The sequence below is a fragment of the Pygocentrus nattereri genome, chromosome 29 (assembly GCF_015220715.1).
Source record: "Pygocentrus nattereri isolate fPygNat1 chromosome 29, fPygNat1.pri, whole genome shotgun sequence".
Lineage (NCBI taxonomy): Eukaryota > Metazoa > Chordata > Actinopteri > Characiformes > Serrasalmidae > Pygocentrus > Pygocentrus nattereri.
The window spans coordinates 17615595-17759773 of record NC_051239.1 but is presented as its reverse complement, the minus strand read 5'-3'; the positions used below and the strand labels follow the sequence as shown (position 1 = coordinate 17759773).

Sequence of the window (144179 nt, the reverse complement as noted above, 5' to 3'; positions counted from 1 at the left end):
CCTGAGGACTGGGAAACTACAGCTAAGGTGGTGAGAGAAACTGGCAAGAATGTGTTGAGTGTTTCGTCTGGTCAGAGGAAAGAAGACAAGGAAAGTTGGTGGTGGAATGAGGAAGTCCAGGAGAGTATTCAGAGGAAGAAGGCAGCTAAGAAAAAGTGGGATAACCAGAGAGAAGAAGGAAGTAGGCAGGAGTACTGTGAGGCTAGTCGCATAGTGAAAAGACTTGGCGGTCTAGCCGGAAAGCTAAGGCTAATGCTAACACTGAGGCCAAAGCTAGCCCACCGGAACACCACGTTCCTCCGATTCGCGTGTCAAACAGGTTTGCCCCACTCAGTGAAGCACCCACTGTGAAGCCTGTTAAAATCACTCTGGTCATAGGAGACTCGATTGTTCGACACGTGAAGTTAGCTACTCCATTAGGGGCACCAGCGGTTACAGTTAGATGTTTATCAGGAGCCAGAGCGCCGGACATTAGTGGCAACCTTAGATAAGATAAGATAAGAGATAAGATAAGATAAGATAATCCTTTATTAGTCCCACAGCGGGGAAATTCACAGTATTACAGCAGCAGCAGAGTAACAGGAGTAAGACACTCAGTAGTAGAAACAGGAGACAGTGTAAACATTATCAACATTATAAATAATAAAAATTAAAGCTAAATCTCTAGACTATTTACAACAAAATAAGGATAATAATAAAATTAAATAAAATAAGAGTTGCATATAAATCTGTATTGCACTTAGCATATTGCACAATGAAAAATGTTCGCATTCTGAATGTAAGTGTATATTGTATTGTATGTGGTCTACTGGGAGCAGTGCTGGTTGTACAGTCTCACAGCAGCAGGAAGGAAGGACCTGCGATAGCGCTCCTTCACACACTTGGGGTGAAGGAGCCGGTCACTAAAGGAACTGCCCAGTGCTGCCAGAGTCTCACACATGGGGTGGGAGTCGTTCTCCAGCATGGATGCTAGCTTGTTCAGCATCCTCCTTTCTCCCACTGCCTGCACTGGGTCTAGAGGAGTCCCTAGGACCGAGCCGGCCCTCTGGATCAGTTTGTCCAGTTTCTTCCTGTCTGCAGTGGAGATGCTGCCGCCCCAGCAGACCACTCCATAGAAGATGGCTGATGCCACCACTGTGTCGAAAAAGGTCCTCAGGAGTGGCCCCTGCACTCCAAATGACCTCAGTCTCCTGAGCAGGTAGAGTCTGCTCTGTCCCTTCCTGTTTAGATTAGCTGATAAGAGATATTCGAGGATAGTCATTCATGTAGGGGCCAATGATATCTGTCTGCGGCAGTCTGAGGTAACTAAGGCTAATATTAAAGAGGTGATTAAACAGGCCTAGATGATGTCCAATGCCATAATCTGCTCTGGCCCCATCCCAATGCGGCGCGGCGCTGAAGCCTACAGCAGGCTTACGGCGTTAAACTGCTGGATGTCCAAGTGGTGTTCCGAAAATCAAGTGGGCTTTATAGACAATTGGTTACGTTTTGAGGGCAAGCCTGGTCTTATAGGTAGGGATGGTGTCCACCCCACGCAGGAGGGTGCTGCCTTACTTTCGTGCTGCATAGCACATAGTCTTTTAGTTAGTCAGCAGAGTAGTGTAAACAGCTGCTGACAATCCAGCGCCGGGACCAGGCCGCAGACAGACAGGCTAAACCGACTGTCTGCGATCCGCCTTGAGGCGTCACCCAAGATCAACCTTATTGAGACTGTGTCTTTGCCCCGAATTAAAACTAAATTTAATCACAGAAAAACTCAATCAGTCCGCTTAAATAACCTAATCAACATATATCCATGTTCTGATGATAGCACTAACACTTTAGATCTAAAACGTGGACTACTTAATATAAGATCACTAAACTCTAAAGCAGTCGTTGTAAATGAAATTATAAGCGATCATAAATTTGACTTTTTTTGTCTCACTGAAACGGGTTAGACCAGATGAATATTTAGCTTTAAATGAAGCCACGCCTGTAGGCTATAATTATGCACATAGGCCAAGATTATCAGGCAAGGGAGGTGGAGTCTGTATAATATACCAAAATACTCTCGATATTAGTCAGAAACAATGCGACACTTTTACTTCCTTTGAGGTCCTCTCTATTCACGTTATAAATCCGGTCACAAAAAAGAAGGCGTTCTCATTATTTAACATTTACAGACCACCAGGGTCATACTCTGAATTTATAAAAGAATTTAGTGACTTTGCTGCAAACCTGGCTGTGTGTAATGATAAAGTAATAATTGTAGGGGATTTTAATATTCACTTTGAGAAGGTAGACGACCCATTAAAAAAGGCATTTACCTCAATCCTAGACTCTGTTGGTTTTACCCAAAATGTAACAGGGCCTACACACTACTGTAGTCATACATTAGATTTAGTTTTGACACTAGGTCTTAACATAGACAAGCTTAATATCCTACCGCAAACCACAGTGATCTCCGACCATTACCTAATTTCATATGAGCTACGAATTAGCCATAATATGTACGTCCCCTCTTTATTCAACAAAGCGCACAATAAAACCTTCTACCACCCTACAATTTATAGAAAATCTTCCAGAGTTATCAACCCCAGTCTTCAGTCCATCAGACCCAATGGAACTAGATTTACTAACCGATTATTTAGAAAATACCTTACGATCCACTTTAGAAAATGTGGCGTTACTTAAAATATAAAGAATAAGGCAGAAAAAGCTCCGTGGTACAACGATAAAACCCGGACCTTAAAACAAACAGCTCGGAAATTAGAGCGGAAATGGCGTCATACCAAACTGGAAGTGTTCCACACTGCCTGGAAGGACGGCCTTATAGAGTATAGAAATGCTCTCACTGAAGCTCGCTCAGCATATCTGGCCTCGCTGATCGAGAATAATAAGTATAATCCTAGAGTTCTGTTTAATGTGATTTCCCAAATCACACAAAATCAGGCAGGTACTGAACCAGAAATTCCAGCAAATCTCACTAGTGAAGTTTTTGTGGACTTCTTTAATAATAAAATTGATAATATTAGACAACAAATTCAACCCACAGTATCAAATTCAAATCCAGCTTGGCTGTCATCTGACTTGGCTGATATAGAACAAAACACAGCTGTAGAAAAGAGCCTGGAAACCTTTTACCCACTCCCACAGCTGGAGCTAGAGAAGATTATCTCTTCTGCAAATTGCACAACCTGCACACTCGATGCAATTCCATCAAAATTACTCAAAGAAGTACTGCCAGTCATTATAAACCCTATGTCAACTATTGTAAACTCGTCCCTTAGTCTGGGCCATGTACCCAAAGCTTTTAAACTAGCAGTTATCAAACCTCTGATCAAGAAACCAAATCTTGATGTTTTGTCTAATTACAGGCCTGTTTCTAACTTACCGTTTATATCAAAGATCCTTGAAAAAGCTGTGGCCCAACAACTTAGTTCATATCTACACAAGAACCATATATATGAAAAATTTCAATCTGGATTCAGGCCACACCACAGCACTGAGACGGCTCTAGTTAAGATAACTAATGATCTTCTTCTTGCCTCTGATCAAGGCTACATATCTCTCTTAGTGCTACTTGACCTCAGCGCAGCTTTCGATACAATAGACCACAATATTCTCTTAGAAAGGTTAGAAAACATGGTTGGAGTCACAGGGACAGCCCTATCATGGTTCAGATGTTACCTATCAGAACATTATCAGTTTGTTAGGGTAAACAATTTATCTTCCACTTATTCAAAAGTGAGATTTTGAATTCCGCAGGGGTCTATATTAGGACCATTACTATTTACACTATACATGTTACCGTTAGGCACAGTTATAAGTAATCATGGCGTAAACTTTCATTGTTATGCAGACGATACTCAACTGTACATATCAGCCAAACCTAATGACCAATATAGGTTAAAGAAAATGGAGGACTGTGTAAAAGACGTGAAAGGCTGGATGTCACGTAACTTCCTCCTATTAAACAGTAACAAAACAGAGGTTCTCCTTCTGGGTCCAAAATTAGCAAGAAGTAAAAAGACGTAAAAAGACTTTCCAGCCACACCTGGCTCAGCAGCAAACAATCTTGGCGTTATAATAGATTCAGATTTATCATTCGATCAACACATAGGCAGCAAAACTAGGACAGCTTTTCTACATCTTCGCAACATTGCCAAGATCAGAAATGCCCTATCCCTGCGTGATGCAGAAACACTAGTACACGCTTTTATTACTTCTAGGCTAGACTACTGTAACGCACTACTGTCAGGATGCACGAGCAGGAATTTAAACAAACTCCAACTAGTCCAAAATGCCGCAGCCAGGGTCCTCACTGAAACTAGAAAATTTGAGCATATTAATCCAGTGCTATCATCACTTCACTGGCTGCCTATTAAATTCCGTATTGATTATAAAATCCTTTTATTGACTTATAAAGCCCTACATGGTCTTGCCCCCGAGTACTTACAAGACCTTGTTTCTCATTATGAGCCATCACAACCACTCAGATCACAGAGTGCTGGCTTATTAATAGTCCCCAGAATTCATAAGGCTGCTGCTGGGGGAAGAGCTTTTTCTTATAAAGCCCCTAACTCTGGAATGATCTTCCAGAAACTGTTCGGGACTCAGACACAGTCTTAATCTTTAACACTAGGCTGAAAACTCACTTGTTTAGTTTAGCTTTTGAGAGCTAATGTTCCCCCCTAGATAAAGGCAGCAGATCCAGGGGTCCATGGACACAAGGAATTATAGTAAACTGAGACGCTGGTGCTGTCGTCCTGCTGCTCGCACGCGGTCACTCAGGTTTGTGGCCGGTGGAGCGGAGGGATGCCAAACTGTTTCAGAGAGCTGCCGTGTCTGTGTGTCCTTCTGGTTCTCTCCTGTTAGTTAAGCTGTCATAGTCAGATCTGCCGGAGTCGTTAGCCACACTCTGGGAATGTTTACATCCCCTGTTTATGTACAAACGGATAGAATGGAATTAGTTTTATTTACCTGCTTTCTTTCCGAGTATACAATCACCCATATGTCCGGCTGGACACTGAAGGACGACCGACTGCTGAGCCCTCCTGCTACCCACTTCAGACCAGCTGCCCATGCCCCAGCTGCCACCACCTGCCTTGGATGAGCTGCCCACCCTACGCTGATGTTCTCATAGACTCCTAGTTATTCCTAATACCAATATTACTGCTATTAATATTAGTAATATAATCACTTGTAGGTAGTTTGACCAGAGGAGGATGGGTCCCCCCTGGTGAGCCTGGTTCCTCCCAAGGTTTCTTCCTCAGTTCTGAGGGAGTTTTTCCTTGCCACTGTTGCCCCTGGCTTGCCCACCGGGGGGTTTCTGTACATTCTTACAGTCCTGTTGAAACTTTGTCTTTTCTGAAATTCTGTAAAACTGCTTTGTGACAACATCTGTTGTAAAAAGCGCTATACAAATAAATTTGATTTGATTTGATTTGGAATGAAGGACAGTAGAGACAAGACGGAATACATGTGTGTGAATGAGAGGGAGGCAGGTGGAAAGGTGAAGATGCAAGGAGTAGAGGTCGTAAAGGTGGATGACTTCAAATATTTTGGGTCAACCATCCAGAGCAATGGACAGTGTAGAAAAGAGGTGAAGAAGAGGGTGCAGGCAGGATGGAGTGGGTGGAGACGGGTGTCAGGGCTGATGTGTGACAGAAGGATAGCAGCAAGAGTGAAAGGGAAGGTTTACAAGACAGTAGTGCGTCCTGCTATGATGTTTGGTTTGGAGACTGTGGCTCTGTCTAAAAGAAGGAGAAGAGGTAGACCTCAGAGAAGGTTTATGGATGTAGTGAAGGTGGACATGGAGATGATTGGTGTGAAAGTAGAGGAGGCAGTGGATAGGGCAAGATGGAGGCAGATGATCCGCTGTGGCGACCCCTAAAGGGAGCAGCCGAAAGAAGAAGAAGAAGATCATAACATAATCAATGTAAATACATGAGGTTTAAATACATTTTCTACTTTGGTAGAATGGTCCATATATACTCTGAATATTCATGAAATTATTTTAAAATAACATTAAATATGGTGGGACCACCCTTCCTGGATCAGGGGTCTTGCCATGGCAGAGAAGCTTGTGTGATCTAGGGATATTCTAGGGATATGCTAGGCATGGATTGTTTATAACGAACACCAAGTTCAAACACAAGGATGTTCATAAGTGTACGTTACACCAGAGCTCCTTGACTCAAAGGTCAGTGATTGTCTTTGTAATTTCATCTGACTTGGGACCAATGTTCTGGATTCTCAGGTGAAGAGAGGTGCTGAGCTGTCAACCGATTACCATCTGGTGGTGAGTCAGATCAGATGGCAGGGAAGACCACATAGGCCCAAGCCAATAGTGAGGGTGTGCTGTGAATGACTGGCAGAGGCTCCTATTCGGAAAGATCTGGGAGAGCTTTTCTCATGTTCCAGAAGAGGTAGGGAACAGGGAGTCTGAACTGAACCTCTTCAAATCCATCATCGTGGAAGCCACCAGGCATCGCTGCGACCAAAAGCTTGCTGGTGCCTGTCAGACCACCTCAGGAAACAGGTTGATCTGTGGATCAGCCCCTCCAAATCTGAGTCCATGGTCTAAGCACCCCAGAAGGAGCAGTTTAAGTATCTCGGGGTTTTGTATGTCAGTGATGGGAAGAGAAATTGTGAGATCAACCACAGGCTGAGACAGGCGGCAGCAGTAAAGCGGTCACTGTACCAAACTACAGTGGTGAAGAGGGAGGTGAGCCAAAATGCAAAGCTCTCTGTTTACCAGTCAGCCTACATCCCAACCCTACTCCTCCAAACAGAGAGGAGTCAGTTGTGGTGGTGCACGCACCTGATCAGTATTATAAAGTGGAGTGCTGAACTCTGGACTTTGAGCTCTTTATTAAACAGTTTTACAGGTCACTTCAAATGACCCTACTAATGTAGCATAAAAAATATGTATTTATGAGGTCTAATGTAATAGCTAGCTGGCTAAAGTTCCTGATCCACCATAAAATGTGCAGCAATTCTGACGCCAGAGGCACCGCATCACCATTTCAAACAAGAAGCTGGAGAATAACTGACTTCAGCTTCATATCACTGGAGAATTAGGGGTGGGCTCTAAACACAGGAAGTTATCAAAGGAAGACTCAATAGTTACAGATTTGCTAGCTAGTTACTAAAAATACTCATAAAGGACAGTTTTTACATTAAATGGTGCTTTATTATGGCATGTTCATTATTATACATCAAGAAATTATGTTATATGTAAAAACATCATGAAATGTCCGCTGTATGTAGTGAGGTACGATCAATGGTTACTTGGCAGAGTCACCATACTCTAAAGCAGGGGTGTCAAAATCAACCAATAAAAAAAAATAAATAAAATCGGGAGACCAGCTGTGTTTTTATTTAATTTACTTAATGTTTTGCCATGACCATTGCTGACCATCGCTTATTTAAAATATTAATAATGCCTTCGGCTCCTGACTGACCAAATCACAGCAGTGATGCTATTTCACGATAACACACTCCTCTCATTCTATTGATTAAATATACACACAAACACACACACACTCTCTCTCTCTCTCTCTCTCTCTCTCTCTCTCTCTGTCTGCTGTTTAGCACCATGGCAACGTGCATTCAAATGGAGCCCTAATTATGATGTCATAATAGACGAGTGATGTCACAACATTCCATACTTAAAACTTTGTCATGTAGGTGAGAAGAAACAAACAGCAAAGCAGCTCAAGACTAATTTGTCTGAATTATAATCTTGTTTAGTGGAAGCAGAAGATGATGGAGCAGAACTCTGCAGCCACAGGTTCCATACATTCCTGTTTGAGTTTATTCATTTTTTAAATTATTTGTTATTTCATTTTTTTCAGCAGCACAATACGAGCATGTTTAGATATAACTAAATTCCTTAATAAGAATATTAAATATAATGCAATCTAGCAGCACAGAACTATCATTACTACAAATATGTTCAGCTCATTTTCTATGAAATAACATTAAATAGTCAAATGGTCATCCTGTAATCAGACGCTCCACGAGAAAAGAGGAAGAGAGCAGAGGAGGGATACAGCCAGAGCGCTGAAGAGGGAACAAGCAAGATTCCCAACACTGAAGCTTTGGCAAAGAAGAAGAGGAAGGGGGCAGTGAACCGGCCCAAGAGAACATGTCAGGGACAGAATAACGTCACCAATTCAGGTAAATCCGCTCACCCTAAACTGTCACTGAGGAAACATGATTGGTTTAAAAGAGCAAATGTGCAGCGAAAAGTGTTTGTGGTGGAGAAGAAGAGGAAAGCGATTTCACTTCATTCTAAGAGAGCTGTAATTATCTAAATGAAGTTCACACTGCATCCTTCATAATCAGTAAGTTTGATTGGTAAACCCCTGATCAGTGATCTAAAGAGGGCTGACGCACATTTGTAATTTTGTTTTTCATAGACACCTTTGAATCCCGCTATGTGGTTGAAGACAAACTGGGTGAAGGAGGCTTTGGATCTGTCTTCAAAGGAAAGCGCGTTTCTGATGGCCTACAGGTTCTGCTCACACCTCAGATTTCATTCTAATGGTCGTTATTTTCCTTTCTCTTCTTTCACCGCTAATATCTTAATATCTTTTGTCTTTGTGTGCAGGTGGCCATTAAATTTGTCTCCAAGAGGAAAACAGACCAATATCTCCAAAGCGTAAGTGCACCTACTTAACACGTTGACACGTAATGGTATCAAACCAACCCAATGATTTTCTTGCCATGTTCTTCACTCCTCACCATCTAACTATCTACTGTCCTGCAGCCTGTGGAGTCCAAGACTGTGCCTGTGGAAGTGGCTCTGATGCAGATAATGAGCCAGCCACCTGTCTGCAAGAACATAATACAGCTAATCAAGTGGTTTGATGAGTCTGAGAGATACATCCTCATTATGGAGCACCCTGACCCTTGCGTCGACTTAAAAAGATTCCTGAAAAGTCATGGAAATTGCATGAATGAAGAGACAGCCCGAGCCATAATGGTCCAAGCTGTGGAGGCAATGAGCCAGTGCAGCATGCGAGGTGTCCTGCATCAGGACATCTGTAAAACTTAGTGTTCGCTTCTTCACGGTCTTACACAACAGCTTCGGCTACTCAGTGTTGCAGGTCTGAGAGAAAAAACACAACCTCTCTCGATTGCCTCCTCTACACACCTCTTTCCCTCCTTCTTAGCCCCACCCCCTTCACATACGTCACACCAATAACTTGCTAAGAAACTAGAACTTTCACAGCTTATTCAAATTAACAATTATTGGAATCGTTGCAAATTATTGCTCTTACATATACTCCCTCATCCAAAAAGAAATGTCCTCATTTCCAACACTAGCAACAATCAAAAGAAGAAATGAAAATATGACGCAAAAGCATAACAAACTCAACTGGTAAGGGAGGAGAAAGGCCGAGACGAGGCCAATATCAACAAAAAAAAATCAGAACAATCAGATCAAAAAGTCAGAACGAGTAAATGCAATCAATACATATGAAAGTCTTTGAGGTATGCAGGCACCCGACGCTGGTGGCGAGCTGGGCGATGGGTCCTGAAGGAGAAGAGGGGGGCCTGGGGGAGCAGGAACAGGTTCTTGGGGGGCAGAGGTTGTCGGTGCCGGAAGGGTGTGTCAAGGGGCTGGCTAAAGGTGGTTGTGAGACTTCGCTGTGCTCAGAGCATGGGAGCATGTTTGGCAGGGTCGTGAGGGGACGGGCCAGCTCTGAAGCTTCAGGTGGGTCAGGCCACAAGGAACAGATCAAAGAGGTGGGAGGGGTAGGAGGAGCGGACAGTGGAGCTCGGACAGCAGTGCCATGGGGGCCAGGGAAAAAAGGTTTCAGCCGATTGTAGTGTAGGACTTTGGGCATATTTAGTGGACGGGCCAAGTCACGTACCCGAAAGACAACAGGCCAAGGATACTCTGCTGACTCAACTGGGCCCAAGATCTCATAAGGGCCAATCCAGCGTGGGGCAAGCTTATTAAGGTGGTGGGCTGGGTCATCTACTAAAACTAAGTCACCAGGTGCATAGGGGCTATAGTTGAGATGGCGATCGTAGTACTTTCGCTGGCGCTTTGGGCTCTGTCCCTGAAGGCCGTAGCCGATTCGTAGGCTTTCCTAAGCCGCATGCGCAGAGAACAGGCATATGCAGCCGGAGTTGCAACTGACCCTGGGGAGACAAAATCAGGAGTGTTGAGCAAAGTGTCCACTGGGATATGGGCTTCCCGTCCATGGGCCAAGAAAAAAGGAGTAAATCCAGTACTGGCATGGACTGTGGTGTTGTAAGCCATTGCAACTTGAGGGAGATGATCATCCCACTCTTGGCCCAAGTCAAACAGGTATTTGGCCAGTTCACCTTTCAGTGTGCGACTATAATGTTCCACTATGCCATCACATTGAGGGTGGGAGGGTGATGTACGAAGCTTGTGAATTGACATCAGACTGCAAAGGTGTTTCACAAGATCGGATTCAAATTGTCGTCCCTGATCTGAGTGCAGAGCTTCAGGGACACCATGCTGAGGGATGTATTGTTCAAAGATGCAGCGTGCCACAGAAATAGCTGTTTGAGTCTGCATTGGGTAGAGGTTGACGAATTTTGTGTATAGGTCCATAAGAACCAATACATAACTGTTGCCTTTGGGTGACACAGGAAGTTCTGTGATATCAGCAGCCACAATTTGAAAGGGTCGGCTAGGTGAAATCGAGACCAGCGGAGCTTGGGAACAGGCGCACACTGACGACAATATTGTGAGATGTCAGAGGACATGTAGGGCCAATAGAAGGAGCGCAAAGCCCTGTCCAGCGTTTTAGCCACGCCGTAATGTCCTGCTGCAGGGTGCCCATGCAAGAAATATAGCACTTCAGGCACTAGTAGGCAAGGGACAACCACCTGGCCAAGGTGACCATTTGGAGAGGAGCAGCGTACCTGCCTACATAAAAGGCCATTATATATCCTCAGACGAGGGAACTGCGACCACAACTTGCGAAGGAATGGGGATGATGTTCTGAGTTTTTAAAGGGGTGGGCGCCAGCCACGTTCCAACCAGCCAAACACTATTGCAATATCTGGGTCATTCCGTTGTTTTGTGGGGAGATCCCAATCTGCCTGAATGTGAACCAAGTTAGTGGATGTGTGAGACGAGTCAGTCCCCTGCAAGTGGCAGCCTGGGGCCTGGAAATATTTTTGCCTAGAATGTTCAGGAGCTGTCTGGGTTGCCATTGTGGCCATAGGAGGCTTCTCAGTCATGGAGGGAGAATATATATCAGATGAAGTGTTGTGGGGGCGGCGGGACATGGAATCTGCATTGAGGTGTTTAGTGCCATCATGGTAAACTACAGTCAGGTCCAGTTCAACAGCCCAGCGTGCATGCCTACCAGTGGGATCCTGATCCAATGGGAGCTTTTTGAGGCCCACCAATGGCTTGTGGTCTGTGATGATGGTAAATGGATGAAAAGCCAGGTAATGATGAAAGTGGCGAACAGACCAGACAATGGCGTATAGCTCGCGATCAAATGTTGACCACTTCCTTTCTGAAACTGAGAGTGTATGACTGGCATATGCAATGACATGTTCCTTTCCCGCCACCCTTTGAGACAGTACACTCCCGATGGCATGAAGGGGGGTGTCCGTATACAGTAGGAAAGGAGCAGACAGATTGGGGAAGGCCAAAATGGGTGGTGAGGTCAAAGCATGTTTCAGTGTCTTGAAAGCATCAGCAGCAGCCGGAGACCATTCGAAGAGCACTCCTTTATGAGTGAGTCGATGCAAAGGTTCAGCAATGTGAGAGAAATGCTTAATAAATCTCCTATAATAGGAGCAGAGACCCAAAATGGCTCTCACCTCTGTAGCTGAGTGAGGAACAGGCCATGACGCAACCTTTTCAGTGTTAGAGGGGTCAGGCCGAACACCTGCACTAGAGACTTGATGGCCCAAGAATGTGACTGAAGAGCAAGCAAGGTGACACTTGGATGGCTTTAATTTGAGACCAGCAGAACGAAAACATTGGAAAATCTCTCCCAAGTACTGGAGATGTTGGGCAAAATCAGTACTATACACAATGATGTCATCAAGATAAATTAAACAAATATTCCAGTGGAGGCCACGGAGAACCAACTCCATCAAGCGCTGGAAGCTCGGGGGGCATTGGAAATTCCCAAAGGCATCATCAGGAAATGGAACAGCGCAGTCCCAGTTGAGAATGCCGTTTCTTCTTTGTCTCAAGGGTGAAGTGGGATCTGCCAATATCCAGCAGTGAGATCAATGGTGCTGAATACACAGGCACCAGCTAGCCTATCCAAAGTGTCATCAACATGAGGAAGTGGATGGGAGTCCTTGATTGTTACTGTATTAAGTCGGCGATAATCCACACAAAACCGGTGGGTGCCATCTTTTTTCCGGACCAGCACCACCGGAGCTGACCAAGGACTATGGGATTCTTCTATGATGCCATGCTCCAAGAGCTTGTCCACTTCCTGCTGTAACAAGACCTGTGTGGCTGGAGATGCGCGGTACGGCCGCAGCTTAATGGGTTTAGCATCACCTGTGTCGATGGCATGATGGGTAAGATCAGTCATAGGGGTGGGAGCTGAAAACATCAGCAAAATCTTTCAAAAGGGTCTCAAGTTGTGGTATTTCACTCGGAGTCAGACACGTATGAGATAGATCTACTGCCGGAGTTGGGCAACTGGAGGCGCTGGAGGTGGCAGCAACTGAGACCAAAGTGTATTCCTCTTGTGGACGGCCTGAAAGGGAAAACACCTGGTCTAATGGGCATCCACCTGCAAGGGAGACTGGTTCTGGGGAGGGGTTAACTACCCTAACTAGCCCTTGTCCATCATGAACTGTCGTGAGTGTCCTAGCATTGGCCAATGCAGAAGTCGAAGGGGGATGTGGTTCAACAATGCCTACGTAAGATTCAGCACATGCCACCTTGGTATTTCCACAGTTAATAGAGACCGCAATCACCATTTCAGACAGAGGGGGAACAGTGACAGGGGAGGCAGCAATAGCTGCACATTGTAATGGAATACGGTGTTGTGGGGAGGAGTGGTACTGACAGGGTGGCACTGTGTTGTGTAAGAAAGTCCCATCCTAAAATCACAGGGCGACTGGAGGTGCGCACAATGTGAAAAATATGGGACAGGGTAACATCACCAATATGCACAAAGGCCGTAATACATCCTATCATGTCCAGTAAATGTCCTGTCACTGATGAAGCCAGGACAAAGGACTTTCTGATTGGTTGAGAGGCCAGAGCAGGGATAGCCTTACAACACTCCTCAGTGATGAGGGATAGACCGGAACCAGTGTCTATCAAGGCATACTGTTCAGAGCCTGAGAGGGTAAGTCTTATGACAGGAGCAGGGAATGTGTCAACATTAGGGTCAAGGGACTGAGGAGGGGCCAACTGGGCTGGCGAAGCTGACATGTGGCCCACAATGCCAGCTTCTAATAGTTTCCCTGACGCTGGGAGGAGGGAGGGTCTACAGTATCATGTGGCATGGAAAAACGGACATGGCGTGAAGGGAAATAGTGAGAAGGGTAAGGAGGCCGATTATGTGAGGTTGAGGATGGGGAAGGGGATGAGGAATGTCTTGCACGTGCATACCATGGGGCAGGGGATGGGGACCGGGCCCTATATGGCTTAGAAGTATGGGTTGTGTCAGAGGAGTGATGAACTGGGTGTGGGTGATGTTCCTGTGACGGGGAACGAGTAGGGTACCTGTCATGGCGACGCCTGGGAGGAGAGAAGTCCTCCCAGTAACCTGAACGCTGGTGATGTGTGTCATAATGATGAGGAAGAGGGTGGCGTGGTCTTCGAAGGTGGGCAGAACTGTCGTCATCCAAGCTGTAACGCAGATCAGCCGGATGGCCAGTCCTCCCAGCTGATGGAGACCGATGCCGTGGTGGTGAGAGGTCATCCCGAAGAGGTTGACGCCCTCTGGTGGGAGCATGTGAAGATGTGACACAACGGTCGACGCAGCTGCAGTGATGAAGGCTCTCTCGCTCTGGATGTCAAACTGGCCAGCGAGTCGGTCCAGTCTACTGTCAGTCTGTTTCAGATGTGTCTGTCTCAAGTCATGCAGTTCCGCTTTCAAGTCAGCAGTGAACGGAGCGGGAAGTTCAATCCGAAACGGGAGTTGTGAATGCATCGTGGCGGCAGAAGCAGCAGGCTGTATCTCTTCGTCCGCCATTTCATAATGCAGAAAACAAGCAAAATACCAGCAGCTCGTAGCATAAAAGTTTAAGCAGATGTGGAAAAAAAGTTCGACAGTCCACCTAGCTACAGTCCAACACCAAAACAACTAAAAAAAGTTCAATGCAATAATCGCCGGTCACCGCTGCCACCAGTGTAAAACTTAGTGTTCGCTTCTTCACGGTCTTACCGAGACTCGGGGCTGTGGGTTAGTTCGGTTGGCGATAGGTAGCGAGGGCGAGGAAACAAAGAAGAGTGAAGGACCCGGTGATTGAGTTCGGTGGAGCCACTTTTAATAAAAACCACACAACAGCTTCGGCTACTCAGTGCTGCAGGTCTGAATGGAAAAAACACAACCTCACTTGACTGCCTCCTCTACACACCTCTTTCCCTCCTTCTTAGCCCCACCCCCTTCACATACGTCACACCGATAACTTGCTAAGAAACTAGAACTTTCACAGCTTATTCAAATGAACAATTATTGGAATCGTTGCAAATTATTGCTCTTACACATCAAAGGGGAAAACTTGCTAATCAAGACACCTTAGAGGTCAAGCTTATTGACTTTGGCTGTGGAGACCTGGTCAAGACAATGGAGTATCACAGATACACAGGTAAAAATTCAACACTTTCCCTCTGTGGAAAATCTTTAGTTAAAGGTGAAGGAGCCACGGCGAAAAAAGGACGACTATAAAAATGACAACAGCAGCTGAACAACAATGTGTTAAAAAAAGACAATGGCAGGAGATAAAAGATAATTACAACAGAAAAACGACCGCAACAGTGGATAAAGGACAATGAAAGTGAAAAAGGAAAAAAAGGAATATATCAGTGAAAATTCTTTTGGTTTAATCATCATCATCATCATCATCATCATTAACCACTTAATCCAGATAGGGTCGTGGTAGTACTTGGGAGAGCAACGATTCCCAGGTGATCCTGCCCCCCTCAACTTCCTCCAGCTCATTCCCAGGGACCCCAAGCCGCTCCCAGGCCAACTTGGAGATGTAATCCTTCCTAGGACGACCGTGAGGTCTCATCCCGGTTGCCGTGCCTGGTACACCCCCACCGGGAGGCATCCAGGGGGCACCCGTATCAGATGCCTGAACCACCTCAGCTGGCTCCTCTCAATGCGGAGGAGTAGTGGCTGTACTCCATGCTCCTCCTGAATGGCCAAACTCCTCACCCTATCAAATACAACAAAGTCGATCATTGACCTCTGCCCCAAGGAGCTCTGATACCATGCATACTAATGAACATCCTTGCGTTTGAACTTGGTGTTCATTATGGATAATCCATGACTGGCACAGAAGTCCAATAACAATTCACCATTCGGGTTTAGATCGGGCAGGCCGTTCTTCCCAATCACGCCTCTCCAGGTCTCTCAGTCATTGCCAACATGAGCATTGAAGTCCGCCAGTAAGACTATGGAGTCTGTAGGTGGGAGCCTTTCCAGAACCCTGCCCACTCGCTCCAAGAAGACGAATACTCTGACTTGTTGTTTGGTGCTTAAGCACACACAACAGTCAGAGTTTTCCTCTCTGTGATTTTAATTTGCATTGAGACAATCCTCTTGTCCACCAACTGCACGGCCGCTAGCCGGGGACTCATGAGAACATGACCAGTTTGTCTCTCAGAATTCAACAGGCTGTCGTTTTTTAGTATCTTTAAAACTGAAATATGTAAATGAGCTCTGTTCTAGTTAACCTAGTTGCTAGTTGTTAACCTAGTTATAACCTAGTTGCTGGCTTCCCATTCAAAAATGATAAACTTGCACATGAAAAGTACTTTTGGCCAAAGTGTGGTGTGATAGTGCCAAGTGTGGCCCAGAACCGTCTGCTATCTGGGATGTCATGTCAGCAGTTTGAATAAAATTGAAAGTAACGTTACCTTTTCTTTAGTATTTGTGGTACTGTATATTTTAGAAATGCAACACAGTAACACTATAATAACACTGTTATTATATGACTGTGACTGCAATCAGCTCCACATGTTGAATTTTGAAGCCTGTATTCAGTTTCAACCAATAGAAACAAACAGATAATCTGCTGATTATCTTTGCTGATATATTATCTGCTGATATATTGCTTTGGTGCCACCTGGTGGAAAATAATGATAAACACATAGTTGATTCAGATTCAGATTCAGATTCCTTTATTGAACCCAGGGGGAAATTGCAGTGCTACTGTAACGCGCATGAATCAGCTCAGCAGCGTCCATCAAAAAAACAACCACCATGGCATGTTTAACAAGAGAAAACACTGCATTATTATTAATGTACAACATATCAAATCACTTTCCTCTAAAAAAAAAGACCGTTTGAAACCTACAGTGAGAGTGTGAGCCTAAAGGTTTAAATCATTTTAAGAGAAATCTCATCACTGCACACAAATTCCCAGGTTTCTGCAGAGCTACAAGGTGTAGAATATTCACTGTTCAGTTTTATTGAACTTTAATTAACAGCATAATATTTCTGTTTTCTATGCTGGGCTGTTAATTAGGTTAATTACAGTAACACATTCATAATATTGAATGACATTTGAATTAAAACACTTTTTAAGGTTTCTTTCTCTGACGTTCTTTACTTTTCTGTGGGAGGAATAGATTTTACAAAACACACTTCTTGTTTGAAATCTCACATTTATGTGTTTTTAGTTTATGGCAGAAAAACTAAAGCTAATAAATGAGAGTTAGTGCTTTAAAATGACTGAAATCAGTCACTGGCTGCGGTTTATTGGCTGATGTCTCAGTCAGGTTCGGCGGTGACGTCACACACCGTACCATATAAACAGCTCTCACTTCCATATTTGGCCATTTAGGTGTTTAGAGCGTCGCTATATGAGCAGTGAATGAAAAACAGCACTAACTGTAAGTTCTTTATCGTTCATTCACTTATAATATCCATCCATCCATCCATCCATCCATCCATCCATCCATCCATTTTCTAAGATGCTTCTCCATCAGGGTCGCAGAGGGGGGGTGCTGGAGCCTATTCACTTATAATAATAATAATAATAATAATAATACAGTAATTTTGTTGTTGTTGTTGTTGTTGTTGTTGTTGTTGTTGTTGTTGTTGTTGTTATTTGAAGTAATTTCGAAGGTGAAATGAAACTCCACACCCTGCACATGCAGTTTTCCTTCATTTGGGGTAAAGTGGAGAACAGAGAACAATTACAAGAGGCCAAAATCTGTCAGTTCTACTAGTGAAGGATGTGAAAGATTAATAGATTAACAGTAAATGATTAACTAACAAATAAAAAACTGATCCGTTTAAAAAACACATTCATGTAATTTAATGTCCAGTTTCATTCAGGCTGAGGATCATGTTTAAATTGTCCACATGAGGGCGCAATAGGCAACTGGTTCTGATAACATTTAAAAAAGAAGGTTCTTCAAAGGTTCTCTAGTAGCAGGAATGGCTCTGTTTAGAACCATGAGTTCTGTACAGAATGTCTTAGTTAGTCATTCAGAAAATCTGCGCCTGACGTCGGTGTTTAAAGCCCATCTGTGGCTCCATCCACAGTAAAATCCGAGTGTCCCGGCTCACAGCTTTCCTCAGATTCTCCAGAGAATCCTGAACGAGAGGGTAAACTACAGACTAACTAAATCTCTTAGTCCATCAATAATTACATATTCCTTCCCTGCGTGAATGAGGAGAAGAAGAATTCAACTATTGCTTGGAGGAGGAAGAATTTTTAAAAATCTATTTGAACTATTTTTAATATAATATGTTATAAATATATTACATAAAGATCCTTTTATATCCAGTCATGACAGCATCACCTGTTAACTGTTGAGCTGTGGAAAATTTCAAAACAGGTATTTTTGATCTTTCCACAAACTTCCCAGTCTTACATTATGCATCCCAATGTTGGGATGTGCTGCAGGCATCAAATTTGGAAAATTATATTTACAACCCCACTTCCAAAAAAGTTGCTGTGTAAAATGTAAATAATTGTAAATAAAAACAGAATGCATGATTAAATCTCATAGACCCATATTTCACTCACAGTAGAGCATAGAACACGTCAGATGGTGAAAGTGAGACATTTTACCATTTCAGAAAAACTTTAACTCATTTAGAACTTCATGGCAGCAACGCATCTCAGAACAGTTGGGACAGGGCCACGTCTACCACCGTGTAGCATCCCCTCTTCTTTTAACAACAGTCTGTAAATGTATGGGAAGTGAGGACACCAATTGTTGAGTTTTATTAGAGGAATGTTGTCCTGTTCTTGTCTGATGTAGGACTGAAGCTGCTCAACAGTCCTGTGAGTTGTTTTCCATGAATTTGTCAAATGTCTCACCTTCAACATCTGATATGTGCTCTGTGTTCTATTGTGAGTAAAATACGAGTCTATGAGATTTGTAAATAATCACAAACTGTTTCTATTCACACTTATTTACATTTTACACAGCATCACAACTTTTTAAAAATTGGGTCTGTACAAAAAATCACTGCAGTATTTATATTAAGAAAATATTTTATCTCTTCTTTCTGCTATTTTCATTGAAATGCTATAGAAGTTTACAAATCACTGCTTTGTTTATATTTACATTTTACTTGCTGTCCCAACTCTTTAGGAATTGGGTTTGTATCACAGCAGTGGTGAAACGCTGATGGTGAGCTGGAGTGCAGCCAGAACTTTCACAGAGGAGAACAAAGTGTCTTTTTCTGTTTCAAGACTTTCATCTTTTGTTTCCAACCAAACCTTAACATTAAAATCAGAGTTTTATCATTGCAGAGTTTAAATACAACAATTTTTAAAAATGCATTGAAATTACAGACGAGTATTTTTCAGTTCCCAGAATGCATTAGGACTCCTCTAAAGGCCTAGAAGGTTTCACTGATGAATCAATTCAGCCAGATAAAACATCAAAGCAGTGTTTTCTTTCATGAACACTTTATTATAATTGTAATTTAACTGCATTAAAAAAGAACCACAGTTAGTTTACAATAAATGAATGAGGTTCAACACAAGAAGGAGAACATTAAAACATATGACCACATAGCACTGTGTCACCATTAGATCATGAATATGAGGAAAAGATAAAAGACCAGAAGATAAAACTGAAAAAGCAGATTAGAACGCATTCAGCATCAAAACCCATGACAATGGAAAATATATAATAATACCAAAACAAAACCAAAGAAAATAAAAAAATAATTCAAATCCATCACACAGTATTAAAATAATTACAATATTTTCCTGCTTTATTTTATTTTAATACTTTTAAAATATGTTTAATATTTATATAAACACTTAGTTAAAATGGAAAATGGACAAGTCTTTTATATTGTAGAGTAAAAGCATAACATTTTGCAGGGATGAAGGATCATAAAAAGAGACAGAGGATTTACATTTTAATGCAGGAGAGATTTTTTTCTTCTTCTAAAAATAATTCTGACAGTCTAAATGTATTCAGGTCCTTTTCTGTCTTCACTCCTTAAAACCCAAACCAGGAGTTCCTATAGAAGCAAATCTTGTTTTAATTTATGGATTATATCAACAATGAGAGAGTCTCATCTCTGTTAGTGAAGTTTTTTCACACTGCTAACGATGTAAATAACACACCAAATAACTAATAACAACTGAAGTGTGATAAACTGTAAAAGAATAATACTGTGACAGCGCCCCCTGCTGTGAGGTCTCAGTTCTGCAGTTTCAGTTTCCATTTCTTAAAGTTTTAGCCTTTAGAACATTAATCCTCCACACAAACAGTTACACATTCAACTCTCCTCATTATTCAGCACCATCACGGCAGCATTTTATTTGATGAATGTAATGAACATTAACTAAGAAGAATAAGCAGAAGTTAGCATTTCAGTTGCCCTGAAGTATTTAGGAAATGATGTCTATGTAAAACACTTCTTAGTCTTTTCTTATTAGTCTCTAATCAGTGTAACTCTAATATACAAACCTGGCATTCAGCACTCAAGATGTTTCAGCTTCCATCATTGCTTATGTTCTGCTCTGCTCATCAGGTTTAGCTGTGAAAAACGTAATGATGAACAATCCACATTAGTCTTTTATCAGATTTTATATAGTAGTAAAAAAACAAACACTACTAACACTTTGAAGAAACACAAAAAGACTGAGTTTTTACCTCGAGCTCTGTAGCATTTGACCCCCAGCACGATGGACACCAGCAAAATATGGAGACACTGCCATTAAACTACTGAGCAGACTGAGTGCTGAGACTGGAGCTCCTGAACCTGACAAACATGATACACACACACAGTATAATCACTGTAATGTAGAATAGAAATGGCTGCTGAGGGCATTCTTATTAAAATCTAAATTATAATGATTAGATATTTTCTGTTAAAGCAGCAGACCTCTGACTGAGAGCCAGCTCTGTGGTGACTCTCCTCTCTCTGGGTGTTTACAGTGGTAGAGACCTTCATCTGACTTTGAGACAGTACGGATGATCATCTCTCCTGTCGCCTGGGTCTGGAGCAGTGATCCATCTTTATAGAAATCTGCTGTGAGGTTTGAGGGCTTTGTGGAGCGAAATAAACAGCGGAGAGTCACAGAATCTCCCTCAGACACAGGATGGACAGGACTGTCCAGAATCACATCACCATCTGTAGGAGAGAGAAAGTGATACAGAGTGCAGTAACAACTTCTTAGGCTAAAAAAGTTTTTAAAGAAGCAGTGAAAATGATGCAACATCACCAATTAGATATTTTATTATGGAGTTCATTAATAAGTGCATTTCAAATTGACCCATTACTCTGTATTGATTGTGCACATAACAATTTTTGGAATTTCTTAGACTGAAAATTGCTTAACAAAGTTACAAGTCAAATAACACTTTGATTAGTTTGCTCTGTGAGTTTGTGTTCTTGAGTAAAAAGATGTTTTCAGTCAGGAAGCTAAAGCTAAACTAGTGGATAACCAGTGATACTTAATGATGTATAACTCACAAATAAAAATCCTAATTAATTTTAGTTATTGCTCAATAAATTAGTAATGAGCAGCCAGCAACCAGCTACTGGCTTGTTAAGACACAATAAAGGCATTTGACAAGCATTAAAATCTTCTACACTGAAGTCTTTCTAGTAAATAAAAAGTATTTAATTTTTAGTAATTAATTCAGTAATTAAATAGCTTTAGAAATTCAGTAGCACTGTTTATTGAACCCCTGTTATTGGTAAGAGTAACAGAGACTGACTGTGCACTGTGATGTTGAGAGGATCACTTCCTCCTCCAGACTCAGACTGACACCAGTAAACTCCAGTGAGGGATGTGTGGAGGGAGCTGATGCTGCATGTAGATCCTGTAACTGATGAACAATCTGACACCTCCCCACTGTGTGTGTATCGCCTCACTCTCCATCCAGTAGAGTCACTCTGTCCCTCACAGCTCAGTGAGAGAGAGCCAGCACTAAAGTGTTGAGTTCTGCTGGGACTGATGATCAGAGAGGCTGGAGGAGATGAACCTGAACATCCACACAAGATACACATGGAGCATGATGCTGGATATGTTCTTAAGTGTAAGTATATATATAAATATTCACTTCTATATTTCCTCACCAGTGATCCACAGTGTCTGCACAGTGCTGTACTGTGTCTGATAGGCTGGTTCTCCTCTCTCTGCTCTGCACACATAAACTCCTGTGTGATTTACAGCAGCAGGACTGAGAGTGTAGGAGCCTCCAGCTTCTCTTCTGCTGTCTGACAGGAGCTCTACATGATACAGAACTTTGCCATGAACGTCTCTTATTTGCTCTAAGCCTTGTCTGTAGAGAGCAGCTCTGTACCAGCTGAATGTCCAGCCTGTAGAGGAGCCTGTAACCTCACAGCTTAGAGTCACTGACTCTCCTTCAGTCAGCCAGCTCTGTGGAGACACACTCAATACTGCCTGAGCTACATCTGACAGAGAGAACATGGAGAATATCATAGACTAAATCAAGTTTCTACACAGTGATGAGATCATTACATACAGTAGAATTAATGAGAATATTAAAACAAACCCACAGACTCACCAGACACAGTCAGGGTAACAGCATCACTGATCTCTGAGCTCTGAATGTCATGTGTTCTGTCTCCTCTGCAGGTGTATTTACCACCGTTAGGCTCTGTAACAGAGCTGACTGTGAACTCCTGTGTTCTTCTGTTTGAGGACAGACGGTCGTCTTTATACCAGCGGTAAGTCCACTCAGTGTCTCCTCCTGCCTGCATGTCACATCTCAGAGTGACCGTCTCTCCTTTAAACACCTGTTTATCAGGCTTTATGGACACCACAGCTTTAGTGCTGTCTGTAAGTAAATCACAGTTCAACACTGTTATTAAAATGAGAGCCGAAGTTTTGAGATTAAAAGATGAATTTTGCTCATCATTTAATACACAGTACTGTGAAAAGGTCAGAGATCATGCTTTACTTCTTTATTAAGTTTGATCTGTTGTAAGTGGATAAAGTATTTTAGTCATAATAACTTTGTGCTCAACACAAAATACAAAGAGGCAAATCTACTGTGTGAAACTTTGACCAAATAACCAGTTATCATACATTTTCTGGCTGTTCCTCCTATTAAAGTTCATCATGAACAGACATTTTGGGGCCATTAAAAATGCTCCTGGGGGACCATGCCCCCCCACACCAGGCTTAGCCCCCCCATCCATAAACGTCTAGTGAAGCTCCTGCTGAGGGTGTTGCATGATGAATTAAATTTGTTTGAACTTCTTGTTTTTATGAAGCTTTTAAACAAAAATAATCCACCAACCCAAATCTGCACTGATCCTCCACAAAAAGTGTAAACTTTCTTCTTTTTTGTTCATGAGATTTTCTCAGTAACAGCTTTTTGACTCTTACACACTTTCAGACATTAAGGAAGGATGTCTAGAAACATTTGTACAGATCTGTAGCAACGAACCCTCAGCACTATAAAATATCACTGAGTGAAAATCTCTTACTCACCAGTAACTTTTACCCAGAGTGCATCACTGTAGTGTGTGTAGTAGACTGGGTTTCCTCTGCCAGCTCTGCACCAGTACTGACCTCCATCAGAGAGTCTAACTGAACTGATGGTGTAGACGTTGGTGATGGTCTCCTTCTCAGAGCTCTGTGTGTGTTTGGACCAGTAAAACGTCCATCCAGCAGCCTGATGGAGTTTACAGTACAGAGTCACTGTGTTTCCTGTCAGTGCAGCTCCTTCAGGGTTTGAGGTGATTGTAGGTTTGACTTTTACTGCTGATGAAGAACAAAGTTCAGCTGATAGAATTTAGACTTTCAGCTTCATGTTATTTAGAGATGGAACTTTCACGTTGGTTTAATGTTTAAGGTAAAACAGATAGTTGAGTTACTCATGATGAGACACATGAGAATAAACGTCTCCATCAAGACTGAAATGTTTCTAATGCAACAAATTTATCATCAAATTTTGGAAAATGTAATTTATTAAGGTCATCCACACATGGTACCTTCACACCTCTGTTTCAGTCATCATTAGAGAGGAAACAGTGTGAAGATCAAAAGAAAAGTGTTATTAGGCCAAGAAATTATGGAAAAGTGTAACTGAGGAACAGATGATGCCTGACAAACACAAATGTGTCCTAATCTGGATGTTGGTGTCGTTTTTATATCATTCATGAAGCTGGAAAGGTTTTGGCTTAAACACTGTGGGAGATTCACTCACAGCTCAGTGTTAAAACCATTAACACACAGAATTATGCTGAACCTGATCTAGATTACTGTATTTGCTAAAAATCACTTTAATATGACGTTTGAGGAGAAAGACGGTTATAAAGCAATATGAAGGTCAGTTAACTAACTGGACAGATTGTGATAACTCGGCTGCTGACAGTTATTAATTAAACAGGACTGTTCAGTGCTCACATTCATCATTAAAATATTGTGTGTAAAGATAAATATTAAAGCACACTAACAGGCCATTCTTTGTACTGAAAGACCTCCTGTAAAAATAACTGCTGAACTACTGAAATTTCTAGTCTGTTACAAAGCAGCCTGAGCTGAAAGTTTGATGGACATAGAAACAATAATAAAGGGAGATGAGACTTTTGCAGTTGGTTAATTAGTGCAGACCATGAGAAGATCTTTTATACATGATTTTCTAAATGATCTGTAACTGTCAAGTGAAAAGCTAGAAAACTCAGGAATGTGTGGACGTTTCTGTTTTTTCCAGTGCAGAAAAATGACCAACTTGTAGAACTGCTTTATTTCTGTTTTATGGTTTTGACTGGAAACTAAATAATGAAGGGTGGTCTCTGACTTTGGCACAGCACTGTACATGAACTCATTAAGGCTTCTGAGAAACTTTATATAATAAAGAGAAAATTGCTGACAAGTTTAGTTCAGGATGATGTTTTTATAGTTGCAAAGCACGTCTACACTTTAAACTCTTAATGACAGAAATACAGTGAGAAAGATGCCAAACTCACCTGATACAGTCAGTGTAGCAGCTGCACTGGTGTGTGTGTAGATCCGGCCTGTTGACTGTGTTCCCTTACAGGTATAATCACCTGCATGAGTCTGATCAACATTAGAGATTTCATATTTCTTCCTTTGAGCATCTCTGAGAAGATTATTATTCTTATACCATTCATAATTCCAGTCATCTCCACTTTCTATTCCACATGTCAGAGTGACTCTCTCTCTGATGAACACATGACCAGCTGGCTGGACGTTCACTGTAGCTTTTGGTTTCTCTGTTCAAAGATGATAAATACTTTTAAAACTTACCCACTCTCTCTGAACATGCATGACAGTATTCACTCTCTGTTAGTTTACAGAGAAAAATCCAATTACTCCCATCATCTGAAGTTGCCAGTGTCCATTAGATGAGCTACATTAATTAATACACTGGGCTGGATGTACAAAGTTTTTTGTGCTGGACTCAAACAAGTAACATAACATGTATATTCACCACGTTATGAATGAAACTAGCAGTTGAGCCTAAACACACAGCATTTGGGCAGAAGATAAAACAAGATGTAAGTCTCCTTCATTCATATGTATTTGAGGGAGAGTCACGCATGACCTAAGAAGATTGTGCCACAATCTTTTATTTTTTACTATTTTTTACTATTATTGTTTTTTTCATTATTTATTATTCATATGTTTGTTCATTTATTATTATTCATATTCCTATTTTAATTATGATTTTTCGACTATTATTTTAGTCATGTAATAAAATGTTTGTTTACTTTTTCATGTTATCCCCCTTTTATTTTATTTAGATTTAACTTTTACGCTTTTTAGCTACGTTTTAATTGTTTAATATTTTCTACTGTGGGTGGCACAGTGGTGCGGTGGGTAGCGCTGTCACCTCACAGCGAGGAGGGCCTGGGTTCGATTCCTCTGCTGGGTGACTGGGGTGTGGAGTTTGCATGTTCTCCCCTTGTCTGCGTGGGTCTCCTCCGGGTTCTCCGGTTTCCTCCCACAGTCCAAAGACATGCAGTCAGGCCAATTGGACATGCTAAATCGCCCCTGGGTGTGAGTGACTGTCTGTGTCTGTCTGCCCTGTGATGGACTGGTGACCTGTCCAGGGTGTATCCTGCCTTCCGCCCGATGACTGCTAGGATAGGCTCCAGCACCCCCCCACGACCCTGACGGAGAAGCGGCTTAGAAAATGGATGGATGGATGGATTTTCTACTGCATTTTATGTATTTGTATTATTAATGTTTAATTTTTTATATTTACTTGATTTGAGTCAATTTTTATTACATTTCCTTTTTGAGGTTAAATAAAGGTTGATTGATTGGTTGATTGATTGATTGATTGATTGATTGATTGGTTGATTGATTGATTGATTGATTAACTGATTGATTGATTGGTCGATTGAAGTTTTGCCATTGAAATTGATTTATCTCTTAAATGACAGTGATCACTCACATGGGAAATGCAGTTGAGTTCATGCTGTAAATACAGAATTTAATGGCTTTTGCTTTTTGCATTTGAAACAGTCCAAAATTTTCTACCACACATTTCACTGTTAATGGATGCCACACTCACCTGATACAGTCAGTGTAGCAGCTTCACTGGGGAGTGTGAATGTTTGGCTTGTCTTTTGTCTTCCTTTACAGGTATAATCACCTGCATGAGTCTGATCAACATTAGAGATTTCATATTTCTTCCTTTGAGCATCTCTGAGAAGATTATTATTCTTATACCATTCATAATTCCAGTCATCTCCACTTTCTATTTCACATGTCAGAGTGACTCTCTCTCTGATGAACACATGACCAGCTGGCTGGACGTTCACTGTAGCTTTTGGTTTCTCTGTTCAAAGTCAACAAATGTTTAAGCGTCATTCTACTGAACTGATTCAGTGCTGAAAATCCAATATGGACCTGGACTTTAGACTAAAATTCTTTTGCTTTAAGTGAAATTATACTTTAATTATATTTTCTTTATCAGAACAAAGAATTTCAGGCTGTTTTATCAGTGACAAAATGTTTATGATAGTATTGTAGATTTGCTTAAAATGTAAAGTGTGTAACAAATAAAATTTATTATTATTGTTATTATCATTACTGAAACTGTACCAAATGTTTTGGTAGTGACTGTTGCCGTAGTGACAATTTTAGCCAATTCTAAGCATCAGTCAGAAATGCTAGCATCAACATGACTATCAAACATATCTTCTGAGTCAACCACAAAGGTAAATAAAAACTCATTTGAAGAAAATGTGTTTCAGTAATGACAGTTCTTAATGTTACACACTGATTTCAGGCTTTGGGACACATTTTCTGCTCTCTCTATGTGGCCATGAGGGACAGAGATGCAGCCTCACATCCTGCTCTAAAACGTAAGAGTGTGCCTAAAATAAATCTGCACCCCTGGACTAAAACTGTGTTTCTATAGTGACCTGAAAACACGGCAAACCATTTTCAACATGATTTCATTTTAAAATAAATCAAAGTATCTTTTAAATGAAAAATATAGATTTTACATATTTAATTTAAATAGATCATAACAATCAATGTAAATACATAAGGTTTAAATACATTTTCTACTTTGGTAGAATGGTCCATATATACTCTGAAGATTCATGAAATTATTTTAAAATAACATTAAATATGGTGGGACCACCCTTCCTGGATCAGGGGTCTTGCCATGGCAGAGAAGCTTGTGTGATCTAGGGATATTCTAGGGATATGCTAGGCATGGATTGTTTATAACGAACACCAAGTTCAAACACAAGGATGTTCATAAGTGTACGTTATACCAGAACTCCTTGACTCAAAGGTCAGTGATTGTCTTTGTAATTTCATCTGACTTGGGACCAATGTTCTGGATTCTCAGGTGAAGAGATGCTGAGCTGTCAACCATTACCATCTGGTGTTAAGTCAGGTCAGATGGCAGGGAAGACCACATAGGCCCAAGCAAATAGTGAGTGTGTGCTGTGAATGACTGGCAGAGGCTCCTATTCGGAAAGATCTGGGAGAGCTTTTCTCATGTTCCAGAAGAGGTAGGGGACAGGGAGTCTGAACTGAACCTCTTCAAATCTATCATCATGGAAGCCACCAGGCATTGCTGCGACCAAAAGCTTGCTGGTGCCTGTCAGACCACCTCAGGAAACAGGTTGGTCTGTGGATCAGCACCTCCAAATCTGAGTCCATGGTCTAAGCACCCCAGATGGAGCAGTTGAAGTATCTCTGGGTTTTGTACGTCAGTGATGGGAAGAGAAATTCTGAGATCAACCACAGGCTGGGACAGGTGGCAGCAGTAAAGCGGTCACTGTACTGGACTGCAGTGGTGGAGAGGGAGGTGAGCCAAAATGCAAAGCTCTCTGTTTACCTGTCAGGCTACATCCCAACCCTCACCTATGAGCTGTGGGTAATGACCAAAAGAATGAGATCACAAATACAAACGGCAGACATTAGCTTTCTTTGCAGGGTGGTGGGCTACACTCTGCTTGATAGGGTCAGAAGCTCAGTCATCCGGGAGGAGTTTAGAGTAGAGCCGCTACTCCTCCAAACTGAGAGGAGTCAGTTGTGGTGGTGCAGGCACCTGATCAGGATGCCGCCTGGATGCCTCCCCGTGGGGGTTTACCAGGCATGGCCTACTGGGACAAGACTGTTGGACAAGAGTATATCTCCGAGTTTGTGGGGGACAGGGTCGTCTGCGATTCTCTGCTATACTAACTACATTTTAAAATCATGTCATTTGTCTACAAGGAAAAAAGAAAACAGGACATACCTACTACTGTAATCTTGACAAGATCACTGAATGGTGTAAAATCGTTTCCCCTGTGTGCTGCACATCTGAACTCTGCTCCACCTTCTTTAGGCAGTGTTTCAGTGATCGTGGTCAGATCATGTTGTAAAACAACAGAGTTTTTCTCCCATATAATCCTCCATCCAGTAGACTGTGGCAGCTCACAGCTCAGAGTAACTGTGTCTGGGCTCTGAGGCTCCACCCTCAGTTTGGGCTTTTCTGTTGATGTGAAATGATGAAGTCAGCAGAGCTGCTTTAGTCTTTATAATATAAGAAGTAGTTTATCATCCTAATCACATGATTTGAGACTAATGAGTTTAATGTTTCCAGGTTCTATGAATGTTCTGTGAATGAATGTTTCTGTTCAGTCAGACTGAATCCTTTTATGTCTTTGATCTATTATGCATTGACAACATTAGCTTCAATTAGAAATTGCCTTTGTTTTGAATGTAAAAGTTTCTCTTATCACTCGTTCTTTTGCTATTTGTCTATGTTTGTCTACAGGGCCCTAACCAGGATTGAGATTTAGTGAGGTTCATACTGAAGATATGTGATCTACTTCACACACTGAGTAAACCACACTGTCAGATATGTGCAGAACAGAAGGGCTGTTTTCACAACTTCACTACTGCTTTATGTACCTTTCTCATTAGTTTGTTTCCTTTCAGTCTTTCAGAAACCGCTTTTACTCATTCATAGTAACTTTTGATGTGTCAGGTTTTAGTTTGAATGAGTCTAAGCTGATTTTATATAGCTTATGTTAACCTGCCGTAGTGTCTGGTGGGTGCAGTAAATCTAGGAAGCATTTCCACAAAGTAGAAACATCACAGAGCTGCTTCTACATCATAACTAAAGCTACATGAATAAAAAAGCTAAAAAAAAAAGTACCAACATCAAGACCTGATCAAGAAGTGCATGCAGGTGTACATGAGAGCTAATGAACTAATCCAGTAGATCTTCATGTAATGATTCACCTTGAGTTTGTCCACAGTGGATGAGCACAACCAGCACTAAAGTAGGAGAGAAACAGTGAACATGCTGCATTATGGTGAAGTATAAACTGCTGTTACACACACACACACACACACACACACACACACACACACACACACACACACACACGCGCACACACACACACACACACACGCATGCGCACATGCACACCCGCACACACACACAAATACACACACACACACACACACACGCACACACACACAAATACACACATGCACGCACACACACAAATACACACACGCACACACACACACACACGCACACATACGCACACGCGCACACACACACACACGCACACACACATGCACACATGCACACACACACAAATACACACACGCACACACACACAAATACACACACTCACACACACACACACACACACACACACAAATACACACACGCACACACACGCACGCACACACACACAAATACATACACACACTAAACTAAACTCTCATTTTTTACCTTAAACTGGACATGAATGATGCTCAACTTAACGCTGGGCAAAATATAACACAGTGTCTTATGTAGTGATACAGACTCTGCAGTCTGCAGAGACAGTGAAGAACAGTGAAGAACTTAAAGCTGTCAGACACCACCTAAAGACTGGTGTCAGCGCTACAAAACACAAGTACAACACACAAATTGTAGCCATCTTTGCTGGCAGCTCAGATTCCCAAGACTTATGGCACAGAATCCAAGAAATCATTTTAAGAACAAAGTCAGTAAGTCAGTGACCACAGAAACCTCCCTCCCTGCTGACCTGAAGACTTTCTACACCTGTTCTATCACTGCTTGGGCTCAGCTAACCACCATGCCCTGCCCACTCCACAGAGCCAGCACACTAGCTATAGATAAGGTGAGGAGAGCACCGAAGAGGGTCTCAACTTGGAAGGCAGTAGGCCCAAATAGTATTCCATGTCTGGTCCTGAAAGTTTGTGCCAGCCAGCTGACACCTTTTTCCCTGGTACAGTGCAACATTCCTGCCTGCTTTAAAGCCACAAACATCATCCTGCTCCCAAAGAAGCACATCACCTCTTGGATGAAGGACTACAGTGAACAAACTTTGGACAATACTAAACCCTGATTCCAAAAAAGTTGAGACATTGTGCAAAATGTAAATAACAACAGAAAGTAATGATGTACAAATCACTTAAACCCTGTATTTAATCAGAAATAGTACAAGACCACATTTCAAACATTAAAACTGAGAAATTTGAATCTTCTTGAAAAATATGCCCAATTTGAACTCCAACGTTCTAGGTAATTATTTAGGTTAACATGATATAAGTTTCAAGGCACTCTGGTTAAATTACTCTGCAATGTTCTAGAACCTCTTGGCACCGTAAGTTTGAACTCTTGTCTCGGCGTAAGGTGGACTCTATTCTTAAGACCAGCCGAGTGCAGAGCCTCCATCTGATGTAACTGGAAATGTTTTTTTCTGTCATTACTGAATATTAACAGAACCTTTAAACAGAATAAAACAGACAGGTTTTAAATAACATCTGTTTGCTGCTGGTTGAGGATCTAATTGAACTTTCCATGATGGATTAACTGTGTCTTATTTGTTTGTTGATGCTCATTGGTTACAAAATTCCCAGATCAGGTCGGAATGTTGTTGTTACTGTTTTCATTTAATAATGAAATTATTATTCAGTGATAACTGATGATGAGGTTATTTTTTTGTGTCTTCTCAAAAATGTATTCAAAATCACCACCTAAAATCAATAGGATATAAACCAAACAACATAAATCCATTTTTATTATTAAATAAAACATTTTGATCTGTCCAGTTAAGCCGGCACAGAAAGGGTTAATTACATTCTCAACCGGCAACGGACAGATTTTATTTAAACATGAAGAATAATGGTCTGAAATTAAACTTACGGCAACCACTAATGCTATGACTGCTAGCAATAATAATAATAATAATAATAATAATAATAATAAATTACTATTATTATTAGCAGTAGTAGTAGTAGTAGTACTATTACTAGTAGTATTGTAGTATAATAAATACATTATTGTAGTATAATAAATACATATAACGTGTGATAAACATTTTAGATTTGTTTGATAATCTTTTCATTGCTTAATTCTGATGCACTGTATCTGCTGCTGTGTGATGAATGAATCAGGCTAATGACAGACCCAAGAGCCGCTACTGTGAGACCCCTGATGTAGATAAAGGACTGTTTACTCTCTTTGAAGTTTTTGTTGATATTCAATAATGACAGATAAAAAGTTCAGTTTCTAATTACTTAGATTTCTTAGTCCACCTCAATTCGATATCACACCATTATTAGCTCTGTATTGTGCTTCCTATAACAGGTAATACTGGTCTTGAGGAGTCGAGAGGCAGCAGCTCAACAGAAGACCAATCAGACTCATTGATCCTCGAGTTCTTGTAAATTTGAGGTTAATAAAAACAGCATGTAACTAAACACAGGCTGGGAGAGGGAGAGAAAGAAGCTGAAGGAGACTGAAAGATCTGATGAAGCAGGTCTGATAAAGGTTAGTGCGTGCCCACCTAACCAAATGGCCATTTCTGATCAGTTTTCTGCTGTTGCCAGGGGCGTCGCCTGGGGTGGGCTTCCGGGGCTTCAGCCCCGAATGATTATCCAGTAGCCCCGAACCTTTTCGCTCAGCTGTACTATTAATGAGGAGGCCAATGCTGCTGTGAGAATAGGAAATCTCTTAACGCCAATCATATTGCCGCTTCAAGGATAAAGTTCCGCCTTTCAGGAGAAACAGCCAATCAGCTTGCTGGTTTTGCGGGCGCGGAGGAGAGCCCACCCCCACCCCCGTGGGGGAGCGCACATGTGCTCTAGCCATTTTTGGCAGCAGGTTGCAGGTCGCTGACGGTGAAAGAAAATGGATATACGGCGTTTTTTCAAGGAGAAAGGTAACGGTAGTTAACTATGTAAACTGATGACATTGTTTGTGGAGCTCTGATAGCTGGTTAAAAACACACGTCTCCGAATCAAAACACACAGATCAAACCCACCATAAAATGCAACTTGTCACTAGTCAGCTTCGGAATTAGTTAGCTAACCTAGTTAGTTAACCTATCTAGCTAGTTAACCTAGATAGCTTAGGTAGTGAAGGTTTGAGAAAAAAAAACTTATATAGCTAGTTATGTTATAGCTAGTTATAGTTATAATGTTCAACATGCCCTGATGTACCTGATAAGCTAATAACTATTTCATTTTCAAATTGTGTTTAATAATTTGGGATTGTAGGACTGTAAGCTATAATGAATGAAAATCCATTTAGCTAACTAGCAGTTAACTAGTTAGCTAGAAGGTGGACGTTGTGGATAGCCAGAATTTAGTACAATACTTTATGATGGTAGTTTAAAGCAGTTTCTTAACCCTGGTCACTGCCCTAAAATTGTGTGTTTTCCACTGGAGCCAACTGATCAGCTAATAAACATGTCCTTTAGTAAAAGCTCACTATCTTTAGGTCACCAACAGTCATTCTGCAGAATTTGTGCACCCTTTGTTAAATTTTAAATCTGTTGAATAAAAAAATATAACTCCATATTATAGTGTTAAACATTATATGTCAGGGTATGTATTGTAAAAAAAAAAAAAAAAAAAATATATATATATATATATATATATATATAATTAATTGGGCAGAACCCCGGATCTTTACATACCCAGGCAACGCCCCTGGCTGTTGCTGCTCTGAAAGTTCATGATGAACAGACATTTACTGGTCACTGAGTTCACATGCAGTAGAACACAAAGCATCAGCCTCACATGGTACCATGAGGTGCAGTGGATACACTACACACTGAAACATCCTCCTGGGGGAGCCCCCCAAACTCACTAGCAAAGGCTTAGCCCCCCATCCATAAACCTCCTGTATACTGGATAAGATACTCATATGGACTCCATGGCATTCATCCTGAATAAGAATTCTAATGGAGATCCTTGGGCTACTCAAATAAAAATATTACACACAATACACTATCCTCCAAAAACAAGACTTCATTTCTCAAATCTATACTGAAAAGCAGAAGAGTCACTATATACACATCTTAAAAAGACAAAGATATCTTATGAAGAGAATCTTTACTCACAGAGCATCAGGGAGAGCAGACTGAGCTCCATGCTGCCCCAGTAATGACTGACTGAACAAGGACCTAAACTCCTCCTCTTTACTCACAGACCACGCACGAGAGAGAGAGGGAGAGAGAGAGAGACAGAGAGACAGAGAGAGGGAGAGTGAGACAGAGAGGGAGAGAGAGAGAGAGAGACACAGAGAGAGGGAGAGAGAGAGACAGAGAGAGAGAGAGAGAAACACAGAGAGAGAGAGACAGAGAGAAAAACAGAGAGAGGGAGAGAAACACAGAGAGAGAGAGGGAGAGAGAAAGAGAGAAAGACAGGGAGAGAGAGGGAGACAGACAGAGAGGGAGAGAGAAAGAGAGAGAGGGAGAGAAACAGAGAGAGAGAGGGTAAGAGGGAGAGAGAAAAATAGAGAGAGAAACAGAGAGAGACAGAGAGAGAGAAAGAAAAACAGAGAGAGGGAGAGAAACAGAGAGAGAGAGAGAAACGGAGAAACACAGAGAGAGAGAGAGAGAGGGTAAGAGGGAGAGAGAAAAATAGAGAGAGAGAGAAACAGAGAGAGAGAGTGAGAGAGAAAGAGGGAGAAAGAGAGAGAAACACAGAGAGAGACAGAGCGAGAGAGAGGGAGAGAAACAGGGAGAGAGAGACAAAGAGAGAAAGAGAGAGAGAGAGAGAAACACAGAGAGAGGGAGAAACAGTGAGAGAGAGAGAGAGAGAGAGAGAGGGAGAAACAGTGAGAGAGAGTGATATAAACTCATAGCTTAAGCCACTGGTCCTGTATTTCCCTCTACCCTGCACAGTTCCGCTCAGGAAGATCTGACCGTTGGAGCTGATTAGTTGGATCAGGTGTGTTGGAGAATATAAAACACTAAAAATGCGGGACAGAGTGAATCTAAGACCAGGGAGGAGAACCTCTGGCTAAGGGTAAAAAGAAGAACACCTGACCAAAATGTACCAAGGGAGGGGGGGTGCAATGGAAGACTAGGAACATGCACTGATGCACAAAATTGTAAGTTAACAATTTCAGGCTTTTCAGTTTATGGAAATAATGAACGTTGTGTTCTCTGGGTCAAAGTCTGCTGTTACTAGAATAAAGTTCACACACCAGGGTCTGTCATGGGCGGGGGGTATAAGTGGGTGTCTTGCACATCTTTGGTGTGAATGAGTGTAAAAATAAGTAACACCTGAAGATACGAGTCTTTAGACCACAGGGGAAAGAACTGAGCGTGAGAACTGACTGCAGTGCAGAGTCCAGGGGAAAGTTCAGTCCACCTCTCTGGGGCAAAGACACCAAAGTGGTGAGACCCAGCATCATGGCTGTGCTTAGATTGTAAGGAAAGACATGAGGAGACCCTGGAAGATGAAGATCAGTATGGATATAAAAGTAGTGAATGAAAGACTGTCTTGTAATAAATATGACTTTATAGCTTTACAGAAAATATGCAGTAATTATGACTTTAAAAAGAATATTATTGGGTTTCCGCTCCTCATTTGGTTGATGTCACAACTGCAGTTTTACTAGAATAAAAGTCAGACCACAAACACGTCTCTAACTGCTCTCTGTTCTCAGGCCTCTGAGACATTTTACTCACAGACTACAGAAATAGGATTAGTGAGATGTTCCCACAGTCTTATATCTTTGTGTTTGAGGTTTTCTGTCCTCTGCTAAATAATTAGGTCACATATATTATAAAGTGGAGTGCTGAACTCTGGACTTTAAGCTCTTTATTTATCTGTTTTACAGGTCACTTCAAATGACCCTACTAATGTAGCATAAAACAGCATTTAGATGAGATGATAGTTCACACACACAACACATTCTTTCATGGTCTAATTTGTTTTCTCATTTGATTAATATCTATTCACAGGATTTACATTCAGTTTCTAACAGCAAAATTTATTTTATTTTACTTAATACAAATTACCTCTCCATGGATCACCACCTTATCGTGGTGGAGTGGTTTGCGTGCTTGAATGATCCTAGGAGCTATGTTGTCTGGAGCAAAAGCTCCTGGTAGGGTCTCCCATGGCAAACTGGTCCTAGGTGACAGGTCAGAGAAAGTGTGATCCATAATAACCCCTATGAAAACACAAAAACAGGACTTGTGTACCCTGCCTGGAACAGGGTTACCGGGGCCCCACCCTGGAGCCAGGCCTGGGGGAGGGGCTCGCCAGCGAGCGTCTGGTGGCCGGGCATTTACTCATGGTGCCCGAAGGAGTTACATGAGTCCCCCCTCCCATCGACCCACCACCAATGGGAGGGGCAGTAGTAGGGGTTCGGTGCGTTGTGGATCGGGCAGTGTCCGAAGGGGTGGGCCTTGGCGTTCTGATCCGCGGTTGCTGAAACTGGTTTTTGGAACTTGGAACGTTACCTCACTGGCAGGGAAGGAGCCTGAGTTGGTGCGCGAGGTTGAGAGATACCGGCTAGATATAGTTGGGCTCACCTCAACACACAGCTTGGGCTCTGGGTCCAATTTCCTTGAGAGCGGCTGGACTTTATTCTTTTCTGGAGTTGCCCATGGTGAGAGGTGGCGGGCAGGTGTGGGCTTTCTCATAGCCCCTCGAATCGGTGCCTGTATGTTGGGGTTTTCTCCGGTGGACGAGAGGGTAGCTTCCCTACACCTTGGGGAACGGGTCTGTGCTTATGCACCGAACAGCAGTTCAGAGTACCCAGCCTTCTTAGAGTCCTTGGGAAAGGTGCTTGAAAGTGCTTCTCCTGGAGACTCTATTGTCCTACTGGGGGACTTCAACGCTCACGTGGGCAATGACAGTGAGACCTGGAGGGGTGTGATTGGGAGGAATGGCCTCTCTGATCTGAACCCGAGTGGTGTTCAGTTTTTGGACTTCTGAGCAAACCACAGTTTGTCCATCACAAACACCATGTTTGAACACAAGGATGTCCATAAGTGCACATGGCACCAGGACACCCTAGGCCACAGTTCAATGATTGACTTTGTAGTCGTGTCATCGGACTTGCGGCCATGTGTTTTGGACACTCGGGCAAAGAGAGGAGCTGAGCTGTCAACTGATCACCACCTGGTGGTGAGTTGGATCGGGTGGTGGGGGAAGATGCCGGTCAGACCAGGCAAGCCCAAACGTATAGTGAGGGTTTGCTGGGAACGTCTGGCAGAAGAACCTGTCAGATTGATCTTCAACTCACACCTCGAGTTTGACCAGAACTTTGACCAGATATCGGGGGAGGTGGGGGACATTGACTCAGAATGGGCCATGTTCCGCTTCTCCATTGTTGAAGCGGCTGACTGTAGCTGTGGCCGTAAGGTAGTTGGTGCCTGTCGGGGCGGTAATCCTCGAACCCGATGGTGGACACCCCAGGTGAGAGATGACGTCAAGCTGAAGGAGTCCTGAAGGGCATGGTTGGCCTGTGGGACACCAGAGGCAGCTGGCAGGTATCGATAGGCCAAGGGATCTGCGGCTTCAGTCGTCGTCGCCAAGGCAAAAACCTGTGTATGGGAGGAGTTTGGTGAGGCCTTGGAAAGTGACTTTAAGTCGGCTCCGAAAAGATTCTGGCAAACCGTCAGGCGACTCAGAAGGGGAAAGCAGTGTGCCACTAGCACTGTATATAGTGGAGATGGTGTGCTGCTGACTTCGACTGAAGACGTCATTGGGCGGTGGAAGGAATACTTTGAGGACCTTCTCAATCCCACCGACACGTTCTCCAGTGAGGAGGCTGAGTCTGGGGACATGGGAATAGGCTTGTCCATTACTGAGGCCGAAGTCGCTAAGGTAGTTAAGAAGCTCCTTGGTGGCAAGGCTCCAGGGGTGGATGAGATCCGCCCTGAGTTCCTCAAGGCTCTGGATGTTGTGGGGCTGTCTTGGCTGACACGCCTTTTCAACATTGCGTGGACATCGGGGGCAGTACCACTGGATTGGCAGACTGGGGTGGTGGTGCCTCTTTTTAAAAAAGGGGACCAGAGGGTGTGTTCCAACTACAGGGGAACACACACACACACACTCTGTCTGTTGTTTAGCACCATGGCAACATGCATTCAAATGGAGCACGAATTATGATGTCATAATAGACGAGTGATGTCACAACATTCCATACTTAAAACTTTGTCATTTAGGTGAGAATCAGTTCGATAAGAAACAAACAGCAAAGCAGCTCAAGACTAATTTGTCTGAATTATAATCTTGTTTAGTGGAAGCAGAAGATGATGGAGCATGTTTAGATATAACTAAATTCCTTAATATGAATATTAAATATAATGCAATCTAGCAGCACAGAACTATCATTACTACAAATATGTTCAGCTCATTTTCTATGAAATAACATTAAATAGTCAAATGGTCATTCTGTACTCAGGCGCTCCACGAGAAAAGAGGAAGAGAGCAGAGGAGGGATACAGCCAGAGCGCTGAAGAGGGAACAAGCAAGGTTCCCAACACTGAAGCTTTGGCAAAGAAGAAGAGGAAGGGGGCAGTGAACCGGCCCAAGAGAACAACTCGAGGACAGAAGAAAGCTGCCGAGCCAGGTGAGTCCACTCACCTGCAAACTGTAAAATTAGTTGCTATCAATGAGGAGACAAGATTAGTTAAAAAGAGCTATTGTGTAGCAAAAAATATTGGTGGTAGAGAAATGCAAATGCAAAGTGAAGGACACAGACTGTAAAAAGAAAAAATACCAGAAAACTGCTAAAGAGAAAAAATGGAGGAAACTCATTTGAAATATAGAAATATATACATTCAGAATGTAACTGTATTCTACAGTAAATATTATCATAGATGTTTTGTTGTCCTACAACTGAACAATTCTGATCTGGTCACTCTATTGGTGGGTCCGTTGGCAGGTTCAATCATGGGTCAAGTTGTGGGTAAAGTGACAGGTCCAGAACATTAAACAATCATCTTGTACTTAGAAACTTCTCGAGGAAAGAGGAAGAGAGATGAGGAGGGATGCAGCCAGAGTGCCAAAGAGGGAACAAGCAAGGTTTCCCTACACTGAAGGTCTGACAGGGAAGAAGAGCAAGAGGGCAGAGAATCAGCCCAAGAGAAGGTGTCAGGGACAGAAGAACGTCACCAAGTCAGGTAAGTCCGCTCACCCCAAACTGTCACTGAGGAAACATGATTGGTCAAAAAGAGCAAATGTGCAGCGAAAAGTGTTTGTGGTGGAGAAGAAGAGGAAAGTGATGGACATGGAGGAAATGGAGGAAACTCAGAGGATCGACTTTATTAAAGATAATCTACAATTAGAATGTAACAAAGTATTCTACAATAAGTATTATCGTAGATGTTTTGTTGTCCTACAACTGAATAATTCTGATCTGGTCACTCTAGTGGTGGGTCCAGCTGTGGATCAAGTTGTGGGTAAAGTAACAGGTCCAGAACATTAAATATTCAATATTCAAAAAATCATCCTGTACTTAGAAGCTGCACAAGGAAAGAGGAAGAGAGGTGATGAGGGATACAACCAGAGTGCTGAAGAGGGAACAAGCAAGATTCCTGACACTGTAGCTCCGGCAGGGAAGAAGAGGAAGGGGCCAGAGAACCAACCTGAGACATCGACAAAGACACAGAACAAAGCCACCGAGCCAGGTCAGTCCAAATTCCAGACAACTGTGTACTATGAGCAACTAATTTCACTTATTCTAAGAGAGCTGTAATTCTCTAAATGAAGTTCACTCTGCATCCTTCATAATCAGTAAGTTTGATTGGTAAACCCCTGAACAGTGATCTAAAGAGGGCTGACGCACATTTGTAATTTTGTTTTTCATAGACACCTTAATGGTCATTATTTCCCTTTCTCTACTTTCACCGCTAATAATCTTAATATCTTTTGTCTTTGTGTGCAGGTGGCCGTTAAATTTGTCTCCAAGAGGAAAACAGACCGATATCTCCAAAGCGTAAGTGCACCTACTTAATACGTTGACACGTAATGGTATCAAACCAAGCCAATGAGTTTCTCGCCATGTTCTTCACTGCTCACCATCTTACTATCTACTGTCCTGCAGCCTGTAGAGTCCAAGGCTGTGCCTGTGGAAGTGGCTCTGATGCAGATAACGAGCCAGCCACCTGTCTGCAAGAACATAATACAGCTAATCGAGTGGTTTGATGAGCCTGAGAGATACATCCTCATTATGGAGCACCCTGACCCTTGCGTCGACTTAAAAGGATTCCTGAAAAGTCATGGAAATTGCATGGATGAAGAGACGGCCCGAGCCATAATGGTCCAAGCTGTGGAAGCAGTGAGCCAGTGCAGCATGCGAGGTGTCCTGCATCAGGACATCAAAGGGGAAAACTTGCTAATCAAGATGGACACCTTAGAGGTCAAGCTTATTGACTTTGGCTGTGGAGACCTGATCAAGACAATGGAGTGTCACAGATACACAGGTAAAGGAGTTGAGCTTCACATCTAAGAAGGATGTGAAGGTGAACCATGTCCTATAGCCACTTAGCTATTAAATGAATTATTGTGCTCAGCTGTGCTCTTTCTCTGTTTATGTTCTCAGGCACGGTTCCTTACTATCCTCTTGAGTTCTCTGCAAAAGGGAAGCATCACGCTGATCCTGCAACAGTGTGGTCCCTTGGTGTCCTATTGTTCAGGATGGTTTGTGGATTTCTTCCCTCCGCTGACAAAGGGATTTGGAACTTCAAGGATGACCTGTCTAAGGGTTAGACAAATGGGAATGTCTAGGTAAACAAGGCATCCTTTTGACTTAAATAAGTACAGAGGAAGGAAAATTGATCACATAATTGATAGTTAGAAGAATTTACACTTGAGGCCAGACAACCCTAAATGTATACCTTTACAATCTGAAATTTCGTGGTTAAGCATCTCTCTGCCATCCAATTCCGTCAATCTGCACAGAATGCTGTAATCTGATTGGCTGGAGCTTGGAGCAGATCCCTTCCTCAAGGCCTAGTTTGCAGCAGTTCATGCGGCATAAGTGGTTTCAGCTCACCATCCAGAACTAGGAATAGGTTATCCAGGGAGGCTAGAAGAAGAAGCCGTAAACCTAAAATATCTGGTCACAATTGAGGAAGCATACATGCTGTAAGTAAACTGGAAATAATGATTAAGATAAAAAATTGCCAGATTTTTAAGCTTGAGAGTCTAATGCATGGTCTTTTGGTTTATGTTTCAGGTTATGAAGGGCTGTTGAGGAGAATGCATAAAAACACCAACAAGTGACCACAGACTACTGGAAGTAGAACAGTGACAACTGACGAAGGACAACAACAATATAAAATGAATAAGGGCAGTGGAAGATGGACAATAGCTATGGAAGAAGGACAAGAGCAATAGAAAAGGGACAATGAAGATGCAAATAGAACAGCCACGGCGAAAAAAGGACAATGACTCTAAAAATGACAACAACAGCAGCTGAACAACAATGTGTTAAAAAAAGACAATGGCAGGAGATAAAAGATAATTACAACAGAAAAACGACCGCAACAGTGGATAAAGGACAATGAAAGTGAAAAAGGAAAAAAAAGGAATATATCAGTGAAAATTCTTTTGGTTTAATCATCATCATCGTTAACCGCTTAATCCAGAGAGGGTCGCGGTAGTACTTGGGAGAGCAAAGATTCCCAGGTGATCCTGCCCCCCTCAACTTCCTCCAGCTCATTCCCAGGGACCCCAAGCCTCTCCCAGGCCAACTTGGAGATGTAATCCTTCCAGCAGGTCCTAGGACGACCCTGAGGTCTCATCCTGGTTGCCGTGCCTGGTACACCCCCACCGGGAGGCGTCCAGGGGCCACCTGAATCAGATGCCTGAACCACCTCAGCTGGCTCCTCAAAGTCGATCATTGACCTCTGACCCAAGGAGCTCTGATACCATGCATACTAATGAACATCCTTGCATTTGAACTTGGTGTTCATTATGGATAATCCATGACTGGCACAGAAGTCCAATAACAATTCACCATTCGGGTTTAGATCAGGCAGGCCATCCCAATCACGCCTCTCCAGGTCTCTCAGTCATTGCCAACATGAGCATTGAAGTCCACCAATAATACTATGGAGTCTGTAGGTGGGAGCCTTTTGAGAACCCTGCCCACTCGCTCCAAGAAGGCCCAATACTCTGACCTGTTGTTTGGTGCTTAAGCACACACAACAGTCAGAGTTTTCCTCTCTGCGATTTTAATTTGCATTGAGGCAACCCTCTTTTCCACCGGGACAAACTCCAACTGCACGGCCGCTAGCTCGTGAGTATTCCCACTCGCGCACGGCGCCTCTCACCCTGTGCAACCCATGAGTAGGAGAGGGACCCACCCCTATCAAGAAGTTTGGTTCCAGAGCCGACACTGTGGGTGACACTGTGAGCCCAGCTATATCTAGTTGGTTCCTCTCAACCTCCCGTACAAGCTCCGGCTCCTTACCCCCCAAGTGAGGTTACATTCCATGTGCCCAGAGCCAGTTTCTGCTGCAAGGGCCTAGGCCACCAAGGGCCCCCCTGCAATCTCCCACTGCCTGTGATGCATTGCACTGCTCCCCCATGCTGGACCTTGCGGGTGATGGGCCCACATGGTCCCCCCATGTTGCCTCTTCAGGCTGAGCCCGGCCGGGTTACGTGGGCTGCCCGACCACCAGGCGATTGCTGGGGAACACTACCCCCAGGCCTGGCTCCAGCGCTAGGTCCTGGTGACCCTATCCCAGGCAGGGTACACAGTTTTCTGTGTCCAGTTTTCATGGTGAGCACATGGTGGTTTCATTTGAAATAAACATTTTGCCTAAATTGTATTAAAGTCCCCATTTTCATGTATTTTTTTTTCTTGAGGTCCACTGATGACTTCCAACATATCAAAAACAGTCTAAAATAATTAAAATAATAAAAATACATTACCACTTTGTCCCTCAGAATTCAACAGGCTGTCATTTTATATTATCTTTAAAACTGAAATATGTAAACGAGCTCTGTTCTAGTTAACCTAGTTGCTAGTTGTTACCCTAGTTATAACCTAGTTGCTGGCTTCCCATTCAAAAATGATGAACTTGCACATGAAAAGTACTTTTGGCCAAAGTGTGGTGTGATAGTGCCAAGTGTGGCCCAGAACCGTCTGCTATCTGGGATGTTATGTCAGGAGTTTGAATAAAATTGAAAGTAACGTTACCTTCTCTTTAGTATTTGTGGTACTGTATATTTTAGAAATGCAACACAGTAACACTATAATAACACTGTTATTATATGACTGTGACTGCAATCAGCTCCACGTGTTGAATTTTGAAGCCTGTATTCAGTTTCAACCAATAGAAACAAATAGATAATCTGCTGATTATCTTTGCTGATATATTATCTGCTGATATAATGCTTTGGTGCCACCTGGTGGAAAATAATTGGAATTGCAGTGCTACTGTAACGCGCATGAATCAGCTCAGCAGCATCCATCAAAAAACAACCACCATGGCATGTTTAACAAGAGAAAACACTGCGTTATTATTCATGTACAACATATCAAATCACTTTTCTCTAAAAAAAAACAAGACAGTTTGAAACCTACAGTGAGAGTGTGAGCCTAAAGGTTTAAATCATTTTAAGAGAAATCTCATCACTGCACACAAATTCCCAGGTTTCTGCAGAGCTACAAGGTGTAGAATATTCACTGTTCAGTTTTATTGAACATTAATTAACAGCATAATATTTCTGTTTTCTATGCTGGGCTGTTAGTTAGGTTAATTACAGTAACACATTCATAATATTGAATGAAGTTTGAATTAAAACCCTTTTTAAGGTTTCTTTCTCTGACGTTCTTTACTTTTCTGTGGGAGGAATAGATTTTTCAAAAAACACACTTCTTGTTTGAAATCTCACATTTATGTGTTTTTAGTTCATGGCAGAAAAACTAAAGCTAATAAATGAGAGTTAGTGCTTTAAAATGACTGAAATCAGTCACTGGCTGCGGTTTATTGGCTGATGTCTCAGTCAGGTTCGGTGGTGACGTCACACACCGTACCATATAAACAGCTCTCACTTCCATATTTGGCCATTTGGGTGTTCAGAGCGTCGCTATATGAGCAGTGAATGAGAAACAGTACTAACTGTAAGTTCTTTATCGTTCATTCACTTATAATATCCATCCATCCATCCATCCATCCATCCATCCATCCATCCATCCATCCATCCATCCATTTTCTAAGATGCCTCTTCGTCAGGGTCGCAGAGGGGAGGTGCTGGAGCCTATTCACTTATAATAATAATAATAATAATAATAATAATAGAGTAATTTTATTATTATTAATATTGTTGTTGTTGTTATTATTTGAAGTAATCTCGAAGGTGAAATGAAACTCCACACCCTGCACATGCAGTTTTCCTTCATTTGGGGTAAAGTGGAGAACAGAGAACAATTACAAGAGGCCAAACTCTGTCAGTTCTACTAGTGAAGGATGTGAAAGATTAATAGATTAACAGTAAATGATTAACTAACAAATAAAAAACTGACTGATCCGTTTAAAAAACACATTCATGTAATTTAATGTCCAGTTTCATTCAGGCTGAGGATCATGTTTAAATTGTCCACATGAGGGCGCAATAGGCAACTGGTTCTGATAACATTTAAAAAAGAAGGTTCTTCAAAGGTTCTCTAGTAGCAGGAATGGCTCTGTTTAGAACCATGAGTTCTGTACAGAATGTCTTAGTTAGTCATTCAGAAAATCTGCGTCCGACGTCGGTGTTTAAAGCCCATCTGTGGCTCCATCCACAGTAAAATCCGAGTGTCCCGGCTCACAGCTTTCCTCACAGATTCTCCAGAGAATCCTGACCGAGAGGGTAAACTACAGACTAACTAAATCTCTTAGTCCATCAATAATTGGGTCATTCCACTAGAATGGTTCAAATTGGACTTTGACATTTTCAAATTTTTTGCTTAAATGTATCATTGATATGTATACCTCACAGTCAAACATGTAACGGGGTTGAGTGTGACGGGGTTGTGATTTTTGCACAAAATGGCTGCTGCTCTACATACTGTATACCAGAGAGAGAGCACATGGCATGCATGAGATTCAGAATTAGCATATAGTTTTTAAATAAAAAAAACTTTTTTTATAAGTAATAGTTTTCTATCTTTTTTTCATGTGACGGTGTTGAGTTTGGCGACCACAATATCACAAGATAAATGACCAAAATTAAATAAAAGAAGGAAGCCACTTGCCTGTCTTTGCTGTCCTGTTGTCCAAAAGACTTGGGTGATGTCACTTCTTGATGTATATGGATCATATGGATCATACCATTGTTTTTGTGAGATTCATTTTTGTTACGGGGTTGAGGGGTTACTTAGGTACAGAACTAAATAATGTGATTTTAATAAATAATTATCAATTAATTTTGAAAAATAATATCACAAACAATTAAACACAGACAGTTGTTTAGGTTGACATCAAAATATATGGACTTTTTTATAGTTGTATTTGGTATATTCTAAGTATACTTTCGTTGAAGGCCATGAGGGACATGACAAAATAGGTGGTGTCAGCAAAAATAAATAAATAAACAAAGTTCTCATAAAAAGATCAAATAAAAAAAAAATACACTGTATTAAAGGAGATATTTCAATGTATGTGTAAAGCTGTTAAAATATAGATTTTTATGACCCAGTAGATAAAATACACCTAAAGAGGAGATGAGGACTCAAAATGTGCCATTTCCATGGAATGACCCAATTACATATTCCTTCCCTGCGTGAATGAGGAGAAGAAGAATTCAACTATTGCTTGGAGGAGGAAGAATTTTTAAATTAATTTTAAATTAAATTATTTTAATTATTTTTAATATAATATATTATAAATATATTACATAAAGATCCTTTTATATCTAGTCATGACAGCATCACCTGTTAACTGTTGAGCTGTGGAAAATTTAAAAACAGGTATTTTTGATCTTTCCACAAACTTCCCAGTCTTACATTATGCATCCCAACGTTGGGATGTGCTGCAGGCATCAAATTTGGAAACATATATTTACAACCCCACTTCCAAAAAAGTTGCTGTGTAAAATGTAAATGAGTGTAAATAAAAACAGAATGCATGATTAAATCTCATAGACCCATATTTCACTCACAGTAGAGCATAGAACACATATCAGATGGTGAAAGTGAGACATTTTACCATTTCAGAAAAACTTTAACTCATTTAGAACTTCATGGCTGCAACGCATCTCAGAACAGTTGGGACAGGGCCACGTCTACCACCGTGTAGCATCCCCTCTTCTTTTGACAACAGTCTGTAAATGTATGGGAAGTGAGGACACCAATTGTTGGAGTTTTATTAGAGGAATGTTGTCCTGTTCTTGTCTGATGTGGGACTGAAGCTGCTCAACAGTCCTGTTTGTCAGAAAACCCATGACAATGGAAAATATATAATAATACCAAAACAAAACCAAAGAAAATAAAAAAATAATTCAAATCCATCACACAGTATTAAAATAATTACAATATTTTCCTGCTTTACTTTATTTTGATACTTTTAAAATATGTTTAATATTTATATAAACACTTAGTTTAAATGGAAAATGGACAAGTCTTTTATATTGTAGAGTAAAAGCATAACATTTTGCAGGGATGAAGGACCATAAAAAGAGACAGAGGATTTACATTTTAATGCATGAGGATTTTTTTCTTCTTCTAAAAATAATTCTGACAGTCTAAATGTATTCAGGTCCTTTTCTGTCTTCACTCCTTAAAACCCAAACCAGGAGTTCCTGTAGAAGCAAATCCTGTTTTAATTCATGGATTATATCTACAATGAGAGAGTCTCATCTCTGTTAGTGAAGTTTTTTCACACTGCTATCGATGTACACTAAATAACTAATAACAACAAGTGTGATAAACTGTAAAAGAATAATACTGTGACAGCGCCCCCTGCTGTGAGGTCTCAGCTCTGCAGTTTCAGTTTCCATTTCTTAAAGTTTTAGCCTTTAGAACATTAATCCTCCACACAAACAGTCACACATTCAACTCTCCTCATTATTCAGCACCATCACAGCAGCATTTTATTTGATGAATGTAATGAACATTAACTAAGAAGGATGAGCAGAAGTTAGCATTTCAGTTGCCCTGAAGTATTTAGGAAATGATGTCTATGTAAAACACTTCTTAGTCTTTTCTTATTAGTCTCTAATCAGTGTAACTCTAATATACAAACCTGGCATTCAGCACTCAAGATGTTTCAGCTTCCATCATTGCTTATGTTCTGCTCTGCTCATCAGGTTTAGCTGTGAAAAACGTAATGATGAACAATCCACATTAGTCTTTTATCAGATTTTATATAGTAGTAAAAAAGCAAACACTACTAACACTTTGAAGAAACACACAAAAAGACTGAGTTTTTACCTCGAGCTCTGTAGCATTTGACCCCCAGCACGATGGTCACCAGCAAATATGGAGACACTGCCATTAAACTGCTGAGCAGACTGAGCGCTGAGACTGGAGCTCCTGAACGGGACAAACATGATACGCACACAGTATAATCACTGTAATGTAGAATAGAAATGGCTGCTGAGGGCATTCTTATTAAAATATGAATTATAATGATTAGATATTTTCTGTTAAAGCAGCAGACCTCTGACTGAGAGCCAGCTCTGTGGTGACTCTCCTCTCTCTGGGTGTTTACAGTGGTAGAGACCTTCATCTGACTTTGAGACAGTATGGATGATCATCTCTCCTGTCGTCTGGGTCTGGAGCAGTGATCCATCTTTATAGAAATCAGCTGTGAGGTTTGAGGGCTTTGTGGAGCGAAATAAACAGCGGAGAGTCAGAGAATCTCCCTCAGACACAGGATGGACAGGAATGTCCAGGATCACATCACCATCTGTAGGAGAGAGAAAGTGATACAGAGTGCAGTAACAACTTCTTAGGCTAAAAGAGTTTTAAAGAAGCAGTGAAAACTGATGCAACATCACCAATTAGTATTTTATTAAGGAGTTCATTAATAAGTGCATTTCAAATTGACCCATTACTCTGTATTGATTGTGCACATAACAATTTTTGGAATTTCTTAGACTGAAAATTGCTTAACAAAGTTACAAGTCAAGTAACACTTTGATTAGTTTGCTCTGTGAGTTTGTGTTCTTGAGTAAAAAGATGTTTTCAGTCAGGAAGCTAAAGCTAAACTAGTGGATAACCAGTGATACTTAATGATGTATAACTCACAAATAAAAATCCTAATTAATTTTAGTTATTGCTCAATAAATTAGTAATGAGCAGCCAGCAACCAGCTACTGGCTTGTTAAGACATAATAAAGGCTGATTTTGTTAATGGCTCAGATCATCTTTAATATTTGCAGTGGAGCATTCATTTTAAAAGAATTCATAATTTTCATTAATGACATCACATATTATGAGGTGTTACCACCCTGGACTGGGCTGGCAGACTCAGTTGTTGGTCTCTTTTGCACTAGTTTTGTGTTCCTCTGTGGGCAATCAATCCTAAGACTGAAGTTCTGATGTTTCTTTGAAAAAATCACAGGAAGACTGGGAGGTGTAATAAAGGCAAAGAGGGACTCAGTAGCACCAAAATATTTAAGAATATGTTTGTTATTGAGGCTTCTGTGTAATTTTGTGTAAAATACCTGCTTTATGCTTTTTTCCCTACACAAATAATGAATAGCTTCTAGTCAAACGTTATGGTCATATGATCGTGCATGATTTGTAAAGAGACATTTGCTGATATATAGTACTGGATGATAGTTTTACAGTTATAATGTACTTTAAACACTTAATGATGGAAATAAAATATATATTGTATTATAAGAAAAAAATATTATATTTTCAGCATTTGATACGTTGTTTTTCTACTATTTTCAATTCAATATAGGGTTAAATGATTTGCACATCATTACATTTGGTTTTTATTTACATTTTGCACAGCGTCCCAACTTTTTTGGAGCTGGGGTTGTACTGTTGTCAACATATCTTCATCACTGTAATGTCAGTTTTACATTTGAGACCTAAACATCAAACAAGACCTTTTTTTGAACTGTAAGACATTAATAGGTACAGATGTTTGACAGGCTGCAAAATCCTACAAATGCAAAACGCTTCCCCTCAGACTTTATTATTATTTTAGCCTTTATAGGCGACTCACAGCAGCACACAAACAACATTTATAAGGGCATTTTTTCTCCTGCTACTTCAATAAAATTTATATTGTGCAGCTTTAATTATAGAAATAAACTGAGAAAGTCGCCACCCTCACCTGATACAGTCAGTGTAACAGCTGCACTGGTGTGTGTGTAGATCCGGCCTGTTGACTGTGTTCCCTTACAGGTATAATCACCTGCATGAGTCTGATCAACATTAGAGATTTCATATTTCTTCCTTTGAGCATCTCTGAGAAGATTATTATTCTTATACCATTCATAATTCCAGTCATCTCCACTTTCTATTTCACATGTCAGAGTGACTCTCTCTCTGATGAACACATGACCAGCTGGCTGGACGTTCACTGTAGCTTTTGGTCTCTCTGTTGAGAAATTACAGGTAGGTTTGTATTGTATGTAATGTCTAACATACACGACTGCATTCAAACCCATTTACTTTCTATTACAATAAACATAGAACTGGCTCTTGTATATGTAAAGAAAACAAATTAAGTTGATAGAAATTGATTTAACCCATTTTTAAAACCAATCAAGAATTTTTTTCAGCAGCACGCACATCATATTTTATAGGGTTTTTTTTCAGTTACCACTTTTTAAAAAAAATCTTACGTAGTGCAGCTTAGGGCCCAACCAGTATAGGATTGTAAGACCAATACCGATCTGAGGATTTATAAATGTGAGGATTTAAAAACGTGACATGTCTAATGCCAGTATTGTTTTACTGTCTTCAGGAATACAGAACACAAATGAAGACTTTCTCTGACATTTATCTGTAGTTATATAAGAGTCGTCATTAACACAACATAATGCAGCTTAAAAATAAACATGGAACTTTTGGGATTTCACTCCCCAACAGTGTTACGAACACAAATAATCATGCAGGGTATTATTGTATAAAGAACTGAATGATTAACCGAACATGACGTGTTACTCACAGCTAAACCTGAACTCCTTCTTTAGACATGAATACGGTCTCACAGCATATCAATGCACTCTGCGCTCTAACAACATAGAGCCATTAAAGCACACACTACACATTCGAAAGAGAAACTAGTGTAGAAAAGTTTGTTTGGCTACCAGTTATATTCAAACAATAGTTCAGCTTACAGTCATTTTCGTGGCCCCTCTGGTGCAGAAGTTACACGGCAGACAGGAGCCAGAATGTCACTGCTGCACCATTTAAGGTGGAACAGGAAAATCCCAATAAGAGTTCAGCTTCATAGTTTAGGTAGAATAAGTTAAACGCTGTAGTTTAGCCCGTCATTAATGTTAGTTGTTTTCCACTGATAAACAGCGTTATAAGCTGCTGTAAGTGATGCAGCCAGAGAGTTTTTAGAAGTGAAGAGCCAGGAAAAAAAGAAGCACCTGCTTGTTTAAACGCCAGAACTGCCTCACTGTTTCATAAATAAATCAATAGCTTAGCCTGAACTTCTCACTGCTCAACTACTGTAATGTTAAAGGTGGACTGATTGTGATGTTAACCTGACAGGACCGGCTCTCAAACAGGAATGGCAGACATGAACGCTGCCAGGCTTATTTAGGCTAAGAGGAGACATGATGGGGATATTTTATGACTATTTAAGTATTTCATGTGACAAATATCAACTTTGACCATGAATGCTGATAAAATCCTTCAGGGTAAAGTATCAGCTCGACTTGGGGCAGCTAATTGTTGTGACTTGTGACATTACAAACACGTGTGTGTTGCCAACAGGGAACAGATGGACTCTGATTGACAAACTAAGCAACGACAACACTCATAACATGGGTAACGGATCTGTCTTCAGCTTCTCTGTTTCTTTTTTAATTGCCAGCTTTTCTAAATGCCGATATCGATTTATCTGCAACTCATATCAATATCAAAACGCCAAATTATCAGTTGGGCTCTAGTGCAGCTTTAATGGTGGAAATACAGTGAGAAAGATGCCACAATCACCTGATACAGTCAGTGTAGCAGCTGCACTGGTGTGTGTGTAGATTCGGCCTGTTGACTGTGTTCCCTTACAGGTATAATCACCTGCATGAGTCTGATCAACATTAGAGATTTCATATTTCTTCCTTTGAGCATCTCTGAGAAGATTATTATTCTTATACCATTCATAATTCCAGTCATCTCCACTTTCTATTCCACATGTCAAAGTGACTCTCTCTCTGATGAACACATGACCAGCTGGCTGGACGTTCACTGTAGCTTTTGGTCTCTCTGTTCAAAGTCAACAAATGTTTAAGCGTCATTCTACTGAACTGATTCACTGTTGAAAATCCAATTTGGACTTTAGACTAAAATCTTTTTGCTTTAAGTGAAATTATACTTTAATTATATTTTCTTTATCAGAACAAAGAATTTCAGGCTGTTTTATCAGTGACAAAATGTTTATGATAGTATTGTACATTTGCTTAAAATGTAAAGTGCGTAACAAATAAAATTTATTATTATTATTATTATCATTATTGAAATTGTACCAAATGTTTTGGTAGTGACTGTTGCCGTAGTGACAATTTTAGCCAATTCTAAGCATCAGTCAGAAATGCTAGCCGGTACATGACTATCAAACATATCTTCTGAGTCAACCACAAAGGTAATTAAAAACATATTTGAAGAAAATGTGTGTTTCAGTAATGACAGTTCTTAATGTTAAACACTGATTTCAGGCTTTGGGACACATTTTCTGCTCTCTCTATGTGGCCATGAGGGACAGAGATGCAGCCTCACATCCTGCTCTAAAACGTAAGAGTGTGCCTAAAATAAATCTGCACCTCTGGACTAAAACTGTGTTTCTGTAGTGACCTGAAAACACAGCAAACCATTTTCAACTTGTTTTCATTAAAATAAATCGAAGTATCTTTTAAATGAAAAATATAGATTTTACTTATTTAATTTAAATAGATCATAACAATCAATGTAAATACATAAGGTTTAAATACATTTTCTACTTTGGTAGAATGGTCCATATATACTCTGAAGATTCATGAAATTATTTTAAAATAACATTAAATATGGTGGGACCACCCTTCCTGGATCAGGGGTCTTGCCATGGCAGAGAAGCTTGTGTGATCTAGGGATATTCTAGGGATATGCTAGGCATGGATTGTTTATAACGAACACCAAGTTCAAACACAAGGATGTTCATAAGTGTACGTTATACCAGAGCTCCTTGACTCAAAGGTCAGTGATTGTCTTTGTAATTTCATCTGACTTGGGACCAATGTTCTGGATGCTCAGGTGAAAAGAGGTGCTGAGCTGTCAACCGACTACCATCTGGTGTTAAGTCAGATCAGATGGCAGGGAAGACCACATAGGCCCAAGCAAATAGTGAGGGTGTGCTGTGAATGACTGGCAGAGGTTCCTATTCGGAAAGATCTGGGAGAGCTTTTCTCATGTTCCAGAAGAGGTAGGGGACAGGGAGTCTGAACTGAACCTCTTCAAATCTATCATCATGGAAGCCGCCAGGCATCGCTGCGACCAAAAGCTTGCTGGTGCCTGTCAAACCACCTCAGGAAACAGGTTGGTCTGTGGATCAGCACCTCCAAATCTGAGTCCATGGTCTAAGCACCCCAGATGGAGCAGTTTAAGTATCTCAGGGTTTTGTACATGAGTGATGGAAAGAGAAATTGTGAGATCAACCACAGGCTGAGACAGGCGGCAGCAGTAAAGTGGTCACTGTACTGGACTGCAGTGGTGAAGAGGGAGGTGAGCCAAAATGCAAAGCTCTCTGTTTACCAGTCAGCCTACATCCCAACCCTCACCTATGAGCTGTGGGTAATGACCAAAAGAATGAGATCACAATTACAAACGGCAGACATTAGCTTTCTTTGCAGGGTGGTGGGCTACACTCTGCTTGATAGGGTCAGAAGCTCAGTCATCCAGGAGGAGTTTAGAGTAGAGCCGCTACTCCTCCAAACTGAGAGGAGTCAGTTGTGGTGGTGCAGGCACCTGATCAGGATGCTGCCTGGATGCCTCCCCGTGGGGGTTTACCAGGCATGGCCTACTGGGACAAGACTGTTGGACAAGAGTATATCTCCGAGTTTGTGGGGGACAGGGTCGTCTGCGATTCTCTGCTATACTAACTACATTTTAAAATCATGTCATTTGTCTACAAGGAAAAAAGTAAACAGGACATACCTACTACTGTAATCTTGACAAGATCACTGAATGGTGTATAACTGTGTCCACTGTGTGCTGCACATCTGAACTCTGCTCCACCTTCTTTAGGCAGTGTTTCAGTGATTGTGGTCAGATCATGTTGTAAAACAACAGAGTTTTTCTGCCATACAATCGTCCATCCAGTAGACTGTGGCAGCTCACAGCTCAGAGTAACTGTGTCTGGGCTCTGAGGCTCCACCCTCAGTTTGGGCTTTTCTGTTGATGTGAAATGATGAAGTCAGCAGAGCTGCTTTAGTCTTTATAATATAAGAAGTAGTTTATCATCCTAATCACATGATTTGAGACTAATGAGTTTAATGTTTCCAGGTTCTATGAATGTTCTGTGAATGAATGTTTCTGTTCAGTCAGACTGAATCCTTTTATGTCTTTGATCTATTATGTATTGACAACATTAGCTTCAATTAGAAATTGCCTTTGTTCTGAATGTAAAAGTTTCTCTTATCACTCGTTCTTTTGCTATTTGTCTATGTTTGTCTACAGGGCCCTAACCAGGATTGAGATTTAGTGAGGTTCATACTGAAGATATGTGATCTACTTCACACACTGAGTAAACCACACTGTCAGATATGTGCAGAACAGAAGGGCTGTTTTCACAACTTCACTACTGCTTTATGTACCTTTCTCATTAGTTTGTTTCCTTTCAGTCTTTCATAAACCGCTTTTACTCATTCATAGTAACTTTTGATGTGTCAGGTTTTAGTTTGAATGAGTCTAAGCTGATTTTATATAGCTTATGTTAACCTGCCGTAGTGTCTGGTGGGTGCAGTAAATCTAGGAAGCATTTCCACAAAGTAGAAACATCACAGAGCTGCTTCTACATCATAACTGAAGCTACATGAATAAAAAAGCTAAAAGAAGTACCAATATCAAGACCTCAGTGTTCTCATAGCTAGTTTTTATATTACTTGTGTATTAAATGTGAAGAATAAGAAGTGCATGCAGGTGTACATGAGAGCTAATGAACTAATCCAGTAGATCTTCATGTAATGATTCACCTTGAGTTTGTCCACAGTGGATGAGCACAACCAGCACTAAAGTAGGAGAGAAACAGTGAACATGCTGCATTATGGTGAAGTATAAACTGCTATTACACACACACACACACACACAGACACACGCACACACACACGCACACACACACGCACACACACACACACGCGCACACACACAAACGCACACGCGCACACACACACACACACACACGCGCGCGCACATACACACACACGCACACACACACACACGCACACACACGCACACACACACAAACACACACACACAAACACAGACACACACGCACACACACACACACAAACACTCACGCACACACACAAACACGCACACACACACACACACGCACACACATCCACACACGCACACACACACACACATATGCACACACACACGCACACACAAACACACACGCACACACACACACACAGACACACGCACACACACCCACACACACGCACACACATATACATACACACACTAAACTAAACTCTCATTTTTTACCTTAAACTGGACATGAATGATGCTCAACTTAACGCTGGGCAAAATATAACACAGTTTCTTATGTAGTGATACAGACTCTGCAGTCTGCAGAGACAGTGAAGAACAGTGAAGAACTTAAAGCTGTCAGACACCACCTAAAGACTGGTGTCAGCGCTACAAAACACAAGTACAACACACAAATTGTAGCCGTCTTTGATGGCAGCTCAGATTCCCAAGACTTATGGCACAGAATCCAAGAAATCACTTTAAGAACAAAGTCAGTAAGTCAGTGACCACAGAAACCTCCCTCCCTGCTGACCTGAAGACTTTCTACACCTGTTCTATCACTGCTTGGGCTCGGCTAACCACCATGCCCTGCCCAGTCCACAGAGCCAGCACACTAGCTATAGATAAGGTGAGGAGAGCACCGAAGAGGGTCTCAACTTGGAAGGCAGTAGGCCCAAATAGTATTCCATGTCTGGTCCTGAAAGTGTGTGCCAGCAAGCTGACACCTTTTTCCCTGGTACAGTGCAACATTCCTGCCCACATTAAAGCCACAAACATCATCCTGCTCCCAAAGAAGCACATCACCTCTTGGATGAATGACTACAGTGAGCATCCTTTGGACGATACTAAACCCTGATTCCAAAAAAGTTTAGACATTGTGCAAAATGTAAATAACAACAGAAAGCAATGATGTACAAATCACTTAAACCCTGTATTTAATCAGAAATAGTACAAGACCACATTTCAAACATTAAAACTGAGAAATTTGAATCTTCTTGAAAAATATGCCCAATTTGAACTCCAACGTTCTAGGTAATTATTTAGGTTAGCATGATATAAGTTTCAAGGCACTCTGGTTAAATTATGTTCTAGCACCTCTTGACACCGTAAGTTTGAACTCTTGTCTCGGCGTAAGGTGGACTCTATTCTTAAGACCAGCCGAGTGCAGAGCCTCCATCTGATGTAACTGGAAATGTTTTTTTTCTGTCATTACTGAATATTAACAGAACCTTTAAACAGAATAAAACAGACCGTTTTAAATAACATCTGTTTGCTGCTGGTTGAGGATCTAATTGAACTTTCCATGATGGATTAACTGTGTCTTATTTGTTTGCTGATGCTCATTAGTTACAAAATTCCCAGATCAGGTCGGAATGTTGTTGTTACTGTTTTCATTTGATAATGAAATTATTATTCAGTGATAACTGATGATGAGGTTATTTTTTTGTGTCTTCTCAAAAATGTATTCAAAATAACCACCTAAAATCAATAGGATATAAACCAAACAACATAAATCCATTTTTATTATTAAATAAAACATTTTTGATCTGTCCAGTTAAGCCGGCACAGAAAAGGTCAATTACATTCTCAACCGGCAACGGACAGATTTTATTTAAACATGAAGAACAAAAGTCTGAAATAAACTTACAGTGACCACTAATGCTATGACTGCTAGTAATAATAATAACAATATTAATAATAATATTAATAATAATAATAAATTACTATTATTATTAGCAGCAGTAGTAGTAGTAGTACTATTACTAGTAGTATTGTAGTATAATAAATACATTATTGTAGTATAATAAATACATATAACGTGTGATAAACATTTTAGATTTGTTTGATAATCTTTTCATTGCTTAATTCTGATGCACTGTATCTGCTGCTGTCTGATGAATGAATCAGGCTAATGACGGACCCAAGAGCCGCTACTGTGAGACCCCTGATGTAGATAAAGGACTGTTTACTCTCTTTGAAGTTTTTGTTGATATTCAATAATGACAGATAAAAAGTTCAGTTTCTAATTACTTAGATTTCTTAGTCCACCTCAATTCGATATCACACCATTATTAGCTCTGTATTGTGCTTCCTATAACAGGTAATACTGGTCTTGAGGAGTCGAGAGGCAGCAGCTCAACAGAAGACCAATCAGACTCATTGATCCTCTTATAACAGCAACTTTTATTTTATTTTACTTAATACAAATTAAAATTGTAACTACTAGCATAAGGTGATCATGAGGTCTAATGTAATAGCTAGCTGGCTAAATTTCCTGATCCACCATAAAATGTGCAGCAATTCTGACGCCAGAGGCACCGCATCACCATTTCAAACAAGAAGCTGGAGAATAACTGATTTCAGCTTCATATCACTGGAGAATTAGGGGTGGGCACTAAACACAGGAAGTTATCAAAGGAAGACCCAATAGTTACAGATTTGCTAGCTAGTTACTAAAAATACTCATAAAGGACAGTTTTCACATTAAATGGTGCTTTATTATGGCATGTTCATTACTATACATCAAGAAATTACGTTATATGTAAAAACATCATGAAATGTCCGCAGTATGTAGTGAGGTACGATCAATGGTTACTTGGCAGAGACACCATACTCTAAAGCAGGGGTATCAAAATCAACCAGTAAAATAAATAATAATAAAATCAGGAGACCAGCTGTGTTTTTATTTAATTTACTTGACGTTTTGCCATGACCATTGCTGACCATCGCTTATTTAAAATATTAATAATGCCTTCGGCTCCTGACTGCGACCAAATCACAGCAGTGATGCTATTTCACGATAACACACTCCTCTTGTTCTATTGATTAAATATATATATATATATACACTGCTCAAAAAAATAAAGGGAACACTTAAACAACACAATATAACTCCAAGTAAATCAAACTTCTGTGAAATCAAACTGTCCACTTAGGAAGCAACACTGACTGACAATCAATTTCACAGCTGTTGTGCAAATGGAACAGACAACAGGTGGAAATTATTGGCGATTAGCAAGACACACTCAATAAAGGAGCGGTTCCGCAGGTGGGGACCACAGACCACTTCTCAGTACTTTTCTGCTTTCTGGCTGATGTTTTGGTCACTTTTGAATGTTGGTGGTGCTTTCACACTCGTGGTAGCAGGAGACGGACTCTACAACCCACACAAGTGGCTCAGGTAGTGCAGCTCATCCAGGATGGCACATCAATGCGAGCTGTGGCAAGAAGGTTTGCTGTGTCTGTCAGCGTAGTGTCCAGAGCCTGGAGGCACTACCAGGAGACAGGCCAGTACACCAGGAGACGTGGAGGAGGCCGTAGGAGGGCAACAACCCAGCAGCAGGACCGCTAACTCCACCTTTGTGCAAGGAGGAACAGGAGGAGCACTGCTAGAGCCCTGCAAAATGACCTCCAGCAGGCCACAAATGTGCATGTGTCTGCACAAACAGTTAGAAACCGACTCCATGAGGATGGTATGAGGGCCCGACGTCCACAGATGGGGGTTGTGCTCACAGCCCAACACCGTGCAGGATGCTTGGCATTTGCCAGAGAACACCAGGATTGGCAAATTTGCCACTGGCGCCCTGTGCTCTTCACAGATGAAAGCAGGTTCACACTGAGCACATGTGACAGACGTGACAGAGTCTGGAGATGCCGTGGAGAGCGATCTGCTGCCTGCAACATCCTTCAGCATGACCGGTTTGGCAGTGGGTCAGTAATGGTGTGGGGTGGCATTTCTTTGGAGGGCCGCACAGCCCTCCATGTGCTTGCCAGAAGTACAGAGGTACTGAGATGAGATCCTCAGACCCCTTGTGAGACCATATACTGGTGCGGTTGGCCCTGGGTTTCTCCTAATGCAGGACAATGCTAGACCTCATGTGGCTGGAGTGTGTCAGCAGTTCCTGCAAGATGAAGGCATTGAAGCTATGGACTGGCCCGCCCGTTCCCCAGACCTGAATCCGATTGAGTACATCTGGGACATCATGTCTCGCTCCATCCACCAAAGCCATGTTGCACCACAGACTGTCCAGGAGTTGGCAGATGCTTTAGTCCAGGTCTGGGAGGAGATCCCTCAGGAGACCATCCACCACCTCATCAGGATCATGCCCAGGCCTTGTAGGGAGGTCATACAGGCACGTGGAGGCCACACATAATACTGAGCCTCATTTTGACTTGTTTTAAGGACATTACATCAAAGTTGGATCAGCCTGTCGTGTTTTTCCACTTTAATTTTGTGTGAGACTCCAAATCCAGGCCTCCATTGGTTAATACATTTGATTTCCATTGATGATTTTTGTGTGATTTTGTTGGCAGCACATTCAACTTTGTACAGAACAAAGTATTCAATGAGAATATTTCATTCATTCAGATCTAGGATGTGTTATTTGAGTGTTCCCTTTATTTTTTGAGCAGTGTATATACACGCACACACACACACACACACGAACACACACATTCCATACATTCCTGTTTGAGTTTATTCATTTTTTTTAAATTATTTGTTATTTAATTTTTTTCAGCAGCACAATACGAGCATGTTTAGATATAACTAAATTTCTTAATAAGAATATTAAATATCTAGCAGCACAGAACTATCATTACTACAAATATGTTCAGCTCATTTGCTAAGAAATAACATTAAATAGTCAAATAGTCATCCTGTACTCAAAAGAGGAAGAGAGCAGAGGAGGGATACAGCCAGAGTGCTGAAGAGGGAACAAGCAAGGTTCCCAACACTGAAGCTTTGGCAAAGAAGAAGAGGAAGGGGGCAGTGAACCGGCCCAAGAGAACAACTCGAGGACAGAAGAAAGCCGCCGAGCCAGGTGAGTCCACTCACCTGCAAACTGTAAAATTAGTTGCTACCAATGAGGAGACATGATTAGTTAAAAAGAGCTAATGTGTAGCAAAAAATATTGGTGGTAGAGAAATGCAAATGTAAAGTGAAGGACACAGACTGTAAAAAGAAAAAATAACAGAAAACTGCTAAAGAGAAAAAATGGAGGAAACTCATTTGAAATTTGGAGAAATATATACATTCAGAATGTAACTGTATTCTACAGTAAATATTATCATAGATGTTTTGTTGTCCTACAACTGGACAATTCTGATCTGGTCACTCTCTTGGTGGGTCCGTTGGCAGGTTCAATCATGGGTCAAGTTGTGGGTAAAGTGACAGGTCCAGAACATTAAACAATCATCTTGTACTTAGAAACTTCTCGAGGAAAGAGGAAGAGAGATGAGGAGGGATGCAGCCAGAGTGCCAAAGAGGGAACAAGCAAGATTCCCCACACTGAAGGTCTGACAGAGAAGAAGAGCAAGAGGGCAGAGAATCAGCCCAAGAGAAGGTGTCAGGGACAGAAGAACGTCACCAAGTCAGGTAAGTCCGCTCACCCCAAACTGTGACTGAGGAAACATGATTGGTCAAAAAGAGCAAATGTGCAGCGACAAGTGTTTGTGGTGGAGAAGAAGAGGAAAGTGATGGACATGGAGGAAATGGAGGAAACTCAGAGGATCGACTTTATTAAAGATAATCTACAATTAGAATGTAACAAAGTATTCTACAGTAAGTATTATTGTAGATGCTTTGTTGTCCTACAACTGAATAATTCTGATCTGGTCACTCTAGTGGTGGGTCCAGCTGTGGATCAAGTTGTGGGTAAAGTAACAGGTCCAGAACATTAAATATTCAATATTCAAAAAATCATCCTGTACTTAGAATCTGCACAAGGAAAGAGGAAGAGAGGTGATGAGGGATACAACCAGAGTGCTGAAGAGGGAACAAGCAAGATTCCCGACACTGTAGCTCCGGCAGGGAAGAAGAGGAAGGGGCCAGAGAACCAACCTGAGACATCGACAAAGACACAGAACAAAGCCACCGAGCCAGGTCAGTCCAAATTCCAGACAACTGTGTACTATGACCAACTAATTTCACTTCATTCTAAGAGAGCTGTAATTCTCTAAATGAAGTTCACTCTGCATCCTTCATAATCAGTAAGTTTGATTGGTAAACCCCTGAACAGTGATCTAAAGAGGGCTGACGCACATTTGTAATTTTGTTTTTCATAGACACCTTTGAATCCCGCTATGTAGTTGAAGACAAACTGAGTGAAGGAGGCTTTGGATTCATAGGAAAACGTGTTTCTGATGGCCTACAGGTTCTGCTCACACCTCAGATTTCATTCTAATGGTCATTATTTCCCTTTCTCTACTTTCACCGCTAATAATCTTAATATCTTTTGTCTTTGTGTGCAGGTGGCCGTTAAATTTGTCTCCAAGAGGAAAACAGACCGATATCTCCAAAGGGTAAGTGCACCTACTTAACACGTTGACACGTAATGGTATCAAACCAAGCCAATGAGTTTCGCGCCATGTTCTTCACTCCTCACCATGTAACTATCTACTGTCCTGCAGCCTGTGGAGTCCGAGGCTTTCCATGTGTCTGCAAGAACATAATACAACCAATCGAGTGGTTTGATGAGCCTGAGAGATACATCCTCATTATGGAGCACCCTGACCCTTGCGTCAACTTAAAAAGATTCCTGAAAAGTCATGGAAATTTCATGGATGAAGAGACGGCCTGAGCCATAATGGTCCAAGCTGTGGAAGCAGTGAGCCAGTGCAGCATGCGAGGTGTCCTGCATCAGGACATCAAAGGGGAAAACTTGCTAATCAAGACGGACACCTTAGAGGTCAAGCTTATTGACTTTGGCTGTGGAGACCTGATCAAGACAATGGAGTATCACAGATACACAGGTAAAAATTCAACACTTTCCCTCTGTGGAAAATCTGTAGTTAAAGGTGAAGGAGTTGAGCTTCACATCTAAGAAGGATGTGAAGGTGAACCATGTCCTATAGCCACTTAGCTATTAAATGAATTATTGTGCTCAGCTGTGCTCTTTCTCTGTTTTATGTTCTCAGGCACGGTTCCTTACTATCCTCTTGAGTTCTCTGCAAAAGGGAAGCATCACGCTGATCCTGCAACAGTGTGGTCTCTTGGTGTCCTGTTGTTCAGGATGGTTTGTGGATTTCTTCCCTCCGCTGACAAAGGGATTTGGAACTTCAAGGATGGCCTGTCTAAGGGTAAGACAAATGGGAACGTCTGGGTAAACAAGGCATCCTTTTGACTTGGTAAATAAGTACAGAGGAAGGAAAATTGATCACATAATTGATAAGTTAGAAGAATTTACACTTGAGGCCAGACATCCCTAAATGTAGACCTTTACAATCTGAAATTTCGTGGTTAAGCATCTCTCTGCCATCCAATTCCATCAATCTGCACAGAATGCTGTAATCTGATTGGCTGGAGCTTGGAGCAGATCCCTTCCTCAAGGCCTAGTTTGCAGCAGTTCATGCAGCATAAGTGGTTTCAGCTCACCATCCAGAACTAGGAATTGCCTAAATTGTATTAAAGTCCCCATTTTCATGTATTTTTTTTTTTCTTGAGGTCCACTGATGACTTTCAACATATCAAAAACAGTCTAAAATAATTTTTACATGACCACTTTGTCCCTCAGAATTCAACAGGCTGTCGTTTTATAGTATCTTTAAAACTGAAATATGTAAACGAGCTCTGTTCTAGTTCACCTAGTTGCTAGTTGTTATCCTAGTTATAACCTAGTTGCTGGCTTCCCATTCAAAAATGATGAACTTGTATGCGAAAAGTACTTTTGGCCAAAGTGTGGTGTGATAGTGCCAAGTGTGGCCCAGAACCGTCTGCTATCTGGGATGTTATGTCAGCAGTTTGAATAAAATTGAAAGTAACGTTACCTTTTCTTTAGTATTTGTGGTACTGTATATTTTAGAAATGCAACACAGTAACACTATAATAACACTGTTATTATATGACTGTGACTGCAATCAGCTCCACATGTTGAATTTTGAAGCCTGTATTCAGTTTCAACCAATAGAAACAAACAGATAATCTGCTGATTATCTTTGCTGATATATTATCTGCTGATATAATGCTTTGGTGCCACCTGGTGGAAAATAATGATAAACACATTCAGATTCAGATTCAGATTCCTTTATTGATCCCAGGGGGAAATTGCAGTGCTACTGTAACGCGCATGAATCAGCACAGTTGCGACAGGGCCACGTCTACCACCGTGTAGCATCCCCTGTTCTTTTGACAACAGTCTGTAAATGTATGGGAAGTGAGGACACCAATTGTTGGAGTTTTATTAGAGGAATGTTGCCCTGTTCTTGTCTGATGTGGGACTGAAGCTGCTCAACAGTCCTCTTTGTCAGATTTCTCTTTTCTTGATCTGGCAAATGTTTTCTATTGGTGAAAAGTCTGGACTGCAGGCAGGTCTTTGTGAAGCCATGCTGTAGTAATGGATGCAGTATGTAGTTTATCATTGTCTTGCTGAAATATAGAATGCCTTTCCTGAAAGAGACGTTGTCTGGATGGAAACTCATGTTGCCAAAACATCTATATTTCATTCAGCATTAATGGTGCCCTCACAGATGTGCACATCACCCATGCCATGTGCACTAATGCTCCCCCAAACCATCAACTTTTTTCAGATGCCTTGTTGCCATCAAGTTCTAAATGAGTTGTTTTCCATGAATTTGTCAAATGTCTCACCTTCAACATCTGATATGTGTTTTATGATCTATTGTGAGTAAAATACGAGTCTATGAGATTTGTAAATCATCACAAACTGTTTCTATTTACACCTATTTACATTTTACACAGCATCACAACTTTTTAAAAATTGGGTTTGTACAAAAAATTCACTGCAGTATTTATATTTAAGAAAATATTTTATCTCTTCTTTCTGCTATTTTCATTGAAATGCTATAGAAGTTTACAAATCACTGCTTTGTTTATATTTACATTTTACTTGCTGTCCCAACTCTTTAGGAATTGGGTTTGTATCACAGCAGTGGTGAAACGCTGATGGTGAGCTGGAGTGCAGCCAGAACTTTCACAGAGGAGAACAAAGTGTCTTTTTCTGTTTCAAGACTTTCATCTTTTGACCAAACCTTAACATTAAAATCAGAGTTTTATCATTGCAGAGTTTAAATACAACAATTTTTAAAAATGCATTAAAATTACAGACGAGTATTTTTCAGTTCCCAGAATTCATTAGGACTCCTCTGAAGACTTAGAAGGTTTCACTGATGAATGAATTCAGCCAGATAAAACATCAAAGCAATGTTTTCTTTCATGAACACTTTATTACAATTGTAATTTAACTGCATTAAAAAGGATCAACAGTTAGTTTACAATAAATGAATGAGGTTCAACACAAGAAGGAGAACATTAAAACATATGACCACATAGCACTGTGTCACCATTAGATCATGAATATGAGGAAAAGATAAAAGACCAGAAGATAAAACTGAAAAAGCAGATTAGAACACATTCAGCATCAAAAACCATGACAATGGAAAATATATAATAATACCAAAACAAAACCAAAGAAAATAAAAAAATAATTCAAATCCATCACACAGTATTAAAATAATTACAATATTTTCCTGCTTTATTTTATTTTAATACTTTTAAAATATGTTTAATATTTATATAAACACTTAGTTTAAATGGAAAATGGACAAGTCTTTTATATTGTAGAGTAAAAGCATAACATTTTGCAGGGATGAAGGATCATAAAAAGAGACAGAGGATTTACATTTTAATGCATGAGAGATTTTTTTCTTCTTCTAAAAATAATTCTGACAGTCTAAATGTATTCAGGTCCTTTTCTGTCTTCACTCCTTAAAACCCAAACCAGGAGTTCCTGTAGAAGCAAATCTTGTTTTAATTTATGGATTATATCTACAATGAGAGAGTCTCATCTCTGTTAGTGAAGTTTTTTCACACTGCTATCGATGTAAACAACACACTAAATAACTAATGACAACTGAAGTGTGATAAACTGTAAAAGAATAATACTGTGACAGCGCCCCCTGCTGTGAGGTCTCAGCTCTGCAGTTTCAGAACATTAATCCTCCACACAAACAGTCACACATTCAACTCTCCTCATTATTCAGCACCATCACAGCAGCATTTTATTTGATGAATGTAATGAACATTAACTAAGAAGGATGAGCAGAAGTTAGCATTTCAGTTGCCCTGAAGTATTTAGGAAATGATGTCTATGTAAAGCACTTCTTAGTCTTTTCTTATTAGTCTCTAATCAGTGTAACTCTAATATACAAACCTGGCATTCAGCACTCAAGATGTTTCAGCTTCCATCATTGCTTATGTTCTGCTCTGCTCATCAGGTTTAGCTGTGAAAAACGTAATGATGAACAATCCACATTAGTCTTTTATCAGATTTTATATAGTAGTAAAAAAACTAACGCTACTAACACTTTGAAGAAACACAAAAAGACTGAGTTTTTACCTCGAGCTCTGTAGCATTTGACCCCCAGCACGATGGTCACCAGCAAATATGGAGAGACTACCATTAAACTACTGAGCAGACTGAGCGCTGAGACTGGAGCTCCTGAACGGGACAAACATGATACACACACAGTATAATCACTGTAATGTAGAATAGAAATGGCTGCTGAGGGCATTCTTATTAAAATATAAATTATAATGATTAGATATTTTCTGTTAAAGCAGCAGACCTCTGACTGAGAGCCAGCTCTGTGGTGACTCTCCTCTCTCTGGGTGTTTACAGTGGTAGAGACCTTCATCTGACTTTGAGACAGTACGGATGATCATCTCTCCTGTCGTCTGGGTCTGGAGCAGTGATCCATCTTTATAGAAATCAGCTGTGAGGTTTGAGGGCTTTGTGGAGCGAAATAAACAGCGGAGAGTCAGAGAATCTCCCTCAGACACAGGATGGACAGGAATGTCCAGAATCACATCACCATCTGTAGGAGAGAGAAAGTGATACAGAGTGAAGTAACAACTTCTTAGGCTAAAAGAGTTTTTAAAGAAGCAGTGAAAACTGATGCAACATCACCAATTAGGTATTTTATTATGGAGTTCATTAATAAGTGCATTTCAAATTGACCCATTACTCTGTATTGATTGTGCACATAACAATTTTTGGAATTTCTTAGACTGAAAATTGCTTAACAAAGTTACAAGTCAAATAACACTGATTAGTTTGCTCAGTGAGTTTGTGTTCTTGAGTAAAAAGATGTTTTCAGTCTGGAAAGCTAAAGCTAAACTAGTGGATAACCAGTGATACTTAATGATGTATAACTCACAAATTAAAATCCTAATTAATTTTAGTTATTGCTCAATAAATTAGTAATGAGCAGCCAGCAACCAGCTACTGGCTTGTTAAGACATAATAAAGGCTGATTTTGTTAATGTCTCAGATCATCTTTAATATTTGCAGTGGAGAATTCATTTTAAAAGAATTGAGCGCAGTAGTGTACATCCTCAGATAATTCTAGTTTGGCTTCTCTCACTCTCTCTCTCTCTCTCTCTCTCTCTCTCTCTCTCTGACTTTAACTGTGTGAGAGGCTTTTTAACTTTAACTGTCTAATAAACTAAAAATAATTCATGATTGTGTATAAAAAATATCACAGTAAAATAAATCAAATTGGATGAATTGCTGTTGGTGTTAGTGATTTTAATGGTAGAAATGTTTTATACAGGTATCATCCATCCATCTATCCATCCGTCTTCTAAGCCACGTATACTTATACCGAGTCGCAGAGGGTGCTGGAGTCTACCCCCCTATTTATCAGGTGGAAGGCTCTACAGATATGAGTGAATCTATATAGTTTTTATACAGTGTAATATCAGCTGTTGCTTTAGTTTCAAGTTATTTCCAAGTCACCTCAGAAATATATTCATGATCACTGACATACAAAAAAAGTAATGCAATTACTCATTTAGTCTTTCAATACACTCTTATTGACTCGTACTTACACAATTAACTGTACTTAATTAAATTATCACTACAGTAACTGTTCTTAACAGTTACTTCAGTAGAGATTTTCACTTCTTCTCCTGTTAAAATACTGAACTATAAAACTCTGATGGGCTGCAAACTAAAGCTGCTGTCTTTGTATCACACTGCTGTCATTTTGTGGGCTGTATATTTTTAGCTGTGTGTTTGTTCCCAGTGTTCTCCTTTTCATTAATGACATCACATGTTATGAGGTGTTACCACCCTGGACTGGGCTGGCAGACTCAGTTGTTGGTCTCTTTTGCACTGGTTTTGTGTTCCTCTGTGGGCAATCAATCCTAAGACTGAAGTTCTGATGTTTCTTTGAAAAAATCACAGTAAGACTGGGAGGTGTAATAAAGGCAAAGAGGGACTCAGTAGCACCAAAATATTTAAGAATATGTTTGTTATTGAGGCTTCTGTGTAATCTTCTGTAAAATACCTGCTTTATGCTTTTTTCCCTACACAAATAATGAATAGCTTCTAGTCAAACGTTATGGTCATATGATCGTGCATGATTTGTAAAGAGACATTTGCTGATATATAGTACTGGATGATAGTTTTACAGTTATAATGTACTTTAAACACTTAATGATAGAAATAAAATATATATTATATTATAAGAAAAAAATATTATATTTTCAGCATTTGATATGTTGTTTTTCTACTATTTTCAATTCAATATAGGGTTAAATGATTTGCACATCATTACATTTTGGTTTTTATTTACATTTTGCACAGCGTCCCAACTTTTTTGGAGCTGGGGTTGTACTGTTGTCAACCTATCTTCATCACTGTAATGTCAGTTTTACATTTGAGACCTAAACATCAAACAAGACCTTTTTTTGAACTGTAAGACATTGATAGGTACAGATGTTTGACAGGTTGCAAAATCCAACAAATGCAAAATGCTTCCCCTCAGACTTTATTATTATTTTAGCCTTTATAGGCGACTCACAGCAGCACACAAACAACATTTATAAGGGCATTTTTTCTCCTGCTACTTCAATAAAATTTTACATTGTGCAGCTTTAATGATTGAAATACAGTGAGAAAGACGCCACACTCACCTGATACAGTCAGTGTAACAGCTGCACTGGTGTGTATGTAGATTCGGCCTGTTGACTGTGTTCCCTTACAGGTATAATCACCTGCATGAGTTTGATCAACATTAGAGATTTCATATTTCTTCCTTTGAGCATCTCTGAGAAGATTATTATTCTTATACCATTCATAATTCCAGTCATCTCCACATTCTATTCCACATGTCAGAGTGACTCTCTCTCTGATGAACACATGACCAGCTGGCTGGACGTTCACTGTAGCTTTTGGTCTCTCTGTTCAAACATGATAAATCCTTTTAAAACTTATTCACTCTCTCTGAAAACGCATGGCAGCATTTAAAAACTTTCTCTCTGTTAGTTTACAGAGAGAATTTTATTCCAGATGTGTTTCTAAGTCAATCAGTATATCTCTTCTGCGTCTTCCACTTTCTGGCTTTAGACAAATTCCAACAAACCTTTATAAATGTGTCCAAAACTGTCATACAAGTTTATACAGTTTCCTCTTAAGTGCCCCTTTCCAGTCCTTCATCACCACCAACACATAATTTACTGACCAACAAATTTGTCACTTTTCAATCAACTTCACTTTTTAAATTGCTGAATATGTCACTGATTTTAATCTTGTACACCTGCGGTTCTCATCTCTGCTTCTGGAGAACCACCTACCCTGCACACATTGCTGTTTTCACTACTCCCAGCAAACCTGATCCAACTAAATTCATTAGCAATGTTCCTCATGTTTAAACGAAACAAAAAAACAGGACAAGTTCTGTAAAAATAACATTGTTTGGCTGTGAAGTTGTTTTTTGTGCAGGTTTGATGTAAAAGAAATCTGATGCTTGACTTCTTGCTGCACTTCAGTCATTGTGTGGGTTTCTTAAATTCCTTCAGCAGCACCTGATTTAACCTAAGGACAGACTGATTAGATAAACAGGGTACTGGATGGTAATGGTAAATACTGGACTTCCTGCAGGAGAGATCTGAGAAATAGTCCAGTTAACACATCATGTCATAACTGACGGGTCATTTGTTTAACTGTATTTATCCTACTGTTAGTGATTTGGGGAAAACAAACACTTACCACACAAATAACACGCCATATAATTTTCTCTGATGCCTGTGACTTTTACACTGCACTGTATATAGTACAATATTATTCTTCTTTACAATAAGATGTGATTCCACGCTTTAAAACTGTATATCATGTGATATAAAATACATGGTGCACTCAGAGAATAAAACACTAGAAACAATTACTGTAGAACAGGATGTCCAGCGTCTAATCCTGGCCCTGGAGATCTGCCATCCGTGAGAGTTTAACTCCAGCCCCTGTCTAACATACTTAATGAAGGCTTTCATAGACATTTGAATATTAAAGCCAGGTGTGTTGGACTTGAACTCTCAAGGGTGGAAGTTCACGACACCCATGATCTGCAGCAATTATTGCTTCATTATGTTTATTCTCTGAATTCACCATAATGCTTAATTTTCATTTAAATCACTGAAACTTTCTCTGGAGGACCAAACCTCTGGATCCTGAACAAGACGTAGTTTTCTAACGTTGTTCTGAGTATTTTCACTGCTTATGATACTGCATGGACTTTTAACTGACTCATACTTTAGACTGATTTCCTTTGATTTGAGTGACCCTACAGCTTAATTATGTTTATTTTATTCAAATGCATGATCGCAAGAGACATTCAGTCTTATTTGCGTCTATCAAATGTAGGCGTGTGGCTAAAATAAGGTTCTGCCTATTACCTAAACCTGTGTTTCTGTAGTGACGTGACGTGGAGCACCAGTTTTTAATTCAAACTTACTCTTATGATGAATCTCAGTCTTCCAGCTTCACTTTAAATTTAATAAAATTTGTCAAAAACATCTTAAAAATGACAAATTACATTAAGAATAAAAAAAAAGTAAACTACATTTCCACAAGGTGAAATTTAGGGCTTTGGATTTGGGACAGACACCGACTGATAGACAGTACAGTATAAATGATGATTTTGTATGTATTGAGATTATTTCTATAATAACCCCTATGAAAAGACGAAAACAGGACTTGTGTACCCTGCCCGGAACAGGGTTACCGGGGCCCCACCCTGGAGCCAGGCCTGGGGGTGGGGCTCGCCAGCGAGCGTCTGGTGGCCGGACATTTACTCATGGTGCCCGGCCGGGCCCAGCCCGAAGGAGTTACATGAGTCCCCCCTCCCATCGACCCACCACCAATGGGAGGGGCAGTAGTAGGGGTTCGGTGCGTTGTGGATCGGGCAGTGTCCGAAGGCGTGGGCCTTGGCGTTCTGATCCTCGGTTGCTGAAACTGGCTTTTGGAACTTGGAACGTTACCTCACTGGCGGGGAAGGAGCCTGAGTTGGTGCGCGAGGTTGAGAGATACCGGCTAGATATAGTCGGGCTCACCTCAACACACAGCTTGGGCTCTGGGTCCAATCTCCTTGAGAGGGGCTGGACTTTATTCTTTTCTGGAGTTGCCCATGGTGAGAGGCGGCGGGCAGGTGTGGGCTTTCTCATAGCCCCTCGACTTGGTGCCTGTATGTTGGGGTTTTCTCCGGTGGACGAGAGGGTAGCTTCCCTACGCCTTCGGGTTGGGGAACGGGTCCTGACTGTTGTCTGTGCTTATGCACCGAACAGCAGTTCAGAGTACCCAGCCTTCCTAGAGTCCTTGGGAAGGGTGCTTGAAAGTGCTCCTCCTGGAGACTCTATTGTCCTACTGGGGGACTTCAACGCTCACGTGGGCAATGACAGTGAGACCTGGAGGGGTGTGATTGGGAGGAATGGCCTCTCTGATCTGAACCCGAGTGGTGTTCAGTTTTTGGACTTCTGCGCAAACCACAGTTTGTCCATCACGAACACCATGTTTGAACACAAGGATGTCCATAAGTGCACATGGCACCAGGACACCCTAGGCCGCAGTTCAATGATTGACTTTGTAGTCGTGTCATCGGACTTGCGGCAATGTGTTTTGGACACTCGGGTAAAGAGAGGAGCTGAGCTGTCAACTGATCACCACCTGGTGGTGAGTTGGATCAGGTGGTGGGGGAAGATGCCGGTCAGACCAGGCAAGCCCAAACGCATAGTGAGGGTTTGGTGGGAACGTCTAGCAGAAGAACCTGTCAGATTGACCTTCAACTCACACCTCCGTCAGAACTTTGACCAGATATCGAGGGAGGTGGGGGACATTGACTCAGAATGGGCCATGTTCCGTTCCTCCATTGCTGAAGCGGCTGACTGTAGCTGTGGTCGCAAGGTAATTGGTGCCTGTCGGGGCGGTAATCCTCGAACCCGGTGGTGGACACCCCAGGTGAGAGATGCCGTCAAGCTGAAGAAGGAGTCCTACCGGGCATGGTTGGCCTGTGGGACACCAGAGGCAGCTGGCAGGTATCGATAGGCCAAGCAATCTGCGGCTTCAGTTGTTGCCAAGGCAAAAACCCGTGTATGGGAGGAGTTTGGTGAGGCCTTGGAAACTGACTTTAAGTCGGCTCCGAAAAGATTCTGGCAAACCGTCAGGCGACTCAGAAGGGGAAAGCAGTGTGCCACTAGCACTGTATATAGTGGAGATGGTGTGCTGCTGACTTCGACTGAAGACGTCATTGGGCGGTGGAAGGAATACTTTGAGGACCTTCTCAATCCCACCGACACGTTCTCCAGTGAGGAGGCTGAGTCTGGGGACATGGGAATAGGCTTGTCCATTACTGAGGCCGAAGTCGCTAAGGTAGTTAAGAAGCTTCTTGGTGGCAAGGCTCCAGGGGTGGATGAGATCCGCCCTGAGTTCCTCAAGGCTCTGGATGTTGTGGGGCTGTCTTGGCTGACACGCCTTTTCAACATTGCGTGGACATCGGGGGCGGTGCCACTGGATTGGCAGACTGGGGTGGTGGTGCCTCTTTTTAAAAAAGGGGACCGGAGGGTGTGTTCCAACTACAGGGGAATCACACTCCTCAGCCTCCCTGGCAAGGTCTATGCAGGGGTACTGGAGAAGAGAGTCCGGCTTATAGTCGAACCTCGGATCCAGGAGGAACAGTGCGGGTTCCGCCCTGGTCGTGGAACACTGGACCAACTCTTCACCCTCTCCAGGATTCTGGAGGGTTCATGGGAGTTTGCCCAACCAGTCCACATGTGCTTTGTGGATCTGGAGAAGGCATTCGACTGTGTTCCCCGGGGTATTCTGTGGGAGGTGCTTCGGGAGTACGGGGTACATGGCTCTTTGCTACGAGCCATTCAGGCCCTGTACAAACAAAGCTGGAGTTTGGTTCACATAGCCGGCAGTAAGTCAGACTCGTTCCAAGTGAGAGTTGGACTCCGTCAGGGCTGCCCTTTGTCACCGATTCTATTCATAATTTTTATGGATAGAATTTCTAGGCGCAGTCAAGGGATGGAGGGTGTCCGGTTTGGTGACCTCAGGGTCACATCACTGCTGTTTGCAGATGATGTGGTCCTATTGGGGACATCAGGCCGCGAACTTCAGCTTTCGCTGGATCGGTTTGCAGCCGAGTGTGAAGCGGCTGGGATGAGAATCAGTACCTCTAAATCCGAGACCATGGTTCTCAGGCGGAAAAGGGTGGAGAGCCCTCTCTGGGTCGGGGATAGGCTCTTGCCTCAAGTGGAGGAGTTCAAGTATCTCGGGGTCTTGTTCACGAGTGATGGTACAAGGGAGCGGGAGATTGACAGGCGGATTGGTGCTGGGTCAGCAGTGATGCGGGCTCTTTACCGGTCTGTTGTGGTAAAGAAAGAGCTGAGCCATAAGGCAAGGCTCTCGATTTACCGGTCGATCTACGTTCCCACCCTCACCTATGGTCATGAGCTTTGGGTAATGACCGAAAGAATAAGATCGCGAATACAAGCGGCCGAAATGAGTTTCCTCCGCAGGGTGTCTGGACTCTCCCTTAGAGATAGGGTGAGAAGTTCAGTCATCCGGGAGGGACTCGGAGTAGAGCCGCTGCTTCTTCACGTCGAGAGGAGCCAGCTGAGGTGGTTCGGGCATCTGGTTAGGATGCCTCCTGGACGCCTCCCTCGGGAGGTGTCACAGGCGAGTTCACCTGGGAGGAGACCCCGGGGAAGACCCAGGACACGCTGGCGCGACTATATCGCCCAGCTGGCCTGGGAGCGCCTCGGAATCCCCCTTGGAGAGCTGGTGGAAGTGGCTGGGGAAAGGGAGGTCTGGGCTTCATTGATTAGGATGCTGCCCCCGCGACCCGAACCCCGGACAAGTGGAAGATAATGGATGGATGGATGGATGGATGAGATTATTTCTGTCTTAATGAATAGATTTGGTTTAAATAGATCATAAATATTCCCTGTAAATATGTAAGGTCTACATGTTATTTCTTCTTCCTCTTCTTCTTCTTCTTCCTCTTCTTCTTCTTCCTCTTCTTTTCTTCTTCTTCTCCTTCCTCTTCTTCTTCTTCTTCTCCTTCCTCTTCTTCTTCTTCCTCTTCTTCTTCTTGTCCTTCCTCTTCTTATTCCTCTTCTTCTTCTTCTTCCTCCTCTTCTTCTTCTTTTTATTTTATATTATTATTATTATTATTATCAGTACAAATAGTAGTGGTAGTAATGTTTTACTGTAGAGCTGTGTTTCGAGCTATGTCAGTAGGATGGTCCATATATACATTTATTTAGAGATATGATGAGATAATTATGGAGGTTTTTCATTTTAAATCATTTATTTTCCCCATAAACGAAAGCTGTAACCACATTATGACCGCGCCTATAAAGAAATCCAGGAATCCAGGCTGTGTTCAGCCGTGCAGCTCACTGAGGCTCTGACTGCTCATGTTATGGATTTACATAGAAAACAATTTATTGCTCAATTTCACAGCTGAACTCCAAATAACTGAGCTAACATGACATTTTACAAAAAAAGTAATATTAAATTCCATTGACATTATTATCCATCCATCCATCCATCCATCCATTTTCTAAGCCGCTTCTCCGTCAGGGTCGCGGGGGGGTGCTGGAGCCTATCCCAGCGGTCATCGGGCGGAAGGCAGGATACCCCCTGGACAGGTCGCCAGTCCATCGCAGGGCAGTTATTATTATTATTAGGAGTAGGAGTATTGTTATTATTATTATTGTCATTATAAATGCTGTATTATCACAATTCAACAGAATGATATTTAGTAGTAATGCAGCTCTTTAAACTCTTCATAATTACAAAGTGAGAAAGACGCCACACTCACCTGATACAGTCAGTGTAACAGCTGCACTGGTGTGTGTGTAGATTCGGCCTGTTGACTGTGTTCCCTTACAGGTATAATCACCTGCATGAGTCTGATCAACATTAGAGATTTCATATTTCTTCCTTTGAGCATCTCTGAGAAGATTATTATTCTTATACCATTCATAATTCCAGTCATCTCCACTTTCTATTTCACATGTCAGAGTGACTCTCTCTCTGATGAACACATGACCAGCTGGCTGGACGTTCACTGTAGCTCTCTGTTCAAAGATGATAAATCCTTTTAAAATATCTACTTACTGAACATTCATTAAATTCTAAATCTTCATGGATGTAGTGGAATGAGTGATTTGTTCTTCCTCTTATTCTAAATTGAAGTAATTTGTAAAAGCAAACAGAAAGCATGACATACCTCTCACTGTAATCTTGACTTTATCACTGTAAAATATAGTCTGTAAATCTTTAATCACTACACAGTCGTACTCTGCTTCTCCTGGATCAGACTCAGTAACACTGATTGTTTTCAGACGATCTAAATGTTTTAAATACTGACTGTTTTTCCTCCAGTAAATCTCCCATCCATCACCCTGCGGCGACTCACAGCTCAGAGTAACTGCGTCTCCAGTGTAGACTGAGCTCTGAGGATCCACTGTCAGTTTAAGTTGTTCTGTTGGTGTGAAATGATGAGCAGAGCTGCTTTTCTCAGTATAAGAAGTAGTTTAATCATCTTAAACACAGTGAGCCTAATGAGTTTAATGTGTCTGTGTTCTATGAATGTTTCAGTGCAACCAGATTGGACTTTAATCTACAATAATAAGTCATTATTTAAAAGTCTAAATTAATTAATGAATGTGCTGATCTCTCATTTACAGTGAATGTGTTATCATGTATGATTTTACTGAATTGGGCTGTCTGTCAAAGTCATTTATTAAAGGAATGGAATTATATGCAAATTTACATGAACTCAAATAAAACACTGCAGTCGATTTTCATGTAATGATTCACCTTGAGTTTGTCCACAGTGGATCAGCACTAAAGTAGGAGAGACACAGAGAACATGATGCATTAGTGTGAAATATTCACTACACTGTAAAACTGATGAGTGAAGTGAAAGAGTTTGAGGATTCGATCTGTCTCTGTTCAACCCAGCTAGGAGGTGAAGGAGAGGTAGAAGAGTCGCGCACTGTTAAGGCCGAGGCAGCGTGAGTTTCATACACATTTACTGTCTTTATTTCTCTCCAGTCTGTGATCTCTACACAACAAATTGGAAGAATTACTTCTGCTTAACCAAACCAACAAGGACTTCTGAACCATATCTGCCCTCTGCTTCACAGAGACCTGTCTGTCTGATCTGACCCCAGACAGTGTGCTGCTCCTCCAGGCGTCCAGCTGCGCAGAGCAGACAGAGACGCACAGCTCAGCGGCAAAACCAGAGGAATCAGCTTCTACATCAACAAGCGCTGGAGTAAAAATGTCGTAGTGCTGTTAAAACCACTCACTCCTCATCTAGAGTCACTTTACATTAACTGTAAACTGTTCTGCTCTCACAGAGAGTTTTCTTTACCAGCGCAAATCTAACTGACCACATGTTCAAGTACAGCACGTCATGTGTGCCACAAGAGAAGGAAATGTTTTGGATCTTTATTAAATCACTGTTAAAATGTCCCGCACACAGCTTTCTGTCTCTCAGCACAGTCTCAGTCACATTAAACAGCAGGACCTTAAACGTTTTCAGCAGACGCAAAGTAAGAAAAGCTCCAGGTCCAGACGGCGTCTCTCCATCCTTCCCTAAAGCACTGCTCTGACCAACTAGTGTCCATTTTCACCAACATCAGTAAATCACTGGACCTTTTCTCTGTTACCATGTGTTTCACAACATTTAGCATTATTCTTTACTGGAGGAGGATTATAATCTTAATATGCTAATTATTAATGGTAATAATAATTATTAATGTTAACATACCGCTAACTTCAAGACTAATGGTTTATAGTGCGCACTTGTATGTGACGTCTCAGCTACATTGATTTTCTGTCCTGCACTAGTAGCTCAGAAAACTATACTGCTTTTGTGGAAAGAGCCACAAACACCTTCTTTACATGTGTGGATTTTATCTCATTCTTTTAACCCAGAATGTAAACTACACTATGAAATGTGGAACAAAGCTGTACAGAACAATTACAGTACAGTTACACTACAAAATACATATTTAAATACAAATAAGCAACAGCAATGTAAAGATAATCTTTACTTACAGAGCATCAGAGAGAGCAGACTGAGCTCCATACTGCCCCAGTAATGACTGACTGAACAAGGACCTGAACACCTCCCCTTTACTCAGAGAGAGAGAGAGAGAGAGAGAGAGAGAGAAAGAGAGAGAGAGAGAGAGAGAGACAGAGAGACAGAGAGAGAGAGAGACACAGAGAGAGAGAGAGAGAGAGAGAGAGAGAGAGAGGGAGAGAGAGAGAGACGGTGTGAGAGAGAGACAGAGAGAGAGACAGAGAGAGAGACAGAGAGAGAGAAAGACAGAGAGAGAGACAGAGAGAGAGAGAGAGAGACAGAGAGACAGAGAGAGAGAACCAGAGAGAGAGAGAGAGAGAAAGAGAGAGAGAGAGAGAGACAGAGAGAGAGAGAGAGAGAGAGAGAGAGAGAGAGAGAGAAAGACAGAGAGAGAGACAGAGAGAGAGAGAGAGAGAGACAGAGAGACAGAGAGAGAGAACCAGAGAGAGAGAGAGAGATAAAGAGAGAGAGAGAGAGACAGAGAGAGAGAGAGACAGAGAGAGAGAGAGAGATAAAGAGAGAGAGAGAGAGAGAGAGAAAGAGAGAGAGAGAGAGAGAGAGAGAGAGAGACAGAGAGAGAGAGAGAGAGAGAGAGAGAGAGATAAAGAGAGAGAGACAGAGAGAGAGACAGAGAGAGAGAAAGACAGAGAGAGAGACAGAGAGAGAGAGAGAGAGACAGAGAGACAGAGAGAGAGAACCAGAGAGAGAGAGAGAGAGAGAGAGAGAGAGAGAGAGAGAGAGAGAGAGAGAGAGACAGAGAGAGAGAGAGAGAGAGAGAGAGAGAGAGATAAAGAGAGAGAGAGAGATAAAGAGAGAGAGAGAGAGAGAGAGAGAGAGAGAGAGAGAGAGATCTTGTGTTCTGCCTTAATGTTTTTTGTGCTCAGACTGAATCTTACAAACCCAAGTCCTTCTGTAAAATACTAAGGAGCAGACCTTTAAATCTGCTTTGACCTGTATTTTATTGAAATTAAACAGTTCAAAGAAAAGATATAATTTTCTACTTTATCAGCTTCATTGTTTTTAACTTATGAAATTGATTCCTGCAATAAAATACAACAGAAAAACATTGACAGACTGATGTTTAATGAGCACCGTCTATCGCTGCATCCACAAATGCAAGTTTAGACTGTACTGTGCACCGTGGAAGTCATTTCTCAGCAACATCTGAAAGGCTGCTGAGTTCTCTGGGCTCTGAAATGAACTAGTGCACAGTGGAAATGTGTTTTGTGGTCTGACAAGTCAAACTTCTAGATTATTTATAGGAATAATGAACGTTGTTTTCTCTGGGTCAAAGAAAAAAAGGACTATTGTTACCAGCGTAAAGTTCAAACATCAGCGTCTGTTGTGGTGGGTGTGGGGGAGGTGGTATTAGTGGGTAACTGGCACATCTGTGAATAAATGAAGTGTGAATGAGAGCAGAAAGGTGTGAAGTAAATAACACCTGAAGGTACGAGTCTTCAGACCACAGGGGAATAACTGAGCGTGAGAACTGACTGCAGTGCAGAGTCCAGGGAAAAGTTCAGTCCAGACACGAGCAGAGAGACCCAGCATTACAAGACTACTTAGATTGTAAGGACGGACATGTCGAGAGCCTGAAAGATGAAGATCAGTATGATTGTAAATATGTGAATAAAAGATTATCTTGTAATAAATAGGAATTTATAGCTTGTAAAAGATGCAGTGAGTGCGACCTAAAAACATCATTAGGCTTCAGTTCTTATGTGGTTGATGTTGTCATTACTGCAGTTTTACCAGAATAAAAGTCACAAGACCACAAACACGTCTAACTCCTCTCTGTTCTCAGGCGTGATGAATAGCTGAGAATTCTCATGGTGGTGTGACCACCTTCATTAAAAACAAAGGTCTCGAGTTTGTGATGCTGCATTTTATCTGGTGTTTGATACTAAATCTGGTGTAATTTGTCCACGTCAGTTAAGAGGGAACTCAGCTGTGATTCTGATTTCATGGAATTTTAACAGGCTTATAGGGTCCATGACTACCAGTAGCCCTAGGGTCCACGAGCAGGTTCCTCTGTGTACATGTCAAGCTGTGTGTGAGCTATTATGGGTTTTGTGGTCTGGTTCTGGGTTTAGTTTAATGCAGTGATGGTAAAATGCTGTGTGATGAGCTGGGCTTAGACAGAACTTTCATAATAGAGAACAAAATGTAATTTTCTGTTTTAAGATTTTAACCCTTTGTTTCTGAGCAAACCTCAACATTAAAATAAGAGAATTACTATCATACTTACAGAGTTTAAACACAACAACTGTAACACTTTTCAGTTCCCAGAAATCATTAGGCCTTTTCTGAGGGCCTAGAAGGCTTGAAGTTTCCCCTGGGAGAATTAATGCTTGATCAAAGCTAATATCTGTCTCTAAATAAAGAACAGAACATAAGGGGTGCTGTGCTTAGAAAATGTTTATTTGTGTTAATTCCAGACATTAGCAAAATGAATAAAAATATAGCTTTTATTACACTGATTGATTTCTTAAGATAATTAAAGAACACAAAATAATGTTTAATTTCATAAAACATAACATGATTATGAATGAAACTTTAACTGCTTTATAAAGATCAACAGGTTAGAAAACACTAAGAATGAGAAGATCAGAACAAATGACCACACTCTATTTCATCATTATATATATGAATATGATTTAGTTTGGTTAGACATAAGGACAAAATAAAATATCTAAAATAAAAAAAATTCAAGTACATTAAGCATCAAAACTCATTGTGTGACTGTCTTACATTATTATGTCTGACATTGTGCTAGTATGTCTTAATATTACGTTTAATATTGCTATGATAAATACTGTCTGTAGGTGTACAGTGTATTATTACTCATAACAGAGAGTATTAAACTCCATTTAAGAAGACTGCAGTGTAGCACGTCCTGCAAAATAACAATCTAATAAAATAAAATAACTGAGCTATAAGCAGTGCAAAAACAGATGAGAGGAAACTGTACAGCAAATAAAAGTTCCTCAGCAGAGACAGATGGTATATTGATAGATATATATGGTACAGATATTGAGGGTACAGTTTCAGATTACACTCTACTAGCTAACTAACTCATTTTACTAGCTAATACACCCAGATATTATCATCAAAGCCAAGTTCAGAATATCTGATTATTCCTGAACTCAGAGTCAGAGTTAGAAAAGTACATTAATACACCAACGAGAAAAAGTGACTCTTCTCACTTCATCAGTATAAAACACTAACAGAGCGTTTGTTACTGTAAGATATACAGATATTAAAGATGATTCTGACAGTCTAAATGTGTTCAGATCCTCGTCTGTCTGCACTCCTTAAAACCCAACCAGGAGTTTCTGGAAATGCTTGCTTTCTGTCCTGCGACAGCAGCAGCAGCAGTTTTCTTCACAGACCTACACGAGAAAAGCACCTAATGACTTTTATATTTTAGTGTGTTTGACAGGTGGTAGGTGATTATTTATTAATTAAAGTAATTTTGTATTAAACAGTAACATAAACTAATGAAACTAATCATGACTGTTGTCTAAACAGGCTGATGAAGGAAACATGGTCTGTGTTCCTGGTTTTAATCAGAGACTTTAAAAAAGTGCGTATCTCCTGAGACACGTCGCCAGATTAGAGGTAGAAAGTCGGTCAAGTGTAGTGTTCACAATGTAGTTTCAAACAGGAGGACATGATGTTAAAACACAAAGAGGAACCAGAGAGAGCTCAGACCCTCTGAAATAGACTTACACTCACAGTAACTACACTGTTAGAAATAAAGGTTCTGTGCAGGAACATTTTCATTAATCAAGGTACGAACAATGGAAACGTTCCCTTAAAGGTACAGCAGTGGTTTTAAGGTCCAGCTGTGAACCTTAAATTAGTTTCTCTCAGTGGAAAAGTATGATGTACAATGAGATGTACTAGGTGCTGAGATGTTTTGAAGAACATTAAAGTACATGAGGTCATTCATACCTTCACTGTGGTAGTTGAAATGTTTCATCTCAATTTGGGAATAAGTCACATCATTTGGTCTCCTCACTGCTTCATCTGATACAGAAATAATTTTGATTATATCAAAACCAGTTAAAGAGAAAATATATCTGTTACTGTAGAGATGCAGTTCTTACCGCTTCCTCTGTAGCTGTTTGTAGTCATAATCTCAGCGTAAGTGTCATCACTGGGCTGAGCTGCAGAATCACCTGGAACAGAAGAAGTTACTCATCAGAGACGCCACTGTGTTCTCACATCATCACAGACACCTCACTTATAAACAAGTACTAATGAACAAGAGGAAATTTAGTCACATTCCTGTTAAATATGAAATCAATAATCCATAAATGTGATCACTGCTTATTACAGAGTGAATGAGATCTTTTACTGAAACAGTGTAACTGCTATAAAAACTAAATGCTAGTGATTATGTTAGTCATGCAAACTGAGCAGCCTGCAGTGGTGGGTTTCCTGAGAGAGACCCCCCAGACCCTGACAGACTCTGGCTTTGGTTGGTGTTCTGCTGATTTCCAGGAGAGGGAGACAGAGATACATCTTTGAATAAGAGATTCAAACTGTACTTCTATATCAGCACCAGTACAAACAGCTCAGCTCACAGAAATCTGTCTTTACTCAGCTGCATAAACTCATACAGGACAGAGGAAGTGTGTCTTCAAACCTTTGCTCTTCTTGTAGCAGCAAATCAGGCCCAGTATGATGATGAGGAGCAAGATTAGACTCAGTCCCACTGACACTCCCACTATTACTACTACTGTTACACCAGAACCTGAAGCTGCAGAAGAAACAATGAATTATTACAGTTTGTGATCTATAGAGTTACAGAATGAATCAGATAACATGAAACTGTTCTCACCTCTGACTGAGAGCCAGCTCTGTGGTGACTCTCCTCTCTCTGGGTGTTTACAGTGGTAGAGACCTTCATCTGACTTTGAGACAGTACGGATGATCATCTCTCCTGTCGTCTGGGTCTGGAGCAGTGATCCATCTTTATAGAAATCAGCTGTGAGGTTTGAGGGCTTTGTGGAGCGAAATAAACAGCGGAGAGTCAGAGAATCTCCCTCAGTCACAGGATGGACAGGAATGTCCAGAATCACATCACCATCTGTAGGAGAGAGAAAGTGATACAGAGTGCAGTAACAACTTCTTAGATTTACATTTGAACTAGAAACTGCACTTTAGAGTTCGAGATCAGGTTGGTAATTCACTAAGAATCAAAAGGAAACACTAAAGTCCTGTTTTGATATGAAACAATAAAAATAATCAACTCTGATGGGACACAATGTAACTACTTAGGTATTTAATCAAAGATTAATTAAAGAGTTCATTAATAAGTACATTCATATAGACCCATCACTCACTTACTGACTATACACAAGATTATTTATAGAAGTTTGTAATATTTAATACTTTTCTTGGGCTGACAGTTGCTTTAAAATATAAACATTAAAGCAGCTAACAGGTAAAATATAATACAGACACACAAAAGTGAAACATTTAAAACATGTTAAGGTTATCCAGGATAAAGGATATCCAGGATAAAGGATGTTCAGGATAAAGGATATCCAGGATAAAGGGTGTTTAGGATAAAGGATATCCAGGATAAAGGATGTTTAGGATAAAGGATATCCAGGATAAAGGATATCCAGGATAAAGGATGTTCAGGATAAAGGATATCCAGGATAAAGGATGTCCAGAAACAGATTTTTTCATATCTGAAGCAAACCTAGGGCTTGATTTTCTTTGATCTCTCCCAGGTGGAGGCTCTAAGTGATTATCTGATGGAGACAGTTTGGGTGGTCTTTTAGATGATGCACGGTTGCCCCATTTTCTCTTGATCTTTAAGAATTTTTTAACCTCCAGTTTTGGAAACTCTTGTTTTTTGTTTCTCTTCTTTGACTGTCTCTTTTGAAAGTCTATGATCTTATATCTAAACTTCATGGCCTCATGAGAAAGTTTGTCATCATGAAAGGAATGAACCCTTCCATCTTTTCATCTGTTGGGATTTGTGCAGCTGAAACTTGGACAGGAAGCCTGTCTCTGTTGAACTTGCTGAGACCAAACACCAAATGAAGCATTTCTTCTCTGCAGACCTTTGGTGCACACGGCAGATGACGTTCTGATGCTATTTTGATACTTGTAACGTGTTTTTTCATCTTTACACAAGCGGTTACATCAGAAATTCTAGAACAGATTTTTTAACTGCAGCAAAGCAAAAAAAAATATAGTGGTTTAAACTTTGTGGACACCCTACTAGAAAAATTAGCATAGACCAGTAAATCAAGCTTACATTGTTTTTAATGTTGGTGTCAGGATTAGCAGCAATGCTTTCAGATATGCTGATCACCACCAGAACAGTTGTGTTCTGCTGATATCGAGCACCAGACCAGCATGAACCAGCTTAGACCAGTGTGGGAGTCATGCTGCTCTTATTTATTTATCTTTTTAGTTTGTTTGTTTGTATTTTTGGGGGTTTTATCCCCCAGCATGGAGACCCCACTGAGAGCTCAGTGTTAATTAACCATTAACAGACAGACATATGCTGGCTCTTGGTTAAGCTAAACCTTATAGCTTACTGTATTTACTAAACATCATTTTAATATGAGAAAAAAAGTTATAAAGCAATATTAAAGTCAATTAGCTGCTGATAGTAAGCTTGATAAATCAGTCAGAACTGTATGATGAACTGTATGGTGCACACATTTGTGATTAAAACGTGTAAAAACAAATATTAAGCCACTCGTACATTTGCCACCCTGTGTATTGTTTCTTTAATGTGTACAAGTTCTCTTTAACACTTAACAGCGCTATGATTAGCTTTAGTGTTAGCTTCAACATTCATTTGAAGAGGCATCTTTTTAATAATAAATGTTTTCAAAGCTTTTCTTCTGTGCTTCTAATTTTCCTTCATACTATTGAACTGTTTAGTCTTTTCCCAGATAGCTTTGTGCTCAGAGTTTGTTAAACGTAGTAACAAGTAAAATTAGAGGTGGGACTCAGAATTTTGCTCTCTGTCAATTAGTGCAGCTGTAGAGAAAGAAATCGCCTCTATCGAAAGTTCATGTAAAAGAAACGCCCCCCCCCTTTTTTTTTTTTTTTTAATTTGTCCTATAAGGTGTTCTGCCATCTAAATAGGAGTTGGCGGTCTACTCCCTTGTGCATTACCTGGAGAAACACTAGTTTCAAGCTCACTGAACTCACTAAGTCATCAGTAAGTTTTTAAAGAGAAACTGGCTGATACGTAGTAGATGATGTGTTTGTAGTTGTAATGCACTTTAAATTCTTATAGACAGAAATACAGTGAGAAAGTCGCCACACTCACCTGATACAGTCAGTGTAACAGCTGCACTGGTGTGTGTGTAGATTCAGCCTGTTGACTGTGTTCCCTTACAGGTATAATCACCTGCATGAGTCTGATCAACATTAGAGATTTCATATTTCTTCCTTTGAGCATCTCTGAGAAGATTATTATTCTTATACCATTCATAATTCCAGTCATCTCCACTTTCTATTTCACATGTCAGAGTGACTCTCTCTCTGGTGAACACATGACCAGCTGGCTGGACGTTCACTGTAGCTGTTGGTCTCTCTGTTCAATGATGATAAATGCTTTTAGAGCTTATTCACTCTCTCTGAACATGCATGACAGTATTTAACATTTGTTTAATTCCAGATGTGTTTAGAACGATCACTACTGCTCTTCTTCATCCTCGATTTTCTGGCTATGGACAAACTTAACACTTAACACTTCACACAAAAGTGAACTACTGCCATCAGCTGATTTTTCCAGTGTTGCCAGTGTAAAGAGAATTTAACTGATCATCATCTGTCACGTCTTAGGTTAATACAGTTGGATGATATTCTTATAGCAGTAATGCACGTCTCCACGTTTAACTGTTAAAGATACACTATGTAAGTTTTGGGGATTTGGAGACCTCTTTGGTGAAAATGTGTAATTACACCCAACATGAGGAACAGTAGTTTGTAACATTAGTTGTGCTATGAACCCCCTGAGGGAACGAATCTGAAGACTGTGCTTATTGAAAGAGCATTCAAGGAGAACTCAGTCAGAACTTGGTGAAGGACGTGTCTTACGGGGACGTAAGTGATCGATCTACTACTGTTGTAATATCTTCATCAGTATAATGTTGTTTTGTATTTGAGACCTAAACATCGATTCAGACCTTTTTTGAGAGACTATTTATGTGACATTAATAAACATGAAAAACCCATGAAAAGTTTCCAACCCCTCCAAACTTTTAGGCGTTACTGGGTGACCTACAGCAGAACACGAACACTGTATTTTAGTATGTTTTTTTTCCCATTACTTCTTTCTGTTGTAATACAAAAACTTACACAGAGCAGCTTTAAGGAAGGAAAATATGTGAGAAAGTCGCCACACTCACCTGATACAATCAGTGTAACAGCTGCACTGGTGTGTGTGTAGATTCGGCCTGTTGACTGTGTTCCCTTACAGGTATAATCACCTGCATGAGTCTGATCAACATTAGAGATTTCATATTTCTTCCTTTGAGCATCTCTGAGAAGATTATTATTCTTATACCATTCATAATTCCAGTCATCTCCACTTTCTATTTCACATGTCAGAGTGACTCTCTCTCTGATGAACACATGACCAGCTGGCTGGACGTTCACTGTAGCTTTTGGTCTCTCTGTTCAAAGATGACAAACACTTTTAAAACGTATACAGTCTCTCTGACCATCATTCAAAAACATTTACTGTCTGTTATTCAGGTTAGTCATTTCTACTCTTCAGCATCTTCCACTTTCTGGCTGTGGACAAACATGTTGAACTATTACCATCAGCTGATGTTGCCAGTGTTTCAGATGAGCTGCATGCTCTCATTGAGACTAAGGGTAATTTGTGGTCTCTGCTTCTTCTTAAGTATACATAGTAAAATTATATTAATTACGCATCTCTACATTTAAACTGTTAAAGCTACACTGTGTAATTTGGGGGGATTTGGAGACCTCTCTGGTGGAAACCTGTAATTGCTTGTGGAAGAAAACTTTACAACTGTTGTGCTCTGTGTGAAAGACGTGTCGTCTGAGAATGGAAGTGAATGATCTACTATTGTGAACATATCTTTATCAGTATAATGTTACTTTTGTTTTTGACACCTAAACATAAAGCCAGACCTTCTTTTGAGCCTGTGCATGTGACGTTAAGGTGTAAAGACATTTGAAATGGACTGAAAATCTACTGCAAACTTTGAGATTATTTCAGGCTTTACAGTGTGACCTGTGCACACACATCACATGTTATAGTGTTTTAAATAGTATTTTATAGCGTTTCTTCAGCTACTACTTTCAAAATCTTACATAGTGCAGCTTAGGGCCTGACTGATTTAGCATTTTTGAGACCGGTACCCATTTCTGTATTTGAGGATTTAAATGATGCATCTGATCAGCTGATATTTTTTTACAGAAATACATAACAAATAAACACTTTCTCTGACATTTATGTGTAGTTATTTAAGACTCCTCACAAAGAAAACACAATGCAGTTTAAAAATAAACTTACAACTTTGGGATTTCACCCCCTCATAGACTGTTATGAAACACCAGTAAGACATAATTTATTGACACTTCCTTCGTTTAGGCATGAGGCTAAAGTTGGCCTACTTCCAGTTCTAATTCTCCAGTCCCACCTTAAATGCTGCAGCAGGTTCATTCTGGCGCCTGAGGTAAACAGTAGCCTGAATTCTCACTGCTGCACCGTTTAACGTGAAATGTGAAAATTCCAATAAGAAACTGCCGTCAGCTTCATCATTTAAGTAGAATAAGTTAAACGCTGTAGTTTAGCCCGTCATTAATGTTAGTTGTTTTCCAGAGATAAACAGCGTTATAAGCTGCTGTAAGTGATGCTGCCAGAGAGTTTTTAGAAGTGAAGAGCCAGGAAGAAAAGAAGCACCTGTTTGTTTATGAATACTGCCAGGCTTATTTAGGCTAAGAGGAGAAGTCATATTTTATGATTATTTAAGTATTTCATGTGACTAATATCAACTTGAACCAGGAATGCTGATAAAATCCTTCAGGATAAAGTTAATCCGCTCGACTCGGGGCAGCTAATTATTGGGACTTGTCATTTGGCAATTACAAACGTGTGTGTTTCCAACAGGGAAGTTGCAGATGAACAAACTACTCAACAACAACCTTCATAACATGGCTGAAGGATCTGTTTTCCTCCTCTCCGTTTCTTTTTTAATTGCCATTTGCTGGCTGTTATAAATGCCAGTACCAATTTCTCTGCAGCTCATATCAGCTGATAATATTGCCAAATTATCAGTCGGGCTCTAGTGCAGCTTTAATGGTGGAAATACAGTGAGAAAGACGCCACACTCACCTGATACAGTCAGTGTAGCAGCTGCACTGGTGTGTGTGTAGATCCGGCCTGTTGACTGTGTTCCCTTACAGGTATAATCACCTGCATGAGTCTGATCAACATTAGAGATTTCATATTTCTTCCTTTGAGCATCTCTGAGAAGATTATTATTCTTATACCATTCATAATTCCAGTCATCTCCACTTTCTATTTCACATGTCAGAGTGACTCTCTCTCTAATGAACACATGACCAGCTGGCTGGACATTCACTGTAGTCTTCGGTGTTGCTGCAGGAGGAAGTTAAATTGTTTTTGAGACATTTGTACTCAGGGACACGGAATGTGGTGCTAAGGGTGCCACGAGCCAATAATCTGATTGGTCACTGCTCAGTTGATTAGCATAAAATTCATCCAGAAGGACAGAGCAGAGAGTGCAGGGAGCAGATTAGTGGTTTGTTGTGTAAATTAAATGTGTATGTTGTCATCTTTACCTCGTTACAGCGTATGCTGACACATTCTGTTTGATGTAAATTATCAAATGAATTCAAATGGAAAAAAACAGATCACTTTACATGATGTCATTGTTAACGTCACATATATGCTGCTTTAAATTCCAGCACCTAAACTTAAAACACCTTCCCTGTGTTTCTGTATGTACTCTCTCTAAAACTGCACCTCAACAGTTTAAACTCTTAATGATAGAAATAAATTGAGTAAGTCGCCACACTCACCTGATACAGTCAGTGTAACAGCTGCACTGGTGTGTGTGTAGATCCGGCCTGTTGACTGTGTTCCCTTACAGGTATAATCACCTGCATGAGTCTGATCAACATTAGAGATTTCATATTTCTTCCTTTGAGCATCTCTGAGAAGATTATTATTCTTATACCATTCATAATTCCAGTCATCTCCACTTTCTATTCCACATGTCAGAGTGACTCTCTCTCTGATGAACACATGACCAGCTGGCTGGACGTTCACTGTAGCTTTTGGTCTCTCTGTTCAAAGAAGATAAAGACTTTTAAAACACATTCACTCTGAACTTGCATGATAATATTCAGTAGTGGTGGACAGTAACTAAGTAAATGTAATTGGTTTCTGTACTTAAGTAGTTTTTTCATGTATCTGTACTGAAGTTTCTCCATTCTGGACTTTTTCCTTTCACTCCACGACATTTCAGAGTCTAATATCCGACTTTTTCCTCCTACATTTTGAGAAATCTGTCGTTCCTTTTGGTTTCTGTGTCTATAAAAACGTAACATGTCAAAACGAAAGAAGCGCAAAGCCAGAGCACCAATCAGGGCCCAGCGGTCACTTTGTTTAGAGCTGGTTTTGACCTGTTGGTCATACCGACCCAGTGCAGCACACGGTTCAACGTCAGCGCAGCAGCGTAAAACTTTGGGAGAGTCTGTTCAACATAAATGATGAACTAACCTAACTTTGTGTAAATAGAGCACAGTATAGAAATATGTCCACATATGCAGTCGAGACTGATGCAGCTTTTTTCTAAATTCATAAAAACAGTTTTATAGTACATTTTATAGTAAATTTGTTTTTGCTAGTTTGTTTATGAACAGAGACCTCATTTGTGATCCTGAGTTTTTATTAAACTTAAACTTGTAACTAAGCTGCAAATAGATCTTAACTTTTTACAAACAAGAAAAGTTTCAGTTTATTTCAGAGCCACTCGGTTCTCCCTGATGGAAACTGTTTACCTTCAGTGTTTTGTGCTTCTGATCATTTTAATAGACGTCAGCGTCACTAATTAATGACGTTCTATTAAAAGACTGGTTTACCAAGAGAGACGCTGGAGGACTTTCACCTGAAATGAGTTCATGAAGCCAGTCTAGTTATAAAAATGATCATAGGACATTAGTCATAATTAATCTTTTTGTACTTTTACTTTTGATACTTAAGTAAACCAGCCATTAGGGGTGTACTCTGTGTACTTCTGGTGCCGGTCCCAAGCCCGGATAAATGGTGAGGGTTGCGTCAGGAAGGGCATCCGGCGTAAAACTTGTGCCAAAACTATCATGCGGATCACTAATATGATTGCCATACCGGATCACTTTTCATACTTCAGTACAGTATATTGTGTTGATTAAGTGTTCCCTTTATTTTTTTTGAGCAGTGTATTTGGACACTTGACACTAAAAGCTCAGTGACACATTCATCCACACTGTAACTGTTTATATCTATGATATAATATCTATATTCTCCCAATGTCAGTCCTTTTAATGTCTCTAAAAGCATTAATCTAAATATATAAATCTTTAATCGGCCTGAGCAGACACTACAAACGTAAGGCAAAGGTTCCACGTGATTGAAGGCGGTTCTGTTGGGTTCTATTTGTATAAAATCACACAAAGGGGGGTTGGGGGGGGTGTAACTAACTCCCCTGTCCCCCTGTAGTTACAACACTGCTTTTATTGGCATGTTTGCTGAACTCATTCTACAGTAGAAGCAACCAGTCCTGGTCCTGGAGAGACACCACCTTACAGAGTTTAGCACAGGCCCTGTCTAACATGGACTTAATGAAGACCTTCATAGGCATCTGAGTATTAGAGCCAGGTGTGTTAGGACCAGGATTAGACAGTGGACCCCCCCCCCCAACAACCATCTATGGCAATACAGCAATTATTGTTTATTTGTATGTTATTCTCTGAATGAACCATCATGCTTAATTTTCATTTAAATCACTAAAACTCTCTGGAGGACCAAACTTCTGGATCCTGTTCAAGGGCTTGTCCTGAACTTTATTTTTCACTGCTTATGATTCTGCATATCTGTATGTGGTAGTTATGAAAGTATTAGCCACATAATTAGGCATTTTATCATGTCTGCTGCTGAACATAAACACACTGAATAATATATGAATATAATCTGAATAATATATGAATATAATCTGAATAATATATGAATATAATCTGAATATTATATGAATATAATCTGAATAATATATGAATCATTTATACAGTTCATAACCGACTCACACTTCAGACTAATTTCCTTTGACTTGAGTGACACTACAGCTTAATTATGATACATTTATGATGTATACAAACAGTCTCAGTTCCAGCTCTAAATGGCAGGGGTGTGGCTAAAATAAGGCTCCGCCTATGAACTAAGACTCTGTGTTTCTGTGTTAACGTGACCATTTTTAAATTGTTTTTTGGTGTTTATTTTTATATGATGAATCTCAGTGTTCCACCAATTTAATATGAATCAAAAACATCGCAAAGAAAATAAGATAATTACAAAGAAAGTAAACTATATTTTAACAAACTGAAACTTAGGGTACGGGACAGACACCAACCAACAGAAATGACCTTATAAATAATATAATAAATAATCTAATAGTATATTTAGCTTGTTACTGTCTCATTGACTGTATTGATCAGAACACATGCCTTGTAAATATCTAAGGTCTGGATTATTTATTTATTTATTTATTTATTTAGCAGGGCAACTGCTAACAATATTAAGAAGAATAATGCTGTTCTGAACTTCACAGTAATTGTTTGTCTTTCTTTAGAGCAGAGTTTATATTTTTATATTTCTAAAATCTGCAGTCACCCTGTTTTGTTTAAGTAAACACCATATTTTCATTACAGTGAGCTGAAAACTGCTGACCGCTCTGGTGACATGTCCTCAAGCACATGCAGAAGTCTGTGCAGAGTCACAGGCCAGTTCTGAGCCCTAAAGCATCCTAATGTACTTTAACATGAAAGTGGTGTAACGTAATACATGTAACTTGATCAGTGCTGTGTCTCCTGCTCTGTGTGTGTTCAGTGTTAAATCTAATATAATCTAATATAATCATTACTGCAACACATATCAACAATCTGATGAGCTCATTTGCATAACGTTAGTGCAGAGTAAGAGAGCGGTGGTTTGATGTATCAGTTAGATGTTTGTAATGTGGTTTCTCGTCTAATTATAGCACCGTGTTACAGGCTCTGTTTCACGTTGGAAAGAAAGCACATGATTTTGTGAGACTTCATCCATCACGTCACAGAATTTCAGCACCTCGATCTAAAACACATCCCTGCGTCCTTGAAAGCAGCTTGTGACGCACGGAGTGCCGCTACAGTCTAATTTAGGTTTTTTAGCTACTTTTTAAATCTTTTATTAATGTTTATATAAGCAGTCACACATTTCTGCTCCAAAACGAACAGGAAACTGTTTTTAGCTCCACCTTTTCAGAACAATTCAGCTAAAAGAGTGAAAATATTACAGCTTCTCCACCTGCAGCTGATAAAACACAATACATTAATAAAGTAGATAAAAATGTTCATTAAAATGAGTAGAATTAGGGAAAATAGACCCCGATAAACTGATCATTTATATGACATCATTTCTGATTAAATGTTTTGATTTTAAATGTGGGGATTTGAGCTGTTCTTATTGGTCAGTTAGTGATGTCTGACGTCTGCGTCTAGGAAGGTAAATATAACAGGTAGTCTGTGTTCAGCCGTGCAGCTCACTGAGGCTCTGACTGCTCATGTCATGGATTTACACAGAAAACACTTCTTGCTTAATTTCACAGCTGAACTCCAAATAACTGAGCTAAGATGACATTTTACAAAAAAAGCTATTAAATATTTTGTTATTATTATTATTATTATTATTTCTGTTGTTGATTCTATGATGTAATTTTTTTAAGTTCTGCTGTTTAAACTTTACGTTTAGGTGTGCTGTGGTCTCATATTGTGATCTCATCAAAGCTCTTTCTGCACTGCAGCTGCGATTGTCTGTACTTCTGCCTCTGTGTGTTTCAAAGAGAAAAGCTGCCTCTGTTACTTCCTAACCAGCTGCAGCAGAAAGATATTCAGTTGAAATCCATCTGCACTTTAAACTCTTCATAATTACAAGTGAGAAAGACGCCACACTCACCTGATACAGTCAGTGTAACAGCTGCACTGGTGTGTGTGTAGATTCGGCCTGTTGACTGTGTTCCCTTACAGGTATAATCACCTGCATGAGTCTGATCAACATTAGAGATTTCATATTTCTTCCTTTGAGCATCTCTGAGAAGATTATTATTCTTATACCATTCATAATTCCAGTCATCTCCACTTTCTATTCCACATGTCAGAGTGACTCTCTCTCTGATGAACACATGACCAGCTGGCTGGATGTTCACTGTAGCTTTTGGTCTCTCTGTTCAAAGATGATAAATCCTTTTAAAATATCTACTTACTGAACATTCATTAAATTCTAAATCTTCATGGATGTAGTGGAATGAGTGATTTGTTCTTCCACTTATTCTAAACTGAAGTAATTTGTAAAAGCAAACAGAAAGCATGACATACCTCTCACTGTAATCTTGACTTTATCACTGTAAAATATAGTCTGTAAAACTGTCATCACTACACAGTCGTACTCTGCTTCTCCTGGATCAGACTCAGTAACACTGATTGTTTTCAGACGTTCTAAATGTTTTAAATACTGACTGTTTTTCCTCCAGTAAATCTCCCATCCATCACCCTGCGGCAGCTCACAGCTCAGAGTAACTGTGTCTCCAGTGTAGACTGAGCTCTGAGGATCCACTGTCAGTTTAAGTTGGTCTGTTGGTGTGAAATGATGAGCAGAGCTGCTTTTCTCAGTATAAGAAGTAGTTTAATCATCTTAAACACAATGAGCCTAATGAGTTTAATGTGTCTGTGTTCTATGAATGTTTCAGTGCAGCCAGATTGGACTTTAATCTACAATAATAAGTCATTATTTAAAAGTCTAAACTAATTAATGAATGTGCTGATCTCTCATTTACAGTGAATGTGTTATCATGTATGATTTTACTGAATTGGGCTGTCTGTCAAAGTCATTTATTAAAGGAATGGAATTATATGTAAATTTACATGAACACAAATAAAACACTGCAGTAGATTTTCATGTAATGGTTCACCTTGAGTTTGTCCACAGTGGATCAGCACTAAAGTAGGAGAGACACAGAGAACATGATGCATTAGTGTGAAATATTCACTACACTGTAAAACTGATGAGTGAAGTGAAAGAGTTTGATAAACCGACTGCCGTGAACCACGTGACTCAAATCATTTGACCATAAATCATTTTCTGAACTGTCCTTCACACTTTAGAAAACAGAGTAAATTTGTCTGATTCTATTCATGTCGTTGACTCTAAAATGATTCAGTATTTTAGGCTTATAATGCAATTAAGTCAGTTGGGTCAGGATCAGGACCTTTTGTGCATTTAATGGGCAGTGGAACTCATTCAGGTCATTGGTAAGTAGGCAGTCATTCATACATGTGTGTGGCTCCTACCATGGCAGCAAATGAGTATTTTACCAATACACACTGAATCCTTTACACACCAACACATTAACAGCTCCATTCTGTATCACAGCGATATAATGTACTTAAAGAAAACAGCATCTGAAACAATTGAACTTCATTTTGCTCTGAACCAAATTCCAAAATGCTGATGATTTAGCTGAGTGTGTAAAAGCAGTCAGTGCAGATTTCAGCCACAGATCCACATTCAGCAGGTGAGAACATGATAACTCAGAGCTGAGGAGACCAGCTACTCCTGACAAACATCACAACTATTTCATGAACATGGCAATTAAAATCTTTAACAATCCTTGTTTACCACATCAACACCACTAGAGATGAATACAAGTCAAGACTTTTTTCAGAATATAAAAATAAAAAAGTCAAAATTGTCTATTTTATATATATATATAAAATTCCAGTGAAGTTGGGAAGTTGTGTAAAACATAAATAAAAACAGAAAACGATGATTTCCAAATCTTTTTCATCCAATATTCAATTGAATACACTACAAAGACAAGATATTTAATGTTCAAACGGATAAACTTCATTGTTTTTTTTTGCAAATATTCACTCATTTTGAATTTGATGCCTGCAACAAGTTCCAAAGATGTTGGGACAGGGACAACAAAAGACTGGGAAAGTTGAGGAATGTTCGAAAAACACCTGTTTGGAACATTCCACAGGTGAACAGGTTCATTGGAAACAGGTAAGTGTCATGATTGGGTATAAAGGGAGCATCCCTGAAAGGCTCAGTCGTTCAGAAGCGAGGACGGGGCGAGGTTCACCACTTTGTGAACAACTGCGTGAGCAAATAGACCAACAGATTAAAAACAATGTTTCTCTTCTAACAAACATTCCAACTTCATTGGAATTGGGGTTGTATTATTATTATTATTATTATTATTATTATTATTATAGTGGAATTAATAATTGAGTTTCTGGTAACTATTTTATCATTCACTTGGTTTAGATTAACTTACAATAAACAGTAGATGGGACTCCTTGCATGGGACTCCTATTATGACAAAATTGGTGTTTCTACTGAACACCTTGAACCAATTGTGAGTTAATTCTGAGTTCTCAGTGGATTTGTTTGATAATTCTGTGCATTTCTTAAATCTAACACACTGTATCTATCGCTGTGAGGTGAATGAATCAGACTCATTTCAGGCTCAGGCTATTCTTTAAAAAAATCCTCATTGGTACCTCAAAAAAACCTGGTTTATAGCTAGAAAACTAGAAAGCAATGCCAATATACAAAACAAACATTTTTAAAGCTCAGGATTTTTCAATATTTTGGGACAATCCTCTATTTTACCTTCAACAAGAAACTATAACACAGTGAAGAATGGAGCTTCAGGAGCGTAACCATGATAAAAGACCTCTTTGAAGATGGTAACCTGCCAGCTTTACACACTTTAAATGACAGAATCCACTGATTCTTACTTATATTTTCATCCTGGAATCTAATATGGAACAGCATAAAATCTCATACAACCACTATGCGCTACACTAAGATCTTCTTCTTCTTCTTTTGGCTGCTCCCTTTAGGGGTCGCCACAGCGGATCATCTGCCTCCATCTTGCCCTATCCACTGCCTCCTCTATTTTCACACCAACCATCTCCATGTCCACCTTCACTACATTCATAAACCTTCTTTGAGGTCTACCTCTTCTCCTTCTACCCGGCAGCTCCATCTCCAACATTCTTTGACCAATATATCCACTATTCCTCCTCAACACATGTCCAAACCATCTCAACCTGACCTCTCTGGCTTTAAACTGCTCCACCTTCACTGTCCCTCTGATCTGCTTATTTCTAATCTTGTCCATCCTTGTCACTCCCAACGAAATTCTCAGCATCTTCATCAACGCCACCTCCAGCTCAGCCTCCTGTCTTTTAGACAGAGCCACAGTCTCGAAACCATACATCATAGCAGGACGCACTACTGTCTTGTAAACCTTCCCTTTCACTCTTGCTGCTATCCTTCTGTCACACATCAGCCCTGACACCCGTCTCCACCCACTCCATCCTGCCTGCACCCTCTTCTTCACCTCTTTTCTACACTGTCCATTGCTCTGGATGGTTGACCCAAGATATTTGAAGTCATCCACCTTTACGACCTCTACTCCTTGCATCTTCACCTTTCCACCTGCCTCACTCTCATTCACACACATGTATTCCGTCTTGTCTCCAGTGCAAACCTCAAACTCTCCAGATTCTCTTCCACCTACTCCATTTCTCTTCCTCTCTACACCATGATAGAACAGTTTGGATCCATCTCCAATGTTCCTGGCCTTGCTTCCTTTCCATCTGGTCTCCTGAGCACACAGAATATCTACCTTCGTTCACTCCATCATGTCTGCAAGCTCTCTGCCTTTACCAGTCATAGTCCCTATGTTCAGAGTCCCTACTCTAACCTCCACACTCCTGCCTTTCCTTCTCTCTCGCTGCCTTCTAACCCGCCTTCCTCCTCTCCTCTTTGATGGTCTTCGACCTACAGTAGTCCAATTTCCACTGGCACCCTGCTGGTCAACAGCACCGGAGGCGGTCATTGTTAACCCGGGCCTCGACCGATCCGGTATGGCAATCATATTCGTGATCCGCATGATAGTTTTGGCACAAGTTTTACGCCGGATGCCCTTCCTGACGCAACCCTCACTATTTATCCGTGCTTGGGACCGGCACCAGAAGTACACAAAGTACACCCCTAATGGCTGGATTAGCTCAGAAAACAACTTTACTTGTGTGGAAAGAGCCACGGCCAGCTTTTTTAATGCATGGACTGTTTTTTAACTGGAATGAGTATCTTATTCTTTTTACCCAGAATGTAAATTACACTGTGAAAAACAGAAGACAGCTGTAGACTTTTTAAATTCAGTGAACTTGTAGCTTTTGTTGTAATATTTTTTTATGAATTAAAACTAATTTATGTCTGTTCTCCTAGATGTGGTCTTACTAAATCTTTCTGTTTGTTTGTTCAGATTAATGTGCTGTTGTCCTGTACATAAGAATTACAGTGCAAACACAGTACAACAACAATACAAACTTAAATACAAAATGCAACAGGAATATAAAGAGAATCTACTCACAGAGCATCAGAGAGAGCAGACTGAGCTCCATGCTGCCCCAGTAATGACTGAACAATGACCTCAACACTTCCTCTTTACTCACAGACAAAACACGAGAGCGAGTGAGAGAGCGAGTGAGAGAGCGAGTGAGAGGGCGAGTGAGAGACTGCGCATGTGCGAACGAGAGCACGAGAGAGAGTAAGCTGTAAATTCATCCCTCAGGCCAGTTGTTTCCAGCCCTGCTCCCTGATTACACCTTGGATCCGGTGTGTTGGAGAAAGTAAAACACTAAAACATGCAGAACAGGAGAACTCCAGGGTCAGGATTGAGAACCACAGGCTAAAGCTGAAAAGAAGAACACCTGAGCACTTCACTGATGTGCTCAAGAGGTGGGGGTACGTGAGTGTTCCTGGGGAAAATCTCCTAGTGGAATCCCTAGGGAGGAGCTCTGGAGGAAAGGCCCCCTTTTGGGATTGGCATCTCTATCCAATTCCCCACCCCCCAATAAAGTTGAGTCTGGAGAAGTGTGTGATGACCCTGCTAGCTCATCTCTCTGCGAAGCTGCATAGTTGTCACCCCATTCCTCTGTACGGGATTCTTCTTTGTCAGTTCCTTTACTAACCCCTGAAACTTTGGCCAATTTGTCCCCAAAATTAAAGAACCCAAGGTGCATTCCCTTCTGGTAACTGGGCTATGAATTGTTCCAGAACTACTAGATCTATAAGTTCCTCCGAGTACCATTCCCCAGCTAAAAGCCATCTCCTACAGGAGAACTGGAGCTGCTGCACAAATACGAAGGGTCAGTCAAACTCCTGAAGTGTCAATGTCTGGAAATGCTGGCAGTGCTGCTCCGAGGTACGGCCGACTCGCTGAAAAATGGCTTTCTTTAACTCCGTGTAATCCAGTTGCAACCGCCCTGGAAGCTTTTGAGTAGCCAATTGGGTCTTCCCTGTGAGGATGGCGGAGTAATCAGACTGCCCAATCCTCCTTATCCTACTGATGGTCCTCGGCCACTCACTGCACAAAGGCTGGCGATGGTGGCCACAACTGGAGTTTGGGTGGAGTGCAGCAGTCTCCATACCACTTTCCAGTCCTCTTCCTTCTTCCTTCTCCTTTACGAGGGCCTCGAAACGGGCCTTCTTGGAGGGTCTGATATTGACTCTGCTGGATTTGGGCCATAAAATATAAAAATATAAATAAAAAGAGAAGGCGGTGATTTTTAAATCTACTTTGAAATGTATTTGAATGAAAACAGTTCAACTTAAGAATAGGAACACTGAGAAAGATAAGTACCATCTGTCGCTGCATCCAGAAATGCAAGTTTATACTATACTATGCACAGTGGAAGTCATTTCTCAACAACATCAAAAGTCTCAAGCTCATCTTAAATGGACTGATGCACATTGGAAATGTGTTTTGTGGTCTGACAAGTCAGACCTCTAGATTATTCATGGAACTAATGAACGCTGTGTTCTCTGGGTCAAAGAAGAAACAGACTATTGTTACCAGAGTAAAGTTCAAACCAACGTCTGTCATTTTTAGGGGGGTGGGGGTGGGAGGGTATTAGTGGGTAAGTGGCACATCTATGAAAAAAGAGTCAATGAGATCAGAAAGGTGTTAAAATAGGTAGCACCTGAAGATATGAGTCCTCTGACCACAGAGGAAAGAACTGAGCGTGAGAACTGACTGCAATGCAGAGTCCAGGGGAAAGTTCAGTCCACTTCTCTGGGGGAAAGACACCAAAACAGTGAGGTCCTGCTTTATGGCTGTGCTTAGATTTTAAGGAAAGACATGGAAAGAGCCAGGAAGTCAGTATGGAATATCAGTATGGTTATAAATATATATTTAAAAAATGATTATCTAGTAAGAGATATGACTTTGTAGCTTTACATAAAAGATGCAATGAGTGTAACATAAAAACATCATCAGGTTTCAGTTCTTATTTGGTTGATGTTGTCATTACTGCTGTTTTATTAGAATAGAAATCAGACCACAGACGCGTCTCTAACTCCTCTCTGTTCTCAGGCCTCTGACACTAAATGTGGCTGGGAAAGTGCACAAACATGTTACTCACAGTCTCCAGATTTATGATCAATGAGATGTTCCCACAGTTTTGTACCTTTGTGTGTGAGATTTTCTGTCCTCTGCAAAATAATGAAATAATGAAATGATTCCATAAAATTATCAATGAGAAATGCAGCAAATGTGGAGAGCTGAGTTCCTGACTTTGAGTTCTTCATTTAGCTGTTTTAGAGGTCATTTTAAATTAGCCTACATGTAGAATGAAACAGTATTTTGATGAGATAATAGTTTACTGTCACAATTGGCCCCTACCAGTCTTGTCCATGTGTCTTGTTGTGTTTTGGTTTTCAGATTCAGATTCCTTTATTGATCCCAGGAAGAAACTGCAGTTGTTACAGTTGCAGCCATTTATGTAAAAATAAACACTTTACTAATAATTTAAGACAATATAGAGAATTTACAGTACATGAGATTTAAGATATTTAAGATATGTACATCAGATTTAAGTACTTAAGAATATAGTAAGGTGGCTGTGATTGTGATAGTAATATGAAACATCAGGTATAAAGCAGTTACAATTATTTAAATTATTTAAATTAAGTTAGTGTCCCTCTGAGTTATTGCACACACAATTGGTATTATTGCACATATGTACAGTTTTGTATTGAGTTTGTGAATCACACACTGAGGGAGGAGTTATAGAGTTTGATGGCCACAGGTAAGAATGACTTCCTGTGGCGCTCTGTGGTGCATTTCGGTAGAGTGAGTCTTGAGCTGAATGAGCTCTTGTGTCTCATCACTGTGTTGTAGAGTGGGTGGGAGCCATTGTTCATAATGTCCTTCAGCTTAGACAGCCTCCTCCTCTCCGACACTGCCTTCAGCGAGTCCAGCTCCACACCCACATCATCACCGGCCTTGGGGATCAGTTTGCTGAGTCTGTTGGCATCTGCCACCCTCAGCCTGCTTCCCCAGTATGCAACAGCATAGAGGATAGCACTCGCCATCACAGACTCATAGAAGATCCTGAGCATAGTCCGGCAGTCCGGTTAAGGGACCTCAGGTGGCTCAGAAAATAGAGACGGCTTTGGCCCTTCTTGTAGAGGGCGTCAGTGTTCTTAGCCAAGTCCAGTCTATTGTCAATATACACACCCAGATATTTGTAATCATCCACAGTGTTCACACTGACCCCGCTGATGGACACAGGGGTCACCGATGCCTTGTCCCTCCTCAGGTCCACCACCAGTTCCTTTGTCTTTGTCACATTGAGCTGCAGGTGGTTCCGCTCGCACCAAGCGACAAAGTCCTTCACCGTCACCCTGTACTCATCCTCTTCACCCTTGCTGATACATCCAAGTATTGCAGAGTCATCAGAAAACTTCTGAAGGTGGCAAGTCTCTGTGCAGTAGCTGAAGTCTGTGGTGTAGAGGGTGAAGAGGAAGGGAGAGAGGACAGTACCTATTGGGACTCCAGTGTTGCTGACCACTCTGTCCGACACACAGTGCTGCAGGCGTACATACTGTGGTCTGCCAGTCAGGTAGTTAACAATCCTGGACACAAGGGGGCATCTACCTGCATCACTGTGAGCTTATCACCCAGAAGAGCGGGCCAGACGGTGTTAAATGCGCTGGAGAAGTAAAAAAACATGACCCTCACAGAGCTGGCTGGCTTATCCAGGTGAGCATAAACTCGGTTGAGCAGGTAGATGATGGCGTCTTCAACTCCCAGGCCCGCCTGATAGGCAAACTGGAGGGGATCTAGAAAAGGCTGCACTATGGGTCGGAGCTGATCCAAGACAAGCCTCTCCATGGTCTTCATGACATGAGACGTCAGTGCCACTGGCCTGTAGTCCTTGGCATCACTGGGTCGTGGCGTCTTTGGGACAGGAACAATGCAGGATGTCTTCCACATCATGGGGACCCTCTGGAGACTCAGGCTCAAGTTGAAGACATGTTGAAGTACTCCACAAAGTTGGGTGGCACAGGCTTTAAGCACCCTGGGTGGAACCCCAACAGGGCCTGCAGCGTTGTTTGTGTGGAGTCTCTTCAGTTGTCTTCTCACCTGGTCAGCAGTGAGACACACTGTAGAGGTGGTGGGTGGGGGAGGGATGGAGGTGTGAGATGGGCTGTCACAAGAGGGGGGCAGGCTACCAGGAGGGGGAGGGGGGATGAGTGGTATGGTCTGCTGAGGACTTGCAGCAGAGGAGTCAGGCTGGGGGGGGACAGAGCCTGCCGTGTCAAATCTGTTAAAGAACAGATTTAGCTTGTTGGCCCCATCCACACTGACATCTACTCCTCTGTTGTTGCTGGACCTGAAGCTGGTGATGGTCCTCATTCCATTCCAGACCTCCCTCATGTTGTTCTGCTGGAGTTTCCACTCCAGCTTCCTCTTATATTTGTCCTTCGCCTCCTTGATAGCTGTCCTCAGTTCCCTCTGGATCATTCTCACCTCCACCCTGTCTCCCGCTCTGAAGGTGCTCTTCATCTTGTTGAGGAGAGCCTTAATGTCCTTTGTTACCAACGGCTTGTTGTTTGGGTAACATTTAACAGTCCTGGTTAGAGGAGTGGTGTCCACACAGAAGATGTCCACTCAGTGATGCACCAATCAGTAGCCTCAAAGCAATCCTTTGTGCCTCGTCTCCCCAGACCATCTACTTACTGTCCGCTTGGTCACAGGCTGACTCTTCACCAGCGGCACATAACAGGAGCTGACCTACCAAGAGGGGGGAGGGTGGAGCAGCTGTATGCGTCCTTAACATTAGCATACAGCAAGTCCAGTGATCTTTCCTCTCTGATGGGACAGTCCACATACTGAGTGAAGTGTGGTAGTGCCTTGGCCATAGCGACATGGTTAAGTCACCCGATATGGCGATAAAGGCACTCGGGTGTTGCGTTTGGTGACGTGCTGTAGTTGAATAAATGACGTCACTTGCCTACGTCGGGTTGGCAGAAGGGGGAATGTAGACAGTCACGATGATGGCATGCGAATACTCACGTCAGCTCAATGTCCGGGCAACAGGTACGTTCCTTGATGGTAATGTGACCAGGGTTACACCAGCGGTTATAGACTAGCACAGCGAGCTCACCTCCTTTGCGCTTACCGCTCTCGGTGAAGCCCCAGTCAGCCTGAATAGTCTGGAAGTCATTGATTGAAACATGGTCATCCGGGATGTCCTGGTGTAGCCATGTCTCCGAAAAGCACATTAAACTACACTCCCGGTACTCCCTCTGACTCCTGGCTGGTGCTTTCAGCTTGTCCATCTTATTTGCCAGTGACCTCACATTGCCCATATCCCTTCTTTTCCATAAGCCTCCACCGTCTCTCCCTCGCTTTCCCCGTGCGCTGGTTAATTCCCCCTCTGCATCCCCTGTGTGTCCATCTCCAAAGCTCTTTGGGGATGTTCGTTGTCCTGGTCGCCATGCCAACCGGCTGCAGTGCGATCAGCTGGTCCCGAGTGTAAACAAAACGGCCATGCTGCATCGCCGCGGCGGACACGGGGAGTGAGTGAAAGTAGCACTTTCACGGCGAAAAAAAACAGACAAAAAAACACTCTCTACTCGCATGTTTCGAGAGGGCACAGCTTCCCTATATTGCCTCGTCAAAATAAATAAACTATTAAAAAGGTAAAGTAACGAGCAAAAACGAAAGAACATGAACGGGAGCTTCTGTAACAGGCAGCATGTGTTCTTAGCCCATGAGTTCTTTGTTTTGGTTTTTTAGTCCAGCCCCCTTGTTTCGTGATTCCACCCCTGATTGTATCCACCTGTGTTCCCGCCTGTTCCTTGTTTACCCTCGTGTATATAAACCCTGTGTTGGCCTTGGTCTGTGTTGGTCTTTGTTGTGTACTGTTTGTATGTTTGATCCTGTTTTCATTTGGTCATGGCTGTTTGACCCTGGACCATTGTGACTTTGACCCTGGATTTGCCCCTAATAAAATTCGCTTATCTCAGCGTATGTGTCCGCCTCCTCACTCCACACCACATTTACAAACACGACACACCCTTTCACAGTATAATTTCAGTCTACTTAGTTTTTCATTTGATTAATATCTGTTCATTTGTTTTACTAATTACTCATGGATGTCTGATGACTCGAGTCTGTTCACTGATGGCCAAAGTAATGCGTTGACCATGAGAGACTGTTTGATAACCGTCTAATTTATCCAAGGCCTTGAGGTGACGTTGTTAAAAGATAATAATTTGCCTCTCATGTTTTAAGAAGACCAAATGATACACTAGGGCTTGTTGTAGTTGGTTGTTTTGGTGATTATAAAGATTTTACTCAGACTCTTTTTCACATTAGTGGAGAAGCAGGTTAACATAGATTCACACTTTAGATCAGGGGTGTCCAAACTTTTTTCACTGAGGGCCACATACATATAAATATAGGAGGGGCTGGGCCACTTACTAGAAATGAGATATATAACCTTAACTTTAGTGTATTAAAGTTAGAAAAATCAATTAAAAGTGGTCAAATATTTTATATTCCATCCATTTTCAAGCCGCGGGGGGATGCTGGAGCCTATCCCAGCAGTCTTCGGGCGGAAGGCAGGACACACCCTGGACAGGTCGCCAGTCCATCGCAGGGCAGACAGACAAACACTCACACCTAGGGGCAATTTAGCATGTCCAATTGGCCTGACTGCATGTCTTTGGACTGTGGGAGGAAACCAGAGAACACGGAGGAAACCCACACAGACACGGGGAGAACATGCAAACTCCACACAGAGAGGACCCTGGCCGCCCGGCCGGGGAATCGAACCCAGGCCCTCCTCGCTGTGAGGCGACAGCGCTACCCACCACGCCACTGTGCCGCTTAATATTTTATATTGTTGAATATAATTAAAGACAACTTTCCATAAATGGATCTTTATTGATTTATAAAAAAAACTTTGGTAGATTTCTCTTAGAACAGCAGGCTCAGATTTCTTCTTAGTTGATTTACAGTACAGAGAAAAAACAATAAAGGGGAAAATGGGACGAGTAAATTTTAAGCTTGTTATTTAAGTTATTAACATTCGTTTGAAGCGGTTATCAACATTAGCAGATTGAACTGGACTTAATAACAGGAGTGCATATAGTTTTAGTAAATTATTCTGGTGAGTATCAGCTGCGCTAGGTATGTAAATCGGGCCATCCAGCTTCAGTGCTGATCCGACGCCACTTGTGCCAAAAATCCGGACAGATGTAACTTGATCAAGCAGCACATCTGCATCAGATGAGATCAGCTGACTTTGTACTGTGTGTGTTAACAAGAAAAACGCATATAAGAAAGTGGTGCGCAAAAGCAGGGTAGTGACAGAATTGATGCGCATTATTGACATTTGCAGCATGTATACTTGCACATGCATTAACTCACGGGTACTGTGGAATATATTTTGTACTCACCTAAAGTGGGAACGGCATTGCACTCAGGGGGAGCAGTGCTGCTGCGCTTTGGAGCGAAGGATGGCTGGCAGGTCTGGAGTAAACTTAGTGGTTGAGATGCGAAGGTCATTATAGAGATGGCTGTCGGTCATTTTGGTTCTCAATCTGCTTTTGTTCAGTGTCAACAGCGAAAATGTTTGCTCACATATGTATGTTGAGCCAAATAGACCGATCATTTTTTTCATGTGGCGTCTCATCAGAGGAAACTTTTCCTTTTCCAAGCCCCGGTAGAACTCGGGGAGGGAAAGCTGCTGATGTTGATTCTTCAGAGAATCATCACACTGGATTTCGATTAGTTCTAATTGCAGATTCTCTTCCACTTCTTCGGGATCCACCAAGAAAGGAGACATGAATAGCTTGATTTCTTTTTCAATGACAGAAAAATCCTGGAAGCGTTGTCTGAATTCCGTTTCGAGACATGCAATCACAGACACATATTTCCCTTCTTTAGCAGAAAGGTTGGCCTGTGGACAAGCAGTTCTGATCTCGGAGAGTATGCAGAAGTGCACAACGTTGAAGTTGAGCAGTTGTGTCTTAAAGAGATTGAGCTTCACACAAAATGCTTTCATGTGCGCATAAAGTTGTGGTACAAGCTGCTCTTTCCCTTGTAGGCTCTTGTTCAGGGTGGTTAAATGATCAGTCAGATCAACTAAAAATGCGAGGTCTGCCAACCATATAGGGTCATTCAGCTCATGAAGAGGTCGATCCTTCTCCTTCAAAAACTGGTCAATTTCTGTCCTCAGGGAGTAAAAACGCTTCAGCACAGCGCCGTGGATTAGCCAGCGCACATCCGAGTGATAGAGTAGATCCCCATATTCAGCATCGACATCAGAAAGGAAAGCCTGAAATTCTCTGTGGTACAGTCCCCTTGTTTGAATTATGTTGACAGTTTTTGCAACTTTGTTAATTACATCTCCAAGATTGACTGTCTTGGCACAAAGGGCTTCTTGGTGAACAATGCAGTGCATTTTAAAAGCCTCACCTCCAGTCTCTTTCACCTTAGAGCACATCATAGAGGCCAATCCTTTGTGTGCACCTGCCATAGCTGGAGCCCCGTCTGTTGTAACTCCACACAGCTTGTCCCATTTAAGTCCCATTTTGTCAATTGAGTCTGACAAAGCTTCAAAAATATCCATACCTGTTGTTGTGCCTTTTAGACTTTTTTTTTTTTTTTGCCTGTCTTGTCTGGCAGATTTGCAATCAGAATTATGGTCAGACTGCTTTACTGTGCCAAACAAATTTACTTTTCCAAAATGAGCACTATAGATTATAGGCTCATCTTGTCAGTGTTTCTTTCTTTCTTTCTTTCTTTTTTAATTATTTAATTTCATTTTGTTTATACATTTGATATTTTAATGAAATGTGTTAACATCATGCTAGACAGGCCAGGGGAATCTGTAAAGAAGGGAGAGGAGGGATAAAGGGGGGGGGGGAGAGAAAGTAAAAAAAGGGAAATAACAAAAGGGCAGAAAAAACAGCGCAAATGCCACGGCGATGGTTCACCAACTGCTGCTCCTGAGAAAAGAGAAGAAAGTGTACCTGAGACCTACAGCACTTGGAAATACTGCACAAATTACTGTGATGAATGTGTATGTGGGTGAGGGTGTGTGTGTTTGTGAGTGCAGTACAGTATAAATTTGTCACAAGATGCACTCAATAGCGAGGGCAGAAAGCTTTTAGACTCTTAAGACCGAGCAGCTCCTCTGTAACTCCAGAGTTCTCATCCAAAAAAACTCGGCACTCCGCAAAAAAAAAAAATCAGCAGCTGTGCGGTGTCTGTGGCATCAGTGCTTTCATCACATGCGATGGAGTAAAAATCAAAAGTACAAGCTTTATCAGAGAGTTGCAGTGTAACGTTGGCTGACAAGTCTTCAATGTGTCGCACCACTGTACTTCTGGACATGCTGACGTTGAAGTCCTGCACTTTGTTTTATGAGGTCTCCATCTGAAAAAGGCTTGCCATGTCTTGCGATGAGTTGGGCGACCTCATAGCTGGCTATTGTAGCCTTTTCCTGGACTTTTTGAGCACAAATAAAATACTGTTGCTGACCCTGCAGGACAGCTACCGTTTGCTTTCCTTTCTGCTCTCGCTCAGCTCCAGTGTAGGATGCGTAGGCCTGATGTTTGGTTTCATAATGACGTCGTACATTATACTTATACTCTTTCATCAGTGCCACAGTTTCAGTGCAGATCAGACAGACACACTTCCCCTTGAATTCTTTAAAGAAATATTCACACTCCCGCCGTTTCTGAAATTTTCTGCACTCACTTTCTACCTTTCGCTTCTTTGGTTCTGCCATGTTTAGTAACTTGGGGGAATTTTTTTTGGTGGAGCAACTGCCTTGATCAACTCCCCCTGGTGTTAAAACTAAGAAGTGCAGTAGTTGAAGTGCGGGCCATATTCTATTCTATTTATAAAATGTTTTGCGGGCAGTTGGCCCGCGGGCCGTAGTTTGGACACCCCTGGTCTATAGTGATGCAGAGACACATATTAATATGTTAACAAGCAGAGTTAATTAATTTAATGTTGTTTTTATTAGGTATTCAAAGAAAAAAATCAAAAACAAGAGCTCAGATCAATGGAGAACTGCACTGTATCTTTTTAAAGCATACTGAGCTGCCATCAGTCCTCTATAAATAAAGTTATTATTATTATTATGGCACGGTGGCGTGGTGGGTAGCGCCTCACAGCAAAGAGGGCCTGGGTTCGATTCCCCGGCTGGGTGACTGGGGTCCTCTCTGTGTGTTTGCATGTTCTCATGTTCTCTTTGAGAATATGTCACATCATTTGGTCTTGTCATTGCTTCATCTGATACTGAAATAATTCAGAATAAAACAAAAATAATAAGAGTAAACAACACAAAGATTATTATCAATTAAAGATTATTATCTGTGTTATTGTAGAGATGCAGATTTTACCATTTTTTTCAAGAAACGTTTCAGTAGTGACAATCTGAGCATGAGTGACATCACCGGGCTGAGCTGCAGAATCACCTGGAACAGAAGAAGCTACTCATCAGAGACGTCACTGTGTTCTCACATTGTTAAAACAGAGACAGAGACCCCGCACCACCACAGTGAGGTGAAAATAGTTTACATGCTACAAGATGGAATCTGTAATTAAAATATGAAACTGTAGAGTTACAGAAAGAATCAAATAACAAGAAACTGTTCTCACCTCTGACTGAGAGCCAGCTCTGTGGTGACTCTCCTCTCTCTGGGTGTTTACAGAGACCTTCATCTGACTTTGAGACAGTACAGATGATCATCTCTCCTGTCATCTGGGTCTGGAGCAGTGATCCATCTTCATAGAAATCAGCTGTGACGTTTGAGGGCTTTGTGGAGCGAAATAAACAGCGGAGAGTCAGAGAATTTCCCTCAGGCACAGGATGGACAGGAATGTCCAGAACCACATCACCATCTGTAGGAGAGAGAAAGTGATACAGAGTGAAGTAAAAACTTCTTAGGTTTACATTTTCTCTAGAAATGTAAAGCTGCTGTCACATATAGGACAAACCCTCAGACTGAAATGGACTACATTACCCACAACACTCTCAGGGATCATGTGACTCATGATAGTCTTGTGCCTACCTATCAGCGTTCACAGTCTCCTGATTACTAGAAGATCCTCACCTGTGTATATTTGTCACATGTTTAGTCCAGATAGTATATAAGCCCGGGCTTTAGTCAGAGTCAGTGTGAGGTGTTGCTTCTTCTTGAACTTACTGAGCGTTTGTATTGGTTGCCTTTTTCTGATTCCCACCTTTTGACTTGTTTACGCCTTTTTGCTGTTCCCTCTGGTACCTTTGCTTTGGGCTCTTGGTCTCAGTATTGTACCTGTTTTACCTGATTTACCAACTACGTCTTTTGTCTTGCCCTTCGTCGTTCGCCTGGTGTTATGATCAATATTGTGATCTTTCTGTGTTTTCTGGTTTTGACCCATGCCTGTTTTGGGTTAATGATAATAAAACCAGTATTGTTTGTTTTATCCACATGGGCCTGGACTGTGCTGAATGGCTACAGTTGCATTTTAGAGTATGATGTAATTTTTATTTAGAGGTTGGTAAGATACTAAGAGCACATTCAGAAAAACAAAGAATACTAAACTAGAGCATTGAACATAATAACAAACAATTCAGACAAGCTGCAAGCTCACAGTGATCACAGAGTTTATTAGTAAGTGCACTTCATACAGACCCATTACTCAGAAAATGATTGTGCACAGTATTATTTATAGATATTTTAATAATTTAGTGCCTCTCTCAGACTGCTTAAGCTGCTGTACAAGTTAAAAAAGTCAAAGTCTGCTCAGACGTTTTTTCTCACGTTGTTTCACCAAATAGGGCATTAGCTCAGGGTGGTGAGCAGTGGGTGGGAAATCCATATGACATCATGAATATGACATCTGTACTGCAATGGAGTACGAACTGGACAATAATAATAACAGAATGAAAAGATATGTTATATATGTTTATATATAGTATCTATATATGTATGTTTATTCATGGATGTGGTGTGGCCAGTGGACAGTGGCAACTAAACGTAAACAAGTAAACGTAAAATATTATAAAGACATACAAAAGTGAGACATTTATTGAAATCAAATGACATTTGATAAAAATCTAAGAGTTAAACAACAGTTTGAGTTTTATAAACGTGTTCTCTGTAATATAAGTACAGCATTATTCTAAGCTGGAGGAAAAGCTAAGGAAAGCGGAGGAAAGGTATTCCACAGTTTGGGAGTGGCACTGAATAATGCATTAACAAACAAAACGTTTTTCTTTTTACTTAAGTTAGTTATTGCTTAATAAAGTAGTAATAAGCAGCCAATTAACAACCAGCTATTGGCTAATTAAGACGTCCTAAAGGAATTATAGGGGCACTAGACTGTCATCCTATACTTTAGAGTAACCTACTATAACCCACCACTTCACGCGATCACACAGGTTTGTTGACGGTAAGTGGGGGGATCCAGTGTCTCAGGGTTCTCTCATATCTATGCTACCTTCTGGTTCTCTCCTTTTACTTTATGCTGTTATAGTTAGATCTGCCAGAGTCACCAGCCACACTCTGGGGGAAATCTTTTTATTACAGTCAACCTCCTGACCAGAACTAATTTTGTATCTTTACTCTTCCTGAGATAATGACTGTCCTCCCATCCAGCTGAAGACTGACATTCAGGGCCTCCTCCTCACCATCACCAACCTGCTCTCCTGTTCATCTGTCCTGCAACCCCCCCCTTCATTACATTACTGTGCCATTCAGATGTACCAGCATTGAGATAGGATGGGACTGTTTCAGCTCACTCCCACTTTTCATAAAGACTCAGTCAGAGATCGCCTCAGTCAGAGACTGCCTCAGTCAGAGACTCTGTGCAGGCCAGTCAAGCTCTTCCACACCAAACTCCCTCATCCATGTCTTTATGGACCTGCTTTGTGCATTGGTGTGCAGTCATGTTGGAAGGGGCCGTCCCCAAACTGTTCCCACAAAGTTGGGAGCATGAAATTCTCTAAGGGGCCGAGCCAAACTCCTGAAAAACAACCCCACACCATAATCCCCCCTCCACCAAACATTACATTTGGCACAATGTCAGACAAGTACTGTTCTCCTGGTAACTGCCAAACCCAGTCTCGGCCATCGGATTGCCAGATGGAGCAGTGTGATTCACCACTCCAGAGAACACGTCTCCACTGCTCTAGAGTCCAGTGGCGGTGCTTTACACTACTGCATTTGATGCTTTGCATTGCGCTTGGTGATGTAAGGCTTGGATGCAGCTGCTCGGCCATGGAAACTAATTCCATGAAGCTCTCTATGCTGTTCTTCAGCTAACCTGAAGGCCACATGAAGTTTGGAGGTCTGTAGTGATTGACTCTGCAGAAAGTTGGTGACCTCTGCGCTCTATGCGCCTCAACATCCGCTGACCCTGCTCTGTCATTTAACATGGCGACCACTTCGTGGCTGAGTTGTTGTTCTCAATCTGTTCGACTGTTATAAAACCATTGAAAGTTGACTGTGGAATGCTGGACTGGTCCAGTATCAGTCGCTTGCATGTGCATGCGCACACAGTTTCAAACCTAAAAATATTCATTAATGGGAAAAAACTACGTTGTGAGAATATTTGCGATGGCACACAAATATGGTACTTATCACCATCTCTACAGTCTGAGTTTTGATTACATCACCATGCACCAGCAGGTGGGTAAATATGTTAATGAATTCATGTTTAATGTTTCCAGCTATACTCATTCTCTGTTCTATCAAGTCATCAGCAGTGCAGCATTGTTTAAGGTAATACCTGTAAAAATACTGTTTTGAATCATATTTTAGGGGCACCATCAAGTTCATTAATTGTGCATATATTTTCAAGATGCCTCATTTTTGAGAACAGTCTCAATTTGCATGCATCCTCTTTTCTGTACATACAGTATTTACTGTAGGCCTCACTCTGTTGGGTAGAGTTTGATGATTATTGTTTGATGTGGATGTTAATGAGCAGATATGTAATTTCTGTCATTTTTGACCTGACCAAAAACTGCAAAACCAAAAAAAGTAGAAGAAAAATCCTCTTAAACCCATGTGAGCACATGGGGCTGAACAGCCCTTCTGGTTCTGAATGGCTGACTCAGTCATTCAGAATAGACGCCATCAACATAATTTATTATTAAAATTATTCATACATTCTTTATTGGAAGTTTACAAAATTACACTTCAAGTACATTTATCCTATTTCTGGGTAAACAATCTAAATATAAAGTAGATCCAAAGTCACAATATGATCAAATATGACAACAAATGATGAAACAACAGAGGTGAGGTAAAAAGGTCACATTTGTATACAACAACAATTTTGATACTGTTTGTTACAGGAAAAAATAGGTATATTATCAGGTTAGGAAAAAATAATAATAATTAAAAATAACATAATGCCCAAATAATAACAGTGACAAAAAAACATAGGAATAAAATGTATAAGATAAAGTTGTATTACAGAGCTGGACCAAATCATTTCAGTACTGGAGTATTTAGACGTTCTTACTTTATTTATTATTCAGATGTTTTGCATTTTTAAGGCCAAAACTTTATTTAAATTGGCTAAATTAATCATTTAATGCCGTTAGATAGAAGTTATTGATAACAACAGATTTACATTGACAGCATTTAGCAGACGCTCTTATCCAGAGCGACTTACAAGAAGTGCTTTGTCTGTCTAGAGACAAACAGGTTAGAGAGAAAGGCTGTGACTCCTAACATTAGGTCTTTGATCAAAGCTCATGTCTGTCTCTGAATAAAGAACAGAAGTTGTTGTGGTTGGATAATATATTTATTTGTGCCACTTTCTGGCATCTGCAAATATAATAAAAAATACAGCGTGAAGAGATGTATTGCTTCAGCTTGCTAAAAGATCAAAGTAATGTATTATTTTATGAAAACATGACTATTATAAGACCGCTGGGATAGGCTCCAGCACCCCCCCGCGACCCTGAGGGAGAAGCGGCTTGGTAAATGGATGGATGACTATTATAAATGTAATTCAACTGGATCAAAAACAGAAATATGTAACAATACATGAATACAATACAGTACAAGAAGAATAGCACAGCATAGGACCAGACTGCTTTTTGTCATCAGCATTACTTTATGAAGATTGTTAGTTGGGCAAAAGAATAATATAAATGATAAAAAATAAAACTAACACACATTAAACATCAAAACTCATAACTACAAAAATCTCATCAAACAAGATTTGGCACTATTTGAATCATCGTGGGCTGGTGGTTAGGGAACCAGCCTTGTGACTGCAAGGCTGCCGATTTGATCCCCTGAGCTGACGGACATGACTGAGGTTTGCTTATTAGTAAATGAAGTTGTTCAAATCATGTATGAAAGTTCTGACAGTCTAAATGTGTTCAGATCCTCTTCTGTCTGCACTCCTTAGAACCCAACCAGGGGTTTCTGTGGTTACTGTTCTGCACTGAAACAGCAGCAGTTTTCTTCACAGACCTACAAGAGAAAAGCGCTTTATGAATTACATGTTTGTGTATAATTGACAGTCTACAAAAAGCAGATTTTCTTCATTTGACATGTTTTTGCTGTTAGAACCATCCACTCTACTCACAGCAATATCAGTGTAATATATTATAAATCAAATTTCCCTTGCTTGTTTTTAATGAAGAAGTTGTCCATATATGGAAAGAAAGCAGCAAAAACAGCCCTTTGAATTAATTGTCTCTGTGACGTCACTAAACTCCAGCTCATTTACTTGAACCAACTCATTCAGAAGCTTTTATTTGCCAGAATCAAATTACTGTGAATGTTTAAATTGTATTTTAAACACGCTCAGGTTTCTTTACTGACTCTGATTGTTTAGGCATTACTGTCGTCTGGAGATCGAGTCTAGGCTTTAATAAAGCTCTGAAATCTTCTGTCTCATGCATCATTTAAATTACAGGTAGAGTTTCAATTAATGAATTAGTTTGTTAACAATGTTGGCATTTGTGAGCTTTAAGATATTAAGGATCCTCAAAATAAAAGGTGGCCAACATTGTCGCTGTTTAAAGGCTACAGTTCACAGAGAAGCTCCCACATTAGATGTAAACGTCTCTGACACCTACTTCATATCACCGATGATGATCAGAGAACATTTATTGAATGTAATTTAGATGAAGGAAACTTATACGCAGCTCACGGTCATCACCCACACTATGTGTGTATGTAATAGAACAGGGAAAAAATTAGACACGAATACCACGACATTAAGTACTTGTGTAATTACATATTTGTCTATAACATTGTAGACACTGTTTTCATTCATCGTTTCTTTTAAATCACCATCTTCATGTTTTTGTCTCAACATGTGAATAAAGCACATCACTGGACGCTGCACAATTCGTCTTTGGAGTACAAAGAAATTCATTCAAATCTGTTCAAATCATTTATTCATCAGTAACGTTTGAGTCACAAGGTAGAGCAACAGCCAACGCTGTGCTACTACAGTCAGTCTGATGTGTTCTTCTAAAAAATGGGCAGGTGGTATTGCGCACCTTTTTCATGATGTTCCAGGTTTTTCAGCTGAATCTGGGAGTAAGTCACGTCATTTGTTTGTGTCGCTCCTTCATCTGAAAGAGAAATCAATTTACATTAATACTAAAACCAGTTAAAGAGAAAATATATCTGTTACTGTAGAGATGCAGTTCTTACCGCTTCCTCTGTAGCTGTTTGTAGTCATAATCTCAGCGTAAGTGTCATCACTGGGCTGAGCTGCAGAATCACCTGGAACAGAAGAAGTTACTCATCAGAGACGCCACTGTGTTCTCACATCATCACAGACACCTCACTTATAAACAAGTATTAATGAACAAGAGGAAATTTAGTCGCATTCCTGTTAAATATGAAATCAATAATCCATAAATGTGATCACAGCTTATTACAGAGTGAATGAGATCTTTTACTGAAACAGTGTAACTGCTATAAAAACTAAATCCTAGTGATTATGTTAGTCATGCAAACTGAGCAGCCTGCAGTGGTGGGTTTCCTGAAAGAGACCCCCCAGACACTGACAGATGCTGGCTTTGGTTGGTGTTCTGCTGATTTCCAGTAGAGGGAGCCAGAGATACATCTTTGAATAAGAGATTCAAACTATACTTCTATATCAGTGCCAGTACAAACAGCTCAGCTCACAGAAATCTGTCTTTACTCAGCTGCATAAACTCATACAGGACAGAGGAAGTGTGTCTTCAAACCTTTGCTCTTCTTGTAACAGCAAATCAGGCCCAGTACGATGATGAGGAGCAAGATTAGACTCAGTCCCACTGACACTCCGACTATTACACCAGGACCTGAAGCTGGAGAGAGGAAGATGAATTTGAAATATGAATTAATTTGTATTTAAACAATGTTGTCCTGTTCAGTGATTTATATACTGCGTTCTGTTACTTTCAAATATCTCACTTCTAGACTCGTCCATAAAACCTTAACCCGTCTCAGATGGTCAGCTTATGCTTTCTAGTACAAACTCTTCTTTTTGTCTTTTTCCTTTGCTCAGTAACGGCGTCTTGACAGCTGCTCATCTGTGGATTCTTTTCAGAGCTGAAGGAAGAGAGGAGCTTGTTTTTCGGTTGATGAACAGTTTCTCAGTTTCTACCCACAGGCTGTCAGGCTTCTGAAGAAGCTATGAAGCTGTGGTTTCTTCCCCAACTACCATTTTCAGTCAGTCACTTTGTCATTATTACTGTATCATATCATCTCTATGGACAATAACACTTTAACACTAAGCCACTATAAAGAACAGTAACACTGAGTCACTCAAGTCACTTTAAAATGCATATCGTCTCCAGATTTTCTGTATATTTCACTATATCTTGTGTATATCGTCTCTATATTTTGTGTATATTTCACTATATCTTGTGTATATCGTCTCCAGATTTTGTGTATATTTCACTATATCTTGTGTATATCGTCTCTAGATTTTGTGTATATTTCACTATATCTTGTGTATATTGTCACCAGATTTTGTGTATATTTCACTATATCTTGTGTATATTGTCTCTATATTTTGTGTATATTTCACTATATCTTGTGTATATCGTCTCTAGATTTTGTGTATATTTCACTATATCTTGTGTATATCGTCTCCAGATTTTGTGTATATTTCACTATATCTTGTGTATATTGTCTCCAGATTTTGTGTATATTTCACTATATCTTGTGTATATTGTCTCTAGATTTTGTGTATATTTCACTATATCTTGTGTATATTGTCTCTATGTTTTGTGTATATTTCACTATATCTTGTGTATATTGTCTCTAGATTTTGTGTATATTTCACTATATCTTGTGTATATTGTCTCCAGATTTTGTGTATATTTCACTATATCTTGTGTATATCGTCTCCAGATTTTATGTATATTTCACTATATCTTGTGTATATCGTCTCTAGATTTTGTGTATATTTCACTATATCTTGTGTATATTGTCTCTATGTTTTGTGTATGAGCATTGATCATTGAGCTTTGGTGGTCTATCTTTTTTTTTTGTTTTTTTCCCCACTTATGCATGAGGATTACCTTGTATGTAACTTCCTAAGAAATATCTCTTGAAAAAATTAATTGCTTGTACTTAAAGGCCATTTTGACTGTAAATTAAATGGTAAATGTTTATATTATGGGTCACACATTAATTGATAATTATGTGCTATTCAGTACTAAAATACTCATTCATGTATTATGTACTTGCTTATTAAGCATTAGTTACAGATTAAACACTTAGCAATTGAGTACATTGTTAATTGATAGTTTAGTCATTAGGTCACAGCTTATTTAACTCTCCTTCACCTCCTCATATTCTGCTGCCTCTCTCTACTCACAACTGTTTCTACATGTTCATCATGAATTCCTCATTACTTAATGCTACTTAACCATTAATTGCTACTTTGTGTGTCCCTTCAAGTGAAGCGATTACCTTCACTACTAATTTACTAATTGTACTACAAATTCATGATTAAAAGCAGCAGAAATACATTTCACTGTGAATCACTGTAGAAACTGGACACACAGGTCAGGCCTACAACACAGGCTGCCTGACATATCGTTGTGGGGACAAAACCTTGTATCTCCAAAATGGTAAATTTACAGGAGACAGTAAATACACACTTTGCTTTTAATGTAAGTCAATGGAGCCAGACCTTTTCACAGTCATTTAGGACTGAAATTTACACACAATTTAAATTACAACAGACATTTTCAAAATATGTCAAAACCTGTAAAATGACAAAAACAGAGATACAAGGTTTTGTTACAACAGCAGCGATATGTAGATAGATATGCAGTGACCACAAGCCACAAGCATTCTTTTTGAATTGATACCATGGAAAACCAATTTTGGATCATTGATGAAATGAAGTATGAAGGACTTTCCAATCAATAAGAAACTGAAGTGTCCAATTTATTGCATAGAATCATTTAGAATAAAATTTGATATTGTTTGTATATTTTCTACTTTACTGGAGGGGAGACAAAAACAAGTAGAGAGAAATTAAGATATCAGTTACTGTTCAAGTCCTAATTATGAGTTCATAGTTTAATTAGTGGCAAGAATAATGACTTTACTGGGAAGAACACAAAGAAGTAGTTAATTAATATCAATAATTCCGTAGATTAGTTAACAGAAAATTAACATATGAGTTGTTATTTCTCACATTATTTATATACGTAAACATTCATCAGCTCACTAGCAGGTAAAAAAGCAGCTATAAGTGCACAATTAATGAATAAATAAGCTGTGAACTAACGACAAACTAAACTATCAGGTAACAGTTTACTCAACTACTAATTACTAAGCACTTAATCAGTAACTAATGCTCACTTAGCAGTTAATTAATGTATAATTAAGGTGTATTTAAGTACTTATTGTTATCATACAGCATACAGTTATCAATTAATTTTCAACATTAAATGGGTGGATGGTCTGTAATACTGTAATGAATCAGTTTAACAATCAGGATATGCTGATTCACATTAATGAACTGCAGAGTATCTCCTGAGCTTCTGCCGTCTTCAGACTTTTACATGTTTCACACTTTAATAATTCTTTCCATTCCCTATAAAATATCACTCTTACTCACCAGTAACGTTTACCCAGAGTGCATCACTGTAGTGTGTGTAGTAGACTGGGTTTCCTCTGCCAGCTCTGCACCAGTATTGACCTCCATCAGAGAGACTAACTGAGCTGATGGTGTAGACATTGGTGATGGTCTCGTTCTCAGAGCTCTGTGTGTGTTTGGACCAGTAAAACGTCCATCCAGCAGACTGATGGAGTTTACAGTACAGAGTCACTGTGTTTCCTGTCAGTGCAGCTCCTTCAGGGTTTGAGGTGATTGTAGGTTTGACTTTTACTGCTGATGAAGAACAAAGTTCAGCTGATAGAATTTAGACTTTCAGCTTCATGTTATTTAGAGATGTAGCAGTGTTGGTTTAATGTAACACAGACAGCTTATGTTCAGTGTAACACAGGTCATGGTCAGTTGTTGAAGACTGAGACCAACTGACTGAACAAGTGGACTCAGGTGAGCTTCTGTTTAGTCAGAATGAAAATCTACAGACACGTCAACCTTTTGCAGATCAGACTGGACACCCTGGACTAAACAAATCTGCTGGTGTGACTAATGTAAACACGGATTCCTCAACCCATTTTTTGTTCACTTTAAATTGGCCAGCATTCATATTTTGTCCATTTTAATCATGTAAGTCTTCACTGTCTTTTACAGTCAGTTTCTATGTTACATGTTACCAGACTTACTGCTCTGTGAGCTTCTGAATTCTTCTTTATATCTCAATGTTTTAGTCTGTTAGTGTTACAGATGCTACCAGGTTACCAGAACTAAAATGATGATGGACGTAGCAACAGTAACTAAGGAAGGCAGGACTTTCTCTGGATTTTGTAGTTGGTTCATTATTGCTGACCATGAGAACTTCTCTAATGCATAATTTCTCAAGATGATCGATCATCAGATATGGTGACCCAAATAAAATGCTTTTACAGTGCACTTCTGAGGTTCTCTTGTAGGACTGGAAGTGTCCAGTTTTAGACTAGACTCTATTTACACCAACAAACAAATGTTTTATTTCTATTGTCTGTGGTTAAACTTGTACTAAAGTTGTAGGTCAATGCAGAGAAAAACTTTATTTAATTCCAATGAATACAGCCTATAAGTTATTGATTGTTCAGGAGAAACTTCTAGTCAAAAGGAAGAGGAAATGCCAAGTAAGTGAAAAACCAGAAGATTCCTAAACTGGAGCTGAAAAATTATTATAAGATAAAAAGAAAACAACCGAGTTAAACATCAGATCTCAACATGATTGAATGTGTGACTTTCTGGAGGTTGAGAGAGAAAAATAAATACATTCAACTAAACTGGAGGAACTCAAAAAGGGGGGAAGCAGAACATTTTTCACTGCACTTCCAGAAAACCCTAAAACCAGCCCCACTGATATGTGTGGTTCATTATTTTTACATTTATTTTATTACAGTAATATATTTTTGACTGTTAATGACAGAAATACAGTGAGAAAGACGCCACACTCACCTGATACAGTCAGTGTAACAGCTGCACTGGTGTGTGTGTAGATTCGGCCTGTTGACTGTGTTCCCTTACAGGTATAATTACCTGCATGAGTCTGATCAACATTAGAGATTTCATATTTCTTCCTTTGAGCATGTCTGAGAAGATTATTATTCTTATACCATTCATAATTCCAGTCATCTCCACTTTCTATTTCACATGTCAGAGTGACTCTCTCTCTGATGAACACATGACCAGCTGGCTGGACGTTCACTGTAGCTGTTGGTCTCTCTGTTCAAAGACAATAAATACTTTTGGAATGTATATTCACCCTGAAGATTAATGAAACTATACAAAAGATTTATGGAATATTGTGAAATAATTTTAGAATATTTTGAACAGTCGTTCTAAACTAGTAAATAGTAAAAAGTAACTCAGAGAACATGACGGACCCCTCACTGTAATCCTGATGGGATCACTGTCCTGTGTATTATAGACTCCTCTGCTCACTGCACACCGGTACTCTTCTTCTCCTCACTAGACTCTGTTATACTGATTGTGTTCAGCTGATGCTGTAAATCCTGAGAGTCTTTCTTCCAGAAAAAGGTCCAGTCAGACTGATACGGCGTCTCACAGCTCAGAGTAACTGTGTCTCCAGTATAGACTGAGCTCTGAGGATCCACTCTCAGTCTGGGTTTACCTGTTGATATAAAATGATGACGTCAGCAGAGCCGCTTTACTCTTTATAATATAAGAGGTAGTTTATCATCCTAATCTCGTGATCTGAGACTAACGAGATGGATGTTTTTATTTTCTATAGTTACAGAAATTAAAGACAAAATTATATCCTCAAGTTTTCATTCAAAGGCCAATTATTACCATCAGCTGATGCTGCCTGAGTTTATGAGATGAGCTACATGTACTTCTGACATTTTAAAGGGGAATTTGCCAAACTCACCTGATACAGTCAGTGTAACAGCTTCACTGGTGTGTGTGGAGATTCGGCCTGTTGACTGTGTTCCCTTACAGGTATAATCACCTGCATGAGTCTGATCAACATTAGAGATTTCATATTTCTTCCTTTGAGCATCTCTGAGAAGATTATTATTCTTGTACCATTCATAATTCCAGTCATCTCCACTTTCTATTTCACATGTCAGAGTGACTCTCTCTCTGATGAACACATGACCAGCTGGCTGGACGTTCACTGTAGCTGTTGGTCTCTCTGTTCAAAGATGACAATATGATGAAAATCTGAAGAGTATCTTTAAAATCTGTATATTTGTATAATTTTCAAAAGGATTAACAGCTGATTTTAGTGGAATCTTTTGGTCTCTCTGCTCAAAGAAGAGTTTTAATGTAAATGGATTATTTTAACTGATGTGGAATTTAGACTGAAATCATTTAGTCTTGAATGACTCTATAGCTTAATTACTTTATAGTTTATTTTATTTAAACAGATCATTAATAATTCCAATTTTTCACTAGAAAAACATCCATAACACTTCCAGAACTTTACCAACTGTTTTCATAGTGAGTGTTTCAGTAGGGATTTTACTCAATAATGCTTTCTTATATGATTAGCAAGCTCAGCTCTGAACAGCTGGAAACACATACAACCATAATATTTTTCATTTAAGCACAAAAATCAACTTCATTCTAGAAAATGTGTTTCAGTGCTGACGATTCCTGATGTTACACTAGGATTTTCAGATTTGGGGCAAATTTACCTCAAAACAGTGAAAACTGCTCACCATGAGGGGCAGAGATGCAGCCTCACTGCCTGCTCTAAAATGCAGGGGCGTGGCTAAAATAAGGACCCCCTGTTACAGTAAGGACATGAAAATGAGGGACAACATTTCTGATTATTTTTATAATTGATCAAATGACTGTTTTATTAAAACGGCACCAAAGAGAAAATATGTAGACAAGTGTAAATGTAGAGGTGAGGGTTCAGGACAGACGCCTCTCAATAGAAAATCCCTATAAATGTTGATTTATAACTATTTATCTTATTACTAGCCTGGATTTATTACTTTACACTGGATTTAAATACATCAAAACAATCACTGTTAATATGTAATAATAATAATAATAATAATAATAATAATAATAATGATAATATATTAAATTAATATAATAAGTTATTTATTTATTTTAAATGGACCTTCAGTTTTATAGGATTTAGTGTAATGGGCCATTAATACTCTGAAAACTCATCACATTATTTATAAATTTATAGAAAACTGTGAAATAATTTTATAACATAATTAAAATGAAAATTTGAAAATGTAAAATTAAAATAACAGTCTTTCTAAAATCAAGTCATTGGTAAAAAGAAAGTAAACAGAAAACATGTCATACCTCTCACTGTAATCCTGATGGGATCACTGTACTCTGAATGAGAGTGTTTTCTCCAGGTTAAACACCTAAACTCTGTTTCTCCTGGATGAGACTCTGTTATACTGAATGTGCTCTGATGATGATTTATATCCTGAGAGTTTATCTTCCAGTAAAAGCTCCAGTCAGACGGATACCGTGGCTCACAGCTCAGAGTAACTGTGTCTCCAGTATAGACTGAGCTCTGAGGATCCACTCTCAGTCTGGCTTTACCTGCTGATATAAAATGATGACGTCAGCGGAGCCGCTTTACTCTTTATAATATAAGAGGTAGTTTATCATCCTAATCTCGTGATCTGAGACTAACGAGTTTAATGTTCCTCTGTTCTATGAATGAGTTTGTTCGGGCTGCACTGTAACTCCTGACTTTGTCTCTTTAAGACCCTTTTATCATCTTTGATCTATGGTGCATTGATAACTTCAGCTGCAGGGCTGTTTGTTCAGTGTGCTGCTGCTCTGATTTCTCTCAGAGGGAACGCTCATCTACAGGACTGTAATGGGGATTAAGAGCTCAGAGAGGTTCGTTTAGCAGGAATGTGACAGAGTGAGGAACCCACACTGCTGAATATGTGCAGAACTCCAGGTGCTGATTTCTCCTTTTCTCCTTTTTCAGCTCTTCTTTACTGCTGTGCTGCTCTTCACTGCCTGTGTCCGGATGGATAAGTGGTCAGTTCGGTCACTGATGAACAGAACTCCCATCTCTAAATGTACAGGGTGAGTCTGTTGATCATGGACAGCGTTCAGACTCCGGATTAGAGAGCAGTTTCAGGCCTGGTAGAACATCCGGGAGATCTGTCTGCAGCACAGCCTGGTTTTAATGATCTTCTGTTTATTATCATTTATTTTTATGGCTGATTTCAGGTTTTCTCTCTCAACACCGCGGCGCTTCACTGTGGCGTCTGGGACTCCGCCGCTCCGCACGCGCAGCCTGCGTGAAAGCGCCGGTCACTGAACAGCGGACTTTCCGCGCCGCTCGCGCCACACAGCCGCAGTATATGTAAATGAGGCCTGCGAGAATCTGCGCGTTGATCACGTGATATCGAGAAAGCCTTTATTCATTTGACCTGTTTCACTGTTTTCATTTTATACGGGTTACACGCGGCTTAGTGAATGTTCTACGTCATCAAGGCGTCATTAGTTTCATTAGTGACAGCAGCAGCTCCTAAGGTTGATAAACTGGTAGCCTGATTACATTTACATCATTTACAGGAAAAGCCCAATCAACTCTTTTGGAGTTGCTACCAGGGACACCTGAACACCCCCTAGAGCCCCTCTAGCACCAACCCAGAAGCAGCGGTTCCACCAACACAGCTGTGTAGTGAATGAGTCCTGAGTGGAGCTGAACTTTATGGAAATGAATCTCCCCAAATCTTACTAGGACAAATTTAGGGGCGATAACCTCATATAACCTCATATAACCTCATTTAAACATATATAACCTCATGTAACCTCATATAAACACATATAACCTCATATAAACACATATAAACATATATGACCTCATATAACCTCATATAAACATATATGACCTCATATAACCTCATATAAACATATATGACCTCATATAACCTCATATAAACATATATGACCTCATATAACCTCATATAACCTCATATAAACATATATGACCTCATATAACCTCATATAAACATATATGACCTCATATAACAATAGCATTAGGTAACAATAGCAGACAGGAGGACTTTGGATAAACTGCTTTCTATCATGAACAATGATATTCACTCACTTTACACCATCATCATGAGGCAGAGGAGTGTGTTCAGTGGCAGACTGCTGTCACAGAGCTGCACAACAGACAGACTCAGAAGATCATTCATTCCGAGAGCCATCAGACTCTTCAGTTCCTCCCATTGGGGACGGGAGGCTGCTGCTGACTGAGTTTAACCCAGTCACACTACATGGACATTATTCAACTACTCAACCGCTTAATTATTTATTCACAATTACACTTCCCCAACCTCTCTTACACTCAAGTACATTTACTCATGGTGTGGCATTCATATATTCACATATTCACTTTACAGAACTATATTTTTTACATGTACATATTAATAATTCTATGGCACATCAGTCACTTTTATAACCAATGTCGTTTGCACCTTGCACTTTGCTCTGTGAATTTATTTATTGGCTGTTAGAAAAATCTACTGCACTGCTCCATCTACAAATAGTTCTTTACCTTGTACAGAAAGTTTTTATACCCTTATATATTTTCTATTGTTCTGTGTTTGATAGATGTTGAATATGTTTCCTACTGTATTGTGTTGTTGCTGCTGGATGCCTAAATTTCCTTCGGGATCAATAAAGTATCTATCTATCTATCTATAACCTCATATAACCTCATATAACATCATATAACCTTATATAACCTCATATAATCTTATATAACCATGAATAAAAATTACTAGTACAAATCATCTGCACTTTTTTCTCATTAACAGTATCCTGTTATAGCAGGGCACAAACTGGGGGAGGCGCTGCTGCTCTAATGCAGTACTGCCTCTTCTGTACTACCAAAGATTGGCTAATGTAGCGTTTATCCAATCATATCAGAGCTCATAGGTTGTAAGCCAATCACATCAGATCAGGGGGCGGGTCTCTTATGCACTGCAAAGTTATCAGTGACGAGCTGAAGACAGGATTTTGGCTGAAGGCTCAGCAAGATAAACATTAGACCTTATTCAAGATCTATAATCTACAGAGAGACGGTGATGAACAGCCAATATTTCCCCCAACAATATGGATTTGTGGTAAATTATGGTCAGCATAGCTGGACATCCGTTTATTAGCAGTAATAAAAATAATAGTAAATGGCTTGATCATTATTTCCTTGAGTTCTTGTAAATCTGAGATTAATAAAGTTCGTGTATTTCTAAACACAGGAAGAGAGGGAGGAAATGATTAAGATTAATACTCAATTTAATTGAACTGAGAAAATCTAATATTTTCCACCGTGACCATGAAATTCTGTCATCTAGCTTATTAAACATGCCTACAGAGCAAAATCACGACCCCACACCCTGCAGAACAAGCTTAACCCCTCTATCCATGAACATCTACTGACGCCCCTGTTACCCACTTTATTACACAGTTCTCATCCTGTTCTGGCAGAGGAGAACCCATCACTCTGCCTTCTTGGTCTGTGAGCTTAATAACTCTACAGTGTCGTTTTTCCAGACTCTGGGATGATTTCAGCAGCGTTCCTGCATGTTAGCTACTTTCTATTAGCAGGATTTTTTATTGAAATTACAACAACGTCTACACATTTGGCTTTGATGATGCTGCCTCAGAGGTTTGTAACAGTGTTACCATCAGTCTAAGCTGATTTTCTAGAACCTGTTAGTGAATCTGCTGTAGCGTCTTTTAGGTGAAGCCATTTATGCCACCAAACGTAGATTTACATGCTGATTTAGTGGTCAGTGTTAAAAGCAGTCTTGGCCAATTTCTCCCATACCTCTCTCATTATATCATAGTTATGGCCTACAGAGTAGCCAACTTACACATCCTAACAAACAGGCAGTCGGTCTGGGTAGTTCAGCCTCCTGCAGAGATAAATACAGCGGCCAATAAGTCTATAAACAAACCACCTCTAAGGTCAGTAGAGAATCAGCCATGTCACTGCTGGTTGGATCATCTTGTATAACAAGCTTTTCCACAACGCAGACTAGACTACATAGACTGCATTACACAGACTGCATGACACAGACTGCATGACACAGACTGCACTACACAGACTAGACTACACAAACTGCACTACACAGACTGCACTACACAGACTACAGTACCCTGTCCTCCTCGCTGGTTGTGATAATGTTTGTGTATTAAATGTGGGGAATAAGATGAAAGTGTGTGTTAAAGTGAATTAAATACTGCAGTAGAATCAGGTAATGATTCACCTTGAGTTTGTCCACAGTGGATGAGCACAATCAGCACTAAAGCAGGAGAGGAACAGAGAACATGCTGCATTAGTGTGAAGTATTAGCTGGCATCACAGGTAGAATGAAGAAGTCTGAAAAAGGCCGTGCACAGCTGGACAATCAGCTCAAATCACACAGTGTGAGTAAGAATCAGAATCAGCATCATGAACAAAGCGCTCGCTCTTCACCATCACCATGACCACTGCACCATCACAGAGTAGAATTAAGAAAAAAACAATGTACATTTCAAAAGACATGCAATAAATAAATCAGTGAAAATCTACAGTTAAAACACAGGCCTGCTTTTAGCTCAAGAACAAATCCAACAGGTTTAAAGTGAAGACGGTTTTGGTCACTTTCTCTTGGTCCCACAGTCACATCATCTGCTGCGTTTGACAGCAATCTGACAGACATCTCAAGATTCCTAAAGATTCACACTAAACAAACAGTAAAGCTTGTTTTATATGATATTAATGAGCTTTTTATTGTAAAAAGTCTGTTACTGAGTGTAGGTGACAGAAGTCTCACCTCGGGTGGTGCAGCTAAATAAAATGGGACATCAAGCAAAATGGAGCTGCTAAACATCGCTAAGTGTAAAATAAATGAACATCCTCTACAGAGAAGACGCTTAAATACGACATGTAACATAATCTTCTGCACATTTTAACATGTTTTTATTTATTTGTAGATTTTAACAAATTGGAAAAGATAAACATGAAATATAAAATGTCGTAATTTCTGTTTTCTTTTTTTCCAGCGTGTTAAAATCAGCAAATAAACAGCCGCTGTGCATGAAACTGTGCAGAAGTGTGTTCTGTGTAAAGGAGGTGATCACTTTATGTTCTTTCACATGAAAAATCAAATGAACATCATTTTACTATTGAGCTAATCAGGCTAAAGTTCAGCCTCAGCACAGCTGATATTATATTAATAAAAGATTGGAGTTTTATAGAGTTTGTGTTTGCTGTGTTTGTTAAAAATCAATTTGCTAGACTTTTCAAGCTCTTACAGCCGGACCCTCAGCCTGATATAACTAAACCCACCTATCAGAGAAGTACAGACATCAAACAAAAGCAGCTGAATTACAGACAATCACTTTATCAATAACTTCATACAGCAGCACTGAATCTAATGAAGATATAAAGAGAAGCTTTACTCACAGAGCGGCACAGAGAGAGAACTGAGCTCCATACTGTCCCAGTAATGACTGACTGACTGTTCTGTGTTCAACACTCAGCATTTCCTGTGTCCTTACACACACAGTACGTCAGAGAGAGAGAGAGAGAGAGAGAGAGAGAGAGAGAGAGAGAGACAGAGAGAGAGAGAGACAGAGACAGAGAGAGAGAGAGAGACAGAGACAGAGAGAGAGAGACAGAGAGAGAGAGACAGAGAGAGACAGAGAGAGAGAGAGAGAGACAGAGAGAGAGAGACAGAGACAGAGAGAGAGAGACAGAGAGAGAGAGAGACAGAGAGAGACAGAGAGAGAGAGACAGAGAGAGAGTGAGAGAGAGACAGAGAGAGAGAGAGACAGAGAGAGACAGAGAGAGAGAGACAGAGAGAGAGTGAGAGAGAGAATTTTTTAAAGATAAAAAAAAGAACATCACAAATTTTACAGAATAATTAAGGTCAGACATTATAAGAGAACTAAGCCATTTATCTGTAGTGGAAAAAGCCATTTGGGTTTTATCAATTAGACTTGAGAAGAAAGAATTCCTGCCAAATTTCACACACACACACACATACACACACGCACACACACACACACACGCACACACACACACACACACACACACACACACACACACACACACACACACACACACACACACACACACGCCCACTTTCTAAGCCGCTTATCCTTCTGAGTCATGGGGGAGCTGGAGCCAGTCACAACAGTCACTGGGTGGAAGGCAGGATACACCCTGGACAGCTCGCTAGTCCATCACAGGGCAGACAGACAGAGATATGTCCACAAACACAATCACACCTGGAGGCAATTTAGCAAGTCCACCTGGCCAGACTGCCTGTCTTTGGACTGTGGGAGGTAACTGGAGCACCCAGAGGAAGCCCATGCAGACACGGGGAGAACATGCAAACTCCACACAGAAAGGACTCTGGTCGCCCAGCCTTCTTGCTCTTCTTGCTGTGAGGCGGCAGTGCTACCCACTTCTGACTTTAGAGCATGCTGGGGGGTCCTGGAAGGCCAGATTCCTGCACAGTTGGATGATTTCCCTGCTCAAACACACCTCATTCAACTAATTAGTCAGTCAGCAGTTTATCTGGAGCAGAAAACACCAAACTGTGCTGGACCCTCAGCTCAGCTCCACTGATTTAGACCAACTGAAGGTTTTATTAAACATGACCCTAAAAAACAGCAGGGATAGTTTCAGTTCCTCATTCACTGATGATGCCACTGCCACTAGAACAGAAGTCAGACCACAAACACATCTCACTCCTCTCTGCTCTCAGTGCTCAGATGTATTCTGGGTGTGAGTTTGGTTGATGGCGTGCACAGCAGTTCTACTAACAGGTTATAGATGTGTGAGCAGCGAGACGCTCCCATAGTTTTCTGTGTCTGTGGTTGTGAGTGAGATATTATAATAGAGTCTTCACTTCTAAACGCAGGGAGCTGCTGCATGAAACATTTTGTTACAAGATAAAAGTTTAGAAACACCTCATTGCTGTTCAATTCTGTTTAACTGATTCATGTCTGTTCACTGGATGATCTACTTTATAGGTGACTGTAGGCTGGTGCCAGTTCACTGCTGGCCAAAGTATGAGTGGGGTTCTTTCTCCAGTCACTGTAAAGGCCTTTACTCACAAACACATCAACACAGTCAGGTGATTTTTTTTTTGGAACTGAATAAATTAATTAGACCAGATGAGGAAGTGATAATTTCTTGCATGGTTGCTTTTTAATAATTATATCAAATTAAGAATAATGTGCCTTGGCTGGCGTTTACAAGTTAAAAGCACAAAACTGCAACAACAATTGCTTTTGTGTTATTATGGTCATAAAATACGAGTTTAAAGTGTCACAACAGTGACATTTAGCTAAAATGTTCTTTTTTTAAAGAAACACCACAATGGAATTCTAATGACTTTCAACCCCTCAGACAGAACTGTATTAAAGGCCTGCCTGCTTCTGTGATGGAGATCAGCTCATGGTCCAATATCTTGACAAACACCGTCTGTCGCTGTATTCACAAATGCAAGGTAAGACTTTTCTATGTGCAGCAGAAATGACTACGTCCAGAAACATTGCTGACCTCTCTGGACTCAAGTTCAACTGAAATGGACTCATGCACAGTGGAAACATGAACTGTGGTTTGACCAGTCAAACTGTCACATTGTTTATGGAAATAATGAACGTTGTGTTCTCTGAGTGAAAGAAGATTGTTATCGGTGTGATGTTCAAAACCGAGGGTCTGTCATGGCTGGGGTGGGGGGGCGGGGTGTTAGTGGGTAACTGGTACATCTGTGAAGTGTGAATAAAGTGTGAATGAGAGCAGAAAGATGTGAACCTAGATAAAACCTTCAGACCACAGAGGAAAGATCTGAGCGTGAGATCTGACTGCAGTGCAGCGTCCAGAGGAAGGTTAGTTTACCACACAGCAGCAAAGACACCAAAAGGAACAGACTCAGCGTTACGGCTGTGCTTAGATTTAAACAAAGGATATGAGCTTGGAAACTGTAACAGTATTGTTATAAATATTTGAAGAAAAGACTGTCATGTAATAAACGGGACTTCATAGCTTTGCATAAATGATGTAATAATTGTGAGTTTAAAAAAAAAACATCATTAGGTTTCAGGTCCTCATTTGGTTGATGTTACTACTGCAGCTTTATTAGAATAGAAATCAGACCACAGACACGTCTCTAGCTGCTATCTGTTCTCAGGCCTCTGAGACTAAATGTGGCTGATAAAGTGCACAAACATTTTACTCACAGTCTACAGAAACAGGATCAGTGAGATGTTCCCACAGTTTAGTATCTGTACGTGTGAGGTTTCAGGGTGAGAGGAGGAATTTACATTGCGAGATAAAATACTGCACATGATGAGCTGCAAATTACTCACCAAGCGCCAAGAGCCCTTTGAGGTCACACAAGGAGTAAGGTCAAATATGAGGTCAAATGGTCCAACGGAGGAGGTTCACTCCAGGCATACCGCCTCAATCGCCTTAAACCTTGGAGAAGCTGTTCCCTGTTGCTCTGGTGACGGCCGTCTCAGAGAAAGCTGAGCCGGGGCTGGAGGTTCGCAGCCACCCCTACAGATTAACTGAACACAAGAAAAAAGAAAATGCTTTGCTCCATCCGCACTGTCACAATGATGCTAAGCTCTGTTCTGCATAGACTGGCTGCCTGATCAATCAGCCTAGCTAATGATTCATCTTCCTCATACACTACAGAACCAAAAGTATGTGGACACCCCTAATTATTGAGTGTAGGTGGGTCAGGCACACACACTGCTAGCAGGTGGAGAAAATTAAACACATAGTCATGGAGTCTCTCTACACAAACACTGGCAGTAGAATGGGTCCTACTGAAAAGCTCAATGACTAAGCGGAGCACTGTCATGGAGCACCACTAAAGCGCACCACCACTGTACTCTGGAGCAGTGGAAACATGTTCTCCGGAGTGATGAATCACAACTCACTTTCTGGAAGTCGGATTGTCCAATCTGGATTTGGCAGTTGCAATTTACACAATTACATGCTTCCAACTTTGTCACAACAGTTGGTTGAAGACCTTTTCCTGTTCCAGCCTGACTGAGCCCCTCTGCACAAACTGAGCTCCATGAAGACATGGTTTGATGAGTTTGGTGTGGACGAGTCCAAGTGGCCTGCACAGAGTCTTGACCTCAACCCCACTGAATACCTTAGAGATGAACTGGAACTTTGATCGTGAGCCAGGCCTTCTCGTCATCATCCCGTTCTCTTCACTTGCTAGCTAGTTTGTTAACTGCAGCTGCTCTGACTAGATGCCTCAGTTGATGAACATTCCATTAGGTTATGATACAAAGTACAAATGTATAACTGATGAAATCTTGCGTAACAAACGTGATTTCCTGCTGAAAAAGGAACATTTTATTCACTCTCTGTTCAGTTTTTGCTAAATTTAAATGAACTCAATAACCAATCAATGTCTCTGTGGTTGGCATAGCAACAACCAGCATGACCTACTGTTTGTGTCCACCTTTGTCAATGTGACACAAATAAAGTAACAGAAGCTGTAGTAAAGCAGATGAGCTGTCAAAAGAGTTTCAACATGTGCCTTTAACAGTCTTAAATCAGTCTTTATCAGGTGATTATTCAGGCAAAGCCTGTTCTTTAGGAGGTTTTAGTATAAAGCACTGTTTTCCTAAAACTACTTCAGTTTTATCTTTTTATTTTCCCCATCAAGTGAAGAATAATGTTACAGGTGTTTACAAGTGTTGTTATCAAATGTGTAAGTATGTGTGTATATAAACACTCTCATGTCTTAATTTTTAATGTCAAAATACACTTTATAACTGTGTAAAACATTAGCATCAAAACTATGGAGGCATCTCTGGTTACAAAGATCAGTATATAAATCCATAAGCTATGAATAGACCTGCTCTGAACTTTATCAGTCAATCTCACGTCCAGAACACTCAGTTCTGCCTGTGAACCGAAAGATGTTAGATACGTGTTTGTGGACTCACTTCTATTCTAGTATAACAGCAGCATGTCATCATCTAATGAAACCTGAAACCAAATATTTATAGCAGACTGTTTTGATGAGAGGCCGCTGTTCAGTTTGGCTGTAATCATACAGGGTATCTACTGTGCAGGTATAGAGCGGTGCTCCAATATCCTGGACAATTTTATTTTAAACTTAATTTTAATAGAAATAGAGAAATAGTGAAAGGAAATCAACCCTTACATGGTTATATACTGCATTATGTCAACACTGTCCAGAAATGCTGCCGACATCTCTGGGCTCAAGATCGTCTTAAATGGACTGATGCTGCCGCAACGTTTAGGTTGGTGGCATGTGTCAAACTTACACCCACATGAAGATCCGGACCCAGAGTTTCCCAGCAGAACATTGCCTAGAACATCACACTCCCTCCACTGGCTTGACTTCTTCCCATCCCCACTGTCATGTCAATGGACTGATGCACAATGAAAACCTTTTGTATTCTACAGAATTTTCAACAAAGTACTAATGTTATTAATTTAGAGGTTTTTTTTAATGTCTTTGCTGATGCTGATGAATACAGACGGGTTTGATAACTTGTATCAATACAGTGTCAAAAGACATTACATATGTAAATTTCAAGTGCATACATGCACTGGAAGAAAAAACAAAAATGTCATTTCCCTAAATGTAATAATTCAGTGAAAACAGAAAACTATTTCAAGAATCTGGACGCCGTTTTTGACAGTGACCTCAGTTTGTATACATGCTCCTCCTGCAGTCTGCAGTTTTTTACTGTAGGCCTCATTCTTTAGAGTAGAAGATCATAGTTCTCGTTTATTGTGGATCTTTGGAAAATGAGGATGTTACTGAACAGAGATGTCAGTTCTGAACCGTCCAATAAAGTGAAAGTAGAACAAAAATCCATTTAAACTGATGTGAGCAGATGCTGCTGAATTGCCCATAGAAGTTACTAGAATCTGGACACTAAATCAAGATATTTCCCATGACTCAGTCACTCAGGATAGACACTCAACACAATTTATCATTCATATTATTCATTTTTATCTTTATTGAACATTAATAAAACAGGAACTTTATTGGAAACTGTACAAAAAACAAGTTGATCAGATAAAAATACTATAAAAACAACAAACATTTAAAAAGTAATACTGCATTTACAGTCAAAATAAACACTGAAAATGCCTCAGTTACTGAACTTGTGAAAATATTTTTGCTGAAAGCTTAAGCAAGACAAATATCAACGAAAGGAAGATCAAAGAGGAAACATGATTATAAAAAATGTATGAGATAGATATTAGGGCCGGGACTTTAACCCGTTAATTTAGATTAATTAATTACAAAGATTTTAACGCGTTAAAACTTTTATCGGAATTAATCACATTTTTTTAAAGTTTGGAGCCGGAACCTTTGTATTCGCGTGTTCTAGCACGCCTGTAAATCTGAAGCACAAGCGACATCCGCAAACAACAACATTGGAGGCCGAAGCCGCTTCTCTTGGTCCACTGAGGGAAACTTTAGCTTTAAAAACGACCTGACGGGACTTTCGAAAAGACGTCCTGTTGTGTGCAAGTTGTGCTAAAAGGAGTTTGTTCATCACCGAAGCTGCTCGAGCCTAAAATACCATCTCAATGCTAAACATGTTGCGGCGAGCAAAGCCGCCCCCACAGCTGATTACAGCGCCCCCAGCAGGGGTAAATAACCGCCCCCAGCAGGGGTAAATAACCGCCCCAGCAGCGGTAAATAACCGCCCCCAGCAGCTGTAAATAACCGCCCCCACAGCTGATTACAGCGCCCCCAGCAGGGGTAAATAACCGTCCCCAGCAGGGGTAAATAACCGCCCCAGCAGGGGTAAATAACCGCCCCCAGCAGTGGTAAATAACGGCCCCAGCAGGGGTAAATAACCGTCCCCAGCAGCGGTAAATAACCGCCCCCAACAGGGGTAAATAACCGCCCCCAGCAGCGGCAAATAACCGCCCCAGCAGGGGTAAATAACCGCCCCCAGCAGCGGTAAATAACCGCCCCAGCAGGGGTAAATAACCGCCCCCAGCAGCGGTAAATAACCGCCCTGTCGTCTGGGTCTGGAGCAGTGATCCATCTTTATAGAAATCAGCTGTGAGGTTTGAGGGCTTTGTGGAGCGAAATAAACAGCGGAGAGTCAGAGAATCTCCCTCAGACACAGGATGGACAGGAATGTCCAGGATCACATCACCACCTGTAGGAGAGAGAAAGTGATACAGAGTGAAGTAACAACTTCTTAGGTTTACATTTGAACTAGAAACTGCACTTTAGAGTTCGAGATCAGGTTGGTAATTCACTAAGAATCAAAAGGAAACACTAAAGTCCTGTTTTGATAAGAAACAATAAAAATAATCAACTCTGATGGGACAAAAAGAGTTCATTAATAAGTACATTCATATAGACCCATCACTCACTCACTGACTATACACAAGATCATTTATAGAAGTTTTTAATATTTAATACTTTTCTTGGGCTGACAGTTGCTTTAAAATATAAACAAAAAAGCAGCTAACAGGTAAAATATAATATATATATATAATATAATACACAAAAGTGAAACACTTAAAAAATTAAATTAATAAATTTTGAGAGCTGTGGCACTAAATGATGAATAATACACAAATAAAAATGATCTTAAATCACTTCAGTTACTGCATAATAAAGCAGTGATGAGCAGCCAGTTAATGATCAGCTGTAGGTTTGTTAAGATGTAATAAGGGCTTTATAACATCCTCCTATACTGAAGTGTTAATCTAGTATGGAAGTATTTACATTTTTAACAATGAATTCATTAAATATCTTTTAAAATATTTCTGTATTGAACCTGTTATTGGTAAGAGTAACAGAGAATGACTGTGCACTGTGATGTTGAGAGGATCACTTCCTCCTCCAGACTCAGACTGACACCAGTAAACTCCAGTGAGGGATGTGTGGAGGGAGCTGATGCTGCATATAGATCCTGTAACTGATGAACAATCTGACACCTCCCCACTGTGTGTGTATCGCCTCACTCTCCATCCAGTAGAGTCACTCTGTCCCTCACAGCTCAGTGAGAGAGAGCCAGCACTAAAGTGTTGAGTTCTGCTGGGACTGATGATCAGAGAGGCTGGAGGAGATGAACCTGAATATCCACACAAGATACACATGGAGCACGATGCTGGATATGTTCTTAAGTGTAAGTATATATATAAATATTCACTTCTATATTTCCTCACCAGTGATCCACAGTGTCTGCACAGTGCTGTACTGTGTCTGATAGGCTGGTTCTCCTCTCTCTGCTCTGCACACATAAACTCCTGTGTGATTTACAGCAGCAGGACTGAGAGTGTAGGAGCCTCCAGCTTCTCTTCTGCTGTCTGACAGGAGCTCTACATGATACAGAACTTTGCCATGAACGTCTCTTATTTGTTCTAAGCCTTGTCTGTAGAGAGCAGCTCTGTACCAGCTGAATGTCCAGCCTGTAGAGGAGCCTGTAACCTCACAGCTTAGAGTCACTGACTCTCCTTCAGTCAGCCAGCTCTGTGGAGACACACTCAATACTGCCTGAGCTACATCTGACAGAGAGAACATGGAGAATATCATAGACTAAATCAAGTTTCTACACAGTGATGAGATCATTACATACAGTAGAATTAATGAGAATATTAAAACAAACCCACAGACTCACCAGACACAGTCAGGGTAACAGCATCACTGATCTCTGAGCTCTGAAAGTCATGTGTTCTGTGTCCTCTGCAGGTGTATTTACCACCGTTAGACTCTGTAACAGAGCTGACTGTGAACTCCTGTGTTCTTCTGTTTGAGGACAAACGGTCATTTTTATACCAGCTGTAAGTCCACTCAGTGTCTCCTCCTGCCTGCATGTCACATCTCAGAGTGACCGTCTCTCCTTTAAACACCTGCTTATCAGGCTTTATGGACACCACAGCTTTAGTGCTGTCTGTAAGTAAATCACAGTTCAACACTGTTATTAAAATGAGAGCCGAAGTTTTGAGATTAAAAGATGAATTTTGCTCATCATTTAATAGACAGTACTGTGAAAAGGTCAGAGATCATGCTTTACTTCTTTATTAAGTTTGATCTGTTGTAAGTGGATAAAGTATTTTAGTCATAATAACTTTGTGCTTAATATAAACTACAAAGAGGCAAATCTACTGTGTGAAACTTTGACCAAATAACCAGTTATCATACATTTTCTGGCTGCTCCTCCTATTAAAGTTCATGATGAACAGACATTTTTGGGTCATTAAAAATGCTCCTGGGGGACCATGCCCCCCCACACCAGGCGTAGCCCCCCCGTCCATAAACGTCTAGTGAAGCTCCTGCTGAGGGGGTTGCATGATGTATTAAATTTGTTTGAACTTCTTGTTTTTATGAAGCCTTTAAACAAAAATAATCCACCAACCCAAATCTGCACTGATCCTCCACAAAAAGTGTAAACTTTCTTCTTTTTTGTTCATGTGCTTTTCTCAGTAACAGCTTTTTGACTCTTACACACTTTCAGACATTAAGGAAGGATGTCTAGTAACATTTGTACAGATCTGAAGCAAAGAACCCTCAGCACTATAAAATATCACTGAGTGAAAATCTCTTACTCACCAGTAACGTTTACCCAGAGTGCATCACTGTAGTGTGTGTAGTAGACTGGGTTTCCTCTGCCAGCTCTGCAACAGTACTGACCTCCATCAGAGAGACTAACTGAGCTGATGGTGTAGACGTTGGTGATGGTCTCCTTCTCAGAGCTCTGTGTGTGTTTGGACCAGTAAAACGTCCATCCAGCAGACTGATGGAGTTTACAGTACAGAGTCACTGTGTTTCCTGTCAGTGCAGCTCCTTCAGGGTTTGAGGTGATTGTAGGTTTGACTTTTACTGCTGATGAAGAACAAAGTTCAGCTGATAGAATTTAGACTTTCAGCTTCATGTTATTTAGAGATGGAACTTTCACGTTGGTTTAATGTTTAAGGACACAGATGGTAGATTTACTCACTATGAGACAGAAACAAGACTGCTCTCTTTCTAATGTAGTAAATACAGCATTATTAATTTCTAAATACACTATTATTACTTATTGATTTCCCCCTCACATGATACCATCATACTTTTGCTTCAGTCACCATTACAAAGGAACCAGATTGGAGTAGATCAAAAGAACAGCTCTACTATGGTCTGTATGATTAACACAAATCTCAGTCAATCACAATTATATCTAAATGTTCATTATTCCATCAAAAGAAAGTTGCACTTTAACAAAGTTATTCAGATCAAACCTACATTTGAATTATGGAGTTTTTCATATCTGATTTTGTTAATGGCTCAGATCATCTTTAATATTTGCAGTGGAGCATTCATTTTAAAAGAATTGAGCGCAGTAGTGTACATCCTCAGATAATTCTGCTTTGGCTTCTCTCTCTCTCTCTCTCTCTCTCTCTCTCACTCTCTCTGACTTTAACTGTGTGGCTTTTTAACTTTAACTGTCTAATAAACTAAAAATAATTCATGATTGTGTATAAAACATGTCACAGTAAAATAAATCAAATTGGATGAATTGCTGCTGGCGTTAGTGATTTTAATGGTAGAAATGTTTTATACAGGTATCATCCATCCATCTATCCATCCGACTTCTAAGCCACGTATACTTATACCGAGTCGCAGAGGGTGCTGGAGTCTACCCCCCTATTCATCAGGTGGAAGGCTCTACAGATATGAGTGAATCTATATAGTTTTAATACAGTGTAATATCAGCTGTTGCTTTAGTTTCAAGTTATTTCCAAGTCACCTCAAAAATATATTCATGATCACTGACATACAAAAGAAGTAATGCAATTACTCAATTAGTCTTTCAATACACTCTTATTGACTCGTACTTACACAATTAACTGTACTTAATTAAATTATCACTACAGTAACTGTTCTTAACAGTTACTTCAGTAGAGATTTTCACTTCTTCTCCACTCCTGTTAAAATACTGAACTATAAAACTCTGATGGGCTGCAAACTAAAGCTGCTGTCTTTGTAACACACTGCTGTCATTTTGTGGGCTGTATATTTTTAGCTGTGTGTTTGTTCCCAGTGTTCTCCTTTTCATTAATGACATCACATGTTATGAGGTGTTCCCACCCTGGACTGGGCTGGCAGACTCAGTTGTTGGTCTCTTTTGCAGTGGTTTTGTGTTCCTCTGTGGGCAATCAATCCTAAGACTGAAGTTCTGATGTTTCTTTGAAAAAATCACAGTAAGACTGGGAGGTGTAATAAAGGCAAAGAGGGACTCAGTAGCACCAAAATATTTAAGAATATGTTTGTTATTAAGGCTTCTGAGTAATTTTCTGTAAAATACCTGCTTTATGCTTTTTTCCCTACACAAATAATGAATAGCTTCTAGTCAAACGTTATGGTCATATGATCGTGCATGATTTGTAAAGAGACATTTGCTGATATATAGTACTGGATGATAGTTTTACAGTTATAATGCACTTTAAACACCTAATGATAGAAATAAAATATATATTGTATTATAAGAAAAAAATATTATATTTTCAGCATTTGATACGTTGTTTTTCTACTATTTTCAATTCAATATAGGGTTAAATGATTTGCACATCATTACATTTTGTTTTTATTTACATTTTGCACAGCGTCCCAACTTTTTTGGACCTGGGGTTGTACTGTTGTCAACCTATCTTCATCACTGTAATGTCAGTTTTACATTTGAGACCTAAACATCAAACAAGACCTTTTTTTGAACTGTAAGACATTGATAGGTACAGATGTTTGACAGGCTGCAAAATCCTACAAATGCAAAATGCTTCCCGACCCCTCAGACTTTATTATTATTTTAGTCTTTATAGGCGACTCACAGCAGCACACAAATAACATTTATAAGGGCTTTTTTTCTCCTGCTACTTCAATAAAATTTTACATTGTGCAGGTTTAATGATAGAAATACAGTGAGAAAGACGCCACACTCACCTGATACAGTCAGTGTAACAGCTGCACTGGTGTGTGTGTAGATTCGGCCTGTTGACTGTGTTCCCTTACAGGTATAATCACCTGCATGAGTCTGATCAACATTAGAGATTTCATATTTCTTCCTTTGAGCATCTCTGAGAAGATTATTATTCTTATACCATTCATAATTCCAGTCATCTCCACTTTCTATTCCACATGTCAGAGTGACTCTCTCTCTGATGAACACATGACCAGCTGGCTGGACGTTCACTGTAGCTTTTGGTCTCTCTGTTGAGAAATTACAGGTAGGTTTGTATTATATGTAATGTCTAACATACACGACTGCATTCAAAACCATTTACTTTCTATTACCATAAACATAGAACTGGCTCTTTTACATGTAACGAAAACAAATTAAGTTGATAGAAATTGATTTAACCCATTTTTAAAACCAATCAAGAATTTTTTTCAGCAGCACGCACATCATATTTTCTAGGGTTTTTTTTTCAGTTACCACTTTTTAAAAAAAATCTTACGTAGTGCAGCTTAGGGCCCAACAAGTATAGGATTGTAAGACCAATACCGATCTGAGGATTTATAAATGTGAGGATTTAAAAACGTGACATGTCTAATGCCAGTATTGTTTTACTGTCTTCAGGAATACAGAACACAAATGAAGACTTTCTCTGACATTTATCTGTAGTTATATAAGAGTCGTCATTAACACAACATAATGCAGCTTAAAAATAAACATGGAACTTTTGGGATTTCACTCCCCAACAGAGTGTTACGAATACAAATAATCATGCAGGGTATTATTGTATAAAGAACTGAATGATTAACCGAACATGACGTGTTACTCACAGCTAAACCTGAACTCCTTCTTTAGACATGAATACGGTCTCACAGCATATCAATGCACTCTGTGCTCTAACAACATAGAGCCATTAAAGCACACGCTACACATTCGAAAGAGAAACTAGTGTAGAAAAGTTTGTTTGGCTACCAGTTATATTCAAACAATAGTTCAGCTTACAGTCATTTTCGTGGCCCCTTTGCTGCAGAAGTTACACGGCAGAAAGGAGCCAGAATGTCACTGCTGCACCATTTAAGGTGGAACAGGAAAATCCCAATAAGAGTTCAGCTTCATAGTTTAGGTAGAATAAGTTAAACGCTGTAGTTTAGCCCGTCATTAATGTTAGTTGTTTTCCACTGGTAAACAGCGTTATAAGCTGCTGTAAGTGATGCAGCCAGAGAGTTTTTAGAAGTGAAGAGCCAGGAAGAAAAGAAGCACCTGCTTGTTTAAACGCCAGAACTGCCTCACTGTTTCATAAATAAATCAATAGCTTAGCCTGAACTTCTCACTGCTCAACTCCTGTAATGTTAAAGGTGGACTGATTGTGATGTTAACCTGACAGGACCGGCTCTCAAACAGGAATGGCAGACATGAACGCTGCCAGGCTTATTTAGGCTAAGAGGAGACGTGATGGGGATATTTTATGACTATTTAAGTATTTCATGTGACAAATATCAACTTTGACCATGAATGCTGATAAAATCCTTCAGGGTAAAGGTATCAGCTCGACTCGGGGCAGCTAATTGTTGTGACTTTGACATTACAAACACGCGTGTGTTGCCAACAGGGAACAGATGGACTCTGATGGACAAACAAAGCAAAAACAATACTAACATGGCTGAAGGATCTGTCTTCTGCCTCGCCGTGTCTTTTTTAATTGCCATTAACCAGCTGCTATAAATGCCAGTAGCAATTTATCTGCCACTCATAATGCCAATTTATCAGTTGGGCACTAGCGCAGCTTTAATGATATAAATACCGTGAGAAAGACGCCACACTCACCTGATACAGTCAGTGTAGCAGCTGCACTGGTGTGTGTGTAGATTCGGCCTGTTGACTGTGTTGTTCCCTTACAGGTATAATCACCTGCATGAGTCTGATCAACATTAGAGATTTCATATTTCTTCCTTTGAGCATCTCTGAGAAGATTATTATTCTTATACCATTCATAATTCCAGTCATCTCCACTTTCTATTTCACATGTCAGAGTGACTCTCTCTCTGATGAACACATGACCAGCTGGCTGGACGTTCACTGTAGCTTTTGGTCTCTCTGTTCAAAGATGATAAATCCTTTTAAAACTTATTCACTCTCTCTGAAAACGCATGACAGCATTTAAAAACATTCTCTCTGTTAGTTTACAGAGAGAATTTTATTCCAGATGTGTTTCTAAGTCAATCACTATATCTCTTCTGCGTCTTCCACTTTCTGGCTTTAGACAAACTCTAACAAACCTTTATAAATGTGTCCAAAACTGTCACACAAGTTTATACAGTTTCCTCTTAAGTGCCCCTTTCCAGTCCTTCATCACCACCAACACATAATTTACTGACCAACAAATTTGTCGCTTTTCAATCAACTTCACTTTTTTTATTGCTGAATATGTCACTAATTTTAATCTTGTACATCTGTGGTTCTCATCTCTGCTTCTGGAGAACCACCTACCCTGCACACATTGCTGTTTTCACTACTCCCAGCAAACCTGATCCAACTAAATTCATTAGCAGGTCCTTCCTCATGTTTATTCCTTATTACATGTCAGATGAGCTGAAGCTCTTAAGGCTCTTCCACCTTTTAGCACATCATACTAAATGTTTCTTAGATTAACTATGACTGGTTTGTTATATAACATTGGCATGAATGCAAGTAAAGAAAAAAACAGGACAAGTGCTGTAAAATAACATTGTTTGGCTGTGAAGTTGGTTTTTGTGCAGGTTTGATGTAAAAGAAATCTGATGCTTGACTTCTTGCTGCACTTCAGTCATTGTGTGGGTTTCTTAAATTCCTTCAGCAGCACCTGATTTAACCTAAGGACAGACTGATTAGATAAACAGGGTACTGGATGGTAATGGGAAATACTGGACTTCCTGCAGGAGAGATCTGAGAAATAGTCCAGTTAACACATCATGTCATAACTGACGGGTCATTTGTTTAACTGTATTTATCCTACTGTTAGTGATTTGGGGAAAAACAAACACTTACCACCCAAATAACACGCCATATCATTTTCTCTGATGCCTGTGACTTTTACACTGCACTGTATATAGTACAATATTATTCTTCTTTACAATAAGATGTGATTCCACGCTTTAAAACTGTATATCATGTGATATAAAATACATGGTGCACTCAGAGAATAAAACACTAGAAACAATTACTGTAGAACAGGATGTCCAGCGTCTAATCCTGGCCCTGGAGATCTGCCATCCGTGAGAGTTTAACTCCAGCCCCTGTCTAACATACTTAATGAAGGCTTTCATAGACATTTGAATATTAAAGCCAGGTGTGTTGGACCTGAACTCTCAAGGGTGGAAGTTCACGACACCCATGATCTACAGCAATTATTGCTTCATTATGTTTATTCTCTGAATTCACCATAATGCTTAATTTTCATTTAAATCACTGAAACTTTCTCTGGAGGACCAAACCTCTGGATCCTGAACAAGACGTAGTTTTCTAACGTTGTTCTGAGTATTTTCACTGCTTATGATACTGCATGGACTTTTAACTGACTCATACTTTAGACTGATTTCCTTTGATTTGAGTGACCCTACAGCTTAATTATGTTTATTTTATTCAAACGCATGATCGCAAGAGACATTCAGTCTTATTTGCGTCTATCAAATGTAGGCGTGTGGCTAAAATAAGGTCCTGCCTATTACCTAAACCTGTGTTTCTGTAGTGACGTGACGTGGAGCACCAGTTTTTAATTCAAACTTACTCTTATGATGAATCTCAGTCTTCCAGCTTCACTTTAAAATTAATAAAATGAGTCAAAAACATCTTAAAAATGACAAATTACATTAAGAATGAGAAAAAAGTAAACTACATTTCCACAAGGTGAAATTTAGGGCTTTGGATTTGGGACAGACACCGACTGATAGACAGTACAGTATAAATGATGATTTTGTATGTATTGAGATTATTTCTGTCTTAATGAATAGATTTGGTTTAAATAGATCATAAATATTCCCTGTAAATATCTAAGGTCTACATGTTACTTCTTCTTCTTCTTCTTCTGCTTCTTCTTCTTCTTCCTCTTCTTCTTCTTCTTCTTCTTCTGCTTCTTCTTCTCATTCTTTCTCTCCTTCCTCTTCTTCTCCTTCCTCTTCTTCCTCTTCTTCTTCCTCTTCTTCTTCTTCTTCTCCTTCCTCTTCATCTTCTTCTTCTTCTTCTTCCTCTTATTCCTCTTCTTCTTCTTCCTCTTCTTCTTCTTCTCCTTCCTCTTCTTCTTCTTCCTCTTCTTCTTCTTCTTCTTCTTCTCCTTCCTCTTCATCTTCTTCCTCTTCTTCTTCTTATTCCTCTTCTTCTGCTTCTTCTTCCTCCTCTTCTTCTTCTTTTTATTTTATATTATTATTATTATTATTATTATTATCAGTACAAATAGTAGTGGTAGTAGTGTTTTACTGTAGAGCTATGTCAGTAGGATGGTCCATATATACATGTATTTAGAGATATGATGAGATAATTATGGAGGTTTTTCATTTTAAATAATTTATTTTCCCCATAAACGAAAGCTGTAACCACATTATGACCGCGCCTATAAAGAAATCCAGGAATCCAGGCTGTGTTCAGCCGTGCAGCTCACTGAGGCTCTGACTGCTCATGTTATGGATTTACATAGAAAACTATTTTTTGCTCAATTTCAAAACTCCAAATAACTGAGCTAACATGACATTTTACAAAAAAAGTAATAAATTCAATTGACATTATTATAAAAATAATACCCCTCCCATCGACCCACCACCGATGGGAGGGGCAGTAGTAGGGGTGCGGTGCATTGTGGATCGGGCAGTGTCCGAAGGCGTGGGCCTTGGCGTTCTGATCCTCGGTTGCTGAAACTGGCGTTTGGAACTTGGAACGTTACCTCACTGGCGGGGAAGGAGCCTGAGTTGGTGCGCGAGGTCGAGAGATACCGGCTAGATATAGTCGGGCTCACATCAACACACAGCTTGGGCTCTGGGTCCAATTTCCTTGAGAGCGGCTGGACTTTATTCTTTTCTGGAGTTGCCCATGGTGAGAGGTGGCGGGCAGGTGTGGGCTTTCTCATAGCCCCTCGACTCGGCGCCTGTATGTTGGGGTTTTCCCCGGTGGACGAGAGGGTAGCTTCCCTACGCCTTCGGGTTGGGGAACGGGTCCTGACTGTTGTCTGTGCTTATGCACCGAACAGCAGTTCAGAATACCCAGCCTTCATAGAGTCCTTGGAAGGGGTGCTTGAAAGTGCTCCTCCTGGAGACTCGATTGTCCTACTGGGGGACTTCAACGCTCACGTGGGCAACGACAGTAAGACCTGGAGGGGTGTGATTGGGAGGAATGGCCTCTCCGATCTGAACCCGAGTGGTGTTCAGTTTTTGGACTTCTGTGCAAACCACAGTTTGTCCATAACGAACACCATGTTTGAACACAAGGATGTCCATAAGTGCACATGGCACCAGGACACCCTAGGCCGCAGTTCAATGATTGACTTTGTAGTCGTGTCAGCGGACTTGCGGCCATGTGTACTGGACACTCGGGTAAAGAGAGGAGCTGAGCTGTCAACTGATCACCACCTGGTGGTGAGTTGGATCAGGTGGTGGGGGAAGATGCCAGTCAGACCAGGCAAACCCAAACGTATAGTGAGGGTTTGCTGGGAACGTCTGGCAGAAGAACCTGTCAGATTGATCTTCAACTCACACCTCCGTCAGAACTTTGACCAGATATCGGGGGAGGTGGGGGACATTGACTCAGAATGGGCCATGTTCCGCTCCTCCATTGTTGAAGCCGCTGACTGTAGCTGTGGTCGCAAGGTAGTTGGTGCCTGTCGGGGCGGTAATCTTCGAACCCGGTGGTGGACACCCCAGGTGAGAGATGCCGTCAAGCTGAAGAAGGAGTCCTACCGGACATGGTTGGCCTGTAGGACACCAGAGGCAGCTGGCAGGTATCGACAGGCCAAGCGATCTGCGGCTTCAGTCGTTGCCAAGGCAAAAACCCGGGTGTGGGAAGAGTTCGGTGAGGCCTTGGAAAGTGACTTTAAGTCGGCTCCGAAAAGATTCTGGCAAACCGTCAGGCGACTCAGAAGGGGAAAGCAGTGTGCCACTAGCACTGTATATAGTGGAGATGGTGTGCTGCTGACTTCGACTGAAGACGTCATTGGGCGGTGGAAGGAATACTTTGAGGACCTTCTCAATCCCACCAACACGTTCTCCAGTGAGGAGGCAGAGTCTGGGGACATGGGAATAGGCTTGTCCATTACTGAGGCCGAAGTCGCTAAGGTAGTTAAAAAGCTCCTTGGCGGCAGGGCTGCAGGGGTGGATGAGATCCGTCCCGAGTTCCTCAAGGCTCTGGATGTTGTGGGGCTGTCTTGGCTGACACGCCTTTTCAACATTGCGTGGACATCGGGGGTGGTGCCACTTGATTGGCAGACTGGGGTGGTGGTGCCTCTTTTTAAAAAGGGGGACCGGAGGGTGTGTTCCAACTACAGGGGAATCACACTCCTCAGCCTCCCTAGTAAGGTCTATGCAAGGGTACTGGAGAAGAGAGTCCGGCTTATAGTCGAACCTCGGATTCAGGAGGAGCAGTGCGGGTTCCGCCCTGGTTGTGGAACACTGGACCAACTCTTTACCCTCTCCAGGATTCTTGAGGGTTCATGGGAGTTTGCCCAACCAGTCCACATGTGCTTTGTGGATTTGGAGAAGGCATTTGACTGTGTTCCCCGGGGTATTCTGCGGGAGGTGCTTCGGGAGTACGGGGTACATGGCTCTTTGCTACGAGCCATTCAGGCCCTGTACAAACAAAGCAGGAGCTTGGTTCGCATGGCCGGCAGTAAGTCAGACTTTTTCCCAGTGAGAGTTGGACTCCGTCAGGGCTGCCCTTTGTCACCGATTCTATTCATAATTTTTATGGATAGAATTTCTAGGCGCAGTCAGGGGATGGAGGGTGTCCGGTTTGGTGACCTCAGGGTCACATCGCTGCTGTTTGCAGATGATGTGGTCCTATTGGGGACATCAGGCCGTGAACTTCAGCTTTCACTGGATCGGTTTGCAGCCGAGTGTGAAGCGGCCGGGATGAGGATCAGTACCTCCAAATCCGAGGCCATGGTTCTCACGCGGGAAAGGGTGGAGAGCCCTCTCTGGGTCGGGGATGAGCTCTTGCCTCAAGTGGAGGAGTTTAAGTATCTCGGGGTCTTGTTCACGAGTGATGGTACAAGGGAGCGGGAGATTGACAGGCGGATTGGTGCTGGGTCAGCAGTGATGCGGGCTCTTTACCGGTCTGTTGTGGTAAAGAAAGAGCTGAGCCATAAGGCAAGGCTCTCGATTTACCGGTCGATCTACGTTCCCACCCTCACCTATGGTCATGAGCTTTGGGTAATGACCGAAAGAACGAGATCGCGAATACAAGCGGCTGAAATGAGTTTCCTCCGCAGGGTGGCTGGACTCTCCCTTAGAGATAGGGTGAGAAGTTCGGTCATCCGGGAGGGACTCGGAGTAGAGCCGCTGCTTCTTCACGTCGAGAGGAGCCAGTTGAGGTGGTTCGGGCATCTTGTTAGGAAGCCTCCTGGACGCCTCCCTTGGGAGGTGTCACAGGCAAGTCCACCGGGGAGGAGACCCCGGGGAAGACCCAGGACACGCTGGCGTGACTATATCGCCCAGCTGGCCTGGGAGCGCCTCGGAATCCCTCCCAGGGAGCTAGTGGAAGTGGCTGGGGAAAGGGAGGTCTGGGCTTCATTGCTCAGGATGCTGCCCCCGCGACCCGAACCCCGGAGAAGCGGAAGATGATGGATGGATGGATGGATAAAAATAATAATTATTATTATTATAATTATTATTAGTAGTAGTAGTAGTAGGAGTAATATTGATATTATTATTATTGTCGTTATAAATGCTGTATTATCACAATTCAACAGAATGATATTTAGTAGTAATGCAGCTCTGCACTTTAAACTCTTCATAATTACAAAGTGAGAAAGTCGCCACACTCACCTGATACAGTCAGTGTAACAGCTGCACTGGTGTGTGTGTAGATTCGGCCTATTGACTGTGTTCCCTTACAGGTATAATCACCTGCATGAGTCTGATCAACATTAGAGATTTCATATTTCTTCCTTTGAGCATCTCTGAGAAGATTATTATTCTTATACCATTCATAATTCCAGTCATCTCCACTTTCTATTTCACATGTCAGAGTGACTCTCTCTCTGATGAACACATGACCAGCTGGCTGGACGTTCACTGTAGCTTTTGGTCTCTCTGTTCAAAGATGATAAATCCTTTTAAAATATCTACTTAGTGAACATTCATTAAATTCAAAATCTTCATGGATGTAGTGGAATGAGTGATTTGTTCTTCCACTTATTCTAAATTGAAGTAATTTGTAGAAGAAAACAGAAAGCATGACATACCTCTCACTGTAATCTTGACTTTATGACTGTAAAATATAGTCTGTAAATCTTTCATCACTACACAGTCGTACTCTGCTTCTCCTGGATCAGACTCAGTAACACTGATTGTTTTCAGACGATCTAAATGTTTTAAATACTGACTGTTTTTCCTCCAGTAAATCTCCCATCCATCACCCTG

General features: G+C 40.7%; 1 protein-coding gene, 3 long non-coding RNA genes and 2 pseudogenes across 5 annotated transcripts; 1 reads left to right on the top strand and 5 right to left on the bottom strand.

Moving 5' to 3' along the window:
* Positions 1-19505: 19505 nt before the first annotated feature.
* On the bottom strand, positions 19506-33495 carry LOC119262793 (annotated as a pseudogene).
* Positions 33496-46023: 12528 nt separating this feature from the next.
* On the bottom strand, positions 46024-46846 carry LOC119262837. The gene is made up of 3 exons (XR_005129955.1): positions 46739-46846; positions 46551-46620; positions 46024-46107 (listed from the first exon to the last, which is right to left on the bottom strand). It is a non-coding gene; the product is annotated as an uncharacterized LOC119262837 (long non-coding RNA).
* Positions 46847-54533: 7687 nt separating this feature from the next.
* Positions 54534-61338, top strand: LOC119262792 (annotated as a pseudogene).
* A 2222-nt stretch (positions 61339-63560) lies between these two features.
* On the bottom strand, positions 63561-64343 carry LOC119262838. Its single transcript, XR_005129956.1, has 3 exons — positions 64306-64343; positions 64120-64189; positions 63561-63696 (listed from the first exon to the last, which is right to left on the bottom strand). It is a non-coding gene; the product is annotated as an uncharacterized LOC119262838 (long non-coding RNA).
* Positions 64344-78038: 13695 nt separating this feature from the next.
* On the bottom strand, positions 78039-138143 carry LOC108416981 (B-cell receptor CD22-like). The gene is made up of 10 exons (XM_037536023.1): positions 138107-138143; positions 135570-135614; positions 132271-132543; positions 131819-132157; positions 131458-131724; positions 80199-80447; positions 80004-80117; positions 79462-79533; positions 79307-79381; positions 78039-78741 (listed from the first exon to the last, which is right to left on the bottom strand). The coding sequence occupies exons 1-10, from the start codon at positions 138141-138143 to the stop codon at positions 78734-78736; spliced, it is 1479 nt and encodes a 492-aa protein (XP_037391920.1). The 3' UTR covers positions 78039-78733.
* Positions 109981-117540, bottom strand: LOC119262826. Of its 2 annotated transcripts, XR_005129941.1 has the most exons (6): positions 117518-117540; positions 115123-115395; positions 112244-112345; positions 111702-111773; positions 111545-111619; positions 109988-110504 (listed from the first exon to the last, which is right to left on the bottom strand). It is a non-coding gene; the product is annotated as an uncharacterized LOC119262826 (long non-coding RNA). The 2 variants fall into 2 exon arrangements; XR_005129940.1 differs by lacking the exon at positions 117518-117540 and having other exon boundaries at positions 109981-110504; positions 115123-115666.
* Positions 138144-144179: the final 6036 nt, after the last annotated feature.

Coding starts and splice junctions, on each gene's coding strand:
- LOC108416981 (XM_037536023.1), bottom strand. CDS start 138,143: ATGAGGAAGGACCTGCTAATGAATTTAGTTGGATCAG. Junction 132,544..135,569: donor TGTTACACTGACTGTATCAG/GTGAGTGTGGCG, acceptor ATTTACTTACAG/ACAGCACTAAAGCTGTGGTG. Junction 79,534..80,003: donor CTGCTACAAGAAGAGCAAAG/GTTTGAAGACAC, acceptor CTTCTGTTCCAG/GTGATTCTGCAGCTCAGCCC.